The sequence below is a fragment of the Raphanus sativus genome, chromosome 2, assembly GCF_000801105.2.
Source record: "Raphanus sativus cultivar WK10039 chromosome 2, ASM80110v3, whole genome shotgun sequence".
Taxonomy (NCBI): Eukaryota; Viridiplantae; Streptophyta; class Magnoliopsida; order Brassicales; family Brassicaceae; genus Raphanus; species Raphanus sativus.
The window spans coordinates 8,186,718-8,330,896 of record NC_079512.1 but is presented as its reverse complement, the minus strand read 5'-3'; the positions used below and the strand labels follow the sequence as shown (position 1 = coordinate 8,330,896).

Here is a 144,179-nt window from a genome sequence, read left to right as displayed (position 1 = left end):
GTAGTATCATAAAACAATGAAAGAGTTATTTTTGAGAAGAGAGAGAATGAGATAGTGATAGAGATAGAGAGTGAGTAAATGCAAAAACTCAAAAATAGTTAGGGGAGGACGGGAGACTGTTAAGCAATAAGGGTTTCCCAAAAGAAGAAAGGCAAAGAGACGAAATGGAAGAGGACAAAAATATCGACAAAAAGGCAAATGAATAGTGGTGGTTGAGATATGAGCCTATTCCATTTACTGTTTAATCCTTTTTATTTATTTTTTTGGCTTTGTATTCGATATATACATATTTATGTGTGACAGATGGCTAAGGATATGTCATTTGAGATGGAGAGATCATCATCTCCCATTTATTACCTTCTCTTACTTTTATTTGTTTTTTAAGACTTGTTCATCGATTATCTTTGACTTTTGAATTTGGCATTTTTGTTAAATTTAGAATTTTCTTTTATTAAATTTAAACTTAGAATTTACATTGTAATTTATGAAGCTATATTTATAATTTATATTGCAATATATGTAAATTGTCAGAAAATTTGATAAACATATAGTTTCACATTTGTAATATCTCAGTGAATTATGAACATGCTTAGAGGAAGATCAATATTTGCATTTTGTAGTATGACACAAAATTATATTTTTTTTGTTTAAAGTTTTTTTTTGTTCCCATCAAAACTATAGCACTATATAAAAAATTATATCACTATATTTGTGTATATTAATTTTCAAATAAAATAAATTAATTAAAATTTATAAATTAATATTTAAACTTAAAATAAAATGCAAAACTTCGACGTTTCACAAAATATAAGTAATAAGTTTAATTAGTTTTTGAAAGATGTGATTTTGTGGCACTAAATTAAAAGTTAAGATGACAGAGATCAACAATGAAAAGAGCAGGAAAGCTGCTTTGCTTTTCGCTCATATCACATCACACACATAATTTATCAAATGCCACTGACTTGAAAGACGTAGTCAAAACTGTATATATGTCTAAAATAAATCTCTAAAATAAAGGTTAGGATGACAATGATGACGTACTTTCGCAATGATGATCTTTGTCTTAAATGCTTTGCGACCGTTTTACACTTTTACTCTCTCTCTCTCTCTCTCTCTCTTCCATGGTATTATAATTTGTACCGCTGACGCAAATCACATTTATTTTTTATTTCATTGTTCCTTTTGTCCTAGTGAGGATCAAATGTGTTTGAGCTTTATTTCTTTTTTGTTCCAAAAAGCTTTATTTCTTTTTACTTATACAGTAAAAGCTATGATGCAGCGTATTATTAACTCCACCGCCATTGTTACGGCCTTCTTTGTTGCAGGCCTTACTTAGGAGGTGTTATTGGTTTGTACATTTTAATAGATTTGAAAATCCAAATCAAATCTAGTGTTATTGGTTATATAATTTTAAAATATATATTCAAATCAGCTGTTATTAATTTTGTGATTTTAAAATAGATTTTAAAATCAAGTGTCATTCAATAGTAAGGATTTTTTTAAACATTTGATTTAGATTTGGATTTGGCTAGATTTATAAGTGATTTTAAGAGTAAAATACAAAGGAGCAAATATCATGTTATACCTTGTTATTTTGAGTGGATTTGTTTTATTGGTTTTTCCGAGTCTTTCTATTTTCTTTTTTGTGTTTTATAGAAGTGGGTTGACACTTTGCCGGTGGACTAGATCAAATTGTTACCAATGCAACATAATAATATAACTAGGATCTAAATAGCTAGTTTTTGGAAGAAAATTCCAGACTATAATAACTAGCTAGTAATTCCAGTTTGAAGCATTTGTCGTCCTCCTCAATATCTCAGACCAAAGTTAAACGTATATAACAAATTTCTAAATAAACTATAAGCTCTTTATCACCATTTTCTAATTTTTATGTTGCAACCCATTTCAAAAAAAAATTAGATATTTTAATCTTTCCAGTTTTATAGTTTTTAACTAATTTCCATTTCGTATAATATGTCTGTCATAATTTCTATATAATCCCCTTTATACACACAAAAAGGTTTAAACAAAACACATAAAACCCTTAAAACCAAAAGTATTAATGGAAGAATCACATCAAAAAATACAAGAACGAAAAAAGGTTCATATATTCAATAGAGTCCAAAAAAAAAACTTTGACAATAGCAACAAATATGTAGAGAGATTTTTTATTATAAAATAATATATGATATGTGAAATGGGAAAACATATGTTTTTGACTTTTTATATTTGTTTATTTTATAAAGGCTAAACTTATCACAAATCCACTTGTTTTGATTTTTAAATCTATATCACTTTGATCTTAGAATCTATATCATTGATTCTGAAATATAGATGTTTGATTTTAAAATCAGCGGATTTATTAAGAATTTCTAAATTTCCCATGGATTTCTAAATCTACTAAAATACTAGAACCAATAACCCCCACTTAGGCTACAAACTATTGTTTTTTTCCTTTTTAGTTTAAGACTAGCTCTAAATCGTTTAGTATAAATAAGAGGCTTTAGGTGATGTAAAGAGACACCTTTGGATTTTGATTAATAAAGTTTATAAGGTCTTTAAGAGCTTTCGAGCACTGCGAAGAGTATTCGCGCCCTAATCTCGTTTTCGAACTAAAACTTCGAGGACTCGTTACTAATCTATAGATCAAACCTTTGATCTTTAGGTTTTATAGCTTCCGCTCTCTATCAGTTGGTATCAGAATCAGTACGTTTCTGGATTTCTTCTCTCGTTATCATGACAAAGAAAACGACGGAAGGAACTTCTATTGACATGACTGATTTACAAGCATTACTCGTTGAGATGCAGACCACTAATCTACAACAAGGCAACGCGATCACGACTGCACTAGCTGCTGTAACAGACCGCTTCGACGCCTTAACCAATGCCTTAACGACTCGTTTGGACCCTCAAACCAATCCGGTCGCTAACGCCCCACTACAACCCGCACAACATCATCCGCCTCCACTTCACCACCACCAACCACTACCACAATATCAAGCACCTGCTCGCCATCACCAACAGAATCGTCCACCTCCACCTCACGGTCCCCGACAACAACAACAGAGGAACCAACGACAACATCCTTACTACGAGGACGAAGACGACATTCACCAGCGCTTGTTTTATGAAGATCTTCGCCAACATGATCACCACGACGATCGTTGGGAAAGAAGCTTTCGGGTGGATATTCCAGAGTTTCATGGTGGCCTCCGAGGTGATGAACTTATCGATTGGCTAATTTCCGTGGAAGAAATCCTGGAGTTTAGACAGGTTCCATTAGATCGACGTGTCCCTCTTGTAGCCATACGTTTTCGCGGCCATGCTGCAACCTGGTGGAAACAGCTCAAGACAACTCGATCTCGCACGGGGAAGGAACCGATCAATTCATGGGACAAACTAACAAAACATCTCCGACAAACGTTTCTGCCGCACAATTATATGCGCACCATGTATACAAAAATGCAGAACATGCGCCAGGGTAACCGAAGTGTAGACGAGTATGCTGAGGAATTCTCACTGTTGTTAACTCGTAATGAGATCAACGACAGTCAAATACAGCTCGTTTCACGTTTTATTGGCGGCTTACGACCACAACTTCAAAATTCAATGGCACAGTTTGATCCTTCCACCATTGACGAAGCTCATCGTCGCACAGCATCGTTCGAACAGCAGTCAAAGTTGTCAAACTGGAATTCATCAACATCGAGATCTCGTACTCAGGACTCGGCAAACAGTAACACTCCATCAACATCGACTAAAGAGGCCAGTGAAGCGGCAGCATCTACTACTAAACCCATTGCCCAAGATGAGCAACAACTTAGGCGTTCTACTAGGCCTACCACATTGCGTTGCTATTCGTGCGGTGAACCAGGGCATCACATATCATCATGTCCCCACACAACTCGTCGAGGGTTAGTACTCGATGATGCTGCTGAGGATCAAGATGTTTATGATTCTCAAGAGGAGGATGACCAAGACGGAGACAACACCGAGATTCATACCGCCGGTGATAGTGGACGACTATTAGTCCTTCGTCGCGCTTGTCTAGCGCCGGTAACACAAGACGAGCAGTGGCTTCGTACTAATATTTTTCGTTCTACCTGCACCATCAAAGACAGAGTCTGTAGCTTTGTCAGCGATTCGGGAAGCTGTCGTAATGTGATTTCAGAAGAAGCAGTTGACAAGCTCGGCATCAAGGGAGAGAAACACCCGTCACCCTACAACCTTGGCTGGCTCAATAACACGGCAACTATCCGTATTACACAACGGGCAATAGTTCCATTCTCCATTGGGCCACACTACCGAGATCGCATGTATTGTGACATTGCACCAATTGATTTTTGTCATCTTCTTCTCGGGCGTCCGTGGGAATTTGATCGACGAGTTATGCATGATGGCGCAAAGAACACTTACAGTTTCGTCTGGAACACACAGAAGATTGTTCTACTTCCATCAAAAGACTCGGCACCATCAACTCTTACTCCCCCTCCGACAGACTCGCTTCCTCCATCTCGCTCGAAACCAACAACCTCAGCCACCACGACACTTCTCTGTTCTTATACGGATTTCATGACAGAACTTCGGATGGAAAGATATGCTTTCGCCCTAGTACCCTCCGCGGGTCAGATCCATGCCCATTCTTCACCGCTACCGGCATTGACATCGGTACTAACTGACTTTGCGGACGTCTTTCCTACCGAACTCCCTGAGGGATCACCACCACTTAGGGATATTCAACATCAGATTGATTTGGTTCCAGGCGCGACATTACCAAATAGACCACACTATCGCATGAGCCCACTTGAGCATGAAGAATTACGAAGACAGGTCAAAGATCTTTTGCGCAAAGGCCACATTAAGGAGAGTCTCAGCCCTTGTGCCGTACCTGCTCTCTTAATACCTAAGAAGGATGGATCATGGCGTATGTGTGTAGATAGCCGCGCAATCAACAAAATTACAACACGTTACCGTTTTCCGATTCCCCGCTTGGATGATCTTTTGGATCAAATTGGTTCGGCCAAAAAAATTTCCAAGATCGACCTTAAAAGTGGTTATCAGCAGATACGTATACGACCCGGAGACGAATGGAAGACAGCTTTTAAGACCCGCGAAGGCCTCTTTGAATGGTTGGTAATGCCTTTTGGTATCTCTAATGCTCCCAGCACATTCATGCGCATTATGAACCAAGCATTGCGACCATTCATTGGACGGTTCGTCGTCGTCTATTTTGATGATATACTTATCTTTAGTTCTTCCATCTTTGACCATACCGAGCATCTTAGACAAGTTCTTACTGTCTTGCGATCTGAAAAACTGTTTGCCGCCAAACAAAAGTGTGAATTCGGGGTCTCACAAGTACTTTTCCTTGATATGTGGTGTCCGATCAAGGGCTCTCTGTCGATCAAACGAAGATTGCGGCAGTTAAAACATGGCCGATACCAAAAACAGTCTCGGAGGTTCGAAGTTTCCATGGACTAGCCTCCTTCTACCGGCGGTTCGTTGAGCACTTTAGCACCATTATGGCACAAATCACAAGTTGTATGCGTGACGGTAAATTCGAGTGGACATCCGAAGCAACATGTGCCTTTGAGTTGATCAAAGACAAGCTCACCTCGGCTCCCATATTAGTTCTCCCTGACTTTTCTTTGCCCTTCGAGCTACACTGTGATGCATCTAAACTCGGCGTTGGTGGCGTCTTAAGTCAACAAAGACGGTCTGTGGCATTTTTTAGTGAGAAACTAGCAGGGGTGAGAGGACGTTATAGTACGTATGACGTCGAATTTTATGCGATTGTTCAGGCAATCAAACATTAGCGTCACTACCTGATTCATCGGGAATTTGTCCTCTTTACTGATCATGATGCTCTACGGCACCTGGACAGCCAAGCAAAAGTTTCGGCTCGCCATGCCGGATGGATTTCCTATCTCCAACAGTTTACTTTCTCTATACGACATCAATCCGGCAAAACTAATCGTGTCGCAGATGCATTGAGCCGACGACATAGCCTTCTCACCACAATGCATACTTCTGTCAAGGGGTTTGCAACATTCGCTGATCTTTATCCAGGAGATCCTTTTTTTTGTCGTATTTTCAGTGAGGTCGCACAAGGAGTACCTGGAGATTACACGATCCAAGACGGTTTTCTTTTTAAAGGTCTTCGTTTGTGTGTTCCCGAGTCTAGTCTGTGTCCACAAATAATTGCAGAGCTCCACAACGAAGGACACGTTGGACGGGATCGGACGCTCCAGCTCGTCACTTCATCATATTTTTGGCCATCTCTGCGACGAGATGTTGAAAGGTTTGTCGAGCGTTGTCGAGTTTCTCAACAGTCTAAGGGAAAAGCTTCGAATGCAGGTCTCTATCTTCCTCTTCCTATTCCCACGCAGCCTTGGACTGATGTGAGCATGGATTTTGTCTTGGGGTTACCTCATACACAACGTGGTTATGACTCTATTTTTGTGGTCGTCGACCGTTTCTCCAAGATGGTTCATTTTATTGCTTGCAAGAAGACAACGGATGCGGTTCATGTGGCTCGTCTTTTCTTTAATGAAGTTTATCGTCTCCATGGGCTTCCGTCCTCGATCGTCTCTGATCGTGATACCCGTTTCTTAAGTCACTTCTGGCGTTCTTTATGGAAGCTCTTGGGTACTTCTCTCGATATGAGTACTGCGTATCATCCACAAACTGATGGACAAACCGAAGTTACAAATCGCTCTTTGGGAATCTGTTGCGATGTCTTGTAGGTGATAATATCAAATCATGGGATACCAAACTCGGACAAGCAGAGTTCGCACACAACCACGCTCTTAATCGTAGCTTGGGCTTTTCACCGTTTCGTGTGGTGTACGGCTTCGTTCCGTCTTGATCTCTCTACGGCACCAGACCAAACTCGCCATCACGGTGAAGCCATTGACTTCATTAACGATTTGCAGGTTGTCCATCAACAAGCTTAAACCAACCTTGAGGCTTCTTCCGTGAAGTATAAGAGTGCCGCTGACGTGAAGCGTCGTGAGGTTATATTTTCTCCGGGTGATCTCGTTTGGGTCTATCTGACTAAAGAACGTCCCTCTCCGAGAGTACAATAAGCTCAAGTCTAAAAAAATTGGTCCTGTGGAAATTTTGGAGTGCATCAATCCTAATGCGTATCGCGTTCGTCTTCCGGATAATCTCTGCACTTCCAGTGTCTTCAACGTGAAACACTTAACCCCATTTCATGGTGACAATACCGATCCAGATCCGTGGCCGAATCCTCTTCAACCGGGGGGAACCTGATGCAGCGTTTTATTAACTTCACCGCCATTGTTACGACCTTCTTTGTTGCAGGCCTTACTTAAGCTACAAGCTATTGTTTTTCCTTTTATTATTAGGATTTGATAAATGTTAAATTTCCTTTTTAGTTTAGGACTAGCACTAAATCGTTTAGTATAAATAAGAGGCTTTAGGTGATGTAAAGAGACACCTTTGGATTTTGATTAATAAAGTTTATAAGGTCTTTAAGAGCTTTCGAGCACTGCGAAGAGTATTCGCGCCCTAATCTCGTTCTCGAACTAAAACTTCGATGACTCGTTACTAATCTATAGATCAAACCCTTGATCTTTAGATTTTATAGCTTCTGCTCTCTATCAAGCTATAAATTTAAAAAAAAAAAGCAAAAGCTCTAAACCACTAACTGGCCTAAACATAAACATCAGACCCAATAATATATAGTATCAGCCCAACACCTAACAAATTTCTCGCATCACCCACATTCCTCCACTATATCATCCATTGCCGCCCTCTTCAAGTTAGAAAAGACAACAGATGGAATCCACTTCAACTTCTCATATCCCAATCAACCATACATAAGCGCATGGCGTGGATTAGCTCCATTTTGGTTTGATTCCGAGAAATTGATCTCTGACGGTGTTTTGATTATTGGCTCTTGTATGAGTTTGATCCGTGACTCCTGTGGGATTTATTTTAGGTGTCACTGGGAGAGTATTCCATTATTTGTTGAGGTTTTTGACCTTGTTTTCCGATGTGCATTTTGTGCGTTTGAGAAATGCTCTCGACTGATGACCAATCTAATTCACGTTGCCCAACATTCGATTTCCTTTTCCAAGATAAATCACATTACAGCAGAAACAGCTCGACATTATTGGATCCGGTGATAATTGGCGAATGGCGACAGTGTAGAAAGCAAGGAATTTCCAAAAGAAACTAATGAGAAGATGTAAGATATTCCCTCTGTTTCATAATAAGTGTCATTCTGAATTTATTTTCTTGTTACACAAAGAGTGTCACTTTACAATTGCAATGTAAATTATACTCCCTCTATTTTTTAAAGATATATATTCTAGACTTTTCACATATATTAAGAAATCACATTAAAAATGTATTGATTTTTGTGAATAACAATTTTCCATAATTTTTAACCAATAAAAATCCAATAAACACAATTAATTTTCTTGAAGTTAACATATTTTCATTAAATAATACATTGAAAAAGTAAAAAATGTATCTTTTTAAAACAAATGTTTTTTCTAGAACATGGATTTTTAAAAAACAGAGGGAGTACTAACTTTCAGCTGAAAAATTAATTGCAAACTGCATTGATTTTATAAATAATTTTATTTATCTAAAATACTATTAGTCAAAGATGTATAATTAATTACAACTTACATATATTTCAACAACTTTCTTAATCTGTGTGAAAAATGTCACAACGACACTCTTTCAGAAACGGAGGGAGTATTTAAAATAAACTTTTGATACAAGAGAGCAAGAAATTTCCTATCAGTGGGGGGTTCATTTCAAAAGAAAGGGTTCAGATTTCGGCAGGTATTAGAGCATCTCCAAATATATTCAAACTTTATATTTGCAATTTCAAAGTGCTTTTCTCCAAAAGCAAAACTTCAAACTTAACTCCAAAATTAATTGAATTTTACTTTATGGTCTTTATATTTGTTATAATTAATATAAATTGATAAAGCTTTTATACATAACTAGCACATATATAACAATATTAATTAGTAAAATCTTACACTAAAAATAAAATTATAAATAGAAATACATAATTAAATATTAAAGTATAAGAAAATACCACATTTTTATAAAATTATTTACATAATTTTCTATCTTCGATTACACAAAAAATTTCTGAACAATATCTTGGAAATTTTGGAGTTTCTGGAGAAAATTTACCTGATTATTAGTGTTGTTGTAATATTTAAATTTATGAGATAATTATATCTTCATGTACCTTTAAAAAGTTTATTTTCTAATATTATTCTTTTTATTGAAACTATCATTTTTTATAAAAACATAAATTACAAGATTTTAACAAACAGATATATAATTTAAATCTAGTAAAATGATATTATATCAGTTAAAATATTTAAGAGATTAAATTTCTTAAATTAAAAAAAATATGTAACATTAATTTTGGAGTAAATTTTGGTATTATGATTAGAGTAGAAAAATAAAATACGATACAAAAATATCAAATTTGGTGTAATTTTAATATCAAATTTAGTGTTGTGGTTGTACTTGTCTGCATGAGAACTCTGAAAAAATCTTTCCTCCTTGTTTCAAAACCAATCAGTCATCGATAATTTACGATTAACGAAGGACACAATTCCATGTCAAAATCTATTCAAAAATTGGATGTGCATCTGCAAACACCCCATCCTGTAATGACAACAATTTTTTCTTCCAATTTTCTAAGGATATCCTTAATCCTACTCAATTTTCTATTTCAAATTTTATTTCGGAGTAAAATATGTTCCAAAACCATTCCATTCTCAATTCTGAAATATAGTAAGAGCTAGGGTTACTCCATTTATGGAGTAATCTTACCAATTACTTCATTTTTGGAGTTCAACTTTTTTATTTATAAAATGATCTTTTAAATTTTGAATGTCCTTATTTCATATTTAGATAATATTTAAAATAATACAGTAAATATAATATTCCATAAGAGATTATTTAATATTTTTTACATAAAAATCATAAACTTATAACATTTATTGTACTTTTGATAATAAATATTTAATTTAAATAAATTATATTTTTATGGATGTTTTATTAACTTAAGATAGTTGGTATTAGTTAGTAATTTTTATAACTAGAAAATATTAACAATAATTATAAATTAAATAATTTTTGGTGCTTTTTTGTAAATTAAAAATTTTAATCTGGTTGAATTTAGGAGAATCGTAAGTCCGCAAATGGACTTCTTCTCCAAGACATTCAATTGGGTTATAAAGCATGGACATATATCCGTGTTAGGTGAACGAACAATATGACCTAGTTTTGTATAGCAGAAGGATCGAATTTAACACGTCCTAAGCCCGTTCACTGCCACTTGACCATAATATCTGTTCAACCTTATTTGGTGTTACACCATTTTAGATAAAAATTAGAATAATACATTAAAGATGCGGTAAAACATTCTTTTGATAAGAGAAGCCGTCATCCTTATATACAGTTTCCTGGTATTTTCCAACGGCAAGTTCATCATGAACCTCTAAATTTATTCTCTGTGTTACAGAAAAAAAGAGCTTCTTATTCAAGTCTTCGTAGACTTTTGAATTATCTTCAGAGTAAAAATTAGAATAATACATTGGAGATGTGGTAAAACGTTCTTTTGATAAGTGAAGCCGTCATCCTTATATACATTTTCCTGATATTTTCCAACGGTAAGTTCATCATGAACCTCTAAATTTATTCTATGTGTTACAAAAAAAAGAGCTTCTTATTCAAGTCTTCGTAGACTTTTGAATCATCTTTTTTTCTTAAAACGTTGTTCTTCCTTTCTTCTCTTTAAAAGGTGTTCCATAAATTTATACGATATTGTTATATTATTTTTGGTAGGCTAAGTGCCTTTTTGTTTTATAAACTTTATTTGTATAAATCCACAAAGAAAAAAAGAGAATAAAATTCGATAGAATAATAAAATAATAACATATTGAAAATTTTAGTTAAAAGGAGAAAAAAAAGAAACCTTAAAAAACTGCCTCTTTTACACTCAGCCATTTCATTAGATTAGAATAAGAGAAGTAAAATATTGTTGGTGTCTGCTGCACCTCTAAGAGCATCTCTAATAATACACTATTTTTTACTCTATAATTTACACTAAAATAGAATGACTCTATTATAGAATAACTTTTGCTCCAATAGTATACTCTATAATAGAGTTATTCTATTCACTACAAGAAAACAGGAAAATACTGACGGACATACTGACAGAAAATGAATTCCTCGGAATATTCCGAAGAATTTCTGAGGAAATTCTGAGGAAACATAAATTTTACGTTTCCTCGGGATTTCCTCGGAAAATACCTAGGAAATTCCGAGGAATTCACTTTCCGTCGGTATTTTCCGAGGAAATCCCGAGGAAAGAGTTTTCTTCGAAAAAAATCGACAAAATTCCGAGGGATTTAGAGATTTAACTTTTAGGGTTTAGGTTCCTCGGAATTTACCAAGGAAATTCCGAGTGATTTAGGGATTTTACTATAGGGTTTAGCTTCCTTGGAATTTCCTCGGAATATTCTGAGGAAATTCCGAGGAAAAACACATTTTCCTCGGAATTTCCTCGGAATATTCTGAGGCTTTTCCGAGGAACAAGGTTTTATAACCGAAAAAAACGTTTTGCGGTTTGAATAACACATATATAAGCTTTAGTAAGTGTCTTAAACTGATTATTAAGTGTCTTAAACCAAAATAGGTGTGTTACCCGATAATAAACACTTTCCGATTGTATGAACGAATTTTCCACAATATAAGATCAAACACTTATACACTTTAATGAATGGTAAAATGAATACTTACAATTCATTTTGGAATTTTGTTATTTCATGGTTTATGATCATCTATACAAATAATATTCAATTTTATCATTACATTAGTATAAGAAATGATATTGGGCAAAACAAATTGAGGTTTTGAAGACTCTTGTCCCTATTACCAAACATAAATTTTACGTTTCCTCGGGATTTCCTCGGAAAATACCTAGGAAATTCCGAGGAATTCACTTTCCGTCGGTATTACCAAACATAAATTTTACGTTTCCTCGGGATTTCCTCGGAAAATACCTAGGAAATTCCGAGGAATTCACTTTCCGTCGGTATTTTCCGAGGAAATCCTGAGGAAAGAGTTTTCTTCGAAAAAAATCGACAAAATTCCGAGGGATTTAGGGATTTAACTTTTAGGGTTTAGGTTCCTCGGAATTTTCTCGGAATTTACCAAGGAAATTCCGAGTGATTTAGGGATTTTACTATAGGGTTTAGCTTCCTCGGAATTTCCTCGGAATATTCTGAGGAAATTCCGAGGAAAAACACATTTTCCTCGGAATTTCCTCGGAATATTCTGAGGCTTTTCCTAGGAACAAGGTTTTGTAACCGAAAAAAACGTTTTGCGGTTTGAATAACACATATATAAGCTTTATAAGTGTCTTAAACTGATTATTAAGTGTCTTAAACCAAAATAGGTGTGTTACCCAATAATAAACACTTTCCGATTGTATAAACGAATTTTCCACAACATAAGATCAAACACTTATACACTTTAATGAATGGTAAAATGAATACTTACAATTCATTTTGGAATTTTGTTATTTCATGGTTTATGATCATCTATACAAATAATATTCAATTTTTATCATTACATTAGTATAAGAAATGATATTGGGCAAAACAAATTGAGGTTTTGAAACCCCAAACATATATCCCTCGGAATTTCCTCGGAATATACCGAGGAAATTCTGAGGGATTTGAATTTTCCTCGGAATTTTTTCATTTAACCGCCATAATTTTCGCGAAATATTTTGCGAAAATTAAATTTTCGAAACTGAGGAAATTCCGACGGATAGTTTCCGTCAGAAACTTCGGAATTATAAACACAGATCTCTTCTTCTTCCTCATTTCTCTCTTCTTCTTCCTTGCCATCTCCGCCGACCTCCCCTTCTCTCTCGACGATTTCCGGCCAATCCGACCTATTCCTCCTCTATTTGATTCCCAAATCATGTAAGAACCTTCCCAATCTATTTGTTAGGTTAGATTTGATGATTTTAGAAGTTTTTTGATAGATTTTTGTTAGGGTGATTGGTAGGATTGTATAATGGAAGTTTGATTGTGGTTTTGTATTGAGGATTGTGATTATTTGATTGTGTAGAATTTTTTTTTAAGTTTTATAATAGTTTGGTGTTTATAAATAATTTTGAAAACGTTTTTTGTATATAAAATCTATTTTATGAATTATAAATGAAATTTTTTTGTATATAAAATCATTTCTATATTTATCAAACATTTTTAATATTTATGAAACGTTTTTTGTAAATATTAAACTATTTTGGAATTTTAAAACTATTTATATATATTTTAAAAAATATATATATTTATATTTTGTGATTAAAAAACTATTTTTGGAATTTTAAAACTATTTATATATATTTTTAAAATAAATTTATATTTGTGATTAAAAACTATTTTTGTAATTTTAAAACTATTTATATATATACTTTTTATATAGTTTTTTGTGATTAAAAATATTTTTTGTAATTATTAAACTATTTATTTTTTATATATTTTATATTTTCGTGATTAAAAACTATTTTTAGTAATTATTAAACTATTTTTTTATATTTATATTTTTGTGATTAAAAACTATTTTTGGAATTTAACATTTATATTTATTTATTTTTTATATTTATATTTTTGATTAATTTTTTTTTTTGTAATTATTAAACTATTTTTTATATTTATATTTTTGTGATTAAAACTATTTTTAGTATTTATTAAACTATTTTTTTATATATTTATATTTTTGTGATTAAAAACTATTTTTTGAATTTTAAATTTTTTATTTATTAAAACTAATTTTTAATATATTTTAGTTTGTACAACTCTGAATAATAATATCTAATATATTTTCAATTTCAATTTTTATTTTATATTTTATATTTTCGAATTTCATTAAAAAAATAATTTTATTTTTTTTTTAATTATTTTTTTGAAAATTCCGAGGAAGGTGGTCCCTCGGAATATTCCGACGACCACGTCCCTCGGAAAATTTTGAGGAAATGTGCGACGAACCCTCGTCCTCACAGTTTCCTCGGAACTTTGTTTCCTCGGAATTCCGTCAGAAAATTCCGAGGAAATTCCGAGGAAAAATGAAATTCCGAGGAGTTTTTTCCGAGGACATGTTTCCTCGGTATGGCGTCGGAATTCGCTTATTCCGACGACATACCGACGATTTATGCCCTCAGTATGAGCCTGTTTTCTTGTAGTGATTATAAAGTGGAATATAGAGTAAAGTCACTTTTTAACTCTAAATATAGAGTAAAAAAGTGACATTCCTCTATATCTTAATCTATAATAGAGTAACTCTATTATAGAGTATACGATTGGAGTAAAAGTTACTTTATAATAGAGTCACTCCATTTTAGTATAAATTTTAGAATAAAAAATAGAGTTTCATTGGAGATGCTCTAACAAACATCCGCTCTGTTTCACCAGTTTCATCATCATTGTTCAAGATTGGAGTTTCCCCTCTATCTTGAGGGGATATATTAAAGAAAAAATAGTTATACTGATTATAATTTGATCTTCAGTCTCTCTAATCATATTTTTGATACAATCTCTATAGATATTTTTGATTATAATTTCTCTTTAATTTATCATTAATATTTCAATCTCTGTAGTTACTCTAGTTATTTTTTTTGCTTTGTATATAAATGTGTGTTTTCGTGCATGGAATAAGATATGAGAGCAATACAATTCTTCCAGCCTATCTCATCACATTATCATACTTCTCATAATACAAAAAGAAACTGAGGTACCAAGGACAAAGAAAAGAAAGAGCGACTTATTGATGATAGATTTGTTTCAGACAAGCAAATATAGTTTGAACATTTCGTAGTGAAACAAAACACACAAATATATTACAAACGAACATACACTGTTATTGGAGAAAAGAGAGTGCAAGGGAGTTGTGTTCTTGAAGACATTAGACAAAACACAGTTTCTACTCGGGAGCCTGGAAAGGCTTGAAATCCTTAAGACTTTGTATGAGTCCTTGCACAGATCCAGCAGCAGCAACGAGGGAGACGAGGAAACAAGCCCAGCTCAAGATTTTCAGCCATGTCCAAGTGAAAGAAAATTTCTTCATCTTTTTCTGAGCAATATGCATCTCAATGGGAAAGTAAACAGTCAAAGGCCAGAAGGAAGCTGCTCCAATAAGACCCAAGAAATCGTTGAAGAAAGGGAAGATCATTGCTACGACCGCGGTGACTACAACGTATGAAGTCCTCCAAACCAATCTGAACAAACTGATACCGAAATCACCACCGCAAGGGACGTTCATTTTGTACTCTCCTGTAATAAACTTGTTATCTGGCCAACGTTTTGCACTCTGGCTCTCTACAAATTGGAAGATTGGCTGGCAAAAGACCTGATAGGCCCCAACGAGATGCACGGCGATGCAGACATTGGCAAAGTCGATTAGCCAGAAGGGCTCATAAAAACCAAAACCGGTTAGGAAATTTCCAGGCGCATTATTTCCAAAGGCTGCATAACCCACACACCCGCATAACATGTAAAAGAAGGTCGTTGTGGATACACCCACAAGGCTTGCTCTTTTCATGGCTTTGTTTTCTGATGGTGGACTTGCTTTTAAGGTGTCCTGCCATGGTAAGAGATGAACATGAGTTGTACATACTTCAGTAGTGGTAGATCAAAAACACATAAAATTTAGTTCATTACATCGTTTACAATTATCTAAAATGATAATATGTAACTGGTGACTTTAATGTTATTTAGTCATAGATATATCTACTATATAAAAAAAGATTATTTTCAAGACTCTTAAACTATGCCACATAGACACAAATATTCTCATCCAACCAAATTTACGTGTCACTTATTAGAACATGTTTATTGGGGTATTTTAAGCATGGTTCTTAGGATAATTATAAAAGTATAAAATTAACCAAGTCAAGAGTTGATTAAATACATTTTTAGTTTTATTTGTTTTCCAATAAAGTTTTCGATTTATAATTTTAGATTTTAATTTTTAAAATAAAATACATTAATTAAAGTTAGAATATTAATCTTTTGTATATAAAAGAAGCCAAAACATCAAAAATCTTTAGTATACGGAGGAAATATAAGTAACTGTGTTCAGTTGTAAAATGTACTCAGTTAAAACATTTAAGAAATATTTATTGAATAAAAGCCTACTAATTAGACTCTGGTTTATTTTAACTGATTAATTAGACTCTGTTTTTTTTGGGTCAACAAATAAGACTCTGGTTTCCTCTCTGTTCTACTACAAATAAAGTAATTCATTTGAAGTGGCCTTTACTTTGTAACAAACCGACACACGTTAAAAAAAATTTGGGCTCTCTCTTATGCCTAATTGCTGTCTCTAAAACTCAGCTCTTAACATTATCCTTCCATTTCAGAAGTGTCAGTTTATGGCTAATTTTGTTTTAAACCGAGTTTTTTCTAGAGTTGTCAATACAAAGTTTTAACATAAGTTTCAATAATAACCATATTCTCCGTTATATTAAGTTGTAAAAATATGTAGTATATTCAGGTCTGAGTATATTATTATTTTTTCCTTAAAGATACCATTCATATTAGCTGAAACAATTAATAAGGGTTCTAGTGAAAAACGAATATAATTTCTTAACAGGAACAATTAATAAGGGTTCTAGTGAAAAACGAATATAATTTTCTTAAGGGAAATTGGGTGAGGTAACAAAAAAAAAAGTATTTTAAATTAAATTTCTGAGTACAAAGTAGCAGTACGTTAAAGGTGACAACTTGCCTGTATCTCAATAAGTACGGTTGAGTAGGCATAAGCAAATGCGATATCTCCAACCGCTTGGAATGTTCTCCAAACTTTCTCAGAACCAGTAACATCAACTCCGACCGTAACTCCTGTCAGGGCCGTCCTTGCGTGCACACCGCCACCTTTTTTTATTCTTCAAAACCATTAGGACTCACTTTTAATACATGAAACTAGCATAAGGACAAGAACGTATATTTATTTACCGGCCACTTTGGCGATGGAGAGACCGACACCAATGGAGGCGTAAGAAAAGGACATTACGGCCGCTAGAATGGAGAGCCAAGAGAGATCGTGGAAATTTGGGATTTGGCTAAGTACAATTTGGATGCATGCGAAAATGATCATGAAGGGAGTGTTTGAAGTGGAACATTTCACATTATGTCCATTCTCGTGGAAACAATTCGACCTCTTCACTGCCCTGATTTCATGATATCTTAATTTTGTCACTTTAATTTTTTCTTTCTTTCCTACTTTAAAACCCATTCCTTAAATAATTATAAATATATAAAGTTTCAGACAGAAAAAAAACAATTATAAATTTAGAATACAAAATCTCAACAATCCTAAAAGATCTAACTTTCCACTTTGAAAATTTGAGCTCCTTTTGACTCCCACACTCAATAGAATTTAGTATATATATATTACTCTGTACATATCAATTAACTTGTGACAAAGAAGAACTTCTGTATATATCATATCTTTTACATATCATAGCATTTGTTCTTCAAAAGATAAATGATATCCTAAGAGATCTAACTTTTCACTTTGAAAATTTGAGCTCCTTTTGCCTCTCACACTCAATAGAATTTAATTTGTATACTCTGTACATATCAAATAATTTGTGACAAAGAAAAACTTTTGTAGATATTATATATCATATATCTTACCTGTCATAGCATTTGTTCTTTAAAAGGTAAATAATAATAATAATAAAAGAGTTAGTCACTTTGCCCTGTCCTAACTTAATAAACGTGGGTGAAAATAACTGAAAAAGGAGAGCCTGCTATTATTGACTACCGTCCTCAAAGAAAGAATAAAAGCTTACACCATGCTAATCGACGCAGTGATTGTGTAGCCGATTGTTATTCCAATCAGATTCCCGTATTGAGCCAATCCACATAACATCACTTTTCTTCCTCCTATTTTTTTCCATAGCATCAATAAACCTATATAAGTTATTTTGTTCTATATATAAATCATCGTTTTTGAGTAAAAATGAAGAAACTGTCTAAATAACTCAAGTTTGACGTTTTTGACAGAGTTGAAAAAAATACATTTTCCAAGATATACTATTTGGGTATTGGATTTGTAGGAAATGCCGATCCTATCCACCTTTAATTCTTATAGTTTTGATTACGCTTTTTTCGTTGTAGTTAGTTCTTAGATCTTCCATCACTGAACCATAGTTTCCTTTTTTCTTGTTTTTTTCTCTGTGAAAAGTGTTCAAGCTAAGTAAGAAAAAGGAAAGCATAAATTTTGAGCATTATGGATGGGAGAGTATCTTATGATTGTTGTTGCAAGTTGAATGGGGACAACGAGAAGACTCCAAGAGACGATGTTGAAAGAATAAAAGATCACATGGGATGGGAGTTCTAAACATGTCAATTTCAAGACATACTTTCACATGATATTTAATACAACACACACACATATATGTATATATACACACACATACTATGTGTTGAATAGATTTTGAATGAATATAAGTAAACTGTGTAATAATGTGTACAAAAATACATAATTGCGTCTCAGATTTTTTTTAAAAGCGTTATTATATTATATAGGATAATTAAAAAACAAAATATTTGGCAAAAAAAAAAAAAAAAAAAAAAAATACAGATAGTAAATATATTATAAGCAGCACGGAAAAGGGGAATTTTAAAAAAAATAAATAAAATGTTAAAAGGTAAGTTACATGTGAAAATTTGTCACAATTGTGTTTAGAAAGACCTTAATTTACTAGACTTTGAAAATTCAAATCTTTGGCAACTCATCCATATTTAGGAAACAATAAAAAAGCATATATTAATTTCTACAAAGAAATTTTAATAAAATCAAGTAGTGCATAATAAATAAGTAGATTAACTTTAGATATTTTAAATATATTTCAGTATAAATATGACACATGATAGGTTTCCAGAGCTTGTTTTTTTAAAAAAAAAAATCTTATTGCAAGATTATACAAATAGTGGTTAATAATTATCTTCCCTGGCATATCTTCTTAATTTAGGAAATAATAAGCAAATAAGAAAATAGGAGTAAATATTAAATTTAAATTTTAAGAAGATCATCGCCCTAAAGCTTGAAATTTTCATTGAAATAAAAAATATAAATAAATAAATTATTATAAAGATTGAAAACAAATGTCATAAAACAAAAATTACATGTCACTGTCTCTGAAAACTTATATTTTTTATGACTCTGGTTTCCAGAGAATTTTCGATTCGCACCTAAACATCGTCTACGAAATATGGGTTTTGTCCATCAGAGAGTCTACCAAAGGTATCCAAAGAAATTGGTGAATTACTCCATGTTAAATCACCAGTGACCAAGATTCGAGTGTAGATGGCGGAACTCATAGTTGTGAACCTTTTACCATTAAGCCTCAAGACCCGGTTAAAACTTATATTTAAAAGCTACTTTTATATGAAATTTAAAATTTATTCATTTATTCAAGAAAAAATACATTTACAGAAAATAGTAACTATGGATTAATTGCTATAGATTTTAAATAAGTAATTTTTTATAAAGTGTACATATACAAATATATGTTGAAATACAACCTTTTTATACGGGAAGATCGACTTTGAGCTAAAAATGTATAATATGCAACTTTACTGATCATTCGGTGAATTATAAATGAGTCTAGACCAATTATAAGTGAGCAGCAGAAACTTTCTGAAACAAATTTTATATATGGGTTGTGGAAAAAGTTCAAAATAAATAGCATAGATGAATTAATAGTATATAGCTGAGATTTTATATCTGAAATATATCTGAATATACCTCGCGATTCCAACACAAAATAATAGAAAAAGAAAATAAGATAGTTGAGAAAAGGACCTAAGTAAGAGCGGACAACTTCCATGTAGGTATAGTTTCGTTTTCCGGTGACAGGATCTGGGGAACGATAACAGTCGGCAAGCATGGTTGATGTAAAGTATGTGATGAAGGAAAAAGCCATAAGTACAGCGGGTCCTGCCACCCATCCGAGCTGTGCAATTGCCCACGCCAGTGACAACACTCCTGACCCTATCACCGCTGTTATTATATGGGCGCTCCCCGTCATCCAAGTCCCTATATGTTCAAATGAGCATACAAACCTCTACTTAAAAAAATCTACACACTTTCTCCTTTTAAAAGGATATTTATTCAACGTGTAAACGTTAACGCTGCAAAAAATATGTTCATGTGTATTTTCCGCTTCCTTCTGTAATTAACAAAAATAGTGTAACGTGATAAATTTCATAGTCTCCTTAGGGGAAATAATCTTATCCTAGAATGCCAACACAGAAGCAAAGAAAAAACTGAGACTTACATGCACAAATATACTTGTCCTTTTCATATGCACACATATATGTGTTTATGTTGTATGTATCATGGCATGTATATAAGAAATAGAAATATAACATGGAGTAACCTGTTCTTTTCTCGCGTCCATCATCGTCAAAGTTTTTGTTCATATCGCCACTCTTGTTACCAGTGAAGCTTTGTTCAATGAACATGCTCTTTTTCTCCATAGATAGATTGCCTTTCTGCTATTATGTTTATATAGGAAGAAGAGGCCAAAGGTGGTTTTTTATATGAAGTGTGAAGGACTCTTCTTCACTTAAATAGACAAACCACATTTCACGCCTAATAACTTTCTGTTTCATGTATATAGAAATTCCTCTTTTCCTTTACTTTATTTATTGTCTTTAACTGTAGTTGATATATTTTTATTTTGTGCCACGATTCTATGAGATCCATTAATGTTGAATGGATTGCTTGGATCGATTTTTTTTTTTAACAAATGGGCTAAGATTAGTCTCTTTGACTCAATCGTTTAATTTAACAATGTCTACTGTTAGGGGTTTGTGTTGATTATAATTTACCGAATCACAAATTAAATTATCATTTTCTGTGTGATGGGTGGGAGAATAATTATCGACACACTATCGGTGGCTCTCCTATGTAGTTTCATGCATCTTTGGTCTCAAGGTCCACCACGTCTCTTCAAGCATTCATTTGATAATAATGATGTGTTTTCCTTAAGAATCCATTCAAGTTTTCACAATTCCTTAGTCCTCTCTCACTACCATTAACATTAATGTCTTATGAATCTATTTGCAATTGGTCCAAGTTTTTGGATCTTTGAATATAAAAACTTTGTTTATACAACGACAAGAGAGTGTGCCAATTACAAAAGGGACTTTAGTGGGCAAAATTAATCTCGTTCATAGAATTTCGCTTTTGATTTTTCAACGAAACTTGGAACCAATCACGGGTTTCCTTTGTATATTCCTTTTCAACCAATCTGATGACAGTTGACTTTTCTAAAAGTCTGTTTGTTTTTTCTTCCCATTATTACATTACGCACTATCTTGATTTTTATTACGCAAATATAACACAAAAGATGGAATCACTTCGGTTCGGTCTGACTTAGTTTAAATCACAGAAGTAGGCATGGGCCTTCGGTTATCCAATGGTTACGATTCGGGGTCAATTTGGCTTGGAACACAAATTTAGTCTCATTAAGATATTATAATTGTTAGTGTGGGTTCCGTTTACTCGGGTTCAGTTAGGGTATAGTAGCACACTTGAAATTCTGTTGAACCCGTTTAAAAAAATCAAAAATATAACATATACGAAAAAATCTAAATTTTTATTATATGATTATATTATATTGATATATACTGGAGGCAATAATTAAAAAAAAATCTTTGTAATGTGACTTACTGTCTACTGAGCATAATCAAAAGCTATAAATAACTTATTAAATTCATAATTTTTCATCTTATAGTTTTTTCATCTTATATATATATATATATGCTGATTTCTATTTCATATTGCAAATATGAATTTTAAGAAATTTAACTATTTTAAGATTTAATTTGTTTCTTCATTGTAGTTTAATTTTTATGTTGATTTACATCATATCATTCTAAATATCAATTTAGTACCTTTTAAATAGTTTAAAAGTTTGATTCTTTAGATATTTGTATCCATTTTTAAATGCTACGGAATTTTTATTATTTCTAAAACTTAACTTAAAATATTGGCGATGTTAAATTTGTAAAGAGGTAGCATAAATTTCAATCTAACATTTTAGGTCACTTTTATCATGTTAGTATTTTATACTACTCATTTATATTTTGACAATTATGAATTTTTAGATTATTTATGTCTTTCTAAGACATCATTTTCTCTTTAATTGATTCTTAAATATTTTATATTTAATGGCAGTTTATTATATCTTAATATTTAATTAAAATAATATATATTAATTTTCAAATAATTAGCCTAGATATTAATTTGATTTATTGTAGGAACTTTTTGTTAGTTATTTTATACTGATTTTAACTTACCTTTTTTGAGAAATCGATTTTAAATTTATTGTGACATAATAAATTTTTGAAAGTTTTACATTTAAGACATATGTTTATGTTAATTAAACTTTGATGTTTAATTTCTAAATATTAGTATAAATATCAAAATTTAAATGTTTTTACTTTATTCTTTCGTTTATTTTCATTTTGTTTTGAAAGATATGGAAGCTCTAATGTTTTAAATTGCAATTACTTTTTTTTCTTTGATAACCATGGAGATCCGAAGACCGAGGTCAACCGACTAATCCCACGAAGCGAACGGTACTCCACGTATTCTTGTGATTTAACGTTAGCATAGGTGACCAACGCGAGTCGAACCCACGTGGCTTCCCTTATTGGGGCCGAAGCTCCCTCAAGTAATCACCACTGGGACAACGCGAGTTGGTTAAGCTCTAATGTTTTGAAATGCAATTACTTTTTGTTTTTTCAAATGCAATTACAATGCTGACTAAACATATCTAATTGGTTATTTATAATTCTATGTGGATAACTTTGAATTCTAATTGCTTTTAATTTTTATTAGTATAGAATCAGGTCACTGAGTTTTAAGTTTTTTTTTCAGGGATAGTTTATTTGGATAATGTGTGTGAGATGTTTCAAAGTCTAGTAAGATATTGTTTGCATAAATATGTAAAGATTTGAGAGAGGGATAGCCATAAAACCAAAAGAGGAAATATTTCTCTAATGAAAGAACATAAAAAAACGAAAATATAGTGCTAGTACATTTCTTTGAGATACAAATGAATTAAAAAATAAAAAAATATTAAGCGACCATGCGAGCAATATATCAATATAAGCTATGCATGAGCATTTTCTTTAAGGTTGTGATATTCCAAAAATAACTATGTCTATCCTGAGGATAAGTGAAGAAGACGTATTGTCGATTCTAATATGTTGACTGGTATTGAGGTAAGGTTATATCAAACGCTATTTGGATCTATATAACAAAACCAAAATATTGTAATGGTCCATAGCAGTGTTGTTAAAACCGGACGGGCAAGCGAACCGGATTTTTTTTGGATCATGGGTCAATGTGGTTCGGTCGGGTTCGATCCGGGTTTGATTAGGCTAAACTAAATTTAATGATATTTTGAATATGTATATTCTTACAAAGATAAAGAGCATATCAAATAAAATATTTCAATAACCATAATGTTTAGAAATTTTAAAAAGTAACAAACTAAAAATGTAATAAAAGTAATAGAACAATGTAATAGTCCAAATCTCAAATCAATAGAAAAAACATATTTAAATTTTATTCTCCGGGTTTTTATCACTCCAAATCTTCATCAGCTTTACAAAGATTATAGACACATTAGTTAAAAATTTATACTATGAAATAAAATTAAAAATTATACCATGATTGAATTCTTCAAATCTAAGTTTTCAATTCTTAAAATTTTCGAAACAAAAATAATACCTTGAGAAGTAGATACCTTATGAGTTGCAGTCTTGCATAGACGTCAAAGACTCAAGAGAAAAAGTTTTTGTTATAAGAATCAAAGTTGAAACTGTGGTTGAATCTGCTTTAGTTTAACATACCATTTAATTTTCATACAAGTTAACAAATATTTGTATATAAGTTTTAACCAAAATTTGCATGTTTTAACAACTTAAGATATGATCATATACATGAAAAAAAGAATAGTTTTCTCCTCGAAACCGAAAATCAAATGTTCCCGTTGAAAAATACCAAAAATCAACTTTTCCGCAAAAACCGAAAATATAGTGTTCCTGTCAAAACCAAAAACAAGTTTTCTCAACAAACGGTAAAATCAAGTTTCTCATTAAAACTGTGAAAATTGATTTTTCCTGCGAAAACCAAAAATAAAAATTTCCCACCAAAACTGGAAAATTGAGTTTCCGGTCAAAATCGCAAAAAATCAAGTTTTCCCGCCAAAACTGTAAAATCAAGTTTTCCTGTCAAAATTGAATGTCAAACTTTTCCACCGAAACCACAAAAATCGAGTTTCCACCAAACCGGAAATCAAGATTTCCCACCAAAATGAGAAATCGAGTTTTTGCGGTTGTAGAGAGAAAACTTAATTTGCGGTTTTTGAAAAAACTTGATTTTTTCGGTTTAGGCGAGAAAAACCCAAATTTACGGTTTCGGCAAGAAAAATCAAATTTTATATTTCCGCGAGAAAACTCAATTCTAAGGCTTCGGCAAGAAAAATCAATTTTAAGGTTTCGGCTCAAAATATTTATTTTCAGTTTTTGAAGTTTTGAATATATATTTAAATTTTGTATAACAATTGTGTGAATCAAAATATATGGGATAAAATTTAAGCCATGTAAATTTTAGGGCTAACATTTTTTAAGCCTTGTTTCAAAAGTAAAGGCTAAGACAAAAAAAAAAAAATATTCAAAACTTCTAAAGTGAATAGATCAAATGAAAGTTTCAAAAAAGTATTATTTATTTTTGAATTTGACTCTTAGTTTTGAGTCATATTTTAAAAACTAAATTTTCTACTCATCCTTTAATGTACTCTTTTTTTTTACTTGTCCTGCTTCTTGAAAAAACATGAATAGTAATTTTAGATTTTGGTTTGTTTCCAGAGTAAAAGAAAATGTTAATAAAAAAAATTCATAAAAACTTAATACTATCACAAAAAAATCTTTTTATTAAAATTTATTTTAAAATAAAACAACAAAATAAAATTTTATAAAATAAAAATACTAGGTACATGTGTAATTACATCTAAATTTATATAAATAGGACAATATATAACTAATTAGTCTTTCAAAACAAACAAAATAAAGTTTATTTATTTTATAAAATATGGTAAGAGTGAGTAAAATTTATGCGAGTCCAGTTTTACAAAATAAATATAAATAGCTGGACTTTTGAAGTGTAATTAATTCTAGACAATAAATGATTAGATTTTATATTAACAGAATTGAAATAATTATATTTATATAAATAGGTAAAAATGCATAAAATTTATATAATTCAAAAATTTAAACATCCAAAGTAATAGCTAAATTGTTCAATAAAGTTTGAATTACAATGTAGTAAATGTATAAATACATGGCATTCTACCATACTATGATGGTGGAGTGGCTGGGAAGAACCACATAGTTTTTTCCATTACTTTTTTTCCTAAGCTAAGGCTCTTACTTATGTTCCCGAATTCTTCCGTATTGTAAACATTTTTTTCTTTTGTTGATAAATAAATTTTACATTTCAACAAAAAAAAAATGTATAAATACATTGGTAAAATTTTTAAGATATTAGTTTTTGGTGGCATGCAATATTTTGATTTCTATTTTTAGATATTAGTTATTTGATTATTCTATAAATATTTGGTTCTTCTAAATTTGATTTATTAATTATTTTGTTGTTTTCTTAATATATTTTTTATTTTTTTTAAATCTATTTTTATCCAATTATGATTTTAGAAAAGTAGATTCCCTAAATTTTAGGGAAACAGTTTTTTTCAATGTTTTACTACTTAACACACAAGAGCTAGAATCCATGTTTTCCTAGTTTTCCGTACGGCAATAATGTTTTTATTTTTATTTTTTAATTCTTTTATTTTACAGAATATTATTAACTTGTCATTGGTAATGGCTGTAGCTTCAAAATCATTGTTGTGGAAAAAATCTGTAGATATTTTGTTATACCTTTAGATTTTATTGCTGTAGAAATTTTATGGAAAACACTAAAAATTGCTTTAGATATTTGGCTCTGCAGAGCACTTATACAGCTGTAAATTATTTCAAGAGCTGCGGTTTAAAAAAAACAAATTAAAGCTTGATTGCTCTGATTTTGGTGCTTTAGAAATAAATGCGGTTGTGGAGAGCACCCACAGCAACTACCAATCACACCATACATGCGAGACTATCCGTCTTTAAATTCATCGTTCTTGGTATATGAATGAGTTCGGAGTTGTGAAAACTTTTTTTCGGGATCTTGATATCTTCCAAATAACTTGCAAAAGCTAGTCATTCCCCTAGTTTTGAAACAATGTTCACCAATTGATAACAATTCGTTGCAAATGTGACCTGAAACTAATGCAAATTCCTCATACATTCCATCGTCCAAATAAGTGCTTCTACTTCTGAGTGAAGAGGTGAAATGCAAGCTCTAGTTTTTTTTTTCCCCATTAAACCATCAAAATCCTCTAGGGTGCTATACGTCCCAAGTGTTTATCTAGGTCTTTCCAAGATCCATCCGTGAAACACCATCTACCAGGTATCGAGGGTAAAGTTGTACATTCAGTTCTCCTAATTTGAGTAGTTCTTTGTATAATTGTATTTTGTGCCTCCGCCCAAAGTAAAAATTCCGTTTCTGCTAGTTTCGGAGTGTCTATGGGATCCATGTCTATATTGTTAAAATATTTGTTATTTCTTCTCTTCCAAATATATCATACTATACATGCATATTGATGATGTTCTGTCTGCGGAAAAATCCTCCAATAAAGATGCCTATGTTTGTAAAAGCATGTCAGTGGGAAAAATCTCTGGATTCGTTGGGATCTGGGAGAGTCCCAAACTTGAACCGCCGGTGGTCATTCAAAGAACACATGATTTACCTACTTTTCAGCATTTTCACATATAGCACAACAAATATCTCCTTTAATTCCTCTTTTTGTAATTTTTTCTGAACCGCTATACAGCCTGACACTAGTTGTCATAAAAAAATGCTTATTTTTGGAGGGTAATGCACTTTTCAGCAAAACGCATTAAGAGCAGCAACCGTAGGTCCATATAAAGGGGTGTTCTTTCTCTGTCCGAATATACTCTTTCCACATCGTAGCCCGATTTTACCTTATATTTTCCATCATTTGTAAAATTCCATCCGTCTCTGTCTGCCAATTGGGTTAGACTCAATGGTATACTTTCAATGATCTTTGCATCTTGAGGATCCACCAATGAATGAACTACCTGCATGTTCCAGGTATGTGACGCTGCATTGATGAGAGAATCCACTGTAAGATCGGGGTAAAGGTTTTGATTGTTGCTTGTTGGTCTCGGGTGGTTGGATGGGAGTCAAAGATCATTCCATACTGATATAGATGATCATGATCCTACCATTTAGATTAGTCAAGCAGATATAATACTACGCCATCCATATGACTATGAGTATGATCTTATCGGTTCCAGGGATGATGCATTTTTGAAATATCATTCTTTAAACACTTAAGAAAATAAAGTGTTTGGCTTCTAAATCAAGCGCCACAATTGCTTCGCAAGCATAGCCGTGTTGAAATCCATGAGGTCTTTAAACTCCAGTCCTCCTTCATTCTTAGACTCGCATACTTTATCCCACGAATTCCGGTGCATGCCTTTCGTGCTTCCCCCTGGACTCACTAAAATTATGCTACTGCACTCGTCAATTTCGTTATAACAGTCTGTGGTTAGGGTGTCAAAATGAGCTATAGCTCATGAGTTACCTCAGCTCAGCTCATTTTTTCATGAGTATGATCTCTATATTTTAGGCTCATTAATAAATGAGTTTATTGATCGAGCTTAAAAAAGATCACGAGTTATATGAACGATCTTTAATGAATATGAGATAACTTATGAGCTTATTCATTTTTATACTTGTCACTATATATATGTGTATATATAACTTCTATTTTTCTTATGGAAAAAGATAATTTCTATATTTATCATATTTATCTTTGAAAATTAAAATGTAAAATATACATAAGTAATATAGGAATAAAACTTTTAAAAGTTATCTATACTTTTCTCGAAGAAAGAAAAAAAAACTATCTTGTTTAGAAATTATCAAAATCTTCTATATCATCTCTCTCACTCACTTCATTGATCCCAAATTTGGACTATTGGTTTTGGCATTTTGGCGTTTTGCTTTAATTTAATTTATGTTAGGAGTTTGATTTCTTTTATTTTTGTCATGGGTTAGTTTTTGTTTAGTTAATATTTATATTTTGGATTTTTAATATTTAAATTTTGAATAATATTATAGAAGTTATTTTACCACTATTTAATTTAATTTAATTTAATTATTATTTTGTGTTAGATCACGAGTTAGTTCATTTAACTCATGATCTAGATGATCTGAGTTCGAGCTTACATATTGAAGCTCATATAATAAATGAGCTGAGTTGAGCTAGCTCATAAAAGAGCCGAGTTCACTATGAGCTGAGCAGAGCTGAGCAAGGTAACTCATTTTGATACCCCTATCAGTGGTAGACGATAACCAAACATGATATGATTTGGTAATACCGTGACCACGGACTTTATTATAACTTCCTTCCCTTCCTCCGTAAAGAACTTCCATTAACTCGGTTTTAATTAGTGTTTTGTACTATAAATTTAATTAAAATTTTTTATTTACATATATAATCACATCAACATTTTATGAAACAAACAAGAATGTTCTCTACAAATCAAGATATTGGAGTTTTTAGAGAAATAGATTAAAATAATTTGTTTTTAAGTGATAATATTTTTTTTCATAATAAGTAATATTTATTATTAATTTTCATTTTCACTTCAACAAAAATAATTAATAAAATATATTTAAATTTAAAACTCAAAAATCACAATTAAAATTTTATAAAAAAATAAAAATATAGCAAAATCAAAAATCAAATTTATAATTAATATTTTATTAAGTTTGTTAAAACAGAAATTAAAATCTTAAAACAAAAATCACCATTCGTATTTTGTCAAAAAACTAAAATCTACTGCAATACCAAAAAACACAATCCAAAAATTAAAAACCAAAATATTTATATTGTTTTATTTTTAAATTTAAAAATAATCTAAAAATAAAATCTAAAAATCATCGAAGCAATTATCACCACAATTATTATCTTAAATATGATTTGTAAGTAAATTATCTTTTAATAAATGTGACAATACTAAATCATTAAATATCTATATATTGTTAATAAAATACATATATCCGTTTATTTTAAATTAAAAATTAAAATTATGTTAATTTTATTCATTCAAATAAGAATTTTTATATTTTAACATTATATTAAGATGTAAAATATTTTATTTAACTTTAGTGATTTGGAATATTTACTATTTTATAACTTTAATATTTTCTTACTAATTTTTATTATAGTAATACATAAATATAGAAATATTTTAATAAGAAATTTTTATGAAAATACAAAACCCATGTACAAGGTTAAATATCAAGAAAATATAGTTTTTGCTTTTTGTTTGAAAATAGGTAGTTAACTACAAAATCTGGTTTTCCTATATTTTAGAGAATCTATTTTCTCAAAGTCTTGATGGGTAAAAAATAGTTCAAAATAAAAATAAAAATAAAACTAAAATTTGTTTAAAAACACAAAGAATCAACCTCTGATTTCCTAACATATTAATAAATCAACTTATAAAAAGCAATTATTCATAACAAAAATCAAAGTAATCTGTATAACAAAGGTCTGAGACAAGAGTGTAGCTTAAAGGAGAGACTTTATGAATTAAAAAAAGGTGAAAATACAACACAGTACCTTGCCAAATGACAAATAGAATATCTAAGAAACAGAATTATAGCCTGGGCCTAAATTTGCAGCTGCTACTTTGAATCTTAATAACATTATTTGCAGCCAAGCTATCCACAAATACGTCACATCTAACCAGGAATCTCACCTCCATCAGCTTCAACATCCCGAATTTGATTCTAACCGGTTGGTTAACGTTTATTCTCAATGGTATATTCCCGGTTGTTTGTTGCTGCTCTTGTAATGTTGTCATTATACCCGTTGCATTCTTAGCTTGGCCAGACATTTCCACGTAAATCACTGTGGAATTTTCATGTCCCTGATAGAATTTTGGCAGCGATCCTACAAAAAAAAACCGTTTTAAACTAATATCTGGATTTTAAGATGATATTAATTGAATTAAATCAAAAGAAAACAGACAAAATGGATAAATCAGTTTGTATACTTCTCTACAACAATAAATCGTTTGTATAAAGCTTCGAAATCATCCAAGTAGGAACCAACCCAAAGGAAAGCGAACCGGAACCAGCCGTATACTAATATTTAAGCAACGTAAACCAAAATATATTAAACTGGAATAAACCAAATGCGCACGTACCCTGGCTCAGTTTGGCTTCCTTGTACCACACGGTAATCTCGCTCCCATCTTCGTAGTAAATCCCGATCTTCTCGTTCGAATTCTTAGCGGTTATAGTCACGTTAAAAGCCGTGGACAAACTCGAGTCTTGGTTAAGTGCAAACAGGGTGAGCTGCAACCGGTCAATAGAGTAATCCGGTAGCTTCGGTTTATAGACAAGGTAGAGTGCACCAATCGTCGCGCCTACTGCAACAACAAGGAGAAATAGAAGGCAGAGTGTGCAACACACGCACCTGCAGCAACAGCTTCTTCCTCTCTTCCTCGGCGGAGCCAGCGGGTATTTGGCCGGGTCTCCTTGTTCTGATCTAGGGTAAGCACCTGATACCAGAGGAGCCGATGGTCGCGCTGATCGGGCTTCCGGGTCATGGAGCGGGTGTACTTTCGGGTGATTAGACATTTTGGAGAATTCTTGATACACAAATACGAAGAAGAGTTGCTTTTGTAGATCTTGTTTAGGGGTTATAAGGGAAATATAAGGAAGGAGATGTGACTTTGAAGTATGGGGTTTTAAAGTCAACACGGTGAGAATTTTTCAATGGAAAGACAATCTTTCAAGATTTCTTTTATTTATAAGTTTATATTATAACCTATTTTGTTCAAAACGAAATGAATCAATGGTTTTTTGTCTACCTATATAATTTTGTGTTTCCATACTACACCTTACACGTGTTTGTGAATTTGTTTTTGTGTTTCAGACAGCGGTCATGTATGGGAATTTAATTTGAACCCATAAAAAATATCTAAGTTTTAGTAGGGTAGGTAGCAAAGATTTTATGTAATATATATGTGAACTTGCAATAGATGGCAAAAAATATGACTTCTTAGGAAAGCAACCATACCTTATCACAATATAATTAAACTTTATCTACTTGATATCATTCCTTTCTAAATAATTTATTTTCTATCCTTTTATTATTTTCCCTTCAGTCTTTTACTCTTTATCTCTTTAATCTTCTCTTCTAATCTCTTCTCAAATACTATTTTTTATTTCCTTTACTTATTTCTAATCTGTAAAACAAAATTGAACACATATACACATCAAATCATTATTTTAGAAAATACCACATATAATTTTAATCTACAAATAAAATTGAACACGTTTTCGATATGCTGATGTCTCTAGTTTTAGTTTTATTTTGTTTATGCTACTGACGATATATTGTGGTTGCCTAACATCATTTTAAAATACTTTTATGGATACTTTGATTCGGAGGTATACAAATAAAGTCAAAATACATTTGTTGAACTAATCCCCTTAGACTTTAGGGATCAGTGTTCTCATGCAATCCGTCATGGATCTATTTCTTATTATATTTCTTATTATATCTATCTTATTAAAACAGAAACATTCTGTTGGATCTAACATTTATTTTGTAAGTTTTTAAATTAAATACACCTTTATACTTTATAGTTAAACCCACATTAAATCACTAATGTTCCTTTCTTTATACTACTATTCATGTTTCCAAACAATATACTTATTTCTTTATACTACTATCAATGTTTCCAAACAATATATTTTATATACTACTATCAATGTTTCCAAACAATACAATAATTAATCTTAGTTATTTTATATCCATCATTTTCTCTTTAAAATTTTGTACAAACGTCATAATTTTAGAAATTACAAAATAATGAACTTTAAAATTTGGAATATAAGATTACAAATTATGAAACTATTACAATTTCAATCAAATTATATTACATATCGGTCATCCATCAGTTCAATCGGTTAGTTTCGGGTTTTAGTGACTTTTTAATATGAATATTTTAAAAAACTAAATTGAATTGTTAGATCTCCGGATTAACCGGTATAATCACAATCGGGTTGAATTTAAAAACACTGATTTAAATACAAAAATATTTTAAATACACACTCTTTAAAAGTTAACAAAATATTTGTTAAGTTATTAGTGAAAATTTTCATCGTAAAATATTCCGCGCTTCCAAAGCGCGGATCAAGATCTAGTATCATCTTAAAATGCAACTGGTTTTTGTTTTCGTTTAATTACAAGGTTATAAAAATTGGTATAGCCGTCTTAACTCGGTCACATCCGAAACATTTTTCTAAAAATCAGATTCCTACTGATTTACAAGATTTAAATCGATTTAAACTGCTTTAAATCGGTTTAAATCGATTTAAATCAATATAAATTATTCTAAATACATTAAATTAAACAGTAATGTTAGTATAAAGTTATAAAAAAATTTATTTTGTTTTATATATTCAGTATTGATAATTTATCACAATAATTTTATTAATTAAATTCAAAAACTAAATATTTTATATAAATATAAATTATATAAAAAAGCAATAATTCATTAATGCACCTAACAATTTCTTGAGCATTGTATAGTATTTGTCGTTGTCGGAACATTTGACCAAAACTTTCTAGAAGACTATTCTTCTGTTCTTTAAGTGGTTAATAATACTTGATAATTAATAGTAAGTTTCCTCATAAGTTTTGGATTTGCTTACAGAATTGGAATCAGAAGCTTCCTAAAACATGGTTAATAAATAAAAGACCATAACACTAGAATATCGCAAAATAAAGCTTACTAGATTCTGACCCGCCTTTAAAAAGGCGGGTATTTTTTTTGTTATTTTTTCAATATAAAAATTGATAATTCTTTGTTTTAGTTATATAAACTGTGACATGATCAAGTCTCAATTATGCGGTTTTGTTACAGTGTGTACAGTATAACGAAATTTAAAATGCGTCACAACCATTTTATGTTTGTAAATAAATTAAATAATGGTTTTATCCAGTGTTTTAAAATCCGACCTGGACCCGCGGTTGAACCAGAAAACCTGGTGACCGAAAAAAATTTCGGGTTGGGTTTTGTAAAAAACCCAAAATTTAAAAACCTGCAAAAACCCACTCAAACCAACTAAAACCCAAAACCCGGTACCGGTTGAACCAGTAGATATTTTTTTTAGTTGTATATCAAATGAAAATAAAAATATAAAAAGTTAAGTTAAGTATTCTAAATATTTATTAAACATAAAATATATACATATCCAAATTATTATTTTATGTTTTAAAGATATTTAGAAAGTAGTAACTTTAGTTTTATATATTTTTATTTTTTTTATTTTATTAGCTAATATATTATTATATAATAAAACTAATTTATTTATTAATCTGCGGTTCATCCGCGGTTTACCTGCGGTCGACTCAATGACTCAGTAACCCGGTAAATCGTCCGGTTCAGTGTTCGGGTCGGTTTTCAAAACATTGGTTTTATCCGAAATACTTACTTGGGCTATTATATAATTTTAAAGATTTATAATTTATATAAAATATTGCTAAACATATAAACTGGCCAATAATATTTTTGATTAAATCTCATTAGAATTTCAATCTCTAATATCAACTTATTAAAATTATTATAGACTTTAATTTGTGGTATTGATATTAAAAGTTTATGGAATTTGAATTTGATTATATAAAAACATAACCCATTTAATTAGTTAGCAAGTCCATCTAAATGTTGAAATAGGCCCACAAAATCGAAAGAACATAATGTCATTAATGAATTTTTTAATTTGTTCATATCATTAAAGACATTTTTGAAAAATTTAAAATATTCATTAAAGGTATAATTCAGGAATGATTATGTTTTAATGGTATTGATGTTTGCGGGTTGGGATGCACAAAGTGGACAGATATCAAGACAAACTAACTAAAATAGTTTTACAATCTTTTCGTTGTTAAGGCTTTTTCATACATCGAAACTATTTTCAATCAATGCACGACGGGTTTCAAAGGATGAGCTCTCAGTTTCGATAAGTCCAGACTAGCATCGAGCTCCTCGTCCAGCTCCCCTATAACACCTCTGAACAAAACATGACATAAAACAATTGTAGCTTTATATAATCAACCAATCAATCGATGATGGGTCAACATGAAAAATGCGAGGATGAGATTTTACATGTTGTCGCCTCTGATAATGTACAAACCCAAGACAAGTTGTTGTACTCCTACCTGATATGTCAAGACAAGTAAAACACCAACACATTCAGAGGGTGAAAACCAAAGTAAGATGTCTCAAATGATCATACATTAACTTAGATGTGACTTTGTTCATGTTTGAGCCCAACAGACACTAACGGAAGTGATTAATAAGACAGTTAAAGACACAACTCTTTTGAAACCATCCACCCTTTACTGTTTCGTTACATGTTTTAGACAGAAACAACATGGAATCCGAAAGATGTATCTCCAAGTATCCATCATTTTGACAAAAGCATCTCTTGATGCAAACAAGAAAACAGAAACCAAGCAAAGCCTTTAAGCCTCTTCAAGAAAACAAAAGGAAGTGTTCATTCATGTATACACACTATGGATAAAGATTTGACTTACCTAGACTAGCTAAAGCATTTCAATTATGACACTGATTAATAGCATTAAATCTGTTTAAGCGCAAGCTCCATTACAACACACATTGTAGCTACCCACACTTATCTAATTTTATGTCCTTTCCATTCAGACAAAGTATTGCAGGAACCAGCCTATCTTAAATGTAAAATTCCTTAATATTCTGTTGAAAAGATGGCACTACGCAAATAAATCAAGAAATGTTCGTTATCAGAAAAGACGTTACGACCAACTAATGAACTTATATCAGACAAAGGAAGGTGCTCTGACGGAGAATTAACAAAAGTTAAAACTAGAATCCAAGTGAGCTAGCCCCTCTATCTTTCTAGTCTTAATCAGTTCACTACACAAAGAATTTGGAGTGCTGGCACATCACAGAAACATGACGAAAAATGACTCCATCACTAAACCACTACAGAAGACTAGCCATTTGATTGTAGAGAATAGTGTTTGCACCCATTTGATTGTATGATAAGGGCAAAGTTCAGATGAAATACTCAAAAACAGAAGCGCTTACCTTTGTGGAAAAGACGCGTTCATGAGATTCATCCAGAATTATATTAGTCGCCTGGTCAAAACCTCTGAGAACTCCCTGATATTTTAAAAAAAAAAAAGAAAAAAAGAAAAAAACAAGTTCTCTTAGCTAAGTTATTTGCTTTTGAAATCAATATAACAAAGAGAAGTTAATAGTAAAAAACACTACCACAATGTTGCGTCCATCGTTTGTAATAACCGAAATGATCTCTGCAACACAACCCAAAAGATAAGATTTTCAGACAACCAACATCAAGAGTGGTGTAATTAGTGAGAAGAAAAGGAAAACTTACGATCGACAAGAGACTCGAGTCCAGTAGTTGCTGCCATGCGAACAGTTGAAAAGACCTGAAAGGGGTTACTTGAAATGTTCTTTTTTTTTTAAGATCAGGTTACTTGAAATGTTTCAGCAAGAAATTCATCGAACAGTTGGTGGGCATTACGGATCTCAACAGAATCTATAGCAAACGAATATCAAATCGAAGGGTTTAATGGATTCATGAAAGGATCGGATCGTTCATGAAATCAAGGGAGAAAGACTCTTACCTTTGAAATCCTAAAACCCCCTTCCGTCACTGTTTTCGGGCGTGTGATTTTGCTTTAGATATGCATATGCTCTCTAGTTATACAACTCAAATCATTTTTTATAAAAATTAATATTAGTAATTTCAAAAAAAAAACTCATAAAAATGAGTTATTTTAACATTAAGGAAAAACATTTAAATTATTAAAATTTTAAAAATTAATTAGTCATTCAAATGATTAAAATTTCAAATATTAGTTTAGATTAAAATTTTTAATAAAACATTTTGGTCATCAAAGATCTATTCACCCTGAAGAAAGAGAGATTTTCATCCAAAAACTGTTGGACCCCGACTACTATGCCAATGATGAATCAAGTAGGCATTCTCATGTTTGGTACATAGAAAAAAATGGTGAAGACAGCAACGGATCTTTCTTGGGCATATAGCACTCATCGTCACCTGTTTCTTTCACTTCTGTATTTGAATGTATGTATGATGTATCATTTCGTAAATTGGGTCTTAGAAACTTCAAGACATTTGTATGGACGCACTGTGTTTTATAGACATTATGATCCTTTGTTAGCTAGCTAATGCTAACAGTCTTGTTATATAACTATAACCTTCTTTTCTTGTGTGATGATGATGCCTCCTTTGTTAGTCATTATCAATCTTTGTAAAGATAGTTTAGGAACCCACAACTGATGTAAATAGCCAAAGGTGAATAATTATCCGACAAGAGCATGGGAGGTTGAAAGCAAAATCGTGTACCTTGTGTTTACCAAGACAATTCAGGCAAGAATCTGACATGAAACAAGATGCAATCAAAATGATATATATAAAAGGATTAGAAGAAACCGAGATAGCATAATAGCTGTTACTAGATGAATTAGACGAATGTGAAAGACAGAAAGCACTAAGGAATCCCTAATTGTGTAAGGAGGATCACAGAGCGGAGAGCGTTGTGTAATCGCCTAGCCTCATCTACGCCAGGCAGTGGATGCTTCTTTCTGCTTACCACACCTTAAGCTAGGTAAGACACAGCTTAGATGTCCTAATTGTTTATCCTCATTCAAAAACCTCAAGCTTAAAGCTCTTTCACATACAAAAGAAGACAAACTAAACTAATCAATAAGAACCATACATATAATCCTGCGACCTACAGAAAGAAAACACAACCCGTAAGACCTTAATACCATTTGGTGAAAACAAAGTCTACATGATCATCAGACCATTAACTCCAGTTAATAAACAAGCAACATTGGTATACATGAACAAACCATAAAGTATCCGGTCTTAAACGAGACACATTGGTATCAAGATAATATCTGCAGACACAACTAACACTTTAAAACTTTAAACATGCACTACACAAACGGTAAACACTAGTACTTCAGTAATAATTAGGTTTAGATAGATCCATAAACATAAGTAGACAATAACATAAACGCGAGAGACACTCATGATGATAATAACAATCTAGAATTAAGCAGCTTCCTTCACAGGAGCTGGATCTTGGATCTTGACGTAACCCAACTTCTTCAAGCTAGCCGCATCCGACTCCTCGTTCTCGTAATCATCCTCCTCCTCGAAATCGTATCCGCCGCGACGGTCCACGACGAAAGCCCAGGCGAGGTACATGGTAGCCGCGGTGAGGGCACCGCAACCGGCGCTGAACAAGAGAGCCGCCACGACGCTGAGGATGTCTCTGGTGCGGTCCTTGACGTTCTCGGAGAAGGGTATCCGAGGATGATCCTCTCGGATCCGAGGCTTCTCGGCGGCGGCGGCAAAGGAAGGGAGGAGTCCGTGGCGGCGATCGACGAAGAAGGGGACGGGGTAGAGACGGCGGATCGTGAAGACGGTGACGAGTCGGGTTGAGGAGAGATCGGGTTGGGATGATGATTCGAGGTTGGGGGTTATTGAGAGGGAGTAGGAGGAGATGAGGAAGGTTTTGCAAGGGCGAGCGGCGATGCCGGAGATTGAAAGGGAAGAGATTATGATCGCGAGGAGGAGGAGGAGGTAAGAGGAGGAGGATGAGGATGACGCCATTGTTGTGTGTATCGTCTTTGACTTTTTCTTCTTTCTTCTTCCTGCTTTGAAACAAAAGACGATCTAACGGAAGATTGTGGACAAGATTATATTTTTGTACTTTTTAATTATTAAGAATAGACCCCTTTGTTATTGTTTTTAACAACAAAGGTCCCCTAACGTTTGTCCAAATTTCCCGTTAATTTGGATGTACTTTCTAATTATTAAGAATAAACCCCTTTGTTATTGTTTTTAACAACAAAGGTCCCTTAACGTTTGTCCAATTTTCCGTTAATTTGGATGATCAATAGCATCGAAAGTATCTTTAATCCATTTCTATATCAGAGATCTCTAAAATATAGAAAAAAAATAGAAATGAGATTTTTGTTCTAATATGTTCTTCTATAATAAAGGACTATTATGTGTTTCAAAAAAAAAAATAGAGGAATATTATATTAACCTTTATAAATAAAAGAATTTTATTTTTTCTCCTATATTTAGAGAAAAAATTAAAGCAAATATTTCATTTTTATTTTATCCTCAAATTTAGAAATCTCTATTATAGAGATGAAATTATAGATGCTCTGATAAATACTCGCAGTCAAAAACACATTGATAACATCGACTTTGATTTGGTTCTCTTTTTAAAAAGAACTAGAAATCGAAGTTGATCCTCACAACTGTGCATAACTTGATTTTACTTTTTTTATTGTTTATTAAAATTTTAAAATACAAAGTTATTTGATATTTTTAGATTTTTACGAATATTTTGACCAAAAAAAAAATTCTTAAGAACATATCTAAATTAAAAATAATTCAACTCAAAGCTCATTTGGAAATTTATAATATCCAAGTGAAATTTAATTTAGAAACTCAAAATCACGATATCCAAAAAATGATTTGTATTTGAATAAGTATTTGAATGTTCATGTCTAACTAATTATATAAACAAATAATTTTTTTAACCAATTTGAATTCTTATCATGAATGAAGCAATTCCAATATAAAGCAACACGGATTTCATGTTAATAGTATATTGTGACTAAAAATATAATAACAAATTAAGTTTTCTTATTTTATAAATAATATTTTGTATGAGCAAATTTCCAAAGACTTTAAAATGTGTTCTTAACCCAAAAACAAACACAAGAGAGAAAATAATCGAAATAGATTTTTTAAAGAGATAAAAATTCTTATATCCATAATTTATAAATATATAAATATAAATAAATATTTTGAAAATGAAAAATTATTTTGAGGAAACTGTTTTAGTTCAAACTTTTTGATTTTTCCTGAACTTCTTGTTTTTTTATTTTTATTTAATTTTGAAATCCAAAGTTTTTCTGAGAATATCTTTCAAATTATTATTTAATTTTTTTAAATATTAAGCTGTATTCTTCTTTTAAAATGAGGTTTATTTGCAAAAAAAAAAAGATTACTGGTTGTTTTGGTACAAAATCTGTTTTGTTTTATATTAACGGGAAAGAAATATATTTGCCGACTCAAAAATCAGAAATACATCTGCCGACTCAAAGACAAATCATTTCGCATTTTGCAATCAATTCCTTCACAAACTTTCTCGCGAGTTTCAAGAAGCTAATCGCTGAAATCATCCATGGCGCTCACCGACTTCCTCCCTAACGAGTACGGATACGTGGCTCTTGTCCTCGTCTTCTACTGCTTCCTCAACCTCTGGATGGGAGCTCAAGTCGGCATGGCCCGCAAAAGGTTTGCCTTTAAATTTCAATAGGAGACGATGTTAGGTCGTCCCTTCCCTCCTGATCTCTATCGATTTGAATGGACTCTATAGATTGGCTGACTTAGATCCTTCGATCCTGATGGCAGGTACAATGTGCCGTATCCAACTCTATACGCCATAGAATCAGAAAACAAAGATGCTAAACGCTTCAACTGCGTTCAGGTTTTGTTTTTTTTTTCTCAAAAGAAGCTTTTTATTTATTTATTTAATGATTATTATTCTATTTATTATTTGAGAGTTTTGGGTGCAGAGAGGTCATCAAAACTCTCTGGAGATGATGCCAATGTACTTCATACTGATGATCCTTGGTGGAATGAAACACCCTTGTGTCTGCGCTGGTTTGGGTTTGCTCTACAATATCACTCGTTTCTTCTACTTCAAAGGCTACTCTACTGGAGATCCCATGAAACGCCTTACCATCGGGTTTGATTTTTTCTTCTTTTTTTTTGGTTCTTCTTCCCCTTGTTGATCTGACATATGTTTTTATTTCATTTTGTAGTCATGTAATCTCTATGTTTTTGCAGGAAATACGGTTTCTTGGGATTGCTTGGTCTCATGATCTGCACCATCTCATTTGGAGTAAGTCTGATCCGTGGAGGTTAAGCCAGTTTTTTTGTGAGGTTGATGGTTCTTTGTGTTTGTTCATGAACTTTTGATCCAGTCCTTGTAAGTTGTCTACAGACTTGTGTAATAAGTTGTCTACAGACTTGTGTAATAATCATGTTATGTAGAACAATAAAAGTTCACATCCCTAAGCAAATATTGCAAGCCTTACCTCCTCTTTGATGGGGTGGGCATTTCGGTTTAGTTTCGTTTTTGTATCGTATCTTTTCAGTTTGATAGATTTGGTTTAAAAAGATAGAAGGGATTGGAAAAAACAAGGACTTTCCGGACGGCTCTGCTGTTGGTTCCAAACATGGTGCTGATGTTAAATCAACACCCACCGTGAAAAAACGTGCAGAAAGCTTCGTGGGTGAATATAAGAAAACGCTATTCAAGTTCCATTTACAGGCCGCAGCCATAGATGCAGTGGTGGTTGTGCCTGATAAGGTTTTGGAGGATAAACCACTGTGGGAAAACTTCTTTATTGTCAGGTTTCTGTCAGAGGCACCTCATATTGCTAGGGTTCATATAATAGTGAACAAGATCTGGCCTTTAGAAGATAAAGTGGTTTGAATCGATGTATATGAGGTTGATGAGTAAACAATGAAATCTCTGATTAACAGTCAGTAAGTTCGTGGTAGAGTCTTGAGGAGGGGTATGTGGAATATGGTCTGGTCTCGTATTGTGGAAGAACCAAGCTTGAAATCAAAGTTCTGCAAATACTGTGTATGATGTTCTCATGGAAGGGTTATAGTAAAGAAGATACTGTGTATGATGTTCTCATGGAAGGGTTTGAGCTTTATAGCAAGTGTAATGGGTTTCCTAAAACATCTTCATCCGGATACATAGCTATGCAAGGGTTTTGAGAAAGCAAAGGTATTTGTGGAAGTGGATATCACGAAAGAGATACCAAATCATTCCCATAAGGTTACGCCTAAAGGGGAGTGGGAAAGAAGTTGAAGTATATTTTACCTACCCATGGCTGCTGGCACATTGTGATATCTAAAACAAGTGGGGATACACCTCCAGGAAAAGTCAGGAAGGAGACGGTGTTACTGAAACGCTCGGACAGAGATAAGTCGCAGCATAATGTTGAGAACAAAAAAGGAAACAGAGAAAGCCTCACCACAGAAACTGTGTCTAAAACACTACTGAAACAGAGAAGCAGAGGACAGTGGTAGCAGAACAAAGTGTTGAGAAAGTGAAAGAACCAACGGGACCAGTGGCGGAGCTACATTTTTAGAAGGGGTCAAATGGCCCTTATGAATTCGTATAAACAAATTCGTTTACATGTCTTTCAAGAAAGAAATTGGATGAAATCTTAAAATGACCTCTATAATATATGGTTGGAATCAAATTGACCCCATTGGAAGATTTGGCTGGCTCCGCCACTGGATGGGACATCTTGTTGGTAAATCATGATATAGTATATGAGAATAAAACTTGGCAATCTGTTTCTCCAAATAAAAGAGGAAGACAAGGAGATGCAGGAAGTGAAAATAAGAAATCAGAACAGATTGTATCACCATTTAGATTCTAAAGTGCAGAAAATAGACGACATATAAGAGGCTAAGAATAAAATGGATGAGATAGAACTAGATGCGAAGGAGACTGATTAGAAATTTTGACGACGAGTATGAGAGTTAGAAATTAGTGAGTTTACAGGATTTTTGTGACTAATCAACTAAACATAACAGCTGTTAAATAATAAATTAACAATATTTATATTTGATATAATTATAAAAGTATTAAAAATTATAATATTATAATAAATATAAAACTATATTTATAAAATCATAATATTGTTTTTTAAAATTATAGAGAATATGTTTGTTTTAAAGTTTTGTGATATAAATTAAAATATAAAATGTATACATTTTACAATTTCTATTATTTCAATTTAAATTTTTTATTGAATATTTTATTTTTATTTTTTTAAAATAAAAAATGTTACTTTCTCACAACCGTTCGCACCGCAAACGATTTATAGCATTTTCTATGATTGTTTCAAAATGCAAAAACCACAATCAACTGCGTTTGCGGGTTGTAACGAGGAAACCAATATACCCTTAGTCCTTTTAGTTCTTCAACCCTACAAAATAAAATATCACAATCCATTGATTTCATTGCATTGGATAGTAGGCAAAATGTTGACAAAAAAGAAGGATAGTACGCAAAATGGGAGCTGCGAAGGATCCGAATATCCGAGAAATTTGGAGTATCTGTTCCGGATTCGTCGGATCCTTGAATTCAGTATCCGGATTTGGGGTTTCGGATATTCAGATTCCGGATATCCGTTTGTATATCATACTATCCGCGGATATTCGAATCCGGATTTATAAAAATAAATAATAAAATAAAAATAACAAATTTTAAAATATGAAAATTTTAAAATAATACATAAATTAAATATTTATACAAGATTTATAAATATAAATATGAATGTAATATTTAAAAATTTAAAATATAGTATTATAAAACTAGTTTTATGAATACATATTACTATACCAAATATAATTATTAATAAAAAAATCTTAATATATTTTATAAATATGGATCCGGATCCGGATATTTAGACTTAAAAGTTAAGATATCCGGATCCGAATTCAGTTTTGACGGATTCTTAATTTTATTATCCGAATTCAGATTCGAACGTCTTGGATATTCTATTTTCGGAACGAATCCAAAGTAGATCTCGGATCGAATCAGGATTCCAAATAATAAATCTCAGACCTATAAGTCTCAGACCTACTCAATATTTTCAAAGTTGTTCAACCAGGAAAATTCAAATATTCATTTATATTGCAAATAAAGAGATTCAAGCCACTTGTGACTGGTCCCGCTGTATCCAGTGTCTTGTGTATCTTCTCACCAAACAACACTATTTAGGCCATATTCTCTTTGTGGACAACTTGATCCCCACCATCACCTAATTATTGATTCATTTTAATATTTAAATTAGAAGAATGAACGATTGAAGTACAATCAAACCTCTATAAATTAATAATGTTTGAACTATACCAAAAACTATATATTTTTATTAATTTAGAGAGATTTTAATTCATTGATATACCAATTGAACTAAAAACTCAGTTTGAAACTACAAAATTATATTATTTTATAAATTTTTTTAATGTATATTAATTTAAAGAGGTTATAATGTAGTTTTGTAGGCATCCAACTTACTCCGATCTGAAAATAGGATATTACAAAAAGAAAAGCCTATTATAAATGATCCAGATTCGATCTGAGATCTATTACAAATCCGATCTGAAAATAGGATATCTGAGATTCCGGATCTAGATAGTATAATCTCAGATCTGTCATAATTGAATTCGGATCCTGATATTTTGATTTTAGCTTCAGATATCTGAATCCGTAGTTTTAGATTATAATAATTTTTGAAGTTTTATAAATAATTATATTTGATATATTGATATTTAACATAAAACTCTTTTTATAATATTACATCTTAAATTTTGTAATATTATATATATATATATATATATATCTTGCATAAATATTTAAGTTATGTATTATTTTTTAAAAAATACTATTATGAAAGATATTTTTAGTTTTTAAATTATTTTTATGGATTCAGATATCCGTAGATAATACAATATCTAGATGGATATTCGGATTTATGAAGCCATACATCCAATTCTGGATACTAAATCTAGGGATTTGAGTTTAGATACCTTAAATTTTTCGGATATCCGGATCCGTCCCACTCCAGCATATATATATATATATATAAATTTTGGTATATAAACTAAGTAACATTAATATTTCAATGTAATTAAAATATTTAATTTAGTTTAAATATACAATTCGAGTATCGATGAAAATGAATGCCAATTTCTGGTTCTAGATGAAAAATACATTAGGTTTACCTAGATTTAATAGTATCCTAAAGTGCAAACTTATATGTTTAAATTGTCATTAATCATTGTTTAATGACATTTTAAACATATGGAGGAGTTATGTTTAGTGACATTTTAAACATTTTAAATATATGGTGGAGTCTAGACGAAATAAGACTTTCTTTTTTTTACCTTCAAAATTCAGCATATTCCAAGAACAATCAATTCAGCAGCGGACAAGCTTGTAACTTGATGAGCTGTTTTAGCCATAAAAAAGTATCTAAAATGGAAAGAACATTGCTGACCAGAGAATAAGCCAAAAAAATAAAAGGGTAAAAACGTCATTTAAGACGTTGATGATGGGAAAAAATCTGTAATAGTCGGCTCCTGCAGCGCTATAAAAGGCTTTACCTATCTGGTTTTCACGAAAGCCACCTCGTAGACACCGATTCTCCTTTGTTTTATCTTCCTTCTTATTCATGTTTCTCGTCTTCTAAAATTATAAAAAAAAATTTAAAAAATGCAGCGATCACGAAATTGCAAGATCTGTGGGAACGAAGCCATAAACTCTTGCCTTCTTTCGATCTCTAATCTCAAAGTTCTATTCGTTTTTGAATCTTCGCTATTAAATAATAATAATTCGATCTCCCGTTTTCACGATGAGCTGGTCCTATAAGCGTGTTCCCTCCGATCTCTGCAGATTTTCAAATTTCCTCTTTCATCAGATCGTTTAGTTATTTCTTTTTCAAGAATTTTGGAAATCTCTTTCTCTCTTTCTTTCTTCAATGGATTCGTTCACCAATGATCTTCCTGATGGTAATTGAGATCATTCATGCATTGCTGTTTTAAGATATTTCTTTTCTTTTAATTTGGTATGATTGATTGTAACATGTGTTGCTGCAGGCACAATCTCAGCGCTTCTGCAGAAACAGAACAATGTGGTGCAGCCACGTGTGGTCGTGATTGGGAGTGGTATATCAGGCCTCGCTGCTGCTAGGAACCTCTCTGAAGCTTCTTTTAACGTGACTGTTCTGGAGTCACGTGATAGGATCGGTGGTCGCATCCATACCGATTACTCTTTTGGTTGTCCTGTTGATTTGGGAGCTTCTTGGTCAGTTTTTTTTAATCAAATATCTGCATCCTTTATGATTTTTAGCAATGTTCTAAACTAAGAGGTGATTAGACGTTTTATAGAGATTATTATTTATGTGGGCGTTTAGACCAATTTTTCAGATGCCTAGACCGATTTTTCAAAAAAATCGGTTTAAAAAATCGATTCGCTCGTACCTGATTTGCCGATTAGGCAGACGCCTAAGCCCCGCCTAGACTGATTTTTAGTATTTGTTGGTGTGGAATGGATATATATGCAAGACCGGATCTAAGATTTTGAGCACTTGAAATCGTTTTAAGAACATTAGAAAAAGAAAAGCCTATACTTAAAGTAAAAATCCCTCTAAAATTTGTGGGGGCCAAGGCGGCCTATGCCCAGATCCGGCCCTAGATATAATGTGATGTCTACGTTTTGAGTAGCCTATGAGCCTTCTGACCCTTTCTCTCAAACGTTGTGTTAGGTTACATGGAGTGTCCAACGACAACCCCTTGGCTCCTATTATACGCCGTCTAGGCCTCACTCTATACCGAACTAGCGGGGATGACTCCATCTTGTACGATCATGATCTCGAAAGGTTTTGCCATTTCCCCGCCTCTTACGTTTATTTGTTAGTGTACATACTTCCAGTTATGTAGACTAATCTGGCTTTCCTTATCTCAGCTATGGACTTTACGACATGCACGGGAATAAAATTCCGCCTCATTTGGTCACTCAAGTTGGAGATGCATTCAAGAGAATTCTCCAAGAGGTAAAAAAAAGCATTTTGCATTTTTTCGAATTAGAAGTTGACACGTGCTTGCTTGATTGATTTTTAGACGGAGAAAATAAGGGATGAAACCGCCAGTGACATGTCGGTTCTTCAAGGAATATCCATCGTCTTGGATAGGCATCCTGAACTAAGGCAAGAAGGAATCGCCTACCAAGTTTTGCAATGGTACATATGTAGGATGGAAGCATGGTTTGCTGTAGATGCCAATTTGATTTCCCTCAAATGTTGGGATCAGGATGAATGTCTTTCTGGTGGCCATGGTCTAATGGTGCAGGGTTATGAGCCAGTGATTAGAACAATTGCAAAAGACATTGATATTCGCTTGAACCACAGGTAGAATTCATACAGAGCTAATACATCTGTCGTATTTAAATCCGCCTTATCACGTGTGTTTTGTTAATTTTGATTTAACTCAGGGTTACTAAAGTGTCGAGAACATCGAATAACAAGGTTATAGTGGAAGTTGAAGGGGGAACCAACAACTTCGTTGCTGATGCTGTTATTATCACTGTCCCCATCGGTGTTCTCAAGGCGAATCTGATTAAGTTTGAGCCTGAGCTCCCACAGTGGAAGACCTCTGCGATATCTGATCTCGGCGTAGGCAACGAGAACAAGATCGCCCTGAGATTTGAAAACGTGTTTTGGCCCAATGTGGAGTTTCTAGGGATGGTTGCACCGACTTCTTACTCATGTGGCTATTTTCTGAATCTTCATAAAGCAACAGGCCATCCTGTGCTTGTTTATATGGCTGCAGGAAACCTCGCTAAAGACCTTGAGAAGCTATCCGATGAGGCTACTGCGAACTTCGTAATGCTGCAGCTTAAGAAAATGTTTCCAGACGCACCTGACCCGGTAAGAAATCTTATTTGCACAATCTATCATCTCGTATGTTGTTTGAGTATCTAAAAGTGACAAACAAATAAAAACAGGCTCAGTATCTTGTGACACGGTGGGGAACGGATCCAAACACATTGGGGTGTTACGCATATGACGTAGTTGGGATGCCTGAAGATCTGTACGCGAGGCTAGGAGAGCCAGTTGAGAACATATTTTTTGGAGGAGAAGCTGTGAACGTGGAGCATCAAGGGTCTGCTCACGGAGCCTTCTTAGCAGGAGTCTCAGCCTCTCAGAATTGTCAGAGGTATATCTTCGAGAGACTCGGGGCTTGGGAGAAACTCAAGCTTGTTTCTCTTATGAGGAATAGTGATGTTCTTGAAACTGGAACTGTTCCTCTCCAGATTTCGAGGATGTAATTGTTCTACCTCTATCTTTCTTTTACCTTCATTTTGTTCTTTTGCTTAAAACACAAGTGCAATGGTCCATTTTTTTCCTATCTGAAAACAAAAACAAATAAACATTTCGACTTCTGAATGGTGAAGTCTTGCAATGCTATAATTTAACCGTTTATTAATCAGGTGACAGAAAATTTAAATCCTTTACAGTTCAATATAAAAAAAAACGAAGTACAGTATATTCTTGTAAAGTAAAGCTAGCTGCATCTGATTTATTATGCTTTTGTCTCCGTAGAATTTTATTTGCGGGGTGAAAAATCTCACTACCTCTAAGCAAAAGTTATAACTTCATACATATAATTTTTAGGGGTGGACAAAAAACCCGAACCAAACCGATCCAGCCGAAGCTAAACCGGCCCAAACCAAATCATGCTCTTTATATAATTCAGTTAGTTTATATTTTACTCAATCCGAATGGTTTGGTTTGGTTTGGTTTGGGTTTAATCCGAACCAAACTGAACCAAACCGATACCCTATATATATATATATTAACTTACTTATTGTAAATTTTTATTAAAATTTTGTTTTCTATTTTCTTAACTTCATATATTTTTAAAAAAATCCAAATATGATTTAAATAATACTATTATATATATTTTCTAATCCTAATAGGCTAATACCTAAAGATTGTACTAAAAGGAAAATTTAAAAACTATAAGCATCTAAATCGTAGCCGTCTGGCATGATTATTTTCTAATATCCATTATTTAAAGATAAAATTATGTAACAAAATTATTGTTTGGTATTTTTAGTTTTTGGATACATTATTTTTTTATTTTAATATATTTTTAGCTAAAAAAGTTTATATTCTCACTTTACTTTTTATAGTTCGCATACCTAAATTACACCGAATCGAATTAAACCATAATAAAGTAAACTGAACTAAATCAAAACCAAACCGAACTAAATTTAAACCAAACCAAACTAAACTGAACCGAACTAAACTAAACCCAAACCGAATCCAAACTAAAGCTACTTCGATTTTAATTGGATTGAGTTTTATAAAACCCAAATTAACCAAACCCAAACCGAACTCAAAACTAAACCAATATGCCCACCCCTAATAATTTTAGACAAAATAAGCAAATAGTAAATTTAACGTTTGAAAAATATCTCACTACCTCTGGCGTCTTTCTTATTTTTAAGCTACTGTTTTTGAATTTAACATTAGTTGACACTTTTAATTGGTATTAAAAGATGAGGTGAATTTAAGAGTTCATATCTAATCTATTAATTTAGGGATTGGTTTTTATCTACTACTTGAAATTGTCATTTAAATTTTGGGCTCTTTCATAATTATTACAACAATATATCACACTTCTTTTGAAATGCAACCTACCAACTTAAATTAAACCAAATCTTAACAAACGTAGATCAATTTAACTTAACGAATACCATCTTTAAATATTTTTGGTTATCTCTTAATATAATTAGATCATATAAAACTGAACCTCTTTTAAATCAACAAGTTCCAAATCATTCCAAACATAAGAGTGCAATTGGAGACCGTGTCAAATTTTTTTTATAGTATCACATAAGTTCATTTAAAATGTTATTTATTAGTTTCTCTTCTTCTTTTTTCTTTCACATAGGTTCATCTCAGGTAATTCAATTTGGCTCATTTAAAATGTCGTTTATTAGTTTCTCTTCACATGCATCATATCACATTATATACATTTTTACAAGAACAAAAACTGATCTTCCAAAAATCTAATAATGGTGGCATAGAACAACATATGCTTAAACATATTTTTTATGATAAAAATATTACATTCTACAAGACTATGTGTATTGGAAACCATAAATCCAGAGAGAACAACATATTTTAAAACTTTTATTAAATCTATCTATTTTGAAAAAATAAATTAATATTCTCCAACAAACTTCTTTATATTCCAACTTAGATATCTATCACATTCCCAACGATATGAAAATTCCATATCTATTATTTTATTCATCGTAATATTAGATTTGATCAAATCTGCTATAAGTATTTTGAATAAAAATATTATAAAAAAACAAACAAATTTCTTATCTCATATCTTAACTACGTTTAACTTATATACACATATTATATATATCATATAAAAAAATTAAAATTTGACAAATCAATTTCTGCCCTTTTAGGGCGGGTACTAATCTAGTATTAAGTAAACCTAGTTTTTGTTCGAATAAAAACTACATCCCATGATGCAAAGCAGCACATAATACGTCGATTTTACACGGTTTAGAAAATGAAAAAGGAAAGTTGACCAAAAAAAAAAGAAAATGAAAAAGGAAAAAAGGCAAAAGATAGGAAAGCCCTCCTAGACATATATTAGTACAATAGAAAAAGTGCAAAGACATATATTATATATTGAACTACATATTGTATAAGACATGATAGAAACACCAAGGTAACAGCCCTCCTAGACATATAGGAGTCGATTTTTTTAGCATAAAAAAAACAGCAATAGAAAGCCCCAACTTCAAGATAAAACTATCCTGAACGCTGAAACCTTTTTTCATCAACTATGTTTTTCTGGTTCTTCTTCTTCCAAATATTTTTCTCACTACAGCATTTGGTAATTAGTATTGTCCCCCGATCGTTACAATCTCCTTCGTTGGTTTTTATTAGAGTTGCCTCCTTGATTAGCACAGTGCATTAATAAGAGCATATGAACGAAACCAATAAATACGCAAATCTTCTCCACGGTCCAAGCATTTTAGAGACAAAGCTGTCAGTTCGCGGATTAATCTGCTTAGCGACACGAACCTTCTCCATTTGTTTCATCTCATGTCCACAGTTTACGGTACCAGTTGGATTAATGTAAACAATAACGGTTTGAGATGGTACAATCTGCTGAAAGCATGTATTGGTTACCTGACGAGTTGTAACGAACAATCCATGGCTAACCTCAACTTTGTTAACCATCTCAAAACGAGGTGAACTCGTTGCGTCATGATCGTGGTTGTTTGTCTTGTCCGAATTATTGGCGTCGAGTTCGTTTTCGGAGAACTCAAGCGTGTAAACATCATCCACATCTCCATTGTTGTTAACTCCCTCACCATCTTCAATTAAACAAAAATCTCTATAATATTATTTGACTACAATATCTTTCAATTCCAGAAAAATATCTATAAATTATATTTTACTTATATAATATGATTTATCAAATACAATCACAAATTTTTACTGTTTATGTTTTTAGAGATATTATAAATATCATTTTAATACCAAACATCTTTTGATCAAATAATTATAAAATATTTTAAATAACATAACACTATATATTTTAACGATGTAGATATTATATTTTCATTATTACAATTATATGTTTTCCTAATATTAAATTTGCTTTTAAATTTTATGTTATTATGTTTGTGGAGTTTAATATAACCATAATCAAAATACCAAAGTAAATTTAAATTCTCATTTTTAGATTATATAAAATAAATTTTAGTTTACCTTTCAATAAATCTAAGACATAGAATTATTTATAATTTATAAGATATTTTAATTATTGTAAATAATGATATGTGTTCATGAGCTTCTAAAAATGTATCAGTTACTTATGTATATAATTCAATATATAAAGTATTTTAATTATTGTATATTATATAAATTAATTATCAATTAGATTTTTGCTAAACGGAGTCTGGGTATTTAATTTTATTAGTCCGGCCACGTAAACCATAAAAATATTTTTGAAAGAATATATGTAACTCAATATATTCACAATATGAGTGACTCGACTAATCAACTTTATATCTAAAATAATAGATTATATTAAAATTAAGAAAGACAACAACCATCCCAAATGCAAATAAGAAATTAATCAAAATTCTAATATATTTAGAATAAAAATATTATAGTTGAATTCGGAGAAATAAATGTAATCCTATATACCTAAATGATAACTAAATCGACAGTAAAAAATAATTAGATATAACATATCTAAAATCATATGTCTAATTAAAGTATTATAATATTATTAATATAAATTATGCATAAAATTAAAGTATATAGGGATCAATTATTATAGTATATTTATTTTATAAATATTTATACCCGTGCATGAGCACGAGAAAATCACCTAGTATAAAATTATTAGAAAGAAAAATTCAATAGCTCTATACCTACTGGATGTAACACTGTAGTATAAGAGGGAGCTTTCCATGGAAAATGCGACTCAAAGTTACGAGGTGAGTCTAGTTTTGGGTAAGAAATAAATTAACTTGCTATGGTCCCAAGCCAGAGGAGACTGGGTAACTCAAAACAGTAAAAGTCAATTGCGGAACATATTTGATGAGCAGAAGTTACCTTGATATTCATGACTACCCCTACGATAACTCCAAATATCGTCTATAGGAACTACCGTGGAGTGTTCCTCAATAAAGCTCTGAAAATTGGAGTACAAGATTAAATTTAGATAACGCTCTCTATTCATGTTTTTAGTATGAGCTTAATTCAAGAACTAATAAGTTAATATATATATATTGCATGTATTAGAGAATACCTATGAAAACCACTACCTTTTCTAGTTCCTTGCTTGATATTCCAACCCATCTTAAGTTCTCGACAATTCTTTCTTCCTTCGACCTCCCATCATGTACTTGCATATCAACAGCCTTCATGTTCGCCCCTACCCCTGAACTTGAGGCTTTTTCTCCGGGATAGCAAACGTCTCCCAGAAAGTTTCCGGAAGCAGAAGCAAATTCCCATGAGCCTAGGCTGTTGTATGGCTCGTGAGAAGCTTGAGCTAATTCTATGATCTTGCTCAACATTTGATCCGTGTCATTAACGACATTGGTTCCCAAATTTTCGGTATGTGCGAGATCTTCGACGTGGAGTGGTGGCGCTGGCGGCAACATACGATTTTTTAGTCTTGCACACTCGAACGCTATCTCAGCCTATTTTGTGCAGCGAATTAGATAATTAAAAATTAGTTTGATACGAAAATTTACTCTAGATTTCACATTCTTTAAAATAATATAAGTAATTTTCTTGTTACCTGTGAGGGAGGATATGTGATTGTTCCATATTGAGAACAAAACTGGGACTGTGCTGGGAAGTTGAAAGACGTGTCATGCGACAAAAAATGACTCCACTTGTTCTCTATCGTTTCCATATCGGACGAAGAAATGTTACCCAGTTGAGTTAAGCCGTGATCGGGTGAGACCGGATACCCCGAGTTTTCTAGGTTTTCATACATTCCATCAGAATACAAACAAGTACTAGAGGTAGATTGTTCACTATTACTCGTTGGTTTCTTCTTCTTCATGCCATGATGTTTTTCTTCTAACTTGTTGGCTAAAGCACTCTTCTTGAATACTCGACAAAGTGCATACGCATCCTGAAATGTTTATACATTAATTTAAATTATAACAACTAAATAAAATTGTAAAAAAATATCATCTTTATGATGTTTTGTTATCTACCTGTATGCCGGACTTGGAGTCGCATTCTTGCTCTTCAAGACGGTACTCATGCATGACCCAATCGGTACGAGAGCCGTGAGGCGCTCTTCCTCTATAATAAACTAGCGTTTTCTTTGTTCCGACAGTCCGCGAATGGGAAGTAACTTTACGATCTTTTCCTGTTGCTTTCCAGTAACCTGCTTTTGTCGCCCGGTTAGTTCTCGATCCATTGGGATATTTCCGATCTCGAGGACTGAAGAAAAACCATTCTAGGTCTTTACTTGGGAGCAAGGACTTCCCTGCAAATTTTACAAATCATATTAAGAGACCATATGAATTAGGTCTATTTAATAACTTTGAATACACTTAGGTTCTTAACATGAGAATCCAAAAGAACTAAATAAAAGACAAAAAGAGAACACTATTTTATAAAAAAAAAGTTGAGGGTGAATGAGAAGCTTCCGAAACCCTAAAGCACATCCGAAATCTTAGTTGTGTTACTTTTTTTTTTCCTTTTTTGTATCTTCTTCCCTTTTTGACTCAGTCTTCCAAATTTGTCTCACTATCTCTCGGTTTCATTACAATCCTCTTAAAGAATAAAGGTAAGGGTGGGTCCATTTAAATTTTATTCCAAGATAAAGTAGGCATTGTTTTTTCTTCATAAACTATAAAGTAGGCATTGTTTATTATTTTTAGTTAATAAAGCATTCAAGTTCGATGCGTGTCTGGAGATACATAACTTGGTACGTAAACAATTTAAAAAAACTAGAAACTAGTGTTGGAAAAGAAAAAAAACATGTATAGTTTTGAAAATAACGTACACGAAGTGTCTCTTCTGACTCTAGGGCTACTCTTATCAAAAGATATGTTCACACAGTCGCACTATGCATAGTTTTTTATAAAATGAAGTTATTCTGAATTTCTGAAGTCCCAAAAACTTATCTTGCAATAATAATCAATTAGATGATTAATGATATATATGAAAAGAAACCAAATAGAGTTTTCTTCTTCTTTTGCTATGCTATTTTGCTTCAAATATTCCTTTAGAGTGAGACACAAAACATGTCCATGTATAAACGTTGTAGTCTTTTAAATTGGTACTTTTCTTGATCCAGATGATAACAATGATTTTCATTTTAAGAGAACAATAATAAAGGGAAGAGAGATAAATACCGGGTAAATCCCAGGGCTCGCATTTGTAAAGATCGATCTCGGGAATTATCTCTAATTCGATCGTCCGGCCATTAATCTTTCTTTTGAGGTAATATATGACAAGCTCTTCGTCTGTTGGATGAAACCGGAAACCAGGAGGCATTGAAACTGGAGCCATATCTACTTCCTGGCTATAAGTTAATGAAAAAGAAATATATTGAAGAGATAAATGTGAACATATATAGAACTTGCGAGTTGAGAAAGCGAAGGAGAAGAAGAGTTGGGAATATAAAGAGAGTTATATAAGAAAGAGAAGCGTAATATAAGGGTCTGAATTCGATCGATCAACGATGGAATTGTAAGAAAGACAAAAAGAGATTAAAACTATGTAAAGAAGCTGAAAAAGCATTTTGGGTCGGTTGCCAATTGCAAACCCCACAACATCTTTAGCACTTTATCTTTTCTTTTACTTTAATGTGTTTATTTTATCTATTACATGATATATTTTCCGCTTAAATTTGATTCTCATTAAGCTTTTTTTCTGTTAAATGTTAAACATATTCTGAAAACACGTTAACATATAGATAGCTGGTCTTTTTTGTTTTGTTTATACATGCGTTAATATGTAAGGAAACTAAATTCTAATGCGCACTTTAAAAACGGTGAAATATTCTTTTAAAAAACTTTATTTCTAAAAAATATCTGATTAATTATGCTGTTGATTAAATGTTACATAGATTTTATACCCGACAATTCTACCATTTCTATAAGAATTCACGTTTGACTGCACCATTCTGAGCCGTCATATGAGATCCATGTACGCCTTGCATCAAGATGAATATCGCTTGTAATCTATTTTTCCATAATAGGCATAATTTGGTATTTTATAGGGTTTGAACTTCAGACATCCAGTTATGAAAGCATTAATAAAATCTAATTTAATAATAGTAAATTCTTTATATATGTTAATATTATATAATTTTATTGTTTCATATTTATATTAAATATAACATGTATATTAAAATACTATTTCATTTTATTTTTAATCCGTACTATGAATTCTCGTAATGAACTGTTAGAAGTCTATTCATTTTATTTAAAATAATTCTGATATATAAAAGTTTTATTATAAATTTTACTTCATGTCAAGTTTTTGATTATAATACCTTATTTATATACAGTCTTTAATTTTACATGAATTTTTTTTTTGTTTAAACTAATGTGTTTCAAATAAATGAAATTACAAATAGATGATAAGCTGTTAATTAATTCATTTCATATTAAATAAATTTAATATTAAAACAGCAAAAGTAGTTTTTATAAATTATTCGAGTGTTTGAATAAATTATTTATTTTATCAAATAATTTGTATTAAGATTTAATTAAAAAAGTGAGACCTAATTTTTATATTGTTTCGACACATGTTTAATTATTATATTGTTTAAAAATAGGAGGAGTAGTCTAAGATGTTTTACATAATTAACATTAATGAATTCCTTGTTTTTAATTAATTACTAATGACATTTATGTAATATTATCACACATGAAGTTTGGGTCCAATATAATGTTTTATTTTAATAAGATAGGCTAAATTATCATTCACCCCTTCAAAGTGCAGAAATATTTTCTAATAAAATATAAGCGAAAGCTTCGTATATGTATCATTATTATGTACCAAGAACAATTTCTAGTCTTCTACATGGAGACTTTGTAAACTCACGTTTAATATAATAATGAATACACAAGTTATAAAAAAAGTTGATCATTCCCTTATGAAACATCAGCTCTCACAGGTTCAGTCCCATCCACGTATCAACATTAGTGTTATTTGGATTTACAAATTATTTCTAATCTGAAAATGTTCGGTTATTTTGTTTCACTCCGTAATTTATTAACATTATTGGCTGTAAAGTTCATATACCAAAAAAAAAAAGTTCATATACCAAACTGTGAGTGATGATACATATTACAGTTCTGCACAACACTAAAGCATTACCGGCCTCAACTCACCTTACCCCACCCTTATTCTGGTCACGATGTATTTTGTGTAGAATAATTTATTTTGAAATGGTTTCTGGTTTTTGTTTTTTGAAAAACCACTTTTTGGCCAATCAAGATTTTAGAAAAAAATATTTTAGCAAAATACATTTTCAAAGTAGTTTTTGGTTTTTGATTTTCTAAAAACTGTTTTTATCCAATCATGATTTTAGCAAAATAGATTCTCTAATTATTAGAGAAACTAGTTTTTCCCAAGTTTTATTGTTTTGTGCTTAAAAGCTAGAATCCATATTTTTCTGGTTTTTGTTCACGTTAAGTACTACTTTTTTTTTCCAGAAATTATTAATTTTGAAAAACATCTACTGTTTAACCAAAAAAAAACATCTACTATAGGAAATCTACACTTAATCTACAAAACACATGTATACAAATCACAAACTAATAATCTATTCACCGTGTGTAGTACATTTTAAATGAGAAATTGTCACTAATACCACTTTCAAGGTACCACTTTTCATTTATATCTTAACCAACTTTACCATTAAAATTTTAATAGGAAAAATACAATTATATCCCTATCTAATTAAACCTAAAGCTATTATCTTTTTCTCCACGATTTCTTAAAATTTCAGATCCACCAAATTAAATGACATCTGATAATCAAATCCGACGAGATCCGGCGATTCTGACGAGTTTTCCGGCGAGCTTTGACAACGATGACGAGTTCTCCGGCGAAACCCGACGATGCTGATTAGTTCTCCAGCGAAACACGAATGAGACGAACCGACGAGTTCTCCGGCGAGATTTGATGAACCTGCGAGTTTCCGGTAAGATTTGACAAGGTGACGAGTTTCCGGCGAGATTTGACAGAGCTGACGAGTTTCTGGCGAGATTTGGCGAACGTCGCGATATCTAGCGACTTTGACGAGATCTAGACGTGATCCGGAAAACAGAGGAAGAAGATGAGCGAAGGTTTCGAGATATTTTGAGAAGGAAGCATCAAAAAGGTGATTTTTGACATTCAAATTTATAAAACCTTATAATTATTTATCTATGAAGAACATAGTGTTTATGCATTAACCTTATAATTATTTTTCACAGTGAGATGCTTTTATCTGTGTGTTGCTTATGAATTCTTAGTTTAGTATGTGTCTCTTGTTTATGTTTATCCAATGATGTTCTTTAATAAGCAAAGAAATGGTGGAAAGTTGGTTAATTTGGTGAATATCTTGTGGCTTCAAGAAAATGGAAGCCTTCATCTATATTAACCATTAAGGTAACTACACGAAACTCCTTGTTAACATTTTCGTTTATAAGAGTTATCAGTTAGTTATATTACAAGATAGTATGTAGTACTCATGATTTGCTTATTGATGGAAGTATGCCATAGCAGTACTTATTACAACTTTTACATTTATAAGACCTTATAAATATAATTATGTCATTTGATAATTCGCTACTAGCTTTATGTTCATTTTAATTTTTCAGAAAAAAAATCAATTATCATCAATGAATGTGTCAAATATGATTCAGACCCGAGATGAAGTTTTAATCACTCAATATTTGCCTATTGCTGGAAAAAGTTATCCCTTGAGGTATTTATTACAATTTTTATATTTATAAAGCCTTATAAAAGAAATCATAAAAGATATTATACACATTTTAGCCTTATGTTTTTATATTTTCAGAGGGAAACACAAATAGATTATGTCAAATATGGTTCAGTCATGAGAGGAAATTTCATGTACTCATGATTCGCTTATTGTTGGAACTAGTAATGCATTTGAGGTACTTTTCAAAACTATTACTAATAATTATAAGGTTGTATTCATTTTTTTAGAAATTAGACTTAATGGAGTATTACATTAATATCATTACTTTTCGTAGTTTGGCTCCTATTTGAGTTATTGTTGGTTGTTACATACTTATTAAAAAATAAATATTTTTGTTTTATAATGCTTTATAAAAGGAAATATATCCATGTTTAATTTTGTAGAGAGGAACACAAAGATGCCTTGATACTGAATGGAACGAGATTCAGATAGTTGAAGAAGTATATAGTATACAACATACTCGTATAAGAGATAATCTTATTTCTCCTTCAAGTGGTCTTGTTAGCAATAAGGTATACATACTTAAACCAAAGTATTATAATCTGTTATAAATTCTATTTTCTAATGTACATGTTTCATGTTTTTTTAGAGAGGATTGCATTCAGATTTCTAATGTACATGTTTCATGTTCCATCTCCCAAGTCTACTGATTGCTTGAAGAGCTCATCAACTTTGGTGCTCGCCAATCAGCCATGGCTCTATGATGATGCCTTCTACTCCTCTTGTTTGGTGGTTTGATTCAGCTGAAATCACACTCAAAGAAGACTATAACGACTTCTTTCTGAATGTCTGTTTCTTAATGTCTCTAAAAGCATTCATCCTTCAGATGAAGTAGTAGTAACAAGAAACTATCTTTTAACAATGTTTCAGTTCTTAATGTACTTACAACGCTTTGTCATACACTCTATAACAGATTTCACGAAATAAAAAGTTGTAACACTTCAAAATACCACTAACATAATTCTTCTGATATATTTTCTAGCTGAATAGATATTTCTCTAACAGCTTAAAAAGACTCTCTAAACTATTTATAAATCTTTTGATAAAGTCTTATAAAATCTTTATATATTTTTTTGTAAACCCTATACAAACTCTTCAAACCCAATTACAATCTTGTATAAACCCTTATAAATCTTTTTTTGTCAACATTCTTTTCATTTAAGCCTCATGGGCTGAAATTATGGGTAAAAATCTTTTGGCTTAAAGCTCAACACTTTGATACACAAGATTAAATTCATAAAAATAAAGAACACGTGCATGCTTTGTAAAGAGATGAAGATACGTGGCAGATTGAGGCACATGCGGACAGCAAACAGTGCTCCACCGCTTCAGACCCCCACCGCCTTCAGCTCCACGAACGAGGAAACCTCGTTTGTCGGACTTACAAATCTTATATGACTTTATAAATGGTTTATTGACTCTTACAAATAATTTTACATACCCTTATAAATTGTTTTATAATCCTTTATAATGGTGTATAAACTTTATAAATTATTTTTATAAACTCTTATAAATTATTTACATACCTTTATAAACCTTTATAAACACTTATAAACTATTATTCAAACCATTATAAATTATTTTATAAAGCTTTCTAAATGGTTATAGACTCTTTTAGTTGATTTATAAACATATATAACTCATATAATACCCCTTATAAATTGAATATATGCTTTCATAATGTTTTTATAAACTTTTATAATTGGTTTATAAATTTCTTTTACAAAACCTTATAAATTATTTACATTCATCAATAATCATAGATCTACCCCCATTGGTTGATCTGAGAAAGTGAACCAATGATCTACCCCCATTCATCAATAATCATATTTGCATAAGGCTTTCCTGAAAATTGAATGTTATTCTTTCTAGCTAGTTCTAAAACACTTCCGCAAGGTGTGAGTTTTCTATTTCACTAAATTCCTCATTACCTAAAGTGCAAAAATCATTTTCAACATAATTCAGCTTTGAACGTTGGATGATCATTTTTGGCTTGTCTGGTGGCTCTGTTGAAGTATCACAATACCTCGCAGTTAACTTCAAAGTTGTGCAGAATTTATAAACGTTGAAAATTATTTAACAAACCTTATAAATTGTCTTATAAGCCTTTTTAAATGGTTACAGACTCTTATAAATGATTTAAAGACCTTTTACTGATTTTTTTTATAAACATTTATAAACGGTTTATATTATAAACTTCTTTATACGCCTTCATAAATGGTGTATATACTATTACAAATCATTTGTAAACATTTATAAATATTTTACAAACTTTATAATGATTTACAAACTTTATATGGTTATAGACTATACAACTCTTATAACACCCTTTATAAATTGAATATAAGCTTTCATAACATTTTTATAAACTCTTATTAATAGTATACATACCCCTTATAAATTATTTATAAACTTTCATAACTTTCTTATAAAAATTTATAAATAGTTTATATATTTATAACTTGTTTTATATGCCTTTATAAATGATTTATATACTCTTACAAATAATTTTACATACCCTTATAAATTGTTTTATAATCCTTTATAAGCTGCAGCGGTTCGGAGCCGTTTAGAGTCTAATCAAGGAGATGAGGAAGGAGAATCCTCACCTGATCGAGCCGGAGCTGTTCGTTGTTCTCGCGAGGAGATTCAAGGGTTCGAATATGGTGAAGAAAGCCGTCAAGGTGCTAGACAAAATGCCTGAACCGGACTAGTATGTGTTCGCGTGTTTGCTTGATGCCTTGTGTAAGAACGGTTGCATTAAGGATGCTGCAAAGATTTTCGAGGATATGAGGTTACAGTTTTTTCCAACGGATCATAGGTATTTTTCTTCATTGTTGTATGGTTGGTGTAGAGAAGGAAAGATGATGGAAGCTAAGCGTGTTTTGGTTCAGATGAATGAAGCTGGGTTTGAGCCTAACATTGTTGATTACACTAACTTATAAACATTTTTAAACTATTTATAGACTTTATTAACTTCTTTATAAGCATTTATAAATGGTTTATATACCCTTACAAATAATTTATAAACATTTATAAATGATTTACAAACTTTATAAACTGTTTTTTATAAATATTACAAAAGATGTATTAACTCTTATTGACTATTTATATTCTTGTAAACCCTTATAATTATGTTACAAACTCTTATAAATTTTTTCATAAGCCTTTCTAAATGGTTATAGATTGTTACGAATGATTTAGAGATTTTCTAATTGATTCGTAAACCTATATAGACCTTATAACTTTTTTATTAACTTTACTGTTTTCATAAACATTTATAAATTGCTTATAGACTTTATATTTTTTTATAAGTCTGTATAAATTGTTTATAAAATTATCTAGAACCTAATCAGACAATATTCACCCTTTAGCTGTAACATAAACTAGAAGATGTAAATTATACAGAGATACTGACTTAGGAAAATAAACAAAAATCAGAGGGCAGGTTGGATTATATCCTTTAAAAGAAATTCATTACGGCCACAGAGACGCCATCAAGCTCTTGTGTGGAATAGAGACTTCTCAAAGACACAAATGTAATGTACAAGCACCTGCAGAAGTAACAAATTTGTAACTTACTTGCAGTTCTTAAAAAAACTCATCAAATCATAGGAAACAACTCACATATGAGACAAAAATGCAAGAAAGAGCAACAGAAACTGAGTTATTTAACACACCGTTTTCTGCAGCTGAGGTGGAGCCTTCACTTTCGTTGTAGCATGAACAAACTCTGCAGTCTAAGACACAAGAAGAAACAAAAAAAAATTATAATGATTGGTTAATAAGACTTAATAAAAAAACAAGAGTCAATGATGAATATGGTGATTACCAGTGTAGATCGAAGCAAATGTGTGTTGGCAGGGTTGTTGGCTCTCATATAACCTTGAACACACACTTCTTCCATGAGTGTCGGGAACTGAACATGTCAATTAGATTACTAAATAACTTAGATTTACAAAGGGTTATAAATTTTCAAAAACTCAATGTTCACTATCAAAAATCTTTTTCTTAGATCCGACTATTAACAGATAACACTTTCTCGTAGATCAAGACAACAAAATCCGAGAAAATTACTTACAAGTTGTGATTCTTGCTGAGATTTAACATTCTGAGGTTTTGAGTTTCGATCTCGTCTGCGTCGTGCGCTCTATCTCGTCGCCGTCACTGCTTAACGCCGTAGTCGCTAGATCTCGTTTGCTTTTGAGAGAGGATACACTCGATCTAGTTGCACTCGTTCGATCTCGTCACCTTCATCGCCGTCATCGTTCGATTTCGTCGCCGTCGTCGCTCGATCTCTTCGCCATCGCTGTCGTCGATCTCATCTCAGTGCCGTCGCGGTTAAAGATTTTCTCTCGAGAGAAAGAGATAAAATTAGGTTAGGATTAAGAGAGGGTTAGTTTTGTCTTTTGCCTATTAATGATTTAGGTATTTTTGAAAATATCATTTGTTTGGTGGTATAATTGATTAATGGTACCAATGAAAGTGTATTTGTGAAATTGTCCCATTTTAAATCCCTATATTTATTATAATATAATAGAAAATAATTCACATGTAATCAATACTATTAAAGTTGAGAAAACAAAAACCAAAATCTAATGTCACAATTCAAGCTTTTTGAAAAAATAAAATCTACAGAAAACTAGAAACTAAAAACTAAAATTAAAATCTAAAAACTAAAAACCAAAAACTAAAATCTAAAAACTATGTAGACAATCATCACTTTAATAAATAATAAAAGATAATAGAAAAAAACAAAAAGATATACATAATGGAGAAATTGCCAAAATACTATTTTCATAGTACCACTTTTCATGTTTACACTAACCACTTTTACCACTATTTTTAATGAAGGGTCTAGATTTAAATGTTTAGGATTTAGGGTTTAGATTTGATGTTTTAGGGTTTAAGGTATATAGTTTAGGGTTTAGAGTTTAGGATTTAGGGTTTAGAGTTAAGGATTTAGGGTTTATAGTTTAGACTTTAGGGTTTAGGGTTTAAGATATTGAATTTAGGGTATATAGTTTAGGGTTTAGGGTTTAGGGTTTAGGGTTTAAAGTTGAAGATTTTGGGTTTAGGGTTTAGAATTGGAGGTTTAGGAATTAGAATTTGGGATTAGAATTTTGAAAAACATATAAAAATAAAGATATAAGAGTCTCTACCATTTTAATAAATAAGGTATTTTTGAAAATATGTATTTTGTGGTGGTAAAGATGAATAATGGTACCTTGAAAGTGGTATTTTTGAAAATTCCCCTACATAATGTCTTCAATAAATTTAGTTGGAAGAATACAAAATAATGAAATATAACAATTGGATTTACTACAATATATATTGGAAAGATAGAAAGTAGTCATAGGAGAATACACATTATATAAGAGACAAACTTTCAAAACTAAAAAGTAAAGGGAGAATTACCAATTGTGACTCAAAACTTGGAGTCAAACCCAAAAGAGTACCCCAACTTGGGTCAAAGGCAAAAGTAACCTAAAAGGCTATTGAAATTACAACTATTTTCTTGTGAACAAACAAAAAAACGGATTTTTTTTACGTTTCTACCCCTCGCAAGTCGTCTGTAAACAGACGACTTGAAAATAAGTCGTCTAGACGACTTTAAGTTAAGTCGTCTGGACAGTTATTCTTAAACATAATTTAAAAATTTTGTAAAAAATATTTTGATAAGTGAAAAATTGGAATTATGTAATTAACATATGTCTTAAGAGATATAAATTAATATATAACAAATTTCAATTGTTTTCAGCCCAGATGAGTAAAAGTAGTGAGTCATGATATTATTTAGTTTATGTTTCATCAACATATGTTGTAGTATTGTATGTGTTCTTAGGGTTATATTTTGGAAAGCATTAAAACCGTTTTTGAAAATTTTTAAAATTACCTAGGCGTGTTCATTTCTGTGTATAGTAAATACTATTGAAGTATAATTTGATTTTATAACGTGGTTAGTAAGTTAATTTAGTCATTTTAGTTTAGGGTTTCATTTTAGGGTATTGGACGACTTAATATTTAGTCTTCTGTTCCTAGACGACTAAATATTAGGTCGTCTGATGTACATTATCAGCCAGAATAAGTCGTCTAAACCGGACCAAACCTTAAAGTTTACCAATGTACTTTTAAAGCTAACCGGATTATTTACCCAATATATAAGGTGATTTTTTTTTTCATTTTCCGCGAAATCCAGAAACCCTAACAGTTCTCTCTCACCGGCGATATCAAAGGCGATTCGAATTCCCACTATTTTCGAACAACCATCGTTCTCAACGTCGGCTATCTATCTCACTTCATTCTCACCGTTGTCGCCGCAGCTTCTTCTAACCCTAGCGCCGCCGATTCCTCTAAACCCTAGCGCCCCCGCTTCCACTATTTCCGAACAAACCGTCGCCCTCGCCACCGTGCTCACCGACGTTCTCACCGCCGCTTCCTCTAAACACTAGCTAGCACCGCCGCTTCTTCTAAACCCTAGCGCCGCCGCTTCTTCTCTGTAAACCGTAGCGCCGTTTCTCTGTAAACCCTAACGCCGGTAAGTCATCAAACTCGTGGAAAAGATGAACATAAAACGTTGTCTCTTTCAATTTACTCATTCTCACCGTTTCACGTTTATTTTTTCAGATATATAACCACAATGACGAGTACTCCAACTCCTTCTGCGACTAATCAGGTCCGCTTGAAATTTTTCTACTGGAAGACTTGTAAGTAAGTCGTCTGGAAAGTCTTCAACCTGGACGACTTAGTACGTCCATTTGGAAGACTTTCCAGACGACTTAAATATAAGTCGTCAACTAAGTCGTCCAGTTGGACGACTTTCTAGACGACTTATATTTAAGTCGTCTACTAAGTCGTCTGGAGTAACAATTAAGGCGTGATTGATTTAGCTTGTGTTCTGACTTCTATTGTTGTCTTTGATTATTTTGCAGACAAAAAGGATGGATATTCCAGAACTCCCCCGTAGGTTATACACATTAGGGGAAGAGCCATAACCCCACAATAGCATTTCGTATCATACGGATAACACGAAGTTGCATACTGCTCTTAGGGAAGCTCTCATTGATGCTAAATTCTAAGAGCTCAAGGAGTCGAGATTGGGAGTTTTCATCAAGTTCAAGGAGCAGGGATTTGGTTGGGCTTCAAGGCTGGTTCACTACTTACTCTGTTTAAAGCTGGACATTAAGAAGAAGTACGAGATGTGGTGTCTCGTTGGTCCAGAACCTGCGAGGTTTTGGCACTGTTAGAGTTTGAAAACATCACTGGTCTAAACTGCGAGTACATCGAGGACCTTGAGACACCAGAATGTGAAGTTACCCCAGAGATGGTTTCTTTCTGGGGGATGATGGGAGTTCATCTGGAAGCTGGGCCAACTACTGATCAGATAATAGCAGCACTGAAGAGATGCGGGGATTGGTCCAGGGAAGATCGCAAGCCACTCGCGTACCTTTCCATCTTCACTGGATTCATTGAAGGGAGAAAGTTCTCAACCGCTACACGAGCTACTCTGGCAAGGCTAGTGATGGATTTAGAACGGTTTGAGAATTATCCATGGGGGAGAGTCGCGTTTAAGGTGCTGATGGACTCTTTGTGGAACAAAGATATTACTGGCTGTTACACCGTGGATGGGTTTATACAAGTTCTTCAGGTCTGGGCGTACACAGCTATTCCGGGATTGGGTGCTAGTATTGGTCTACCCAGAGAAAACAGTCCGTCTCCACCGATTCTGGCTTACGAGGGCAGCAGAGGCCGCAGATTCATGAAAGCTGCTATCTTGAGTCAGGTACCTTTCCATCTTCACTTAATTAAGTTGTCTGGAAAGTCTTCCAGCTGGACGACTTAGTAGACGACTTATTATAAGTCGTCTGGAAGGTCTTCCAGCTGGACGACTTAGTAGACGACTTATTATAAGTCGTCTGGAAGGTCTTCCAGCTGAACGACTTAGTAGACGACTTATTATAAGTCGTCTGGAAGGTCGTCCAGCTGGACGACTTAGTAGACGACTTATAATAAGTCGTCTGGAAGGTGTCAGCTCCAGTGGACGACTTAGTTGACGCTATTAATATAAGTCGTCTATTTGTATTTTGTTTCAAATATCTAACTCGATTCTTCTTCTATTTACTGCAGACCCGCGTGATCAACTTTGTTGAGAAGGACATTAGTGAAATGTGGCCAAAATGGGACTTTGAGGTTGAGGACGTGCCCGCGGAGACATTCATTAAAGTCATGTATGATCGGAGACCGTGGAAGTGGACCATGGATTGCTGGGAAGTCACTGGTACAAAACCTAAGTTTGTGACTCCATCGAAAAGAGCCAAAGAGATGGTTGTGGTGGAGGTGGAGGAGGAGGAGGAAGACAATCAGAGACCTCGGAAGAAAGCTCGTAAAGAGGCTAGAGAAGAGGCTCCTAAAGAGGCTAGAGAAGAGGCTACAGAAGAGGCTAGAGAAGAGGCTAGTTGGGTGACCAGAGAGGAGTTAGAAAATATGTTCAAGGACTTAAGAAGTGGCTTAGGTGACATGATGAAAGATGGGTTTAAGAAGTGCACCAGGGAGATTAGGAAGATGTTCGATAGATTGGAAGCTGTGGAGAAGAAGGTTGGTGTCACCAATCAGGCTACCCCTCAAGCCAAAGAAACCGGGGTTAGTAACAAACAGCCTACCCCTCAAGCCCCAGAAACCGGGGTTAGTAACAAACAGACTACTCCTCAAAAGGATCAGCCTACACTTCAAACCAATCATCCTACTCCTCCCACCAGACAGCCTGCTCCTCAAAAGGCAAAGCCTACTCCTCAAAAGGCAAAGCCTACTCCTCAAACGAAACAGCCTGCTCCTCAAACGAAACAGCCTGCTCCTCAAACGAAACAGCCTGCTCCTCAAACGAAACAGCCTGCTCCTCAAAAGGCAAAGCCTTCTCCTCAAAAGAAACATCCTTCTCCTCTGCCCAAAGAGGTTAGTATCAAATCCTCTCCCAACAAGAATTAAGTCGTCCAGGGTCTTCTAGTTGTCCAGACAACTTTTATTTAAGTCGTCCAGGGTCAACTAGTCGTCCAGACAACTTTTATTTAAGTCGTCCAGGGTTAACTTGCAACTTTTATTGTAGAGATTGTTGCCGGAGGATACATCAGATGAGGCGATCTCGGTATATAAGATCTTGCCGGAGGATAAAGCAGATGGTGTCACCTCCAAAGAGATTGTTCCTATCACTTCCACTGACCAACCGAGCTTCGCTTCCAACGATCAACAACCGAGCTTCGCTTCCACCGATCCAAGTGTTCCAGTTTCAGAACCGAGCCTGGTTGTATTGGACAAAACAGCTCCCACTGCTTCTGTGCGTGCAAGGAGTGAACGAACGAAGAAACCTGCTCCCACGCAGATATATCCTTATACGGCAGAGAGAATGAAACTCCTTAGAGTGGGAAAGTATAATCCATTTCCCACACTAAACAGACCTAAGATGAAGGAGCTCGCTGATTGGTTGAAAACTGATCTGTAAGTGATTGCTTTACCCATAATAGCTTGATTTAGTCTAACCAAAACTGATTGCTTTTTTGTTTGCAGTGATTATTTCACTAAGCAAGAGGACCAAACCACGTACATCACCAACTTGGTGGTATCAAAAACTCGGACACCCAAAGCATGGCTGGAAGACGTAGTAAGTCTTCTGCTTATCTTTAAGTCGTCTGGTAACTTGTCTTTGTATAGATTTGTAAATATATAAGTCGTCTGGAAGGTTCTAACTTGTATTATTTTATATGCAGCATATAGATGCTTGGATGAATGTGCTGAGGCAGAGGTATCAGGAGAACCCATAATGTTTCCGGAGCGAGCGAATGTGCTTCCTGGATCACAACTTTACCCAGTCTTGGAGAGAACAGTATCTGTTCTTCAAAGCATCGTCGTCTGATCACAATGGTTTAGGAAGAATGCTACCTAGTGGGGCGGCGAGTTTGTATGACGGATCAATGCCTTCATTTTGCCAATCAATTAAGAAGTGGGGGGAGGACATTGATGATATCTATGCGCCACTGAACTTGGACAACAAACATTGGGTTGCTATTTGGATATCGATCCCTAAGAGGCACATAGTCGTCTGGGACAGCATACCTTCATCTACCATACCAGAAAGATGGGATGAGATAATGGAGCCTTTTCTCGAGATGGTCCCTTATCTGCTTGTTGAGTGCGGAGACCAGATGCATGGGTTGGAGCGATACACATATGAGAGACTGCTGAAAGATGTACCCACGGCCAACAATGGTGATTGTGGCGTGTACGCTGTAAAGTACATTGAATGTCATGCTCTTGGGGTCCCCTTTAGCCCTAAAGACTTTGCTAGGTCCAATGCGAAGACTATGAGGGATAATATGGCTGTGGTTATATGAACGGAGCTTGTTGATCAGCATTTGAAAGATAATGAGGATGGTGGTATGTTTGTGGGCATGTATGATTAGATACACAAATCTAACTTGTATAGATTTTCTAACTTGTATAGATACACAAATCTATTTGTATATTTGAACTATTTGTATACACAAATCTATTTGTATATTTGAACTATTTGTATACATAAATCTATTTGTATGTTTGTGGGCATGTATGATTTATTTGATTTTCTAACTTGTATAGATTTTCTAACTTGTATAGATTTTCTAACTTGTGTAAGGTTTTACAGCTGGACGACTTACAAATAAGTCGTCTAGAAGGTTTTCCAGCTGGACGACTTACAAATAAGTCGCCTGGAAGGTTTTCCAGCTGGACGACTTACAAATAAGTCGTCTGGAAGGTTTTCCAGCTGGACGACTTACAAATAAGTCGTCTGGAAGGTTTGGACGACTTACAAATAAGGTAGTCTAAAAATAGTAGAAGGTAGTCTAAAAATAAAATACACTGGACGACTTCGTAAAAGGTCGTCTAAAAAAAATACACTTGAAGGGATAGTAGAAGGTAGTCTAAAAATAAAACACACTGGACGACTTAGTAGAAGACTTAGTAGAAGGTTATCTGGTAGACGAAACACTGGACGACTTAGAAATTAGTCGTCTGGACGGGTAATCAAGACTGAACGACTTAAATTTAGGTCGTCTGGACAACTAGTCAACTGGTTGTGTACATTGTGGTTTTCGTATGGCCAGTTTCCTTGCAGTTTGAGCATCTCTGTGCCCTGTGTTTCTTCCTGGGTTTGTGTCCTCTCATCCTAGATAGCTCCAACCAAGATTGCCATCTTGATTTCTTCTGTCTCCCCGGACCACGCTTTACGTTTGGAGGAAAGCATTCTCGTTCCTCAATATGTTGTGACACGATAGGATATATATTCTCTGAGTATCCTGCATACAGATGATTCTTTGAGTAAAGTGGACATACAAGTGTGTCGATATGCACACCAGCATGTGTTCCAGTTGCTATAGCATGAGAGCAAGGTATTTTCTCCACTCCATAAACACCACAATCACACTTTACATGTTCCAAATCAACCACACAGTCCATTTTGCCACCTTTGACAAAGAAACGCCATCCATCAATTGGTTCGACCGTCATCGTATCCGCTATCTCTGATCGAACAGCAAGCAAGTATTCAACACCCCGGCTATGTTCAGTTGGGAGACTCAAAGCATCTTGACTCCTTTTCCAATACCATTTTCCTAACTTCTGCCTTATGAACTCCAGCAGGAACGGAATCGGAAATCCTCTTACTCGCTTCAGTGCGGAATTAATAGATTCAGCGATGTTGCTTGTTTTTATGTTGAACCTGTTCCCCTTACAATAAACCCTTGACCATAGCCTGGCGTCGGCCTTCTCCAAATACGTTGCAAGTTCCGGGTTTGCACTCCGTATCTCAGCCATGTACCGGTCAAAATCGTAAACCGTGTGCGCATAAGCAGCCCCTTTCACCAAGTACATGAGATGTTTCCCTTTAAACTTTTTGACAATGTTATCTTGAAGGTGATAATAACATATTCCTCGGGTTGCCCAAGGAAACACCTTCTCACACGCACTTTTAATGGCCGCGTGCCGGTCAGAGACTATCACCAGAGGCTTGTCATGAGATATACAACTAGCCAATTTTGTGAAAAACCATTCCCAAGAAGGTTCATCTTCAGCATCCACGATCCCAAAGCCAATGGGAATATCTGAAAATTGCCATCTTGTGCGGCTGCAATGACCCTTCTCTGATACTTAAAACCTTTGATAGAAGCTCCAAAAGAGAGAAATAGATACTTAAATCTTTTCTTAGAATCAAGTTCTATAGCCGTGATAGAATCACGATTTGCAATGGAGATTTGCTCGAGATATGAAGGCAGACGCGAATACCCTTCTTCTGCTGATCCTCTCACCAATTTCTGTGCATATAACAGTGCTCTGTATGAAGTGGTGTAATCAAGCGTCATGCCAAACATGTTCTTCATTGCATCAGTGATATGCTGTGGAGTTATCCCATCAATGATCCCAACACGATCAATGAAAAGACTACCAACATACTTTGGAGTACAGTGTCTCCGCTGAGCGATTCGGTCTCCAATTGAGCATAAATGTTTTTCCACATACTTTGTTACCCAAAACGTGTTTGGCCCATGTTTCACACTCGTTCTGATCTTCCATCCACAACCGCTAACCCGACATATTGCCACAAGGAGAGTTTTTGTTGATTTGTATATTCTGAAAGAAAACCTACCCCTCACTGCTGTCAACCGCAGCTCTGAAAGCAGTGCATCCTTGCTAACAAAACTCTGGTTGACATAGATGCTGGTACAATCCGATTTTCCTCCTTCAATAGCATTTTTTTAGCATATGTCCTTTTCAATTTCTTCAAAACAAATATTATCATCATCTTCCTCGTCCTCATCTAGAACCTTTCCATAAAGACTGTAATCCCCACCATTCTGATCTGTTTCACCAACAATAGTGTTATCAGCATCCTCCTCCCCATTTTCCTCCTCCCCATTTTCTCCTCCCCATCTTGATTTTCATCTTCAACAGACTCATTATCACCAACATCTTCAAAACATTCATCAGCTTCATCATTATCACCAACATCTTCTTCCCATTCACCAGCTTCATCATTATCACCAACATCTTCTTCCCATTCACCAGCTTCTTCTCTTTTCTCTGAAACCGTTTCCACCTTGCTGCGGCTTGATACACAAAGACATACTCTATGCGTTTTGAGTATCTCGAGCAAGTTTCGAACTTGTCTATCACTTGTAACATGAATGGGAGGACTGCCTGGAGTCATCATCATTTCTGCTGGTAATGAGTAGCTAATCTCCACAATCACTGATCTCATGTCCAGGTTATAATCTTCTTGAGCCATTGCAACAAGTTCAACATGTGTTGAATCTTCATTCAATAAAAACAATCTTGCTCCTTTGAGATCATCAACCACAAAATCCCAACGGAAATCTCTCAACAACCATTCTCTATACACTGCATGTAACTTAAAAATCATCTGCAAATATTCAAAATAAAACACATTAGTAAACATAGAGAAAATGAAGAAGTTCAATAAACATTATCGCAGACGACTTAGATTTAAGTCGTCCAGAAGACTTAAAGGTAAGTCGTCTAAAGAGGTCACTTTTGCAATTGAAAATTAAAAGGGACGACTTAGTTCTAAGTCGTCCGGCTTTGTTTGTTAAAAAAAAAATTTCAGACGACTTATATATAAGTCGTCTACGAAAAACGGGCTAGTTTTGCATTTGACCGAATCGTGTCAGATCTTTGACTATTTCTGGACGACTTATAATTCAGTCGTCTCTGGAAAGTAAAAATTTCAATATTTTATTCAAACTAGACGACTTACGTGTAAGTCGTCCTAGGTTAGTTTTGTAATTGAAAAATAAAACTTGAAATTTAACTTTCTCCAGACGACTTAACTAAAAGTCGTCCAGCTAGACGACTTAATTTAAGGTCGTCCGGGATAAGCAAGGTTTGACCAGAAAATTGGGAAAAATTCTGGACGACTTTGCTTTCCCCGGACGACTTTAAATTAAGTCTTCTGACGGGACGACTTTATATTATGTCGTCTGGTAAAAGTTAAATTATGAAGTTTTATTTTTCAACTATAAAACTAACCTAAGACTACTTACACGTAAGTCGTCTAGTTTAATAAAATATTGAAATTTTAACTTTCCCAGAGACGACTGAATTATAAGTCGTCCAGAAATAGTCAAAGATCTGACACGATTCGGTCAAATGCAAAATTAGCCTGTTTCTCGTAGACGACTTATATATAAGTCGTCTGGAGTGTTTTTTTTCAACAAACAAAGCTGGACGACTTAGTTTAAGTCGTCCGTTTGACCAGAAGACTCATCAGTAAGTCTTCTACATACAGATGACTTACTTGTAAGTCTTCTACGCGAACAGATTTTGAAAAAAAATTCAAATTCGTACCTTAAACTAGGTGAGATGACTTCGTTTGCACACAGGGTCTTCTCCAACCACCCAGAACCTCAAACGAAAGCAACCGTAAGTCAAAACGAAAGAAATATGGCTTTGTCAACCATCGCCCATATTTTGAATCAAAAGCTTCAGTTTTTTGGATGAATATGGAGAGAAAGTGAAAGAAATGTTGTTTTTAGTTCATAACAATTGAAACAGAGAGAGTGTAAAGAGATTTACGTGCATTAAATGGCATTAAAAGCTCCAAACAGTTCGTACAAGGTTGTTCCCACTATTCATGGCAGTGGAAATATTGTAAATACTTGAAGAAAATGAGGTTGAGACAGTAAAGAAGCCATTTTCGAAAAACAAAAAAAAAAGGGTTAATGGCATTTTCGTAGATAAAATGCAGATGTGGGGTTAAAAACACAAAAAAAAAATGATTCAAAAGAAAAGGTTAGTTTTCTGTTTGACTTCAAGTTTTGAGTCACTTTTGCAATAAGCCCAAAAGTAAAAGCAGAACTAGTGTATATTTTAAAATTCACAACTAAGAAGTATACAATAAAAAAATATTAGCAACATATCTAATTGTAATTTTTAGTATTTGAATTACATATATAATTGTAATTTTGTATTAAAACTATAGTTTGAAGTATCTAAACCGCAGTAGTTGTATGTATACTATTCGCTCATTGAAAAATAATTTCATTGAACTAATGAAAAAGTATAAGAACAAAACTGTAATATTCCACTTCTCTCAATATTAAGAAAAACATAATATATAATAAAATAACAAAATACACACAGTGAAAGTTAAAATTAATTTTCATTAATATTGATGATATATTTATGTAATTCTTTCATATGCTAACCTCAATGGAGGTCGACTAGATTGGTTTCTGAGGTTCTAACTGGACCAACCAAAGAAGTGATTTTTTTGTTCGATATGTCTAGAATTCAACTTGATGACTTAAAACAAATGGAAGATGGATGAATGCGGTTGATGATATGAATAAAACAGGGAAAATAAACTAAGGAAAAGGATAGATAAGGTGAAATCAAGCTGCTGGATGAGTATCACTCTCAGCTTGATCAAATGATTTTTGAAGTGTATTTGCGGATGAAGGTTTGATTGAATCTCTCAATCCGATGGAATGATGAAACGATGTGATTGACTCTCTCAATTTGTGTACAGAGCTTGTTTGATTTGCACAAACAAACTATACTCATGAAATCAATAGAACAATTTTAACAAAAAAAAATCAATAGAACAACAAAGAATCTCTCTTTGAATCTTAAAAAACCGATATTTTATACAAAGAACAACTTTGATAAAACTGAATAAACTTTTTATTAACTTGGTGACTGAGGGTGATCTTTACAATGGACGACTATGAGCTTATATAATGCTCAGATACAAAAGTGCTAACGTTCTAATAGAAAGAAGGAAGGAAACAAATCAAGAAAAGTAACAAAATCGGAAACTAGTGGTTGAAGCCTTTTATGGAATTTTGGCTCCAAATAAGAAACTTGATATTTCTTGAACCTGGACGGTTTGAGGGGATGAGAGAGCTTCCTGGAAACTTTCTTGATGGCTTGGAATGTGCTGAGGTCGTGCCTGATCTGAAGGAAAAGAGCTGTTGGAACTGGATGACAAGAATCTCCAAATAATGCGAGTTGGTGTTAATGAGGATCTTCCTTATCCTATGTAGTTGGTTCATGGTATGAACATGTAGAATTCTTCTTGGTCGCCTACAATGTCTTCTGGATGCTTTGGTTTAGTCAGGATGTCTTCTGGTCAGAGCTGATTGATTTGAAAGTGATTAAACCGAAAGATGGTCTAATCTTTCATAAATGGCTCCAGGTGGGTTTAATAACTTTTTCAAAGATTCACCTGATCCTATGGGTTCTGGTGCAGCTAAGGAGTTCTTGAATGTCTTCTGATTGGTAAATGTGATATCTTAGTTTCCATAAATAGCTCTAGGTTGAACCAATCTGAATTGGTTGAAGGCTTTCCATAGATGATGTCGGTTTGGCCAGTTCTAGGAAATTGATCATAATTCTGATTTTCTTGACCAATTCTTCTGATTTAAAGTTTTTTGGAAAGCTGATAAAGCTCTACTAAAGCCCATGATTGGTTCTGGTGAAGGTCGCTTCATGTCTAGATTTAAATATTCTTCTAAAACCTGATATTCACAGATTGACGGGATGAGAAACTTCTAACTTATAAAATTCATAACTTCCTGGTCCGTGAATATTTTAGCACGATTCCAAATTGGCTGGAATCCTTCTTGAGTGTAGCATTCATGAAAATTGGTCTCGTGATTAAAAACGTCTTGGTTTATAAGATATGGTATTTTTAGTGCATATATATCCTAGTTGGTGCCATGGTTAATTGAGTAGGTTGTTTGGTCGACATCTAGTCCAGCTACTGGTTTGATAGCCGCATTACATATGCTCTGAAAAATTCAGGAAAAAACATTTTTAAATGCAGAAACACATCATACTATTCGACGGTCGATTCCTACTTCCATTCCAGAACAAGTGGCCGGTACAACGAAGAAATGAAAATGGACAAAATAGAATAAATTAATAATAAAAGGGTCCAAAAATAATTTCTGAAATCCTAAAACAGCACAAATAAAACCTCCCTTACAGAGAGAGGCTGAACCTATCAAAAGTTAGAGAGAGAAATACCCGAGAGAGAAAAAGATTTTCCGGCCGACGGAGTGAGCTTTCACAGTCACCGTCCGTCGGTCCGACGTCCCTTCTTAGTTGTTCTAAGGCGCCCTTTCTTTTCCTTTCCTTTGGGATTTTGTGTAGATCTTTAGTTTCCGTCACCGCACCTTCTTCTCGGTGGGCGGTCGGCTTAGCGGTTCCGTCGTTACTCATTTCCTTCAAAAGTGAACGGTCGGCTTTAGAGTTTTCTTTAGGCAGAGGCTTCTTTGCTCCGGTGATGTTCCGTTTGATGTCTGGTGGTTGTGTTTGGCTTCGGATAGGGAGGAGATCTCGAGTTATCGATGGATGCTCTCCGGTTGATAAAGCGATGATGTTGAAGCTGTAGACCGCGACGCCTCGAGTCGAGATCTCGGGTGAGACCCGATGAAGCTCTCCGGTGTTCTGAATCAAAAAACAAAGGCGATGGTGATGCGGTTTCTCTATCTGTCGAGGTGGGAAGCAAGAAAGCTGGTGTTTGGCGCCGAGGTTTGCGACGGCTGGTGGGATTCGGTCGTGCCCTCCGGTGAAAATCTGCAGCGGCGACATCGAAAAGAGGGATCGGGTGACGCGTGTCCATGCCGTGTAGAGGATGGCAACACGTGGTCTCTCCTCTCAAGATGTTGGTCGACCTTAGCAGTTGGGCTTTGTGGGTGGTAATGGATTTGAGGTCCGATTTTATTTTATTTGTGTAACCCAATTTGTTGAATGGGCTTTTATTGGTTGTAATGGTGTTAGGCTTTCGGCCTGCCCAGTTTCGGCCTTTGGGCCTTTCCTTTAATATAATTTCTATGATGGAAAAAAAAATAAAACCTCCCTCCCTCCCTCCCCTGCACAGCCTTTATCGCCTACTCCAGTCACCACCATCGACGATCTCTGTCTCCCGCCGGAAAACTTATCTCGTCTGTAGATCGCCGTCGATTAGAAAACCATGGCGTTTGAGAAGATCAAGGTTGCTAATCCCATCGTCGAGATGGATGGTAAGATCTCTCTCTCTCTTTCTCTCGCTCTCGCTTTTCTTAGTTCAGATCTTATTGATGATGCGAAAATGATCAATAGAAACCGTAGCCTCGTTTCAGTGTCAAGAGATTTATATGTTGATGAACTATTTGATCCACATCGAATATAGCTTTGATATTGATTTTTCCTTTTAAAACTTAGCTATTGATTTGTTGACAGCTTCGTGTGCTATATTAGTCTTTGATTAAAAACGTTTTGGTATCATTTACTCACACACTTGATTAATATAATTATTAGGTGATGAAATGACCCGAGTTATCTGGAAGTCCATTAAAGACAAGGTACAAGAGCTACCTAACGCCTTCTGATGTTGTGTCTTCATTTTTAGGACATTTTTATTTTAAAATTTCGTTTGTTTTTTCAGCTTATTACCCCTTTCGTGGAGCTGGATATCAAGTACTTCGACCTTGGCCTTCCTCACCGTGATGCTACTGATGACAAAGTTACTATTGAAAGTGCTGAAGCCACTAAGAAGTATCCTCTTTCCTTACTCTAATAGTGCCCTTTTCTTTGTCTGCTATACTGTGTGGAATATATATATATTAATCTTTGATGCTTTGTGATTTCGTTTTAGGTATAATGTTGCCATCAAGTGTGCCACCATCACTCCAGGTCTGCTTTATTTTTTGCGGTTGACAATGGTTTCAGTTTACTAATTATTGACCTTCTCCCACCGCAGATGAAGGCCGTGTCACTGAGTTTGGCTTGAAGCAGATGTGGAGAAGTCCAAATGGAACCATCAGGAACATTCTCAATGGTAAGACATTCTCTTTTAGCCTCTCCAGTATCATTCTCCGTTGCCCTTTTTACACTTTATTTGTCTCTCTCACACAGGAACTGTTTTTAGAGAACCAATTATGTGCAAAAATGTTCCCAAGCTTGTCCCAGGTAAATTATTGACAATGGCCTAGTTGCATTAGCAATTTTTTATCGCCTAAGGGTTCTGAGAATATGTCTTTTTTTCTTCTCCAGGCTGGACAAAGCCCATCTGCATTGGAAGGCATGCTTTTGGTGATCAGTACCGTGCCACTGATGCTGTAATCAAGGGACCAGGAAAACTCACTATGACTTTTGGTAAAACTTATTACCTCTCTCAGTGGTCGTCTCATTCTGGGATGGCAGTTTAGAAGATTGAAATATCGTTCCGTTTTTCTTTCAGTTTCATTGGTTCTAATAAGTTCTGTAATGTCTTTGGGTTTTCAGAGGGAAAAGATGGGAAAACTGAAACTGAAGTCTTTACATTTACTGGTGAAGGCGGTGTTGCTATGGCCATGTACAACACTGATGAGGTATAATATCCACTTACATTCTCTACAGTTAAAGTGGCCTCCCAATCAAGTTGTTTAATTTTTTTGTCCTTATTAATGCAGTCCATCCGTGCTTTTGCTGAGGCATCTATGAATACTGCTTATGAGAAAAAGTGGCCACTTTATCTTAGCACAAAGAACACCATTCTTAAGAAATACGATGGCAGGTATGTGGACTGTTAAGTTTTTGGTTATTTCACCATATTATCCTCTGTCCATATTTGATGTTGGTTGCATTTTTCGTTCTTATATGAAGATTCAAAGACATCTTCCAGGAAGTGTATGAAGCCAGCTGGAAGTCAAAGTATGAGGCTGCCGGAATATGGTAAGTCAACTCTTTTTTTTTTTTTTTTTCATCCTTGTCTTGTGTATGTTAGCTTTGATCGAGGAGGATCTAAATGATTAAACCGGTTAGGTATGAACATCGTCTCATTGATGATATGGTGGCTTACGCTCTTAAGAGCGAGGGAGGCTATGTGTGGGCATGCAAGAACTACGATGGCGATGTCCAAAGTGATTTCCTGGCACAAGGTTTGTGTGATGCTCTGATAAATGAATATGCCTTAAGCTGTAGTTTTTTTTGGTATTCACATTTTTTGTTAGGTTTTCTTGTTAGCTAATAATTTCTTAAAATGTGTGTAGGGTTTGGGTCACTTGGATTGATGACCTCTGTTCTGGTATATAACATGACATAATCTCTCTTACATGTTCCCTTTAAGTTTCTTCTCGTACAACGGTTGTGTTATCTTGATTAGGTCTGCCCGGATGGAAAGACGATTGAAGCGGAAGCAGCACATGGAACGGTAACCCGTCACTACAGGGTTCACCAGAAAGGTGGGGAGACCAGCACAAACAGCATAGCATCTATTTTTGCTTGGACTCGTGGGCTTGCTCACAGGTAACGAGAAAAAAAAACATCCTGAACGCTTAATAATGTTTCCAAAGGAAGATGAACGAATTGAAAATATGTGCTGTTTGAACAGGGCTAAGTTGGATGACAACTCAAAACTATTGGAATTTACCGAGAAGCTAGAAGCTGCTTGTGTGGGTACAGTGGAGTCTGGAAAAATGACAAAAGATCTTGCACTCATCATTCACGGCTCAAAGTAAGTAACTCACATCTCTTCTGCCTTTCTTTCCACGTTTCACATCAAGACTGCTTCAATTGATTTATGAATTTTTTTTTTTGGTGTTTTTCCAGACTCTCAAGAGACACTTACTTGAACACAGAGGAGTTCATCGATGCGGTTGCAGATGAGCTCAAGAGGCGGTTATTTTATGGGGTGTCAAAAATTTAATTACAAAAAAAAAGGTGTCAGGTTGGGTTCGAACCCTGATTAATGGGGTGTTAAGAGATGGATTGTACCTTAAATGACAAAAACTTCTTGTTACTTTTACACAGCATAATTTATACAAATTTAAGGGGTGTCATGTGACACCCCATTATGCTTAATGCGTCAAAGCATAAGAAGATTGGGTCAGTTCCTCAGTCATAAGTGTTCTTATCTGGTGGGTTTGTGTGAGTGGTTGGGATTGGAAAAAAGAAATAAAAGAGAGAACGTTTACTTAATGGGAACATTGAGAAGGATTTGTTTCATCTGCTAGAATATTTTCAAAACACTGAGACATGCTTCCTTTTTCTTTATTTGTCACTCATTTTCGTGACTCTTTCCATTGATTCGAGTTGATCTTATTCCTTGGTGCACTGCCTATTTATTGCTGTATGTCGTGATAAGAAGTACTTTATAATCTTTCAACCATCTAATCTATTAAAACTGAAGTACATTTGTATTTAGCCCTAAGTTTTCCTCAATAATTACATCCTTATGCCATTGAGTAATTAAGATAGATTTATTTTAAATAAAATTATTAATCATTTATTGTAGTAAAATATTTTCTGTTGAGATCAAACCGTGCCATTAACTTTTCGGTGCCACTTCGTCCATATTATCAAAACTACGAGGTTGACAAAAAAAAAAACAAAACTGTGAGTTTTACAATTACAGTCTAACTCAAACCTAGATATTCACTGATTGTGTTCATATTATATATCGAACTGGGAATTTCTTTTATCTATTTTTTTGACAGTATAATCGTTTCAGTTAAAAAGACCTAAAATTTTGCTGCCTATAATTTTAGTTGGGTTTCATTGCTTTTCTTTTCTAGCATGCATGAACAGGCCATTAGATGGTTTGTTAAAACGTTGGCCATGGATTGTATACTATCGCCTTTTGTGGCTGACAGAGTAATTGGTTTGATCTTTCTATGATTAAAGATTTCGTGATAGCAACAATTTATCAAACCGGTTTAGTAATTGGAAAAAAAATTACATTTGATTTTAAATTGTACACTACGTAATTGATATTAACGCGACATAGATATCTAAATTAGTTCTAAAAATCTAAACTTAACAAAACAGACCATCGAATATTTAAAAGAACTGCTAATAACTACATTTCCATATATATAAAAACTCAGTCCATAATCTTAAATATTCTGTAACTAACAATAAGAATATTTTTAATGTTAAAAGTTATTCACAGTAATCTCAGCAATATTAACTACAATCGATACCTAAATCTAGCATATATCTTTTACTTGATTCACTCTGTTTTAAACATTCATTCTTTATTAATTTTTATAAAATTTATTTCCGATAGTCTAAAAAAGAATGTTCCAGGTATAAAAATCACTACGACTATCGTCCTTATATATATATATATATATAATATATATATATATATATATGCATTTCCCCTTTTATTTTCTTTGCATCCAAAACACACAAACAGAAAAATAGTGACTAACCGAAGTTTAATCTTATTAAAGACGTGAAACTCTGAAAGTTAAAAAAAAAAGACGTGAAACTCTGAAGTATTCTTGCAGATGAAACTGTTGTAGATACTCGGGTGGCAAGCCTATAAGATAACTATGTCAAAAAATTCCAATATTGTTGTATTTCTTCTTTGTATTCATATTATCTGAAAGCCAGTACTATGAGAAACTGGCGTATGTAAAACAGATCTTTGTCTTCTTTCGTTATAGATCGGCTCTGTTAAGATACATATGACAAATCAAAACGGTTTCAATAGAGTTCTTAAACATGAAATTCTCCTACATCAACATATATTGCAAATAATCCTGAAACACAAGTCACTGTATGCAATTGATTTTAAATTGAACCCAAAACAACATAATATATTAATAATACTTTTAAATCGTGTAGTAAAAATAAACACCCGCACGGGCGTGCGGGTCAAGCTCTAGTTACTCTTTTAATAATCCGGATACCAGAGAAGTGTAAGTTATCGCTTTGTTATGCCTGCTTCTTTTTGTCTGAAACCAACTCAAATCGCTATTAATCCTCTACTTTCACTTGCAGTGCAGTGATTTTAAATATGTTGAGCGAAATGATGAAGTTTCTTAGAGAGCCTTGAAGATATCACCGGTGCAGGAAACCATGAACTCGCACCACACTCAACGTTGTTTATTATCTCCTTGAGGTTAGAAAGGACTTGTGTTGTGATGCGAATATATTTATCTCTGGATGATTTCAAGGTTTTCAGAACGTTCTTTACTATTTTTTTTGTCAAAACAAAATGTCCATCATTTTTGAGGTGAAGAAATGCAATAATTTTTTTTTTGGGTTTCGTGAGTCTTTAAGTTTTTCTATATGTTTTTTCTTTCAGTTTTAAGAACACAGATACATAGAGATTTAAGATTTTCTCCTTCAAAGTTCAAGTTGGTTTTGTAAAATATTGTGGATGCAATTTATGGAGTACCATTTGTGTTAATTTTTAGGAGTTTTCTGAGTGACGAGAATGTAAAACTGAATTAATAACACAAAAACATGACTACTCTACCATAATGCAGAGGATGATAACCAACTATTCTTACTTGGCGAGTGTTACGGACAAGTAGACTGCCCAGTAATAAAAAGTATGATACAAACCATACTAGCCTAAGTAGGTTAAAGGTATGTGTCCATGTCATAGTCTCGACCAGAATGCAAATATTTGGTATGCATCCTTCAAATTTACGAATTACTCAAATTTATTTTATAAATTATACGAAGAATGACAAGAAGAAGAACCAATAGTTTATTATTATTAAAATAGCAACTTAAACCACTTTATTATTATGCCCAATATATTGTCAGAAATCAGGCCAGAGATACACACAGATGATACAGTTTCTTAGAGAGCCTTGAGGATATCATCGGCGCTGGAAACAGTGAACTCGCCGCCAGATTCAACGTTGGCAACAGTGACCTTAAGGTTATCGAGCAGCAGAGCAAATCTCCTTGACCTAACACCAAGGCCCTTGTCCGTGAGGTCAAGCTCGAGTCCAAGAAGCTTCGTGTATTCTCCTGAACCGTCTGCCACAAACTTGACATGCTTGTTTTCCGGGTATGTCTTCCCCCATGCCTTCATGACAAACGGATCATTCACTGCAACAAACAAATCAAGTGCAAAACGATGTCGTTGTTACTATCATATACCAAACATCTTTTATATTTTTTGATTTTACCAACACTCACCACTAAAGCAAATGATCTCGTCAACACCCTTTGACCTCAGCTCCTCTGCTTTCTCAATGAATCCAGGCACATGCTTCATACTAATCCAGGGGAAAAAATAAATAAAGACACAAGTCAACAAGATTCATCAGCTTAGAATCAAAACCCAGATCTCCACTGACATACACAACTAACTTGAGGATAGATCTGAAACCCTATAATCTTAGAGACAAGATCTCGAAATCGAATAAGTCTCTCGGATCTATTACAAGGAAAAAGAGGTTAGTGGGTGGAGGATTTTATTTTTACCTGCAGGTGGGGGTGAAAGCACCAGGGACACCGAAGAGGATGACCTTCTTACCAGCGGCGAGGGCGTGAACAGAGACAGTCTGGAGCTGATCGTTCTCGTCGAAGAAGGAGATAGTTCCTTCGGGTACAACATCGCCGACAGCAATCGGAGCCATGGAGGAGATCTCGGCGGAGAAGGTATAAAAGAGTTTTGTCGGAAGCGGTAGGTGAACTGAAGCGTTGGACTTGAGACTTGAGAGACGATAAATACTACATAGGAGTTTGGATAATTAAATCCCTCTGCCCATTTTCTAAATTAAATTTATGACATGTAAAATTTCTATTGGCAGCGACTTTATGATTCTTGACCAATACTCAAAATTAAATACATTTCCAAAAATACAACAATCAGTTGACTTTTTGGTAGCCAAAACCTTTACAAAAGTTTTCTTCTTAATTTTTAGGGAAATACAGGTTTTTTTTTCGTGAAAATTCAGTGCCTTCTGCATAGAGATAAATTGTAAACCGATCTTCTTGAATTGAATCTCAAATATAACATCTACACTGTCAGTTTGTAGTAGAACAAGACACAATTTTGGTGTATCATATATCCTGAAAATTACAGCTGTTTTAGAGATATTTGAATTTTGAACTGAACAAATCCAAACCTAAAAAAAGAACTGATCCTAACCAAACCAAAGTTTTCAAATACCTATTTACTAGTTGATAATACGCGCCCTGCGCGGAGTGAATAAATTTGAAGAAATTATCATTTTGAATTAATAGACATTATAAAGGTAAATTCATAGAAAGAAATACTACATTAATTTTCGTTTTTTTTTAACTTGTGTATTTTTTTTTTTAATTGAATTATAGTTCGTGAAAGTGAATCAATAATAGTAAGCAAATACTAATATAAAAATTATCAAGTAAAGATAAAATAAAACGCAGATAATAAAATATTTGTTTTCATAAAATAAATTATAAATATAAGATAAAACGAAGCATATGCAATAGATTAGTTAAACCATGCAGAAACAAAATATAAGAAAACAAAATTAGATAAGATTACTTGCAAAAACAAAATATAAAGCCATGAGAAATTGCCTGCGAGAATGGTTTGAGTAGGTATATGATCTAAGAGTGAATATGAATGTTGTGAGGCGTTGAGAGGTCGGAAATTCTGGTTATATAGTCGATTATAGTCGGCTAGGGCTAAGAAATAATAATCAAATAGCCATAATGACTATAATATTCTCAAATTAATTCGACGTAACTTGCGCTCCACTACAAATGTAAACTTGCCATAATCTGCGAAATCGACAACTATTGTATTGATCAAGCAAATCTATAATATTTCGATCATAATGAATGTAATATTGACAATGTAAATTGACGTAACTTGCGCTCCAATAAAAATATATACTTGCCATAATACTCGAAATCGAGAACAATTATCTAGATCGAAAAAACATTACATTAATTATTACCGTAATTTAATCTCATTACATGTATTTAAACGTATTCAAATTAATATTGATTGACAAAAATTAAGGGGGTGAATTCATCAAATCGCCATATTAAAGGAATATAATTGCTCAATAAGTAAATTAGAAATCATATTTCTAAAATTTAGGAATATATGGTTGTTGTAGAAATTGTACACTTTGTAAAAGAAGGAATATAATTTACAATCAATAATGAGGATCCTCTATTAAATGACTTGCATAAATCCTAATATAATTATACTCGAAAATGTTATATATAACGAATTAGAAACAAAAAAAATACGACCAAAACTTAAACCTAACATATGGACTCAAAATTTCTATATAACTTTTTATATATTTGTTTTGGAATATGATAAACCGATGATAATAAAATACTGTCATTTTGATTTTACTGATTTATATATATGATAGTACAAAACTATAATTTACGTAATTTATTTTGGTACACTTACCAAAAAAGTGATTATACAACAAATAATGAGGAAATATTCACTGGTTATATTCCTTGCATAAAATCTGATAATGTTTATCCATTAACAAATCAGCTGGAAACAAATACATTTTTTACTCGAGCTCAAATTACTACAGCTCAATTCGGTTTGCTATAGTATAAACTGAGCTATACCAAAAAATATTTGTATCATCATATATTCCACAAGTGTGAAAACAAATGATCAGCATCACACCATTATATTATGCTTTCTTGATTTTATGTAAATATGATCATAGACCAAACTATGTGACGAAATAAAATATAATATATTATAGACCTGGGAATATATTAATTAGATAAAGTAATTTTTTGCCAATTAGAAGGAAGTTGGAAACGCTAGTATAGTCAAGAACAATCAAATTTAACATGTATCTATCAAGTTGGTAATATTTTTATATTATACAATATGTGTTTCATATTTCTCTTAGTGTAGATGGTCGATTCAAGTTTTCAAATACCTATTTATGTCTAATTGTCTAGAAGTTGAAAGAACTTATCTACTCTTTTTCATTATATTTTTGTGCATCTTATAAGAATTAGAATTACTGAGTTGGTGAGATTTAAAATTTACTTGGCAGAGTCTTGGCTAATTTAATATATAGATTTTTAGGATTTTAATAGTTCTTAAACTTATTTTAAATAAAAAAGTTTCTTATAAATACTTCATATAAAATTTATTCAACTTGATATATATAATTTTGTTTTTAACAGATGGTTTGGTAAAGTATTTTATCAATTTGATTTTGTAAAGATTCATTATTGAGCATAAAATATGGTGTATAAAATTATTGTATACCAACCATAACATTAGATGGTACAATATTTTAGAGAAGAAGTGTATCACATTAGATGAGTAGTAATAATTAAATTCGATTCTAGTATTTAAAAAGGTATATTTTAGTATATATATGATGGGCGATGACAAAAAAAAAGTATATATATGATGGGATTTTACAAGCTCCATGTCCACCTCTTCACGAACAATTAGTATGATATTGTCTATTTTGGATCCGAAAGCAAAGCCCGCATGGATTTGTTTCTGGGTTCCTTCTCAAAAGGCTCCATACTAATCAGAGTTAGACACACTTTATATACTAGACATTATTTTTCTAAACATCCAATGTGAGACTTAGATTGATATCTCAACAATACAAAAGCATACCGGTTTTAATCAATATAGATAAGTGATAAATATTTTAGTATTTAGAGAAGTATATCTCTTATATATTAATTGAAAAACATTACAACATTTTCTTATATCAATATATCATCATCATGATGATTTTTAGAATCCTTATAAAAATAGGTTGATCCATTCAAACATATATTGTACTTTTTACTAAACTAACTATCAAATTAATTAATAATGTACAAAAAATAGTTTTGATTCTTTGCTTAAATAAAAGCTACAAAATTACCTAATATGATTAACATATATATGAAAATTAATGATTAGAAATAATAAAACACCTCCTTTTTGTTTAATTTTATATTATTAGAAAAATAAACAATCATATTAAATATATAATAAAAATTAGCTCTTTTTCTTATATGCTATATCTTAAATTTCTTTTAAATGATTATAAATTACTTAGCCGTTTAAAATCCCAGATTGAGTCAATGGTTTAACCTTTTTTGTTATAATAAAATATAAATGACCATGAATATGAAGTCTCATTTAATAGATACTAGGATAAGACTGTGTCTTGCGCAAGGTGAGTTTAGATACTAAACATTTTAAAATATAGTATTGTAAAGTTAAAATTTTATATTTGATTAAATTTGTATTTTGGCACCAATACAATTCTTTATTATTTTGTAAGTATATTACTTTTTCCCGATGAGAGTGATGAGAGTGTGTTTTTATGCTGATGATAAAAAAAAATTACTTTTTCCCAATAAGCCGACCCATTTAAAAAAAAAGTGGGACAACCTAAATCTTTCTTTTAGTATTACAGATTTAGAGAAGACTAAAATTTTTATGGGATGGCTAATACAATATTTGAGACGGTATATATATGGTCATGGGTAGGTTAAAGAAAATAATTGGAATATTTAGCAGTATTATACATAGAAACAATGCATAGAAACACTAAGGGGATGTATTCAATTTAGCATTTGATGTGATTTGAATTTTAATAGAGTTTTAGATGATTTTAATAAGTTGCAGAGATTTAGGTGTTTTTTGTTAAACTACTCTAGAATATCACCTAAAACAATGGGATTTGAGTTTTATTCTTTTTAACTAAAAAACTCCACCCAAACACCCTAAAATCACCTCAAAACTTTAAAATCCCACAACTTAAAATATTTTCAATAACAGTGGATTTCAGAGTACTTAACGAAATGTCAAGTTCAATAACAGTAGATTTTAAATGAGTTTTTAAAATTCATGTTTGAATAACAGTGGATTTGTCATTTTAATACAAATCACCTGAAACTCTCGGTTGAATACACCCCCCTAAGCTCTCTGTTCTGACTGTAAAACAATTTACTTGTTTGGGCTCAGATAAAACGGTAACCAATAGAAGAACGTATAAGGGACAAGTTTCAAGATGAAGAGATACAACGCAATTGGACTAACACCGTGAATCATACAAACTTGCAAAACCCCAACACTTCTTTGAATCTTAACCTTAAACCTGAGCCCTCCTCTATGCCTTCAACGTCTGCTTCTACACTTTCCTCTTCTTCTTAACACAAGTCACTATCAAAGAACCACAAATGTTTCCAACAGAAGTATGAGCACTCAAATCCCCATTATAAGCCATCTATTTCTCTTCCTATACCAGTTCCCAACCACAACGTGGTGGTCACTTATTTTCCAAAGATTATTTCACAAAATGTTGAGTTAATTGATTTATATGAAACTCGTTTCGTAAATAGTGTTTTTTTATTGAAGAAAATTGTTTCTTTAAATGTTATCAAAATTAGTTTTACCAAATATAGTGACAAACATGACAATAACCATGCAATTATTTTGGTAAACATTGTACAGACAAATGTTTTAAATGAGGTTTGGGAAATAAAAAATATTACACCTAAAGGTTACTGGTCATTCTTATTCTAGACAAAATAAATTATAAACTGATTTATTACCGAAATTATAAATTGATATATATATATAGAGAGAGAGAATATATTTATTTGTATATTATTATAATTTTGAAAATGATATGATGTTTTATCTCATATGACAAAATTAATCTTAGTGTCAAATGTAAATAACTTTCAAAAAGGCAAAACTCATTTTTAGTAGGGGTGGGCATTTCGGTTTAATTTCGGGTTCGGTTTGGGTTCGGTTTGGTTTGGGTAATTTGGGTTTTATAAAACTCAAACCAATTAAAACCAAAGTAACTTTGGTTTGGGTTCGGTTTGGGTTTAGTTCGGTTCGGTTTAATTCGGTTTGGTTTAGATTTATTTTGGTTTGGTTTGGTTTTGATGTACTTTGGTTCGGTGTAGTTCGGGTTGGTTATAAAATATGATAGCATCAGTTTTATTAAAATAATTAACTTATAAAAAAGAATGGAAATATAAACTTTGTTAGGTAAAAAATCCATTACTAAAAGTCAAAACAATGTATCCAAAAACTAAAAGTACCAAATATGGTCCAACTGAAAACAAATCTTAATTAAATTATAAAGCCAAGCATAAATCAAAAACCCAATTTAACTGTAAAGAGAAAGAAGAAAAATCCAGACGTCTCTTTTATGCCACCAAGAATAATCTGCAACAAGACAATAACTTAAAGATAATAATCGTTCAAACCAATATCCATCTCTTATATAGACTAAAGAGCCAGTATAGCATTATATAAAACTAATATAACCTTAGCAAAGCTTACCGTTGTACGCTTACAGAGACGGGTGAAGCTCACTTTCATTCTGAGATTGAAGATGAAACTCTAACAAATTAAAAAAAAAAAATTAGTTCATATGCGGGAGATTGTGAGACATTACTCAATTAGGATTCTTAAAAAAAAACAAATTAAAATACCTGAATCCATGAATTGGTTTTCTGCTTCTAGATTTTCAAGAGTCTTTATTGCTTCTGAACGAAGTGATGCACGTAACCAGTCTTGGGTCAAAACCAACGCTTCAACCATCTCAGGAGTCAAACAACTTCGATACTGGTCTAAAATACGACTTCCAGTGCTAAAAGCACACTCAGATGCAACAGAAGATACTGGTATAGCAAGAACTTCTCTGGCCATTAGAGACATAATTGGATATTTTGAGCTGTTTGTTTTCCACCACTCTAAAAGATTAAATGGAAGCCCCAAGTCGTTTTCAACTGGTTCATACAGCTCGTCTTTAAGATACTTGTCCAGCTCGTTTACAACTTCTGAAGTTGTTCTTTTAGCAACCATAAACTTTGAAAAGGGATCATCAAAGTTGTCATCTTCCATATCCTTACATTCTTGGCTTGACTCGGTTACATTCTCACCATCACGAGCAGCAGAATCTTGTAGATTTAAAGTGTTGTACCGATCACTATATACCTTGAATATTCTCCCCAAAAGATCCATCACCAACTTAGACATTTCTTTGCACTTTGTATTACCTCTTCCATAGATAAGTTCAAAGCTGTACTCCGTGAAAACCATTTTGCGACGAGGATCAAGTATACCAGCCACTATTAATAGCTTATTGATCTTCTCAGTACCTTCCCAATATTTAGCAAACTTAGCTGTCATTGCAGAAGCCATCTCCCTTAAATCAACGTCTTGACTATAAGACATATTCTCCACACTTGACTGAATTTTGCATATCTCATTATAGCAACCATTTGAAGTTATTTTTATAGAAGAAGAGAAGGCTAAAGTTGAGTCATAGAAAGACTTCAAGAACTTTACCATATGCCGCGCTTTGTCCCAGTCAACAGTTGTTGGAGGTCCTTTCCTCACCTTCCCATTAGAATCAAGTTCTTTGAACTATGCATCATACGGCTTATCCATATCAGCCATCTTTTCAAATGCAGTTCGATATTTAAGTGCACTTCTCAGCATCAAGTAAGTTGAGTTCCACCTAGTAACACAATCCAATATCACACTTCCTCTTGTTATCTTCTCAACATCCACCCAACGCTTAAAAGATTCTAGTCTTGAAGTAGAAGACCTCACATATTTGACAGCATTACGAACACTTATTATGCTCTTACTTATATCATCCAACCCTTCATTGGCAATCAGATTCAGTATGTGTGCACAACAGCGTATGTGCATAAATTCACCATTCATCATCAAAGCATCATTTTTCTTTTGGAGCAGCCGATCTTTCAAAATGCTGATTGCTTTATCATTGCTGCTTGCGTTATCAAGTGTGATAGAAAACACTTTCTCAATACCCCAATCATCCAAAGATCTTTTAAATTGGTTTGCAATGGTCTCTCCTTTATGATCAGGAATAGGACTAAAACTAATAATCCTTCTATGCAGTTGCCAATCCATATCAATGAAATGAGCAGTTATAACCATATAACTCAAAGTTGTAATAGCAGTCCATATGTCGGTGGTAAAAGAAATTGCTTGCTTATTGAGGCTTAAAGTAGTCCTCAATGCAGTTTTCTCAGCATTATACATACCAACAACCTCCCTTGTAATTGTTCTTCGTGATGGAATAGTAAACCAAGGAATAACAGTCTCACAAAACTGCCTGAACCCTTCATTCTCAACAAAAGAAAATGGCAACTCATCCATGATAATCATTTTCACTGTTGCTTGCTTGCACACGACATGATCAAAAGGTTTAGTCATACCAACACTTTTACCACCATGAACATTATTTCCACCACTAGACAAGTGTTGTTGAGAATCAGATTCCAGCGAATCTAAATAATCTTTGCACTTCTTCATGTGTGACATCAAAGTGCTAGTTCCACCTGTGGATGGACATGAATAGATCTTACCACAGTAATTGCATGAGCACTTTGATTCATCATCTTCAAGTTTAGTAAAAACTTCCCACGCCGGTGATCGTGATGGTAGTTTTCTTTTTGGCTTTGGCGGTACTGGTGGAGAATCAGATTCCTTTCTTTTACCGCTGGCCTTGTTTTTGTTATTCATCTACACAGAAAACATAGAAATTGTTAATTAAATAGAAAGAATCAAAGAACATTCAGTTAATTTACGTGAGTTTATTTACTATTGGAGAAGATGAACGAGACAGACGGCTACTTAGAGTCTTAGATGCTTATAGTTTTTAGGTTTTTTTGTACAATCTTTAGGTATTAGGATTAGAAATATATATAATAGTATTATTTGAATTATATTTGGAAATTTTTTAAAAATATATGGAAGTTAAGAAAAATGGAAAATTAACTTTAACTAAAATTTACAATATGATAATATATATATACATATGTATTTAATATTGGATTATCGGTTTGGTTCGGTTTGGTTCGGTTTAAACTCAAACCAAACCAAACCGTTCGGGTTGAGTAAAACATGAACCAATCGGGTTACATAAAGAACACGGTTTGGTTTGGTTCGGTTTAACTTCGGTTTGGTTGGTTCGGTTCGGTTCGGTTTGGGTTTTTTGCCCACCCCTAATTTTTAGTAACAGTCCGATGATATCTGAACCCTTCTGATTTCATATTTTTCTCCATGTAAATTCTATCAACTTTAGCAATTCATGAACGTATTTCACCACATGAGGTTCACTGGCTCTTCTGTATGCACGCTATATAGTTTATGAATTTTCCACTTTATTTTCATGTCGTAAGAGGCAACGCTATACAATTCTATTTTCTGCGCCTTTCTCAAAAACTAACAGTTGATATTTTCCATTGAATTTTACCTCATGTAGAGGCTCAACCTGGTTTCTATTAGATGAGCAATTAACTTTTAGAATACTACCAAGATTGAGTTGATTTAGAAGTTCTAAAGTGTTCACATTACAACCTTCATTCAAACCAAAACACATAGCAATAACTAGCATAATTACGAGGTAATTTATTTTCTTTTATATAAAATATTTGTTGAAGAGAGATGATTTTATAGATATTACAAAGTGGAATATATTTACAGAATTTTTGGTAAACATGCTTTATTACTTTAGTAAATATTTAAAAAGTAATAGCTAAATCTAAACATATACGAACCAATCAAATCTTTGGTTGAAGAAGCATTTGAGGTCGACAAATAAGGTAAATCAAATAAGACTATACCAAAAGAATCAAACATTCAAATTAGTTTTGACCACGAAAAGCTAAAAAACGAAGTAAAACAATACAGTTATGATATTTAATCAAGCACATGGCAAAACTTGAAAGAGAAGTCTTGAAGCTAAAAAGACTTCTAAGGATGTACCTGAAAAAGGCAGAAAGGTTCTTCACAGTGTTGCAAGTGATTCTGTTCCAGATTTAGGAAGCAGCCTATAATGCTTACCTACACAATTCCCATAAGATGCCTACCTGCAAGAACAATCTTATAGAAGTGGGAAGCTACCAACACTCTGTAACAACAAACCCTATATCTTCGTCCAAGTTTCTTACTCAGCTTTCTTAAGACTTCAACATGAACAACACGTGATTTTTCTCTTTCCCATGTTTCAGTTAAATAGTAGATAAAGAGAACCATGACCACAGATAAGACATTTGTATACCAACATAAAAACAAAACAAAACATGACTAATGCCCCAAGACCAAAACCCATAAAGCAAGCTTTCTTTTTCCAACTATATATCCCAGTAATTAAGAAACTTTTGCTCTTCTTCCACATAGATGCCAGAAAATAGAAGCTGCATTCCCTCACAAAGCTCTTATAATCTACATGAAGTCAAAATCGTCCATGGCATCATAAGGACCAGCTACTAGATCGTCATCGGCCTTATCTACAATAAGTTGTTTCTTCTTGCCACCTGAGGAAATAAATCAAAAAACCCATTTAATGAAAACTGTTTAACTAAGTTAAGGCAAATATAAACTGCTATAGATAGCGAACGGAAATAGGAACATAATCAATAACTAGTCCAAGAATCAAGAGTGAGTTTATTATAAAGTGATTTGTGAGTGCACGTTACCTGTCTTCTTTCTACCAGCAGCAGCTTCTTTCTCAGCCTTAAGCTTTTCATTTGCTATTGCTGTAACGGAGGAAGCAACATCTTTAACATCTGCTGCCTTCATGTTGGTCACCGAAAGTCTCATGACTGCTTTGAGCAATGCGATATAGTGATAACTTTTCTGCAAAATTTATACAAGTAAATGATTATTCGCCAAAGCCGAGAAGAAGAAATACGGAATGAATGCGAGAATACCTCATAAGGTCTAAGCCTATGAGAAATCATTTCAGCATACTCCAGAAAATCACTTTCAGACTTGGGGATGAAGGCGTCAAGTTTTTTCTCTTCACCCTTGGTTCCAAAGAGTTCAGCAGTTGCCCTGTAGTCCGCTTCTTCAACAAGCCTGTCAATGAAATATTATACATCTTTCTCTTAACACAGACAGACAGAGAGACAAGAGAGAGTAGAAAGATTTAAAATACCTCTGCATGCGGAGTTTCTCAGAGAGAGGATCTAAAGGTTCTTCTTTAGCAACTTCAGCTGCTTTGCCCTTTTTCTCAACAGCTTTTGCTGCTTTCTTCGGAGGAGCAGGCTTTACCGGAGCAGGTTGGTCGTCGTCATCCTCCCATGAGTCCTTAATATCATTCTCATCTACATCTTCATCATCCCAGTTACTTTTAAGCACAACTTTTGCTGGAAGTGGTGCTATTTGTTCATCCTCTGGAATATAAATAAAAAGCATTTAAATTCCACAAATCCAACCATTACTTTGAAAAAAAGAGGACAATAAGTCTTACCCCAGTCATCCATATTTGGTTGTAGTAAAAAAAGACAAAGCTGCTATCAAAATCCAACTGCAAAAAGCAGCAGAATCAGCCAATAGTATCCCATACAAGTTGAACACACGCAATAAAATTAAACGAATCATATTTTTGATATTACAACAACATTTAATGGTAATCTGCGAACATATGGTTTCTGTAACGCAATTTTACAGGGAATATTTGAATTTATAAAGGAATAACAAGTGGAGAATGATGTAATGATTGCATAGCTAATTAGAGAAAGAAAGAAAGAAGAAACGTTGAGATCTATCTAGAAGCGTTGCCGAAAGCAGAAACTTTTGGATAAGAAAACATACCTTCAGCCAAATCGAAGGACGAAGAGGAAGAGGAAGAGGAAGATGAAGACGCGTTTTCGTTGGATCAAATCTCGGCTGTGAAACGACGATATGGGTCAAAGAGAAGAAGGCTTTTGTCCGCGTGGTTTCGTTGGATTTAGGGGTTTCTTTTCCTATACCTATTTTTAATTTATTTATTCGGTAGATTTATTGCTTTCCTTTTTTTGATCAGATTATGTCCAACTCAATTCTAAATTTTATATTTTTAATGTGATTTTGATATAAGAAATTTCGAATCTAATACTAATAATTATTACTTTTATGTCAACACTATAATATTACACCAAATTTCGATATTATTCATTACATTAAAACTGTTTATTTATTTTATTAATTAACTAAATGATAAATAAAAATAAGTATATATAAAATAGCACAATTTAAATAATTTATTTGAATCTGCTATATAATTATAATATATTGAAATAGTAATTATTTATTAAAATATTTTTATTGTTATATATTTTGTAATGTACTATATAATAATAGTCACGAGTATTTTAAATATATTAAATAATAGAAAATATATAGTTTAATAGTATAATAATTTTAAAAAGTTTTAGTGTAAAATTTGATGTTGTGATCAGAGAAAGTTAATGTTAAAAATATATAATATGTTTTCGACATTAAAATGTTAAAAATATATAATATATTTTCGACATTAAAATAGTGTTATGGATTAAATATATTATCTTTTTCTGAAATGTAAGAAAAAACGCAGTATACGGTCACAGGTGTCCCAAGTGTAATTTTTACTGTTTGTTTTTTTTCCTTGAATTTTTTTTTTGTTAAATGAACAACAGAATGTGTCATTTTTAAAACAAGGAAAAGAAAAAAGAAAAGCAAGTCTAAAAGTTAACCAAGAAAAATAAGGTAAGATAAACGAATGTGTTATCTTAAGATAAAGTAAAACTTTGATAACCAAGAAAAATAAGGTATATTCTCAAACTAGTATGGTATCTCTCATACTTGTGAAAACTTTGATAGCAAAGTAAAACGTATGGCCGCAGATAAACTTGTCACTAGAACTGCTTAGAGATGTTCTAAAAGTATAGTGTGTTGTGCTGTCATCTGTTTGTAAGCTGAGTTAAACTAAGATGGTTTATATATTAGAGGAGGTATAGCTCGTGAAATAAGCCTAGAGGATCAGATCGGCGCAGTATAAATATCTGACCCGAAGAGCCTTTCGCATACACTAGTACAGACATGTAAAGAGTATGGGCATACGAAGAAGATATGATCCCTCGTTTTCTCCACAAAGTACACATGCTGATTCAGTTCAATAGCCTTCATTCTGACACCCATAGATAGGTTGTCAAGCATGCTAACAACATAATAGTAAATTTTGGGAAAAACCAGACTAGTACTGACCACTGAACTTGTTCACGATGTATTCAACCCAGTTTCCATGTTTCGGTAGCAGATAAAGGATGGTTTTCATCTTCATCGGCACGTTTTTATGTGGGAATGTATACCACATGCACCATTACTCGCAACAAAAAGGATTCGGTCAAGGATCCTTAACATGTCTGAATGAGCCATAATGCGACAAGAAGTTCAATCAAGATGGTGCAACTGAAACCATATGTGAACGTTTAACAACACCCAATGATCTTGTACCATATTCATCTGATGTCTATCAACCTTTCTAACTGTGGCCAACCATCAAACAAAAAGGATCAGCTCTCCCACCATATTACCAAACCTGATCAGAAAACCGGCAGTTCTGTCCTCGAGCATGATAAGCTCTTTCAAATCAAGTAACCCAATTGTCCCTCTTTGACATCCAAAAGGAGTTTATAGCGCAACAGGCAATAGCAAGTCCAGGGCTATCCAAGTCAAATCGATTTATTACTTTTTCTCTCCAAAGAATAACGCATTGGTAAGTGTTCTTCAGCAACTCCGTAACATGGAGAGAAAACTCAAAGTAGCATAATGCTTCCCAAGAGAGCAAATGCAGAGACGGCTTCAAAATGTACTGTATAGACCATAGAGCAGGAATCAAAGATTCCAAAAGATATAAATGCAGATACATTCATGTAGAAGAAGCACAAGTGCAGAAAACACGGCCAAATTGATGTAGATAGATATTTGGAAATATTCCAAATATCTTATCATTGATTTTTTTTAATTATTTTAGATAATTATCTTTATTGTTTTAGGGGTTTTATGGTTTTCTTATATATAGCCGTCTAGGCTTAATTTTGTATTCAGTTTATGAGTTTTTGATTGATTAATAAAATTGAGAGTTTTCTCTTTGTTGTTCCTTGTTTTCGGTAGATCATTGGTGATCTCAACGAATTTAAGAAGACATTGATCTTAGGCATTCTTAGACTAAATAAGATCTTTGTGATTATCCTAGTTTTCCGGGTATTCTAAGAATCAACGGATCTCTAGTTCTATTCTTAAGTCTTCCGCTACATCAGTTGGTATCAGAGCCGTGTTTCTTTGGTTTTTCAATCAAAGACGATTCTGGATGTCATGGAAAATTTATTTTCTCAAAGCGAAGAAATCTGTTACATAGATATTATTGGTGATCCAGTTTATGATATCTACAAGGAAGATGACATAAACTTCATCAACTATCAGGACGTGATCGTGAATCGGAGTCAAACTGTGATATTAAGAGATGACATCCAAGTGTGCAGCCAATTCAACCCTATTAAAGAAGGCGTGTTCCTGAGAAGCATGGAGATAGTGGAGGTTTTGTCTTCTTGTACTAATGAGCACGTGGAGGAAAACTTTCAATTCATTGTGATGTATTTAGCTGCGGTTGATTTGAAAATTAAGATGATGATGCCAATGAATTATGTTCTTTTATTTGAAGAATATTATTTATGGAAAAGACGTAAAAAGTTAACAGTTCTCGTCAAGATTTCAAGTCCGGAAAGTTTCACTACAGGAAATGTGAGTATTAATAGCATCAAATTATAGCGTTTTTGACATTTCTGCTATTATATATTAACACTGGCTTTTTTAATAGCGTTTATAAATTTAAAACGCTATATTTGGTATCGCGGGAAAATAAAAAATTTAACCGCGTTAATTTATTAAGTGTAGGCGCCTTACCAATTCAGATCAAAAATTATAACGCTATCGTAAATGTTAAATATCCCAAATTTTAGTTTTATTTTTTATATACAAAATTTGACCATTCCTACAAATATATCAGACATGAAAACGTGTTGCATCTTCTTCCTCTACTTGGCTATTATTCTCCAATACTGTTTCTACTTCTCTGTTTCGTCATCATCACCTCTTCTTCTCCCTCTCTCACACACTCTCTCTCAGCCTCCAAACACTCTTCCTCTCCTCTCCACCTCCTCAAATTATCCTCCTCCCGCTCCTCCGCACGTTTCCTCCCTCTACTTCTGGAAGCTACTACCTCCTCTCCCTCTACGTCCCCCTTGCCGTCCTTTCACCTGCATCCTCTGCGAATCCAAACCCCCACCTTCACCCACCTCCCTCTCCTCCTCTGCCGCCACCGTCCCCTGCTCCTCCGCTTCCTGCTCCGCCGCACACTCCTCCCTTCAATCCACTTGACTTCCTCAAATTCTCAGATTCATCTCTAGTCACCATCGATTGAAGCTTCATCACCACACTCCTTTTGACCCCATCGCTCATTATCCCACCACCACCAGCTCGTCACCGCCATCACCATCATCGCCATATCCCTCATCCGCCATCTCTCTCTCTCTCTCTCTTTCTCTCTCTCTCTCTCTCATTTTGTTTTGATTTTACAAGAAAAAGATGAATTAGTGTTACCACCATACTCACACCTACTTCCTCAAGCTTCCCAATTTCTTCACGCCAAAGGTCAGCCCTTTACCCTTTGCGTGTGATTGGTCGCCAATAAACAAAAGTTTGACACTTTCGAGTTTTTTTCCATGTTCCAAAGCTTTGTTTGCTTGTGTAGAATCTGTGTTATCTGGCTGTTTAGGTTTTAGAAGAGTGATTAATCTGTTTATGATTCTGTTAAGTTTTAAGACAATTTTGAAATTAGTATGAGCTGTTTAAGAACTGAGTTTCGATTTGATCAGTTTCTGATAGTGTAAACAGGGAGCTGGGTGAAGTTGAGTACTTGGTGCTTGACGAAGCTGACCAGATGCTTGCTGTTGGGTTTGAGGAGGCTGTGGAGTCGATTCTCGAGCAGGTATAGAGATTCTTCCTTTTAAGATTGACCTTCCTTTTTTTTTTACTTGGAAGAGAAAGATGTCAAAGAGTATGAGGCTTTACAGCCAGATAAGATTGCTGTTGATTGTGGTGAGCATAACCTCAAGGTGCTTTGATTTCAAATCTCTTTCAATTGCTTTAGATTCTCCAAACATTCTTTTCCTTTGGTAAATTGAAGTAGGTTCTTACTTTTCCCTCTTTGACTTGTGATAGGAACTAAATGCCATACAAAGGCTAGCATGAAGTGTTGTCGTGAGAAGAGTTGGTGGTCGTGAGCTTGAACACAGAGGAGGCACGGCATTGTGGTAGTGGTGCTAGCTGCCTCTGCTCACCGGAGACTGAAGATAATACTTCATGGTGCCTTGTAGTACAGCCATTTTCTCGAGTCTCTCTCTCTCCACCAAGTCATCATCTCCTTTTGTAAACAATATGTATTGACTTTGTATGTTATAAAACTCATCGTTGAGTTTGTCTTTTGTTCTGTTTTTAAACATTTAAAACTATTGTTAACATAAATTATAAATAAAAAATAATATATAAATCATTTAAAACATTGTCTAGTGTAAAACTATATACTTAATTCAAATTTTCAAAATCATAATTATATACCCTAAACTCTATTTCATAAACCATGATTCTAAAAAAAAATCTAAACCCTAAACATACCCTAAAAGGATAAAAATTATAATTTGAGATTTGATAAATTTATATTTATTAATGATTTATTAGAGTGAGTTGTATTTATTAATGATTTTAAAAGAACTAATTAATAAGTAAATAAATAAATAAAAATTTACTTTAATATGATAAAAAAGAAAATCCAACAATGATGATAAATTGGGAAAAACAAAAAATAAATATCTTAAGTTCTAGACCCTAAACTATACAAACTATAAAATTTAAATAAATGAGTATAATCATAATATAACTTCAATCCCTAAACTTCTAACCACATCCCTAATTTATTATATATTTAAGAGTGAAATTAAAGAATTATTTTTAACCCCTAACCCCTAAATATATTTAACTCCTAAACCCTAAATATAATCCTAAAATCTAAATTTTAAACTTTTAAACTTTATATAAAAATATAGTTTGATAAAAATATACTAATGCAACCCGAATCCATCTAATACCCTAAGTATAATACCCTAAACCCTAAAATTCAAATTTAAATGATATTCTAAATACTAGATAGAATCTTTAAATAAAATTTTCAGATTTTAAAGCCAAAACTTAAACTTTAAATCTAATTTAAAAACTCCATTCAAAATATTAAATGTAAACCTTAGATCCTTCATCAAATTCTATACCCTAAATCCTAACTTCAACCATAAACCATTCATCCACTAAATATAAATTTCCAATATAAATTTTAAAAGTTTAACAAACTTCAAATCTGAATCTTAATTATAAACTTTTATATTAAACTCTAACTCTTATACCAAACTTAAACTCTACATACAAAATCATAAATCCAATCTTTATACTTATATATATATATCATACCCTAAATTAATCACAAACCCTAAACTCTAACTAAATGTTTTAAAGTTCTAATTTTTATTAGTTTAAAACTTTAAAATTTAATATCAATTCTCAAATCTAATACTCTAACCCTAAAATCTAAATGTATACCATAACACAAATCATATACCCTAAATCACATTACATATACTCTAAACTCATACTTTTAAACTCTAAATTTTAAATAAAAAATAAATATAACAATAATTAGAATATAGTTTAATTTTCTATAAATAAATTTAGTTAAACAAAAAATTATAAGTTTTAAAACAATGATTAAAAATAGTTTTTGATTGGTTAATTTTTGACCATTTGATTGTTTTCAATCTAATGGTCACAGATCAATCTCTGCCAATCCTCATCCTTTCTCCTTATTGGTCAATCTTTTAAAAACCAGGATTACCATTTGTGACCATTGATTGTTTTTGATCGTGTGGCCTAAGATCAATCTTCTGCATCTCTGTCTCTCCATCTCTCTCTCACTCACGACTCAATCTTCTCCATCTCTCTCTCCCTCTCTTTACGATTCAACCTGCTGGATACAAACCTCTCTCTCTTTCACTCGGCCATGATGAAAGATTCGTCGACAACACTTGACTCGAGTCAGATTCGAACCACAAACAGAGATGGCGGAGCAGCGCCGGTGGCAAGGCGGAAGACGGCTGTTCATAAAAAGATGGGGAGAAGAGGCTTCGATGGTTCATCTCGCCGGAGATGAATAAAGAGGGAAGTCTCAGCCTCTCTTTGCCATTAACCTCGCCGTTAAAGTTCTCTCTCTCTCTCTCTTTGATTTTTTTTTTTGATTTCGGTACACGAAGTGGGTCGTTGAGCAGAGCTGGTTTAATTTTTTTTTTGTCTCTGAAGTTAAATCATTTATAAGAGTGATTAGGATGTGTTTTTGGATTTGGAAAAAGATTTCAACTTTGATTGAGAAAAGCTATGTGAGTTTCTTGCTTTGCTCCTAGCTTTGTGTTCTTAATTAAGATTTCATTGCAATCTGATGCGTAATGTCCATTAATCACTGTCATGAGTTATATACATATCATACTCTTAGTTTAGTTATGGTCTTCTTTTGTTTTGATATTTTTCTGCAGGTAACCTTGTGAGTTCACGACAATGGTGGTCACAGATGCTGAAGGTTCTTTTGTTGGGGAGATTACTTGTGGAACTTTACTGCAAAATTTGCAGATAAATCTCTCAACCATAACTTTCTTTCTTACAGACATTGCAAAGCTTTTATTAATTCTTGTGTGGTGTGGATTTTTTTTACAACAGAAATCTTGGATGAAGTTGGTAAAAGTGATGAGAGAGTGTCTTGTTTACAAGAAAAAATTTGAACAGGCTGCCAAGTCCCGAGCCGAGCTTCTTCAGATCTTGTCTGATGCTAGTGCTTAACTTTCCAGAAAGAGAGGTACAAAAACTTTAGCTGTGACATCTCAAGCCATTGAGATGATGTAAGAGAACATAGGCTTAAGGAGATGGCAGAGAAAGCTAGTGGTGGTGGTGGTGTAGGTGAAGCCGAACAAGAAGAGAAGAAAGAGACGTAGAGCTGTAGATTTTGGTTTATTAGGTTTTGTTTAAATTTTTTAGTTATTAAATTTTTAGTTTATTTAAGTTTGGTTAATTAGGTTATGGTTTTTTTTCTGGTTTAATGTATAAACTGATTTTATTTGTAAACAAATTTTAATTAATGAATAAAATTTAATTTTTAAAATTTGGATTAATTCTAAATTCAATTATATTTGGTTAATTTAGTTTTTATAATATTATTATTAATAAATTTTCGGATAATTTAAAAACTAATTAATAACACAAATTATTAGGTTTTAATAACATTTGTAAAACGTTATTATAAATATTAACAATTGCATAATTAAACACGCTATTATTGTACGCTTAATTACAGCACAAAGAAAAGCCGCTATTAAAAGGGTCAGACCTATTATAACGGGCGATGTCAGAGCGTCCAAGGAAGCGCTATTAAAAATGAGTCATAGCGCTTTTCGTGCGCTATTACTACCTACATTTCCTGTAGTGTTTTGAATTGGAAGATCATGGTTAAGATTCGAGGACGAATCTCTCCAACCCGGAGAGAATGATGTAGATAGATATTTGGAAATATTCCAAATATCTTATCATTGATTTTTTTATTATTTTAGATAATTATCTTTATTGTTTTAGGAGTTTTATGGTTTTCTTATATATAGCCGTCTAGGCTTAATTTTGTATTCAGTTTATGAGTTTTTGATTGATTAATAAAATTGAGAGTTTTCTCTTTGTTGTTCCTTGTTTTCGGTAGATCATTGGTGATCTCAACGAATTTAAGAAGACATTGATCTTAGGCATTCTTAAACTAAATAAGATCTTTGTGATTATCCTAATTTTCCGGGTATTCTAAGAATCAACGGATCTCTAGTTCTATTCTTAAGTCTTCCGCTACATCACAAATCCAAATAAAGACCGTCTGTTTATTTGTCCTAATTCAAGTTTACATAACACAAAGACAAATAAAAGGAGACACAAGTATATTCATAAGTTCAAGAGAATGCTACATAATCACAGTCTCACAGATTCAATTATTGCGTTGTGTTAATTCACCTTTCATCTACCTTAGGACAATAAGCCAAAGCTGAACATTTTAAATCGCTTAATGAGCTTAAAGAAACATGATCATATTTGAAACAGCATCGACTTAGGCCCTGTTCGTTTGTACATCTGAAAGATGCATCCAGATGGTCCATCTAGATGTCTTATCCAGATGCTCTACGTAGATGTTGTTCGTCTCTGCATTTCGTTTATCTATCCAGATGAATCATCTGAATGCAACTATGTTTATTTGCTTTTTTCAACTTACATTTACATCGAGATGAACTTGTTACTAAAATAATTAAAATAGATTTGTTTCTAAATTTTTGGCGGGAAATTGTATTTTTCGGTTTTGACGAGAAATTGTGTTTTTCGAGTTTTGACGGGAAATTGCATTTTCGGTTTGCCGGAAAATTACATTTTTCGGCGAGAAATTGCGTTTTCTCGGTTTTAGTAGAAAAGTGTGTTTTCCAGTTTTGGTGAGAAATTGCGTTTTACCGGTCTTGGCGGGACATTGCGTTTTCCCGGCTTTGGCCAGAAATTGCGTTTTTTCCGGTTTTCACGAGAAATTTCGTTTTTCGGTTTTGGCGGAAAATTATGTTTTTACGGTTTTGGCGGGAAATTGTTTATTCCGGTTTTGACGAAAATTGTGTGTTTTCCAGTTTTGACGGGAAATTGCGTTTTTAGTTTTGCCGGGAAATTGCGTTTTTCGGCGAGAAATTGCGTTTTCTCGTTATTGGTGGGAAAGTGTATTTTTCCGGTTTTGGCAAGAAATTACGTTTTTCCGGTTTTGGCTGGATATTGCGTTTTCCCGATTTGGCCAGAAAATGCGGTTTTCCGGTTTTGGCGGGAAATTACATTTTTCCGGTTTTGGCGGAAAATTACATTTTTCCGGTTCTGGCGGGAAATTACGTTTTTCCGGTTTTGGCGGGAAATTACGTTTTTCCGATTTTGGCGGAAAATTATGTTTTCCAGTTTTGGCGGGAAATTGTGGTTTCTCGGTTTTGGCAGGAAATTATATTTTCCAGTTTTGGCGGCAAATTGTTATTTCTCGGTTTTGGCTTGAAAGTGTGTGTTTTTCGATTTTGCCGAGAAATTGTGTTTTCCGGTTTTGGCGGGAAATTTTCTTTTTCTGATTTTGACGAACGATTTTGGCAAGAAATTATGTTTTCCGGTTTTGACGAAATTATCTTTTCCCGATTTTGACGAGAAATTATGTTTTCCAATTTTGACGGAAAATTGCATTTTTGGGTTTGACAAGAATTTTTTTTTGTTTTGAAAAAAAAAATATCAAATTTTTGGTGAAGACTCAGCTTCGCCCAGATGCTCCGTGAAGACTTACCCATGTGAGAATTTGATTGGATGATCCATCTGGATGTAGCATTTTAATATACAAAACGAACATCAACTTACATCTTCACCCGGATGGATCACCCAGGTGAGCAAACGAACAGCACCTTACTGAAATTGTGATACATATGCAACAAATAAGAACCCAGTTCATTGGCAAACACTACAATCTCATCTTCAACTCAACGTACGGAGCTCAGTTCAAATGAACAAATGAAGCTTCCCTGTAGTAGTGGACAAAGTCTAAAACTTTCAGTTGCTAACAGAAGAAACGTTGGAGCTTATGAGCATAACCAACTCTGAAACAGCATCAAGTTAATGAAAAACATTAGAAGCAAAATCACTTTTCTCATTGCCAAACTAAAGTACACACTACAATCCCTTTCTTCAGTCCATCATCATACAGAAGTAAACACACAATGAAATGCCGGTCCTTTGTAGTGAAATGAAACTAAACCTAAAAAAAACATTACAAAGCGAAGCTTTTGAGAAAACCAGGATCACGTTTAGCTCTCTCCTGAAACTTCTTAAACCACCGATCCAATATATCCATCGGAACAACAAGCTTACTCCCATCAACCCCACAAAACGACTGCATGAAATTAAACAGATTCTCCCCGACCCTCATCGCCAACCGCTCGATCTTCCTCTCCGCCGCCACGTCCAGCGACGGAAGCGCCGCCGCGTCCTCCACCGAGATACCGATTTTGGCCGATAAGGGAGCCGAGTCCCCCGCCGTGAGCTGGAGCTGGGCCGCGCTCCCGGGCTCCGGCCACTGGAGAGAGAGGACCGCCGAGGGGCGGGATAGGGTCACGGCGCCGGAGAAGGCGAAGGCGGATCCTGGGGACTGGACGTAGACGGCTAGGGCTTTGTCGGGTGGGAGGGTGAAGTTGTTGAGGAGGAAGATGCACATCTCTCCGATTTGATCGTACGCTTCTCCTGCAAAAGGGAACGATTCGATTTGATTTAATTAATTAGGGTTTTTTTTTTGTGGTGGGGGAAGGGGAAGGGGAAGAGGAAGAGGAGGAGACTTACCGACGAAGTGGTTCATGTCGAGAACCCAGTGGAGAGTGTCGATTTGGGTGAAGGTTGAGATGTCGATTGGGAAACTTCGATTGGGGAACACGACGCCGAACATTGTTTTTGTTTTTGTTAGCTGTTTGTTTTTTTGAGTTTTTGCTTTTGGAAGTTGGATCGGTGATCGAGTGATGAAGGAAGTAGAAAAAGAGTTTCGGGATGATTCTAGAAAACAGATCGGACGGAGACTGTGTGTGTTTTTTTTGTGTCGACCTTCTTTTTTTACATTAATGAAAAAGGCCTAAAAGGCTTACAAAGATACAAAAGCAAAGTGACAACATTGATTAAATCTAGCCCAATATCTAAGTCGAATATTAAATATACGGATCTAAATGTGTCATGTTAAAACAAAACGTTGAAAGTTGAAACACGAGATGGGCTAAGCTAGCGGTGAACGCCAACTCCTCTAAATCACCTTTTTCACTGTTGTCGGAAGTTGAGGTAGTCCGTGTAAGATATGAAGCTTCTCTTCAGTAGTAGCTTCTGTTGAATGTTAGAGTAGAATTGGTCAAGTCTGTAGTAGTCTGACAATACGAATATGTAACAGGACAGATAGCTGACCTGTTAAACGAATACGTCTTCATTTAACAGCTTCTTGACTGACAACCAAATCTCTACTACTCAACGGAGCCAATGGTACAAAGTGTGGAGTAAGTGCTTCCAAGTCATGTATCAGATCCTCAATAACATTTTCTCCACTTCTACACCTTTCGACGCTTCTTGTGGAACAGAAGCATACACAGCAGTCTCTCCCACCTCTTTACTTTTCTTCAAAATTTTTACTTCCTTACTTACGCAATCCTGACCCTTATGTCCCCAACGGCAGGCACTACATCGAGGAGGGAACCATGAAAACAAAACTTCAACTTCACGTTTACTGCCTTTAATATCCGTGTAAGTGATCTTTTGCCATTAATTGGCTTGTGAAGATTAACTTCCACTAGAGCAAGAGCAACATCTAATCATAAAAATCTCTTATGGGGTGGAGCTTTACAAACCGACCGATTGCTTTGAACACACACTTCAAACCCTTATGCGAATTAAGGTTGTTGGGAACACCCTTTAGTTTAACCCACAATGGCATAGAAGAGAGGTCCGTAGGATTCATAACAGACTCCGGAGATCATATATTGATGACCAGAGGGATATATGCTACGTGCCAATACTAAGCACCCGAGTTCTCATCTGGCTGTTTCAATCCAAAAAACATTGTATTATCAATCTTTGAGCTTATCTTAGGAGAAGACCAGATGCTATTAACCATCGCGTGGGTTGATCTGACATAAAGACCATCTCCAATGAAATAACCACCACATAGCTCATCCAAAGAAGCTCAATCAATCTGGATAGACACAACCCCATCCATAAATCAATAGCCGCTGGTTCAAGTTCTCCTCCAACTTCTAATTTTTCCTCCAAGGGGAGGTGTTCTGCTGATAGGTCTTAGATCCAATATCCACAACCCGATTGCTCGTGTCACCACCATCTCCAATTGCTTTTTGCACTTCTTCTCTGCAATCTGAACCTTCAACATTAATCTCCCTCGATGAATCCGGACACAGCTTCGAACCACCTGCATACATTATAAGAAAACATAATAAAAATTCTGACGAAAAAATATTCGTCAAAAATTTCTGAAATTTTTTTCACAAATTTCGGAGGAATATAAAAGTTTACCATTCGTTGGAATTTCATCTGAATTATCCTAAAAATTTCCAATGAAATTCATTTCATCGAAATTAATCGACGAAATATCGAGGATTTTCAAAAAAGATTAAATGATTTAAAATATAGATTTAGGGTTTGTGTTTTCGTCGGAAATTTTTGACGAACTATAAATTTTCGTAGGAAATCCGTTAGAAATGTTCGCATTTTAGACAAAGTTGAGTTTAACATATGAAATATTCAAAATAAATATTAAACCGGATATCTATAAAATCACCATAACATATATCAAGTGATAAATATGATTTGGGTTAATAATAATTCAATTGTTTAAAGCTATATATATATATATATATATAACCTCAATACGTAATTCGTCAGAAATTATGTCAAATTTCTGACGAATATATTTCCAACAAATTTGCGACGAAAATGGTATATTCCGACGAATTTCCGACAAAAATGGTATAATTTTTCATACCAATTAAATATATATTCCGACGAACTTCTGACAAAAATATTTTCCAATTCTAAAACAACGGAAAAATAATTTCGAGTGTTTTAAAATTGTTACCTAGAAGAGAAATTAGCAAAACTGATACACAAATACAAATCTTCTCTATTAAAAGAGAAGTACTAAAAAATCTACTGTATAAAAATGATGTGAGACCATTTTCATTACTTATTTAATATGACATATTTGATTATTTTCATTAACCAATTAAATATATATTAGTTTCAAAATATCTTAATAATTAATAAAAAAATAAATAAATCAGTATAAGTATAACAAAATCTGTTGAGGAAAAAATCTAACAAGATCTTACCAAAAAGTTTAAATATTTTATAAAATAAATATTTCTTATTTTTGTGACTAAATATAATTATAAATTAATTTTATTAAAATAAAGTTATACGCTGCATTTTATAAATTTTATAATAATAATCTATAATATATTAAATTAAAATTCTATGTGAAATAATATGTAACTGAATTATATTAAATTAGTAAAGGAAGCCTTTTTATTTTTAAAAATTGCTTTCATTTAAATAAATATCACTCAGTGTTAAAATGAGTTTAAATTTTTAAATCATCTAATTTTATAGAAATGTTTTTTAACATATATTATTGTAACTCACAACAATATATTATCTAAAAATAATTATATTTTATTATTATATTTATTTAGAAACTCCCAACAATTTATCATCTTAAAATAATTATCTACAAAATATTAATATAACTAACCTTCAATTGTAATAGTATAATATTTACAAAATGATTATCTAACAATATTAATCTACAATATATCATCTAAAATAAAATATTTTGTAAATATTGTAATAGTATAATATTTCGAAATCTTAATTTAATAAAAAAATCAGAAAACTTGATACTAACTTAATACTATAACATCAAAACATCATATATCAATAAAATTTACTATAATATTATAGATGTTGTTATGCATTCATTAAATAATAAGTGAGGACTACTTAAATAGAATAATGTATTTACATATAACATCATGCAATATACAGTATAACCTCTTTAAATTAATAATCTATAAATTAATATACACTAAAAATCTCTATAAAATAATATAATTTTATAATCCCACATTGAGTTTTTGGTTTAATTAGTATATCGATAAATTAATATCTCTCTAAATTAATAAAAAAGTATAGTTTTGGTGTATTCCCAATATTTTAATTTATAGAGGTTTGACTGTACTAAAATGATAGTTCTTAAAGTATATTTTTAAACAAAATATGAAAACACAAATTATTCTAAGCAAATATCATCTATAGTATAACTAAATAAAATTTAAAAATGTATTGTATGCAAACTATCGAAATTAAAAAAAATATATATTTTTGTATGATTCACTATTTAATTATTTCAATTTATGAACTTATTGTACCGAATTAAAAAATATATTAGTATGTAATAATAATTAATAACAAAGTTTAATGTATACAACAAATTGCTATATATTAACTATATTGAATAAGAAACTTGAAACAATAAGATTATAGAGTCATACAATATATAATATTTAAATGTAAATTATATATTTAAAATATTTAGTTAGAAAATTATAAATGAAAAAATATATATGCACAGATGTGCAGTTCAAACTCTAGTCATACTTAAAATATGAGTTTTCATAGATTTTTTTTTTTCTTTTGAACATAAGTTTTCATAGATTTTTACCTAGTGATTATTAACAAGTGCACACTTTGATACTTGATATCATATAAATATCCCATTTCGTTAATACACATAAGCAAACACTAGAATTGACTTCTAATAGAAAGTGACCACATAGCGAAAACATATTAGAAATGGTTTGTAAAACGCTCACTGTACATAATAGAGTTTTTTTTTTTTTTTTGCTAAAACATACATAATAGAGTTATAAATCTCGTTCAAGCAAATTAAGAATCCAAATTCAAAACGAGGGAAAAAGAAGATAGCTCAAAGCTTCAAGGTTAGATCTGGAAGAGAACACTCCATGTCCACTGCTTGTTTGACCTCCAAGTAATCCACTTTTCGTTCACCTAAATCACCATCAACCGCTTCAACCGCTACCTCATTGGCCCGTTGCCTGAAACTCCCGGGCCATAGCAGCTCGGCCTCGTCGTCCTCAACGAGAAAAGGTACGAAATTACTGAAATACCCCTGGTTAAACCTGGCAATGTTTCTAATGATCGTCTCTTGTGTTGGCCTTGTAATGCCTAGGTCGTGGGGAGAGGCATGCGCCCTGATTCCCAAAGTCCTGAACGACGTCATGTTGCTGTTTCCGCTTCCATGCAGCGGGAGGCACGAGAGAGCGGCTGCTGTGGCAGCAGCGGCGTAGGAGCTACTAGATCCTCTGCCAGGGAAAACTCCAGCGAGACCCATACGCATAGCGCGTTTGGCAAGCGTTCTCTCGCGTTTATGAGCGTTTTGGTGACCGCCAAGAGCCTGAGAGCTGTAAAACTTCCGTTGACAATAGTTGCAAGAGAAGACCCTCTTCGATACAGATGGTTGCTGTTGCTCCGGATTGCTAATTTCGCTGGTGCTTGAAATTGGCTGCGTCAAAGAAGATGATTCAAGATCCAAGTTGTTGTTGTTGTTATTGAAACAGAGGCTAAGATCCAGAGAGATTGACTTGTAATCGTCTCCAACAGGAGACAAGTTCGAGGCAACTTGGCTACTGGCACTGTCTGAATGATCATGTTCCGATGAAGCTTCAATCTCGAGGTTGAAGATAGGTCTCATCATTTCGGCAGAACTTGACGGTTGTTTTATCTTTTTCTGCAATGATTTAATTAGGAAAGAATTTTAAGAATGTCTAGATGAGTTATGATTGAGAATTATAGGAAGTCTTAACTTTAAGAATTATTAGAACTACAGAGATGGATCACTTCTGGCCAAACAAAGTCGATAATGTCTTCAAAAAATTGTAATAATAATAATCAAGAAAAACAAGTGGGAGGAAACATTGGTGTGACTATAAGTGGTCCTAGTGAGTCAATGCGTAGACAACATAAGAAGTGCCAAATTTAGTACTGACACATCTACCATGCAGTCAACTCCAAACCAATTACCATATTCTTCTATTTCTTAATTTTTTTTTGCAACTACTTCTTAATATTAAAATTTAAAATTATTCGAATTCCATTTTAGCAGTAACGCAAAAAGCCAATCGATTAAATGATCTCCTATTTCATTTGCTTGATTTTGCGTCTTTGACAATCAAAATCGAAAATAAAACACTGACAAATGCACAACTAGACAAACAGAAAACAGACGCACAAACACTAAGCAACAAACAAACATACATACGGAAAAATTATATATATAGCGGAAATATCACCGACAGCAAAATCAAACTACATATGAAGCAGATCTATCATTTAAATCATTATCTGAGAGTTATTTTTATTCAGTAAGATCTTATCCCAATATCAACTGACATTTGTGGGACGGAGTAACTATACAATACCCAATGGAATTTTATAAAACTTTAAATTACATTGTGAACTGTAGTTCTAAATTGGATATTAAAAGATGTGTAAACAGAAGGACTTTTTACAAAATTGAGGGATAAAGAAAAGTAAAAGGACCTATAAAAAAAATTCTATATAATTCTTAAAGTTATTACTTCCTATGAAAGTGTTACAAACCATACTAATAATTGTTGATTAATCATCAAAACTTCATCAACCTTATATGCAACAGTTTTGACACAAAAGTTAATCCAAGAACATTGCGGACTCAGATTTCCAAAAGAAAAAAAAATCTTTAATACCTCTTACAATGATGAAGTGACAAAGGTTTGGGATTTGAAGGAAGAACTGAGAGTTATGATGAGCTTTGTCTGCATCGGTCTTGAGGGTTATTTAGGGTTTTGATACGAAAGAGAAGAAGCGAAAGAGATGAGAGAAAGCTGAGTTATAATTGCTTTTTGTGAGTGTTTTGTTCGGTTTGGGAGCACAAAAGAGAGGAAAGAAGTGGGATTGATATAGTGTAAGGTTATGTTTTATTATGATGGGAAAAGCTAAGGTTGCTGTGAGTGGGAGTGGAGGGGACAATGGTGGGACGTCTCACACTTAAGTCAGACTAGAATTTTTTTTTCTAAATATATTTTCTGGGATAATTTTCTTTAATTCTTTTATTTTTCTTATCATTTTTATAATAATTCATCGTGTATGTGTTGGTTCAATTGATTTCATACTCGGGGTCCTTTTCTTTGATCAACTTCTCGGGGTCCATAACTCTTTTACTTACTAATTAAAACTGTTTTTTATTATCAAAAATTAAAACTCTGTTAAAAGGTTAAAGTTGGCAGTCAAGTGCGGCCACTCTCAGCCTCTCAGGCTCATTCGAGTAGTGTGTTGCTTTAGTATCATGGGATCTGAGTTTAACTCAAAGATGTTACATTTTAAAGTAAATTATTCTTTTATTTATGTTTAAATTAATTTTCTGTTAAATTTGAAGTAAAATATTTTAATTATTGTATCTATAATTTTTTTTATATAAATAATAATAAGAGAAAATTTTCTATAAATTATTTTCAAATTTTATAGTATTTCAGACCACTTTATATTCAATTAATTTCACCAATCTAAGTATGCTTTGGATCGCTAGATCTGTTCGATCCACATTTATACTTCTATATATGCTTCATTCTTTTTACGTTTGATCCATTTGATCACCTACAATGCTTGATCCGATTTTCTTATTCAAAACCTATGTTTGGCAGATTAGTCTTGAAAACAAAAATTTGAAGATGGATCTAAATGCCAAAAATAGGGATATTCTTAACCTGACGTTGTAGACAAATTGAAGAGATCAGAATATAAAACAAGCTGAATAGAATTGAAAAGTTCAATTTAATAATTTCAGGCAGAAATAACAAGTATTCATACCAATAATCTTACAACAAAAAAAGTCGTATTCCAGACAAGGTAGATGGAGCATTTAGCATTAAGTTTGTGAGTTCGCGGGTAAATGTTTTAACGTAAACTTGATACGTGTATTAAACCAGATTTTCATATCCAACTCAGACATATGGTTAAACCGATATATTCAGTGATATGTGTATAATCTGGTTCAATTTAATAAAAAGAATTGTAATTAAAAATCTTAAAAAATCCGGTAATAATCCAAACACCGCTATTAACATATGATTCGATATCAGATCATTCGCTGAAAAAACTAAAAAAATATAATAATATTTTGATATTTTTATTAAATAACTCATACTTTTTAATATTATATAAAATTAAAAAAAAAATAATTCTTTAGATTTTAATGAAATTTGTATTATGTCATTTGAATAAAATAAAACAATGGTAATTCGAAAAAATTATTGTTATGAAAATATTATTTTATTTTTTGGTTGCTAATAAACAATAATAAGTTAGGCTGTTCAATATGGCAAAACCGAACTGTACCGAACCGAACCGAAATAGACAATATGGTTTGGATTTGGTATATACCATACAAACCGAATGGATGTAATTTTCTAAAAACCGTAGGATTTGGATATGGTTTGGTATAAAACCGAATAAACCGAATAAAACCGATCAAAAATAGAAACATGTAAATATGTATATATTTTATAACGACGTACGAAAATCATAAGTTAATTTGTTTGCTAATAACTATTACCATATTTTTTACAGTAATAAAGAAGTCATGATTTGTAAAATATTTAAAATATAATTAAATAACAATTATCGCAACTGATGCTTTTTATTTTTTAGTTTTCTTTTTGATCTTTTTGCTTTATTTTAGCATTGACTAAATTGAAATAAATATTATAAATTTGATGGACAACAATTAGTAGAAATTCTTCACAATTTTTTTTAGTCTATAAATGAACAGAGATTCGTGTTCAATCGAAGAAACATGAATTTGATGAACGCTAAATATGGAAGAATAGAAAAACTTTCTTTAGTGCTTCGTGCTTCGTTTTTGTCTTTAGTTTTTTACTTTTATTCAAAATTTTGAGCTTTGATTTTAGTTCTGAATTTGATTATTTTATTAGATGGTATAAGCGTTTTTTTATTTTTTTTTGTTCTTTTATCTAAACATATAATATTTTTTAATAAATGATTGTGTTGACAACATGACTCTAAAATTCATATAATATGATCACAAAATAAAGAATTATGTTTTTTGGTATAAAACCGAATAAACCGAAAACCGACAGTATATAAACCGAACCGAACCGAAGTAAATATAGATTTAGAATGGTAGTTGTATTTTACTAACCGAAATACCAAAAACCGAAAAAACCGAACCGAAACCGAACCGATATCCGGATTGAACATATTTTTATTTACTTTAGATCTTAAAATTAATTTTAAGATAAGTTTTAAAAAAAAAATTGGACACTCAAAATTGGCATATCATTATTATGTACAAAAATAACATAGTAATAATTTTTTAAGTTTCATTTATATATTCATATCTGATTGTTAAATAATACTATACATGAAAGACGATATTAAAATTAAATACAAAGTATAGTCTGCATAAAAATTGAAATTATTATCATTCAAAAAATATTGAAAGTATTAATTACCATAAAATATAAGGAATATTCTATTGTTAGTTTAAATAACTTATGTCTGATGTGATGGAAATTAATAAAGATGCATGCATCATCATCACAAAATCAGCGAATTGAATGATACAAACGTGTCACGTTCAAATTCGATGCAGAGTTAAAAGATTTAAGTAACATCCCGGTAAAATTCACCGAGTTTAATGACATAAAACATGTTACAATTAACTCATCATCATAACCTTGCCAAACTGAATAACTTAAATCTCTAACATAGTTAGTATGGCCAATGTGCGAGTACATGATGCTCGATTAGGAAGAGTACTTAAAAATTGATGTATTTGTTACAACATATTGACTATGTCCTAATCAGATACTTAATCAACAGGACCGTCTTTTATCACGTGCAAGTGGAGCGGTCGAACAGGGTCTAAAATTTTAGAGGGTCCATAATTTTTTTTGTTTTACTAATAGTTATAAATTTAAAATCATATTTTTATAAAAAAATCAGAATGACTATATTTTAATTTAGTTCTCGTATTCATAACCAATAAATGTAAATTACAATTTTTTATTTTGTTTATATAACCAACTAAAAGACAATAAATTAGGAAATACCTAGTATTTATATCAATTATATATTTTGGAAAGTAATAAATAGTTGTTGATGTTTGTTATAATATTCAATGGTAGTATAAAAAGTTAATATTCTAATTGTTTATGTTGAGGAAACAATTATCAATTAGTGATTATAAATACGTAGAACAAAATATATTTTTTCACCATTTTTAATTAAAAATAGCAAACACGAAGAAAATAAAGCTAGCATACAACTTCTTTTTACAAGAAAAAAGATTGACTTGTCTAATCAAGAGTATATAGCTTACTATCCGGATTTTGTTACTCTATTATATTTATAGATTATGATTTCTGATTGTGGATATAATAAACGTAAAAAACTGAAAAAATTAGAAAATGTAAATATGATGATTTGATCGATGATTTTGCATTGAAAAATACTAAATAATCAAGTTTAATGATTTGATCAATGATTTTGCATTAATAACAAAAAAAATTGGTGTTATTTAGATTATAAATAATTAAATTAATGTATTTATTTTATATTATAATATTATTTTATAAAAAAAAATCAATTTTTTTTCAGATTATTAATAGAAGTTTTTTTTTTTGAACCGGGTCCGTGAAAAGTTTGAGACGGCCCTGTTAATCAATATGAATAAATACATTAGAAACATAAGGCACTCTGGTATATTTTCAACGTTAAACCTAAAAGGTGAAAAATTTGAGAACAATATATCAAAAAAACAATAAAATTTGGAGTAAAAATGCCAAAAAAACAAGGAATAATTAAAACAAAGATTACAAGTCTACATGTCATTTTGCTCGATATCTTTCTTGGTAGACTTGATAGGAGTATCGTCTCTGCCCTGCTCATTCGGGTTCTCGGTTCCTTCTTTGGTAATCTTCTCTTGAGAAGCTTTGTTGTGAGTCGGTTCAGCATTTACTTGTTGCTCTACTCCAGTTTGATCCTGAACTGGACTTCAACTGTAGGATCTTCGGTCTTAGGCGAACGTAGATTGACAAGAGCTTTGTTGACATCAGAGGAGCATTCTTCCAGAATTGGTCTCTGACAACTGATGCAGAGATTTTGACAGTCGATCACTTGGTAGAAGAGAAAGTGTTTTTTTTCTTCTACGAATGCAACCTCCAATACCAAAGCTTCTCCTCTTATATGTTTTTAGTATGTTTGGTGGTTTTCAATCCAAACCATAATAAACCCTAGCATCAAAAGATTCAATTTTGACCCAAAAAAGAATTTAACTTTTTTTTGATAAAATTTCAATTTTTTTTCATCCTTGTAGGGTTAACATTTACAAAATGGTGTGGTTACTTTACTCTACACACTAATCTCAGGAAAAAAAAAAGAAAAAGAAACCAAAAGAGGCAAGCTATAATGTGTGAAAAGTTTATCTATCTTATTAAAACAGATGTACACATATAGAATATCCCTTAGTTTTCAGTGTTATTTACAATTATATGCCACTGACAATTAAATTGAATTTCCTATTTTAATGTTTATCTTTTTCAGTTATATTAATGTGTTTCTTTTTCTTTCCTATTTTAATGCTTGCCTTTTTCAGTTAGATTAATGTGTTTTTTTTCTTTCCTATTTTAATGTTTGTCTTTTGAGTTAAATTAATGTATTTTGTTTTTTATTCTTCAACAATTAATGATATTTTAAAGTTGTCTTTTTATCAACTTAAAGTTGTCTAAACTATTTGAAAATATAAAAAATAGTTAAAAGTAAGCATATAAAGTAGATAAACAATAATCAAACACCAAAATATTTAAAATATATATTTATTCTCCATCCAAATATTGAAGTTCAACCTGTTTTTCAATTTTCAATTTAGGTATTTTGGCTTACATTACTCAAATTTATATATTTTGAAAAATTTAAAATATATATAAATTTTGAAAATTTTAAAATAATTCCAACGGATTATCTGTATCCGAACCAAACCCAAAAATACCCGAATCAAACCGAAACCAAAATTTATAAATATTTAAATGTTGCTGAAATCTTTAAATTCGGAAATCTCAAACCCAAATAGATTTTAACCGAATCAGTCGGTATCCAAATACACATCCCTAACGTAGTCAATGTAAAATGATCAAATATTACAAATACATCATTTAGTATAAATAAATAAAAAACCAAAATAGAAAATTAATACCCGTGCGGTCGCACAGGTCAAGATCTAGTACTCTATTAAAACAGAAGTACAAATAGAATTAACCTTCTTTTCAACAATATTTTACATTAATTATCTTTCTATTTTTCATTTAATTTAATAACGTCATTAATTATATTACCTTAAAAATACATTACATCATTAATTACATTAGCATAGTAGTAATAGTTCATTTAATTTAACAAATTCATTAATTTTATTACACTATTAACTATATTACCATAGTAATAATAGTGTACATTTTTATTTTTAGTTAATAAACATTAACTTTGTACCAATTATAAAAATCAAAATGTAAAATAACTAGGTTTTGCTATTGTTAAAAGTTTGGTTTAGTCTGTTTTACTGAAACTTTTTTTTAAATTTTAGTTCCAATCGGTGAAAAAAATATGTAGCCAAACATATATTTCAAAAACATAGTTTATATAAACAAAATAATAACTTAATTCAAAATAATAAAAATATATTACATTTATTATTACTTATTTTTCGCTCCATATAACTATCTTACTAAATAAAAAAAAATCTTTCTGTTTCACTTAATTTAGCTAAACACATAGAAATATTTTTTATTTGTTTACAAAATAAGTTTGGCATGGATATTGGGTGCTCCATCCAGGTACTAATTGTTTTTCGGATAATTTTTTTTGGGTTTTGAAACTAAGATCTGCTTAGATATTATAAATTTATGTGTTGTTTTTGAGCTAGATTCTCCCAGGTCGGATAAGTTTTGTTCTGATGTATAAGAAACTAAAAATATCTAAATAACTAATGAATTTGAAAAGGGTTTGGATATTTGTACCAAAAATAACCATTTTATCCAATTCAGTATGTATCTTTTGAATACAATTAATTATATACTGTTACATCTAAAATATATAATACTAATCATGAAAAACAAATATAGATGTATTAAAACGTAAAAACTAATATCTGCATGGACACGCAGGTCAAAACTCTAGTTTCAATTTAAATCAGAGAATCAACAGAAAATGACGATAATTTCTCCCTTCTGCAATATCTCAGAAGACACTTTTCTTTTTGTCTCAGTACACTTTCAAAAACAAGGAAACAAAATTCGTAAAAGTGGATGGTATTGTCTTTTACGTTAACGTTTACAGTCTACAGAAACAAAATAACATTTACTAAAATATGTAAACGCTAACCAATATTATAAAAAAACCGTTTTCAAATGCCTAAATGCGAGGTATAAGTTTTGTATCCTATTCTGGACATTGATGTGAGAGGTGAGATTACTGACTGGGAGCTGTTCGCAAGTATAAGATATGAGTCCAATAAAAAAAAGAAGTAAAAGATAAGAGTCCAAAGTTGAAGTGAAGATCACCACTACACAGAAAGCATATCCATGTAGGACCACGACAACTAGTTCCATTGTTTTATTTTGCAGTCTCCACTACTTACTTATGTTCTTGTCCGATACATATATTATTATATTCTCTTTACACAAATAATTGATCGACTTTATTAATTGTTCATAAGGCGTATGTAGTTTCATGTGAAATTTCTAAATAGAGAATCGGAAGGGTTTGGAGTATAGCAGATGTAGGGTTTAGATTCCTTCTTTAACAAGTCAACTATTCTTTCTAAGATGTTTGAAATGATTTTGAATCTTCTTTTTTTTGAGGCGGATGTTGGCAGGTTATTTCCTTGCCACTCCATTTACGTGCATGATATGTTCAGACTTCAGATGATACCTTTTTCCAAATTACGGGAGATCGTTTAGTCTAACTAGAAAGGAAGAAATCTCTGGTTAATATTGTAAGATACTAAGATGTGGTTTTGGATCCAGAAAGATTATGAGATTTAGCCCTAAACTTTTGGTATACAAGAACAAAATAATAGTGCAAATCATTTTGTATTTACTATTGCCTATGGATAACAAAATAATGGAGAGTCAGCAGAGACAGTTCAATGTATCAAAGACTAGAAAAACATCGGCAACCTTTTAAAATGAAAATATATGTATTTCCAAATCATGTTAACTGATCTTTGATATTTAATGCATATAGATTCAAATGATCCAATAAAAACAAAATTCTGTGAGCATTTGAAACATTTTATTTTTAACCAGAAGAGTTTTGGTATGTGCATACATGCATATTATATATTACTGTAATTACTATTGAGTTTAAGAAATGGTATGTTGGTTTTTAATATAAGTAAACCAATATAATATTTTGTGTTTAGTCATAATATTTCGATAAGATAATAATGGTAGAAATATAATAACTGAGAAAAAAATATGTTTAAAATCTTTTTTATATTAATTGAGGAACATTACAACCTTTAAGTGTATAGCTACGTGTCATCATCAGAGTGATTTTCAGAATCCTTAGGAAAATAAGTTGGTCCATTTAAATATATATTATATCTTTTATTAAATTAATTATCATATTGATTAATAATATATAAAATATTATTCATTCTTTCCTTAAATAAAATACACGGAGTTACCTAATATAATTAACATATATATGATAATTAATGATTTTGAATAATAAATTTTTGATAATAATTTTTGTATCGTCAATCCTTTTGTTTAATTTATTTTATTATTATTTTGTAAATATTCATATTAATCATATAATAAAAAATAATTTTTTTCTTATATGTTATATTTTTAATTTTTTAAAATAACTATAAATTACTAAAACTATTAAAAGTCTAACAATAAAAATTTGTGAACACTGTTTTACTTTTTTGTTATAAAATTTACAAATGATCATATGAATATGAACTATCATTTAATAGATATTCAAATTATATATGTATATACATATATTATTTTTAATATCGTTTAAAATTAACTATATGTCATATAAAAATATATAAATACGTTAATTTCAAACTTTATATCCAAAATTCATTGAGACCTGAATATTTTAATTTTGAACATTTTTTCATATAAGATATTCTAAGTATATCATTATACAACAAGATGGTATAATATTTGATTTTTACTGATATTAATTATTGGTTCATTATTTCTTGCTAAGGGAGACTTGAAATAAGTGCTTAATTTTAACTAATATTATTATACGAAGAATTTACAATTCCTTATACGAAGAATCTATATTATTTGGGAAAGAAGTCGGTTAACATAGAAATACACAAATGCTTCGAGTGACTTTTAAAGTTGTATTAATTTTTAACAAGACAATAATATAATGTGTTTTTTTCTTGTGTAAACATATTTAATAATTTGTAACTCAAGTCCAATAGTAAATACAATAACCTTTAACAATCATCATTTTAACATCAATGGCCTTTAGTTATCAATCTTATATCCAAAATCAAATATTATATACAAAATATAATATAACATAAACTTTCCAAGCAAACATTATTAAAAATTTCACTCCGCACATAAATCCGGGCTATCAACTAGTTACTTGTTAATCACAAAACAGAAAATGCAATTTGTATGAATGTATTTAGATATCCAATCGAAGAATTACAAGGATGGTGATAGCATCCCAACAAAAGATTCTTTATGTTATTGTGTTTTTCTTTTTCTCCTCCTTACAAAAGGAAAAAAAAAGAAAGAAAAAAGTGAAGTAGCTCCTCAGTGCATGGGGAGGACAACTGAAAATTTAGCTTTTTTAAAAAGGGTTTCCTTACTTAATAACAAAAAAAAAAAATTAGATTTTGGGAGAGAGTAGAGAGAGATAGGAAGAGAAAGTAGGAGAGAGGGTGGGTTTTTGGTTAGTGAATGAATTATAGTTTTTTTGGTTATTTGACCTAATTTCCCTTAAAAAAGTATTATAATTATTTTTATGTTAATATTGAAGTCTCAAAACACTTTTGATTCTTGGAAACTACTTGACCTTTGCTGTGCCTTGGTAGCCTCTCCTCGTCCATTGGACCTTAGCTTCTTTCAGTTGTTTTTGTTTGTTCTTTTCTCTCTTTATTTTTTTTCTTATCACCCAAACTACTTTTTCATTTCATGTCTAATCAAATAATTCGAATATGTTTCCGCAGTGTGTGAATAATTGACATCCGCCGTTTGTTCCCTTCTACGTCCAAACACAATTCTGACCTAGCTAATTGTTTTCTTCTACAGTAGATACTATACGAAAATGGTTAATGTTTTGACTGGTAACAGCATCGCATTCACAATTATTTACATAATCCTTTCTCAGAAAAACTACCCGCTATTTGTTATTCTATCCCTTTCTGAAACTACGCTAGACTAGAAGCAAGAAAAGCTTGTTGGTGTGGTGGTATGCTATTGTTATTTAGCTGAACCCTTGGGTTCGAACAACATTAGATCCAAAATCTTTAATTTTTCGAGTTTTCATTTAGTAAAAGGCAAATTATTAATCAGTCATCTTCTTCCTAGAGATTTTTTTTCTCTGCAAGTCTAATCACGACGGCTGCTGACTTTATCTCGATTTTTCATCGTTTTCTTGTTGTTTTTTTGTTGGTTTAACACATATGTCATAAATCTTATGTATATAACAGTTGATTTCTAAGTTAAAAAAGGACAAAACTCGAACCTTTTTCTAGCATCCGATTTTTTACCCGATTAGACTGAATCGCTACGGTTCACAACTATACAACGTTTATCAGCCGCATTTCCGGATCAAGCCGCCGCGTTTCCAGATCAAGGGTTCTACCAGTTAAACCTTTGTTATCCAGATAATATGTTTTGATTTTGGAGGTTTTGAGTTCTTGTCTTCGGCCAAGAAATGACATTTTATCTGCACGCGTTATGCATAACGTAATTTCGAACAAGGGATAAAACTAAAAAATAGCGGGTAGTTTTTCTGAAAAAGGTTAGTTATATCTTTGTTCGAAACTACCCTAGAAGTAACGCGTGCGGTCGGATGATTTCTAGCACCGAATCAATTAATTGAAGAATATACGGAAATTAATCGGAAGTTTATTTTAAGATATTTTTTGTACTATAACGTATCTAATATATTGCTGCTAGAAGCAAGAAAAACGTGTTGGTGTGGTGGTATGCTATTGTTATTTAACTCCTCCCAGCTCGGATTCGAGCAACATTAGGTCTGAAACGTTAAATTTTTGAGTTTTCATTTAACGAGGAGTAAAATTTTCATTAATCAGTCATTTTTGTCTTACAAAGTTAATTTCTCTGCAATTTTAATCATGACGGCTGCTGATTTTTTTTTCAATTTTCCATCGTCTTCTTGTTCTTTATTGTTGTTTTAGCACATGTCATAAATGTTATGTAGAACATTTGATTTCTCGGTTAAAAAGGACAAAACTTTAACTTTTTCCTAGCATCTGAATTTTTACTCTATTAGATTGAAATCGCCATGATTCACAACCTTTCAACGTTTATCTGCCGTGTTCTCGGGTCAAGCCGCCGCACTTTACAACAAAGGGTTCTACTAGTTAAAGCTTTGTCGTCCAGATAATATGTTTTGATTTTCGAGGTGTTGAGTTCTTGTCCTCGACCAAGAAATGATATTTTATCTGCACGCGCTAGTGTAGTTTCGAACAAGCGGTACAATTAATAAATAGGAGGTAGTTTTTTTTTGGGAAAGAGTTATGTATTTGGTTGTGGATGCGAAAAAGAAATGATATGCTGTACCAGTCAAATCTTTATGTACATATTGAAATATTTGGAAGTTATACTGTATGGAAAAGTAATTTATGTTACCTAAAATATTTTCTTTTTTGATGACTCTGGTATCCGGAGTTTCAAGAAGATCCAATTAGTGTCAATGACCGTCTACCGGAACTTATCCTGGGAGCTCGCCAAGGCATCTAGGAGGGCTGGTGATCATCTCATGTAAATCTCACTAGTGGCCACACGTTATCAGACTTCTCTGTATTGTGTCTAAAGATCCCTCAAGATAATCGCTTTCCACCGACGCTCGAACCCATGACTTTCCAGGTTGAGTTTAACCACTGGACCACTAACGCGTGGTTATGTTACCTAATGTATTAATGATTATTTTACTGAAATTTTGTAACATGTTAAGAGTTTTATTGTTGTTTTCGTCTTAAAAATTAAAAAAAATCTGAAATAGAATAAATAAAAGTTACTCTTGCATATTCATAAAATTAATTTTTCATAAAATATTTCAATATTTTACTATATATCAATAATCAGAAATTATATATATATAAGCTATATATTTATTCTTATTAAAATAATTAATAAAAAGAAACTAAAAATAATGCTATAAATATTAAAACAGATCATTTTTAATAAATAATGTATAAAAATTTAAACATTATTTATGTATAAACTTTAGAAACATGTAAATGATGTATACAATTAAATAAAATTTGTCAATAAAAAATAATTCCATAGCGTGAATCAAAATCTTGTGTAGAAATTCCTACTCAAGTTGAGATTTTTTTTGTCAACATATATATTCAGTTTTTCTATATGAGTTTTTTTAGAACATCAAAAAATTATTTCATTACTTAAGTTTGAGGTGATTTTGGAAACTAAAATGGAATAGAACAAACAACAAAAAATATTCGTTTTTGAAAAATTCTAGTAATCCTAACCAAGGAATCACTAATTTCATTCTGTCTGCGGGAGATATATAAAATCTTAAAGGTGCGAAATCTAAATAATAAAATCTCTATCTCATTCAGTGTCATTGTAAAATTGGCTATACATTTAACCCTTTAATTATAACAATCAAATCTTTGTAGTCCATTCTAAGGTTCTGATAGATCGATTGGCAAAACATATTTTTATTGTCCAAACAAGTGTTTATATATGAATTTAGAACTTATGTCTATATATATATATAGTTTTTGTAAACAGATAATTTTTTGATGTGTATACTTAACTTTTGTGCACATTAACAAAATATGCAGCCACATGCTTGTTCCCTTTTAGTAAAATGTTCACTATTTTATTGGAGCATTATTTGATACTTTTTCCTTTATTAGTTTACTATTTTTCTTGTTTCTCTCCCATTCTTTTTCCTCAGTGTTCTCGTCTTCCACTTACTTTTAAAGAGTTTGAATATTACATGTCTAGTAATAATATTCTTATACATGATAAGGTTAGTTTTTATCAAGAAAACTCTTTTGGAAAAGATGATAAGACGTCAAACGGAACTTTCGAAGATTTGTTTTTAGATATGAAAATATTTTCTTACATTCTTAAGTTTCAGGTTCTAGTGTACTCAAAAGCTGTCCAACTATGATAGAATAATGATATTAATGTATTTTTGGCTCTAAATACCAACAAATTATAAGTATAGTATTGCTACATGCTCTATGCAACTTAACATGGCACTCTTTTTATTGCATACGATTCTTGGTCACTGTGTTAATTATCAGAGCCATATACGACATCCTCTAGAAGTAGCAAAATGATATACAACGCAGGCAGTCTTATTTTTAAAATTTAAATTATTTAAAATATCGTGAATGAAACAGATATATACAGAGACCACGGTTCAAACATTTTCAGATGTTGATAAAACAAGATTTTAGTCTGAATGTTTAAATATATTAACAAAAACGTATAAAAGAGATTTTTAGATGATGTTGATAAAACAAGATTTTAGTCTGAAGGCCAACTTCCAACAAAAGATGTGGACGATCTTTCTTGGAATCAATTCTAAAAGTCACTCTTGGTTTTCCCTTGTTCAAGGAGTCGAAAGTAGGAGATGCTAATTGTAACACATACCCAAGTTTTACCAAAAAAGTATATAACAAAAATGTGCCAAATATTATAAATATATAAGTTGTTATTCAAAAATATATTTAATCGCTTATGAAACATAGTTAAACTTAATCTTTTTCTGAAAAGTTGAACTTAAAAAAAATTATTTATGAAGAAATAACTTTAATCGAAAATATCAAACGACAAACAATAATCGTTTAGATAATAACCATCCTTTTCTAGTTCCAGCATCTTTACTGCCTTTGTGATTGTATTTGACAGCATTCTAGTTCTATGTTCTAATAGCATTTTATCCCAAAAAACCAAATTTATAAAATATAGCTGAACATATAAGTTCTACAACAATTTTATAAAATATAGCTAAACATATGAGTTCTATAAAATAAAGCTAAAATATGATAAAATCACGTTAATATCATTTATTTATTGTCAAAATTTCTTGAATTTTATGACAAATTTATATTTTTTATTTAAAAGTTTTTAAAAACTTAAAGAAATTACAAAAAAAAGAATAAGGAAGTTTTGCAAATATGACTCAAAATTCAAAGTTAAATACTAAATAACCAATGATTTTTTGAAACTTTCATTTGCCCTATTCTCTCAAAAAATGCTATTACTTTCTCTTTTTTTTCTCAAAAATGAGTTTTTTTAACTTTCTTCCTCATTTTCTTCAAATATTTACAATATTGCCATTACTATCAATATACCAACCATCATGAATAACAAATTTGAAGCTCTTGATGCACCTAAAATCAATTTACACTCATTCTATCTCATTTTTACGAACTAAAAACAACATCTTTTTCATTTTGTCTCTATATTAATCCAAAAAATCCAAGATTTTGATTCAAAATTTTCTTATGGTTCATAGAGCCATTCAAGCTTACGATTCTTGGTGGGTCGCTTTTGTTCGAGTTTATGTGTGTTTGGAGAAGATTTCTTTGTGCTAAACAAGTTATTTCAGTGGTTAAAGCTATGAATATCATTTTGTTTCCAGATCTGTCCGTCAGAAAACTTCGGTGTAAATCTTCTAGTAGTAGAAGACTTATATGGTAGTCTTTTGGTCAATGCAGATGTTTGTTTTGCAATTTATTTTTATATGTGTTTTTAAAGACAATTTCTGTGAAAGTTTTCAATTTTCTTTGTTAACAAAAAAACTCTAAAATACCATAGAAAATTTCCAGGTAAGTCATCTAGGTAAACAAGTTAGTTTTGCATTTGATCGAATTGTGTCAAAAATTTGAATTTTCCTCGACGACTTACAAGTAAGTCGTCTAGCAGAAAAATAAAACTTCAATATTTAATTACAATTAGACGACTTCCATATAAGTCATTCAAAGTTACTTTTGCAATTGAAAATAAAACTTAAATATTGAAGTTTTATTTGGATGACTTACACGAAAATCTTTCCATAGACGACTTACTAGAAAATCTTCCAGAATTTTATTCTGAGATTCTGGTCAAACCTTGATTATTACATAAGCTTTCCTTTTAAGTCGTCTACCAGAAGACTTCCATGTAAGTTGTCCAAATAAAATTAAATATTTATGTTTTATTTTGCAATTGCATGTAAAAATTAGACAAGAAAATCCATTTAACTAAAGCAAATTGGAAACAGAAAGAGGTATAGACAAAAATATTGTCTGCATCAGCATTTATAGCCTCACTGATTGAAAAGCAGCAGTTACAAGTGCAGTTGTGGAAGTTGCGGGTGCGGTTGTGGGAGTTGATTTGAATGGTTGCGGTTTCTAGTTTTATTAACCGATATGTACGATTGACACATCGGTTAGAAATTTGTGTATTTGTGAGATATTTGTGACTGGTTGGTTATGAAAGCGGTTTAATAACAAATTACTAATATTAACATATTATAGCATTATAAAATATAAAATATACTATTGTAATAAAATATAATACTTATTAATATAATCTAATTAATAATAATATTATGCTTATTTATTTAATTTTTAAATTATATGAAAGTTATAATTTCAAAATATATTTTCTGAAGAGTTATATTAATTTTTGATAGAATATTTTGTTTCGTTGATATATATATATATATATATATATATATATATATATATTAATGTTTAAAAATTATAATGAATATTCTTAGTTTAAATTTTTTATTAAATAAAATATGATATCATTTGTGAATTTAAATCAAGATATATATATTTCTATTTTAAAATTTAAAATATTTTTAGAAAATATTTTATATTTATTTATCTAATTGCAACCGCCTGCAATTGCCAACAACTGCTACGGAAAACCAGCTTTAAATTCTAAGTAACTCAAAACAGTTTAAATCGATTTATAAAATTTTTGAAGTGTTGCAAAACACTAACAACCAATACACTATTGTTTTTTTTGTTTTTCTGCTAAAACCATAGAAACTACGTTTGCGGGTGGAAAAAAAACAAGTCAAACTTTATTGTGCGTAGCTTTGCGTTAAAACGGGCAGGGGGATATTTTGTCAAATTTTCACGTAATATATATCATATTAGAACACCTAGAATGATATAGGTACTTAGTCTTTTGTAGGTTATACAATGTAGTTCTCCTATCCAAAATTGTAAATGTGCTTTAACCAGAAAAAAAAAGATATAACTAATTGAAATATGTTATCAAGAATGTTAAATGTGTTATAAAATAAGTTATAATTTTATAGTATCGAGAATTTTAAATAAGAGTGAAATTTTATACCCGCAGAAGAGGGATAATACTGATACAAGAGAGTAAACGAGAGAAAGTTTATTATATAGAGGAGGAGGAGAGAATTGTGTGTCTTACAATGATCGAAGTCGATCGTATATATAGAAGTAAGAAAAGTAAATTACTATGTATGCACAGTGATAATGGGCTCCACACTTGTTACATTTACACGAAGCTTGGGTAATTCGGTGCTGTCATTTTTGACATTTGTTTCATGCACGTTTATAACACTCCCCCTTGGAGACCAGTGTCACTATCATCTTTTGCTTAACATCTTTTGTTGCCTCGTTAAAAACCTTTCCAGGAAAACCCAATGGGAAAACCATAGTAAGGTAAAAAGAGTACAACCACGTAAGCTCCCCCTCGAATGAGCAGTCATAAATCATTCTGATGACGCATTCCAATGTTATGAACATGTTTTCTGAACACCGAGGTAGGAAGTGATTTAGTGAAGAGGTCAGCTGCATTGTCGCTTGATCGAACATATCTTACTTCAATCTCTTTCTTCTTCTCGAGTTCTTGTGTGTATGAGAAGAATTTCGGATGAATATGCTTCGTCCTATCGCTTTTGATATATCCTTCCTTTGTTTGAGCAACACATGCCGCATTATCTTCATATAGAATAGTTGGCTCCATATTTTCGTCAATTCCACTGCTTGAACAGATATGTCGGCTTATTGATCTTAGCCATATACATTCTCGACTTGTTTCATGGAGTGCGATGATCTCAGCATGATTTGAAGAAGTAGCCACGAGTGTCTGCTTTTGAGAACGCCAAGATATGGCGGTACCTCCAATTGTAAAAATGTATCCCGTTTGTGATCTAGCTTTGTGTGGATCTGACAAGTAACCTGCATCTGCAAAACCAATCATTCGACCCTTTGAATTTTTAGGGTAAAATAGACCTAAATCAATAGTTCCTTGAAGGTAACGAAAGACATGTTTAATTCCATTCCAATGTCTTCGTGTAGGGGATGAACTGAATCTTGCTAAAAGATTGATGGCAAAAGATATATCTGGTCGAGTACAATTTGCAAGATACATAAGAGCTCCAATTGCACTTAGATATGGAACTTCAGGACCAAGTATTTCTTCATTTTCCTCGGATGGTCGGAATGGATCATTTTCAACATTAAGTGATCTAACTACCATCGGAGTGCTAAGAGGAGTTGCTTTATCCATGTTAAAGCGTTTCAGTACTCTTTTGGTATATGTAGATTGATGTAGAAATATACCCTTTTGAGAATGCTCAATCTGTAAACCTAGACAATATTTTGTCTGTCCGAGATCTTTCATCTCGAATTCTCCTTTTAAATAATCTGATGCTTTTTGTATTTCTTCTTGAGTTCCGATAATATTAAGATCATCAACGTACACCGCGATTATCACAAATCCGATTGTATTTTTCTTTATAAAAACACAAGGGCATATTGGATCATTTGTGTATCCTTCTTTTGTTAAATGTTCACTTAGACGATTATACCACATACGTCCTGATTGCTTTAAGCCGTATAATGATCTTTGCAGTTTTATTGCACATAACTCTTTAGGTTTGGAACTCAACATTTCTGGAATTTTAAATCCATCTGGGATTCTCATATAGATATCAGTATCTAATGATCCATATAAATATGCTGTAACAACATCCATGAGACGCATTTCGAGATTTTTATCAGCTGCTAGACTCATCAAGAATCTAAAAGTGATTGCATCCATAACAGGAGAATATGTTTCCTCATAATCAATTCCAGGCCTTTGAGAAAAACCTTGGGCTACGAGACGAGCTTTGTATCTTGTAATCTCATTTTTCTCATTTCGTTTTCGGACGAACACCCATTTGTATCCAACAGGTTTCACATCTTTGGGTGTGAGCACAATAGGTCCGAATACATTTCGTTTGTTAAGGGAATCTAGTTCGACTTGAATTGCATCTTTCCATTTTATCCAGTCATGTCTCTTTTGACATTCATATACAGACTTCGGTTCTGGATCTTCGTTTTCTTCATTTATTTCCTTTGCTAAAAGATATGAGAAAACATCATCAATACCATCCATCTCACTTCGTTTCCATATTTTTCCATTATGGATGTAATTGATAGAAATCTCGTGATTTTCTTCAGATTCAAGATGCTCTATATTATCGTTAGATTCACAATTTTCTTCTTCCAAAATATTTTCTGTTATTTTGGGAGTATCATGCTTTTCACTTTCCTTACGTTTTCTAGGAACTTTATCTTTCGAACCAATAGGTCTACCGCGCTTCAAACGTGTTCCTGATTCACGTGTATCAACTGCCGCTCCATATTTTTGTGGTATTTCAATACGAGCAGGAGTATTCGCAGCTGGTATGTGTGATTTAGTTACCATTTTGGTATCGGCAAATGCATCAGGTAATTGATTTGCTATATTTTGTAACTGCATGATACGTCGAACTTCTAGTTCTGACTGTTTCGTAGGAGGATCAAGGTGTAATAAAGATGGCACATTCCATTTGATTTCCTTTCCTACTTGATTATTGTCTCCCCCTAGAGTTGGGAACTCTTTCTCATTGAAATGACAATCGGCAAATCGTGCCGTAAACACATCACCAGTTTGTGGTTCTAGGTATCTTATTATTGATGGAGAATCATAACCAATATATATTCCTAACCGTCTTTGCGGTCCCATCTTTGTACGTTGCGGTGGTGCTATTGGAATATAAACCGCACAACCAAAGACTTTTAGATGAGAAATATTTGGTTCTCTACCAAATGCTAATTGTAATGGGGAATATCTATGGTACGCACTGGGTCTTATCCGAATGAGTGCTTCTGCATGCAAAATGGCATGTCCCCATACGGAGGTTGGAAGTTTTGATCTCATGATCAATGGCCTTGCAATCAATTGCAATCGTTTAATTAATGATTCTGCCAAACCGTTTTGGGTATGAACATGAGCAACTGAGTGTTCTACTTCAATCCCTGATACCATACAGTAATTATTAAATGCTTGGGATGTGAATTCACCAGCATTATCTAATCTAACTCTTTTAATTGGATGATCAGAGAACTGAGCTCTTAATTTGATTATTTGAGTTAGAAATCTCGCAAATGCCATATTTCGAGATGATAATAGGCAAACATGTGACCATCTACTTGACGCATCGATTAATACCATAAAGTAGTAGAATGGTCCACATGGCGGATGTATAGGTCCACAAATGTCACCTTGGATTCTTTCCAAGAACTTTGGTGATTCTTTATCGATTTTGGTTGGTGATGGTCTTATGATTAATTTCCCAAGAGCACATGCAACACATGTCATTTTATTACTCTGATATAGATCTTGGGTCTTCATTGAATGGCCATGTGAACTTTCAATGATTTTTCGCATCATTGTAGTGCCTGGGTGACCAAGACGGTCATGCCATAATGTAACATCTTCTGGATTTCTTTTGACCACAAGGTTTGATTCTATCGCATTAATATAAGTCTGATGTAATCCAGAAGGAAGTTTTGGAAACTTTTCCAGTACAAGATTTTTGCCTGACTTTTCAGAAGTTATATACATATACTTCTTTCCATTCTCAGTTGCAGACTGAGTTTCATATCCTTGAAGGTATATATCCTTGAAACTCAGCAAATTTCTCTTTGAATTTGGAGAATATAAAGCATTTTTTATGGAAAACTTTGTTCCATTAGGTAACATAAAGTTTGCTTTGCCAATTCCTTCAATCAAATCCGTAGGACCTGATATTGTGTTTACAGTCATTTTTGCTGACTTTAAGTTAGAGAAATATCTCTTATCTTTCAGTATAGTATGTGTTGTACCACTATCTGGAATGCAAACTTCTCTACCAATTTGCTTAGTTGTTGTTCCATTATCCATTTCTGTAACACACAATTAATATTAATAAAGAAAATAAAATTTCATAAGTAAACATTATATAATTATACATTGATTATAAGCACACACTCACTTATACATTAAACTATAATTATACATTAGTTGTTTCGAAAAACAATTTTATTCTAGAACTGAAAATACATAATAGTAATAATAATTTATGGCATCACTGGCATTATTGGGCTTGATTACTATAAGCATTTTAATTATCTTGATGAGTGGCCTCGTCGACATCGTCCATAAAGTCAGAAGACTCAAGGTATGTAGATGTTGTACCCTCAAAGTGCTCATTAAGATTAACTTCCTTTGCTTTGCCTCTGATGGTTTCTTGGTACAACTTACATAGATGCTGAGGAGTTCGGCATACTTGAGACCAATGCCCCTTCGATCCACATCTGTAACAGACGTTCTCGTTTTTACGAGTAGGGTTTTCTTGGGCTTCATTCCCTTTTCCACGATCGGATCGATTCCACGTGTTGGATCCCCTTCCTTTTGGGTTGTAACTCCTTTCATTACCACGATTAAATCGATGGCCACGACCACGACCGTAACCACGACCACGACCACGACCACGATAGGAAACATTTCCTCTTTCCGGATTTTTTACATCCGTTGCATTCACCTCAGGAAATGCTTTGGTTCCTGTGGGTCGGATATTGTGGTTTTTGATAAGGAGTTCATTATTTTTCTCCGCTATCATGAGCGCTACAGCGAGTTCAGAGAACCTCGTGTATCCACGGTTTCTGTATTGTTCTTGTAGAACATAATGGTTTTTGTGGAACGTTTGGTAAGTTTTCTCAAGCATTTCTGCTTCCGTCACGGGCTTACCGCAATATTCTAATTGCGCCGCTATCCTTAATATAGCGGAATTGTACGTTTCCACCTTTTCAAAATCTTGAAACCGCAGGTTCGCCCATTCATCGAGTGCATGGGGAAGAGTTATTTTCTTCTGGTTATCAAGCCTCTCCTTTAGGGCTTTCCAAAGATCTAGAGGATCTTTTATCCTTGCATAGTCATGCGTAAGGTTTTCATCTAGGTGCTTTCTCAGAAATATTACGGCCTTAGCCTTTTCATGAGATGCCGTTTTGTTTCCTTCTTTTATTGTGTCGAGTATTTTCTCTGAATCTAGATGAAGCTCCATATTAGTTATCCACGCCGTGTAATTTGCCCCAGTTATTTCTAAGGCCGGAAACTGAAGTTTCTCGATATTTGCCATTTCTGAATTTCCAAGACACAAAATAGTAAATTTTATTAGAATTTTATAATATTTAAAATGAACCGTTTACATTAATCATGCAAGCAATTACAAATAGAAATAGTGTATAGAAAAGTAAACCGATATTCATCGTAAATTCCCCCGGAGCAAATTCTCCAACAAATAAACCGTAAATAGAAATACAAATTAGAATTGCAACTAAAATCAAAAACGCGCGAATCATCTTTCTTGAAAAAAAAAAAACCGGAGGAGAGCGATTTGAAAATATTTGAGAGAAGATGAGTAATTTTTGATGAAGAAAATGAGTGAAGTATGAGTGTATTTATAGATGTAAAAATACTGTTCATAGCCGTTGTAAAAAGGTAAAATTTTTGAAAATTTTTCTTTGTGACCGTTGGGGTTAAATCGTTAAATCGAAAATTAATCCGAAAATATTGTAATAAGTAGTCAATCAGATTCCATAAATTTCATAAATAATTTATATAGACCACTAAGCATTTATATAATAGCCATATTATAATAAACATGTAAATATTAATCGTAGTATAGTGATAGTCTAATTTTCATTTTTAAATAAATTTTGCGGCGGCACAGCCGAGCCAAACGATTATAATGTAATTAATAATCAAGGTTTATTAACGAGGCGACATACCGCCCGCATTAATATAGGTAAATAATGGTGAATTAAAACAACCACTATAAAATAATAAATAATAATATAGGCGGTATACCGGCCATTATAGCAGGGTAAATATGATACATATAAACTTTACCGAATTGCAGAGTGATCGTGCTGATAACGTGTTATAAAATAAGTTATAATTTTATAGTATCGAGAATTTTAAATAAGAGTGAAATTTTATACCCGCAGAAGAGGGATAATACTGATACAAGAGAGTAAACGAGAGAAAGTTTATTATATAGAGGAGGAGGAGAGAATTGTGTGTCTTACAATGATCGAAGTCGATCGTATATATAGAAGTAAGAAAAGTAAATTACTATGTATGCACAGTGATAATGGGCTCCACACTTGTTACATTTACACGAAGTTTGGGTAATTCGGTGCTGTCATTTTTGACATTTGTTTCATGCACGTTTATAACAAAATGAGATTTTACTGAGAAAACAAATAGTTAGACAAAGGACCATGGGATGGGATTAAGAATTTTAAACAGAAAGCTTTGTATAGCCTTAAAGACCTAGCGAGTAGGTGATCAGAAGGCTAAGCACATGGATGATGGCTATGTCTCTCACTCTCTTCCTAGGATTATATTACACGACAAAGGAATAAAATTTATCCTGATTTAGGAGTCGTCTTAAATATTACCGATTTTAATAATTTGCCATGTGGAAATTGTCATGTTTGTCTGACCAAACTAATGCACTTGGGAGTAGCAATGAACTATTGCAGTGGAGCAAATTTAAAACCTGTAAAGCAATACATCAGTTTCCATATAAACTGATATAATCCCACAGCTTGCATAAAACAATATTTACTGAAACTAAAAACCAGATGAAAAATAATATTTACTGAAACTAAAAACCAGATGAAAAATAATACCAACAAAATTTGGTGTAAAAAAAGGGCTTATTGGCCAAATAGCCATATTTGAGAGCAAAATTAAAAATATAGCACTGATTTTGACGTTATTAGATCTGTTAGCATTTGTGCCATTTTTTCTCGGTTTTGTCCCTCTTTTCAACCGGTTGCCAGTAATTGAAAAAAAACTGTGATCAATAACTTTATGGTGATGTTGATTATTGTAAGATTAATGAAAATTACAATGGAAAGAAAATGTTTAAAAAACGATGTTGATGATTACGGTGGCAATGATTATTGAACTGGCGGTGACAGTAACTATGAAGATGGTGATTACGATAGAGTGATTACAGATGAAACAGAGATCGTCAATCCAAAAAGAAGCAGTCATCTTTCATACGATGTTAGCCATGCTATGACTGCAATGATCGGAAAAACATATAATATTGTGGAAGAAGATGAACAGAGTAAATAGAATAGAACATTATAAATGGAATAGTTCATATTAATGAAATTAAAAAAATAGTTTACTAATAGTGGAGGTAGTGTTTACTCTAAAGTCAACCCAAACATTTTATAAACTAAATTCAAAATACTAGTCACTAAACCCCTAAAAGAAAATATAAACCCTAACCCAAATATCAAATATGCACATAGTACATAATATGAACCATTATCAAAATAGAATAGTAACAAACGAAATAACATAGTACATATTAATGTTCAAATATTGAAATGTCTTTAATTGTAGGGAATGAGGTAATGTTCACCCTAAAGTCAATGCAAACTTTCCATAAACTAAACCCAAAACACTAATCACTAAACCCTAAAATGAAATATAAACCCTAATCCAAATATCAAAATATGCACATAGTATATAATATGAAGCATTATCAAAATAGAATAGTAACAAACGAAATAACATAGTATATATTACTTTTTAAATTTTGAAATGTCCATGATTGCAAAGAATGAGGTTATGCTTATCCCAAAATTAACTCAAATCTTCCGTTAAACTATATCCAAAACACTAACCACTAAACCATAAAAGAAAATATAAAACCTAACTTAAATATCAGAATATGCACATAGTGCATAACATAAAATATTATCAAAATAGAATAGTAATAAACGAAATAGCATAGTACATGTTATTCAAATAACATAGTACAACCGAAAACTTACATGACAAATAAAGGCGACTTAACCGCGTAATGCCATCACGATCTGTAGATTTCAGAAGCAGAGACGACATATGTAGTAGAGATTATGGATCTGGATTGGTAGTGATGGCTATGTCTATGGTAGCTCAATGATGAATGTGAATATGAATGAGATGATAATAATTATGAAAAAATGAGATATTGATTATAGAAAAAAGTATTGATTAAAGACAAAATAAATACAAAACACAGATTAGAATTTGTGATGAGAGTGACAGAAGATAAGGCGGTGGAGATAGAAGAAGAATGGTGGTAGATGATAATCGAAGAAGAAGAAGAAAAATATGTTTTCTCTTTCTTTAACCGGTAAACAAAAGGGTAATATAGTATATATTTCATAAATAATGGAGGTACTTTATTTTTTGGTTATACAGTTAATTATGAATTGTTTTGTGGCTATACAGTCCAATTTTCCTAAAAAAAATTGTCAATTTTTTTTTTGAACTTTTAAACAATATAGTGTGGCTGTGTAGGTAAAGGATGGGTTCTGTTGGGAAGGTGTTTATCCTTTAAGTCAAATTTGTTAAATTATTATACATGGTTTTCATAGAACACATTATTTTTAATATTAAAACCTTAACTAATTCAAGCTAATATCTAAATCAGTTACTGTAATAAGATTATCAAGCTAACAAGTAAAACCTAAACCAATTAATATGGTACATAATGCTCATATATCTTTTTTTTTTTGAATAGAATGTAAAATTTGTTCCAACCCCCGAAAATTGTTTTCTGTACAACCAATGGCTTAAGTCTTAGAAACTTTAATCAAATAATGAGCAATAAAATCTTAGTGTTAGCCCAACGGTCTTGAAGCAAACCATTCGGTGAACCCAAGATCGTAATTGTGGTCTCCCTCCTTTCTGAGTGCGCTTAGCTTGTTTCGAACTTCTTTATCAATGATCTGAATGAGAGTTGATTTCGGTCTAGGAGATTCCTTGTGCTTCATGTTGTTCCTTTCCTTCCGTACATGATAGACAGTGGCTTGGGAAGGAGTACCGTAGCAGAAAAACCTTGTGTGGAGTTGTGTTCAGATTGCTGAGTAGCTGAAGGAGACTGTCCCAAGTAGTGGTGAAGTCTTAGTTGAGCAGCAGTGAAGTGAGGTTGTGCCAAATATCCTCAGTGTATTCACACTCATAGAATAGGTGTGACCGCGACTCCTCTGCATTATAACAGAGTACGCATGTGGATGCACCTGTGCTCCAATGTTTTGTTCCGTCTCCCGTTGCTAGCCGATTGCGCATATATCACCAACTGTTTTGATACAGGAAAAGAGATGCCACGTCATAAGGTTGTTACACAGAAACAGAGCTATAAAAGATGGAAGAGCAGATGAATAGAATAAACCAAGAAAATTGTAAACGTGTTTGTTTTCTTCTTCTTTTCTGTTACGAGATTTTCCTAGAAAATTACTCAATGTTGTTCTAGAATCCTCTTCTTCATTTGGATTCTTCACACTTGAGTTGAGTCTCTTTGTTTCATGAACATTGATTCTCTTTCATTCTATCGACATACGGATTTACCGTATCAGTGGTATCAGAGCCAGGTTTACAATGAAAGAGAATCAATGTTCATGAAACAAAGAGACTCAACTCAAGTGTGAAGAATCCAAATGAAGAAGAGGATTCTAGAACAACATTGAGTAATTTTCTAGGAAAATCTCGTAACAGAAAAGAAGAAGAAAACAAACACGTTTACAATTTTCTTGGTTGATTCTATTCATCTGCTCTTCCATCTTTTATAGCTCTGTTTCTGTGTAACAACCTTATGACGTGGCATCTCTTTTCCTTATGACGTGGCATCTCTTTTCCTGTATCAAATCTCCCCTGTTTAAGAAACTTTGACCACAAAGTTTATGCTTGTTGTTCACATCTTCAATGCTGTCCAAGCATGAAACCTGAAACCGTGACCAGCAATGTAGAAGGTCCTCTCCTGCAACTCTCTGGTTCAGGCAGCACAATTCACTTTCCTGTCTTTTTTTGGTTCTCCATTGGTGCCACACAACTGAAGAATGCTTTCGAAACTCACACCAAGTGACCACAAACAGCAACTGATCTCTCAGTCGTACTGTTATGTACATGAAAGTACGAGACTTTGGAGTTGTTAAAGCAACATGATGCATAACGTTTCTCGCTTTGTTGTCTCGTAGTACTGCAATGTGCTTGTATTTGAATTTCCAAGATTTGAGGAGTTTCTGTTGTTTTGTTTTTCTCTGCAATTTTCTTCCTCTCAACTGCACTTCCGAGGTCGTTGTTATCTGTCCTGTTATGGTTTCCACATCTTCCTTAGCAACCTCAACCTCACTGCCAAAACCAGAGTGTAATTCATCCCTTATATATAGCTTGAGTTCATTAAGGACGAAAGCTTCAGCATTCTCCCTGTAAACAGAGTGTAATCCATTCTTGAGATATAGTTTAAGTTCCGTCAGGACTAATGTCTTAACCTTCTCCCTGTAAACTTCCTCTTCAGCAAGGTAATACAAGCTATTCTTAAGGAGCACATGCTGGGTATGTATCTCCACGACCTTGACCTTGGAGATCCAGTAGTTAGAATTTCCAAACCCTTGCTCTCCATCTGATTCAGACATGTTTGGCTGCTTATCATGGAACTCCTCTTCCTCTATGTCAACTCGTGCCATCTGATCCTCAACTTGCAACACAAGAGAATATCTCTGAATATACTTCATTTCCTGAGAAAAACTGAGATTTTTAGCTTCTGTTTCTCTTGTTTCTTCAGTAGAAAGATCTTCTTGACATGGCTGTCCCATCTTTTTAGAATCCACCACGAGCCAACCCATGAATATTTTCTTGGGCTCATTCTCCTTGTACTTATACTTCCATGTTTTAAAACCCCATAACGGCATCTCTAGCAACACAACTCCAAACACTTCGTGGCTAGCAAGGTTCATTACACCCACAACATATAGCAAACTTGCATTCTGGTTCTTGACAAACTTGACATCACCAACACCTTTCACTCTCATCAGCCAACCATAGACATGACACGTATCCAATCGATTCCAGTTAGCTAGCTTAGTCAAGTTGCCACCAGGTTCCCACACTTTAACACACAGAGCTAGACCCGAGAGTCCCTTTCCCATCAAAACATTTTTCATAGCACTGAGCTCCATAGCGTGTACTGACTTGAGATTTAATTCCTGTACCACTTCCATCTCTAAAACGTATACGTGTTCTCCCATCAATACATTTGTCATCCGACAATGCTCTGTCATACCATGTTCAATCAACTCCTTACTTTTGAACTTAAATTTCCATGTCTTTAGCATTTTACTCACAATCTTCTGTTGATTCTCTCTTCTTCTTCTCAAACACATTAGATCAAACAGCTGGTGTGCGACCAGATCAACCGACTCTACTGATTTTTGAGTCAATTCTCCCACCTCATCTACATCTAAAATGTATGATTCATTGCGTGAATCATTGCCTAGAAGCTGTGAGCTACTGTTGTAAGACCCGAACCCGGCCGGCTAGGCCGCGGTCGATGCCTCACGTCGCTCAGTCCATACCCTGACCGAACCACTCAATTTTTCAGTCTTTATATATACTTTCGCCTAAAGGCGAAGTCTATCTTGGACCTTAGCTTAAGACTACCTTAGTCATTCCCTAGCTTAGATCCTTTCAACTTATGCACAGCGGAATATTATCTATCAACCATTGGTCTAAAACCAATCTAACACTTGCCCGGTCGAATCACCTTAGCCATGATCAGTAGACACAACTACTACCAGCTCCAAGGTTGATCCTGAACCAAATCCAAGTCATACAATAACTGAGGTTCCATTCCCCTAACCATTCTATCTAGATCTATGCAATATTGCTAGATCATACCTTTGCCACATCCACGGAGCTTGATAGCTCTTTGTCTCAGCTGCCTTAGCTGTCTAGCTAGCTCATTCAGCTAGCTGAACTGAAACACTTCACTTGAGGTTCCCAACTCTCTTCCAGCTGATCGAGCTGCGAGGTAGCTTTGCCTAGCTCCCCATCCACTCGTCCAACTCCTCAGTATACCTGTATAAACTCTCCCCTTAGGTACTTAGTCATTCAACCAACCATCCCCACAGACCAAGTACCTTTGGGAAATCTTCAGCTGCAAAACCAACCACAAGCAAACATGCTCCAAAAACTAATTAAAATTCATGATAAATCATGATAATTCATAACTAAGAGAATGGTCAAGTTAGATTTCTCAGAACTGGCCTCGATCATACTGATCTCGCCCATGAACAGCCCATATGGCCATAACTGACCACCTCTAAATCAATGAGATAAAACTAATCTTTCACCATGATAATTCATGATAAATACCCATTAAGAGATATTTGAAGTCGGATCCTAACAATTCCGTATGGAACTATCAGATCTCCACTTACCTGCCCAACCAAGGCCATGGAGAGATTTCTCTGAATCGGCCACTCCATGGTTCAGTACCTCCATGTCTGAACACCATAGAACAAGATTAACAATGCCCACCAGTTCCTGAGTCAATCAACCAACCACCCCACATGACTCAGAACTGATGAGTCTTCACACATACCTAACCGGCCATGGAACCATGTCCCAATGAACCTGGTCAGTCTTGCTCTTCTTCATGGCTCTCAGCCAATCTTGTACCAACCCAAGGTTGATACCTATCATACCATATGATTCCATTACCTCATTGCCACGGCCTGAAGCCATTGGTAATGCAAAACCATAGATCAGGTTCACTCATGAACCACCATGAATCACTAGTTGCTGTATAGCATCTAATTACCATCCCATATGGATGAATTAGTTCAACTATGATCCGCCCCTTTCTCCAGGGTCCTGTATCCCTACAATACATCACAATATATGGTCTCCAAGGGCGTGCCACACTTGGCCTCATATGCACCTCAAGAGACACCAACATAAACCACAAAGTAATCATATGTACATGTTACCTTAGACTTGATCTTACTAGATCTTGTGCTTCCTGTATCATGTCTGGCCATGCTCCTCCATTGCACGCCTCTATCAAGTCTTATCATATACCTCCTGTATTGATAAGAACCAATCATGGGTCGCACCCATCATCCATTCCATGGAACTCCCATGAAAACAATTTCTGCACTGCATCCACCTTCAAGGCTGTTCATGCCTTTGAAGTGGAGTCCGGCCTTCTCCATTCTCTTCTAACCATTTGCGTGTGTTACCATGATGTAGAGGAAGCCTAGGGTGTGTTCATCCATGATCAAACACCACCCAAGGGTCGTGCATCACTTCCCACTTCAGTTCCCATGAAACTGCCTTTCTACACACCACTGCCTTCAAGGCTGTCTCCACCATTGGAAGTGCATTCCGGCCCTCCATCTTCTCTCCTGGCTATTTGAATGTGTAGTATGGATGTAGAGGAAGCCCATGGCGTGGCAAACATCAATCAAAACACACCAGAGGGTCGTTCACAACTCCCCTCTTGATTGCCACCAAAACTGCCTCTTTGCTGCCTTCATCCCACTCTTGGGGTTGGATGTTGCCATCCGACTTTCTCTCTGTTTTCTCTGGTTTTTCTTTGTGTTTCAGGAAGAAGAATGAAGCCCTGACGTGCCTGCAAAGGCACGGACTTGCCCTTGTATTTATAGAAAATGAATGGTCACCTTTCCAAAGGTTGCACCCTTTCGGTATCATTTCTGGCCATTGATTTAATCAATGGTCCAGATCACACCTGTTCGCCTATGGCAGTTACCAGACGTCCTTGACATGCCTAACTGCTCCTAGACATGTCACACACAAGCCTTAGCTGGTTGCCCAAGCCCCTGGTTCAACCACAAGTGCCCACCGGCTCACCGGCACACCCGGGTGGTCCACATGGTCCGACCACTGTCCGGACCTGGCCCAACTGCCCAAGACTTGAACACTCAGTCTAGCTGAGTTGAGCTGATCCCCAGCTGACCCAGCTGAGTGAGCTAGTTCATCCAGCTCAGGGAGCTGACACACTCTTCAGTGAGCTACACTGAGCTGCACTACACTTCATCTAGCTGGTCGAGCTTGCTCACTGCATCGCCCAGCTGTCATACACTTTGTACAGCTCCTTTATACTTGTCTCCTTCTTGGTTTAGCTATATCTTAGCTTCCTGATGCCCTTAACCTTACTTCCAGGCCATGATACCCTTGTGTTTAGGTCACATGACCTGACTGGTGCGTCTCCTTGCACCATGGTCGATCCTAAGGATCATATCCATGATCAGGGACATGACAAGTCTCCCCCACTTAGAATGGATTCGTCCTCGAATCCAGTGGTGCTCACATCCCATAACAAGACAAAGGTTCCAACTGAACTCTTTGCATCATCATCCTTGTTCATTTTCACTGATCACCTTTTTGATCAATGTATGAACAAGTCTCCCCCACTTGGACGGAACTCACTTGATTCCGAACCAAGTGGTCTTCTCTTTTTACATATCACACCATAACAGACTTGTGTCACTGAACTCAACTTTCCAAGTTGCAGTCTAGTATACACCAAGTCAATTATTCTCTGAGCCTAGTCCATGACTAGATCATTTTCAGTCCTTAAGAACTTACTGCATACTCGAGTCTTAGTAGATTTACCCAATCTCTAAGCTACTCAATGTATCAGTCAAGTCTTAAAGAACTCGATCACATTCCAGTCCTGTCCACTCCGGGACTCCACCATCTCAATCCAACCATAGGTCAATCTCCGACTTGGTTGTGCTGCGACCCTCGTCCCTCACTGGACTTAGTCGACCTCATCTCAGCCATCTCGGCTGGTGCCAAACGATACGGACTTTTGGACATTGGGACCGTTCCCGGTTCTAGTTCGATCATGCTCGGGTCAGCCCCTGCAGAAGGCACATCCTGCAGCGCCCGAAACACATCCTTGAACTCTTGAACCAACTGAATCCTCGTCCGGGCTACCACCCCCTACAACCTCCTTAGTGTCAATGGTCGCCAACCAGGCCTCATGACCACCTCCCAGCATATTTTCCACATGGACCGCTGAGATCACTAAGCATCCAGAGGTTGGTCGGATCCTTGGAATCTGATCGGGGGTCCACACCCACTCTCAAACAGCACCCTTCCCCGGTGACAGTCTAAGGTGGCCCGATTCTTTCCAAGACCAATCCATCCCTAAGATCACTTTATGATTCTTAAGGCTAACCACAATCAGATCCACAGGCATCGCCCTTTCTTGGATCATCACTGGGATGTCCCTAACAAGGCCTAGTGAATGCATCCTTTGGCCTCCGGCCGCACTCACTATCCCGGGATCATCCCCTATACCAATGCAAACAACCCCTTTCCGATCATATCTGGACTCACAAACGGTGTGTAGCTCCAGTATCGAAAGGTACGTTGATTCCACACCACTGATCATTAAGTACCTAGATGAGTAAGACATCGGTTTGATCACACATTTGGAAAATGTCCCATACCATTCTCCAAAGTGTAACACTTCTGTGAATGTCCCATACCATTCACAAGAGTGTTTATAATATACCTCAATCCCCATCATACTAAGCCACTTAACATCATATACCCAATCCATTCAAACTGATCTAAGGAATCCTACCTTGGCTTATACCGAGTCCCAGTATACTAGCCTTGTAGTGTCTCCCTTAAACCAACTTGAACCTCGCAAATGCTCACTTGTTTTGAACGGCCACCAAGGATACACTTACCCCCAAAGAGTGCTGCACGTTTCTTTCGACCTAAGCCACTCTCAGGTTCATGTTACTTCCCTGGTCCAGTCATCCATACAAGATCTTGCACTGCATCGATCCGTCCAACCCGTCTATTATTTCCAGATAACTAGATCAACCAACCTTCTGTTTCAGGATCTTGCCCTTGGGGAGTGCATCTTGGCCAAGCTGGTTCACCTTGGAACTTTCCCGTTCACAAGCATGATCCCCTATCTTGCCTCAGCTCCCTCTTGGCTCACCTAGTAAGGTTCCATGGTCATCTCAGTTTCCAGAAATAATTTCGGTTTGGAACACAATACCTTTGAGCAGTGAGTTGAGCTGAAGTTACAACCCAATCAGAACCTCCACTCATCTGCCTCAAAAGGATCCACACTACCTGAGAAATACTTTGTTCTCATCTGAGCTATGTGCTCCAGCACCCTCAGGTAGTCCACTAACCAAGCTGTCCTAGCTGGTAGATCAATCTAGACCACCTCAGCTACTGGCCCAGCTTGATCATTAGCTGCTGAAACAGCTGCCCAATCAACCGGTTAGTCCTCTCATTGTTTGCAACAATTGTTTGGATCAGCCCGGTTCACATCACAAGAGGATTCAACTTCCCCTTCCAGCTGCAGCTCAGCTCTCCCCCACTAGAACCTCAGTAGGGTTGAGCTGACTTACAGTCAATCCAGCTTCATTGTTAACTTCCTCCAGCTGAGTCAACAATAAAACTGGTGCATTAATCACATCAGCATCTACTTGTCCGGATGCATGGGTGAACAACCACAACCCAATGATCCTAGAATCAAGCATGCTCTGATACCAACTTGTAAGACCCGAACCCGGCCGGCTAGGCCGCGGTCGATGCCTCACGTCGCTCAGTCCATACCCTGACCGAACCACTCAATTTTTCAGTCTTTATATATACTTTCGCCTAAAGGCGAAGTCTATCTTGGACCTTAGCTTAAGACTACCTTAGTCATTCCCTAGCTTAGATCCTTTCAACTTATGCACAGCGGAATATTATCTATCAACCATTGGTCTAAAACCAATCTAACACTTGCCAGGTCGAATCACCTTAGCCATGATCAGTAGACACAACTACTACCAGCTCCAAGGTTGATCCTGAACCAAATCCAAGTCATACAATAACTGAGGTTCCATTCCCCTAACCATTCTATCTAGATCTATGCAATATTGCTAGATCATACCTTTGCCACATCCACGGAGCTTGATAGCTCTTTGTCTCAGCTGCCTTAGCTGTCTAGCTAGCTCATTCAGCTAGCTGAACTGAAACACTTCACTTGAGGTTCCCAACTCTCTTCCAGCTGATCGAGCTGCGAGGTAGCTTTGCCTAGCTCCCCATCCACTCGTCCAACTCCTCATTATACCTGTATAAACTCTCCCCTTAGGTACTTAGTCATTCAACCAACCATCCCCACAGACCAAGTACCTTTGGGAAGTCTTCAGCTGCAAAACCAACCACAAGCAAACATGCTCCAAAAACTAATTAAAATTCATGATAAATCATGATAATTCATAACTAAGAGAATGGTCAAGTCATATTTCTCAGAACTGGCCTCGATCATACTGATCTCGCCCATGAACAGCCCATATGGCCATAACTGACCACCTCTAAATCAATGAGATAAAACTAATCTTTCACCATGATAATTCATGATAAATACCCATTAAGAGATATTTGAAGTCGGATCCTAACAATTCCTTATGGAACTATCAGATCTCCACTTACCTGCCCAACCAAGGCCATGGAGAGATTTCTCTGAATCGGCCACTCCATGGTTCAGTACCTCCATGTCTGAACACCATAGAACAAGATTAACAATGCCCACCAGTTCCTGAGTCAATCAACCAACCACCCCACATGACTCAGAACTGATGAGTCTTCACACATACCTAACCGGCCATGGAACCATGTCCCAATGAACCTGGTCAGTCTTGCTCTTCTTCATGGCTCTCAGCCAATCTTGTACCAACCCAAGGTTGATACCTATCATACCATATGATTCCATTACCTCATTGCCACGGCCTGAAGCCATTGGTAATGCAAAACCATAGATCAGGTTCACTCATGAACCACCATGAATCACTAGTTGCTGTATAGCATCTAATTACCATCCCATATGGATGAATTAGTTCAACTATGATCCGCCCCTTTCTCCAGGGTCCTGTATCCCTACAATACATCACAATATATGGTCTCCAAGGGCGTGCCACACTTGGCCTCATATGCACCTCAAGAGACACCAACATAAACCACAAAGTAATCATATGTACATGTTACCTTAGACTTGATCTTACTAGATCTTGTGCTTCCTGTATCATGTCTGGCCATGCTCCTCCATTGCACGCCTCTATCAAGTCTTATCATATACCTCCTGTATTGATAAGAACCAATCATGGGTCGCACCCATCATCCATTCCATGGAACTCCCATGAAAACAATTTCTGCACTGCATCCACCTTCAAGGCTGTTCATGCCTTTGAAGTGGAGTCCGGCCTTCTCCATTCTCTTCTAACCATTTGCGTGTGTTACCATGATGTAGAGGAAGCCTAGGGTGTGTTCATCCATGATCAAACACCACCCAAGGGTCGTGCATCACTTCCCACTTCAGTTCCCATGAAACTGCCTTTCTACACACCACTGCCTTCAAGGCTGTCTCCACCATTGGAAGTGCATTCCGGCCCTCCATCTTCTCTCCTGGCTATTTGAATGTGTAGTATGGATGTAGAGGAAGCCCATGGCGTGGCAAACATCAATCAAAACACACCAGAGGGTCGTTCACAACTCCCCTCTTGATTGCCACCAAAACTGCCTCTTTGCTGCCTTCATCCCACTCTTGGGTTGGATGTTGCCATCCGACTTTCTCTCTGTTTTCTCTGGTTTTTCTTTGTGTTTCAGGAAGAAGAATGAAGCCCTGACGTGCCTGCAAAGGCACGGACTTGCCCTTGTATTTATAGAAAAGGAATGGTCACCTTTCCAAAGGTTGCACCCTTTCGGTATCATTTCTGGCCATTGATTTAATCAATGGTCCAGATCACACCTGTTCGCCTATGGCAGTTACCAGACGTCCTTGACAT

The 144,179-nt window shown here is 33.4% G+C and overlaps 14 protein-coding genes and 2 long non-coding RNA genes across 21 annotated transcripts; 6 read left to right on the top strand and 10 right to left on the bottom strand.

The window, feature by feature from the left end:
• The first annotated feature begins 2,736 nt into the window (after positions 1-2,736).
• LOC130508503 (uncharacterized) lies at positions 2,737-5,481 on the top strand. The gene has a single exon (XM_057004046.1). The coding sequence runs from the start codon at positions 2,737-2,739 to the stop codon at positions 5,479-5,481; it is 2,745 nt and encodes a 914-aa protein (XP_056860026.1).
• A 9,350-nt stretch (positions 5,482-14,831) lies between these two features.
• LOC108815787 (amino acid permease 6) lies at positions 14,832-20,648 on the bottom strand. Of its 2 annotated transcripts, none has more exons than XM_018588278.2 (6): positions 20,477-20,648; positions 19,900-20,133; positions 17,882-18,002; positions 17,040-17,254; positions 16,813-16,958; positions 14,832-15,663 (listed from the first exon to the last, which is right to left on the bottom strand). In XM_018588278.2, exons 1-6 carry the CDS (start codon positions 20,574-20,576, stop codon positions 15,007-15,009), a joined length of 1,473 nt encoding a protein of 490 aa, XP_018443780.1. In that variant the 5' UTR covers positions 20,577-20,648; the 3' UTR covers positions 14,832-15,006. The 2 variants fall into 2 exon arrangements, with proteins under 2 accessions (XP_018443780.1, XP_018443788.1); XM_018588286.2 differs by having other exon boundaries at positions 17,882-17,975; positions 20,477-20,647.
• A 9,101-nt stretch (positions 20,649-29,749) lies between these two features.
• Positions 29,750-30,983, bottom strand: LOC108839866 (NDR1/HIN1-like protein 6). The gene is made up of 2 exons (XM_018612646.2): positions 30,462-30,983; positions 29,750-30,205 (listed from the first exon to the last, which is right to left on the bottom strand). The coding sequence occupies exons 1-2, from the start codon at positions 30,895-30,897 to the stop codon at positions 29,910-29,912; spliced, it is 732 nt and encodes a 243-aa protein (XP_018468148.1). The 5' UTR covers positions 30,898-30,983; the 3' UTR covers positions 29,750-29,909.
• A 3,185-nt stretch (positions 30,984-34,168) lies between these two features.
• LOC108840035 (sm-like protein LSM8) lies at positions 34,169-36,114 on the bottom strand. 3 transcript variants are annotated; one of them, XM_018612846.2, is made up of 6 exons: positions 35,966-36,114; positions 35,713-35,877; positions 35,589-35,629; positions 35,403-35,477; positions 34,440-34,492; positions 34,169-34,343 (listed from the first exon to the last, which is right to left on the bottom strand). In XM_018612846.2, exons 2-6 carry the CDS (start codon positions 35,747-35,749, stop codon positions 34,253-34,255), a joined length of 297 nt encoding a protein of 98 aa, XP_018468348.1. In that variant the 5' UTR covers positions 35,750-35,877; positions 35,966-36,114; the 3' UTR covers positions 34,169-34,252. The 3 variants fall into 3 exon arrangements, with proteins under 3 accessions (XP_018468348.1, XP_018468352.1, XP_018468349.1); XM_018612850.2 differs by having other exon boundaries at positions 35,713-35,780; positions 35,966-36,087; XM_018612847.2 differs by having other exon boundaries at positions 35,713-35,767; positions 35,966-36,078.
• A 1,074-nt stretch (positions 36,115-37,188) lies between these two features.
• LOC108819851 (uncharacterized) lies at positions 37,189-38,057 on the bottom strand. The gene has a single exon (XM_018592876.2). The coding sequence runs from the start codon at positions 37,987-37,989 to the stop codon at positions 37,426-37,428; it is 564 nt and encodes a 187-aa protein (XP_018448378.1). The 5' UTR covers positions 37,990-38,057; the 3' UTR covers positions 37,189-37,425.
• Positions 38,058-39,469: 1,412 nt separating this feature from the next.
• On the top strand, positions 39,470-40,534 carry LOC108839775 (uncharacterized). Its single transcript, XM_018612549.2, has 4 exons — positions 39,470-39,696; positions 39,814-39,889; positions 39,978-40,150; positions 40,252-40,534. Exons 1-4 carry the CDS (start codon positions 39,584-39,586, stop codon positions 40,328-40,330), a joined length of 441 nt encoding a protein of 146 aa, XP_018468051.1. The 5' UTR covers positions 39,470-39,583; the 3' UTR covers positions 40,331-40,534.
• A 4,075-nt stretch (positions 40,535-44,609) lies between these two features.
• Positions 44,610-47,438, top strand: LOC108820199 (probable polyamine oxidase 4). The gene is made up of 7 exons (XM_018593177.2): positions 44,610-45,009; positions 45,097-45,304; positions 45,765-45,878; positions 45,965-46,052; positions 46,120-46,406; positions 46,490-46,925; positions 47,003-47,438. Exons 1-7 carry the CDS (start codon positions 44,979-44,981, stop codon positions 47,324-47,326), a joined length of 1,488 nt encoding a protein of 495 aa, XP_018448679.1. The 5' UTR covers positions 44,610-44,978; the 3' UTR covers positions 47,327-47,438.
• Positions 47,439-49,708: 2,270 nt separating this feature from the next.
• On the bottom strand, positions 49,709-54,315 carry LOC108839820 (NAC domain-containing protein 54). The gene is given in 9 exon segments (XM_018612600.2): positions 49,709-49,867; positions 49,869-49,968; positions 49,970-50,039; positions 50,042-50,416; positions 51,669-51,747; positions 51,881-52,258; positions 52,360-52,701; positions 52,787-53,064; positions 53,939-54,315. Coding segments are annotated over 9 exon segments (1,920 nt in total). The 5' UTR covers positions 54,096-54,315; the 3' UTR covers positions 49,709-49,726.
• Positions 54,316-75,427: 21,112 nt separating this feature from the next.
• On the top strand, positions 75,428-78,399 carry LOC108821332 (cytosolic isocitrate dehydrogenase [NADP]). The gene is made up of 15 exons (XM_018594378.2): positions 75,428-75,599; positions 75,877-75,920; positions 76,004-76,113; positions 76,214-76,251; positions 76,319-76,396; positions 76,474-76,527; positions 76,612-76,713; positions 76,843-76,928; positions 77,010-77,113; positions 77,203-77,271; positions 77,362-77,477; positions 77,589-77,623; positions 77,702-77,844; positions 77,930-78,052; positions 78,148-78,399. The coding sequence occupies exons 1-15, from the start codon at positions 75,551-75,553 to the stop codon at positions 78,242-78,244; spliced, it is 1,248 nt and encodes a 415-aa protein (XP_018449880.1). The 5' UTR covers positions 75,428-75,550; the 3' UTR covers positions 78,245-78,399.
• Positions 78,400-81,030: 2,631 nt separating this feature from the next.
• Positions 81,031-82,023, bottom strand: LOC108822284 (peroxiredoxin-2B). The gene is made up of 3 exons (XM_018595327.2): positions 81,775-82,023; positions 81,487-81,566; positions 81,031-81,396 (listed from the first exon to the last, which is right to left on the bottom strand). Exons 1-3 carry the CDS (start codon positions 81,927-81,929, stop codon positions 81,143-81,145), a joined length of 489 nt encoding a protein of 162 aa, XP_018450829.1. The 5' UTR covers positions 81,930-82,023; the 3' UTR covers positions 81,031-81,142.
• A 9,208-nt stretch (positions 82,024-91,231) lies between these two features.
• On the bottom strand, positions 91,232-93,057 carry LOC108819417 (uncharacterized). The gene is made up of 6 exons (XM_018592455.2): positions 92,900-93,057; positions 92,556-92,612; positions 92,241-92,478; positions 92,014-92,161; positions 91,780-91,939; positions 91,232-91,617 (listed from the first exon to the last, which is right to left on the bottom strand). The coding sequence occupies exons 2-6, from the start codon at positions 92,566-92,568 to the stop codon at positions 91,526-91,528; spliced, it is 651 nt and encodes a 216-aa protein (XP_018447957.2). The 5' UTR covers positions 92,569-92,612; positions 92,900-93,057; the 3' UTR covers positions 91,232-91,525.
• Positions 93,058-96,113: 3,056 nt separating this feature from the next.
• LOC130508761 (uncharacterized) lies at positions 96,114-97,664 on the top strand. Of its 3 annotated transcripts, XR_008942951.1 has the most exons (4): positions 96,115-96,754; positions 96,998-97,091; positions 97,177-97,218; positions 97,325-97,664. It is a non-coding gene; the product is annotated as an uncharacterized LOC130508761 (long non-coding RNA). The 3 variants fall into 3 exon arrangements; XR_008942949.1 differs by having other exon boundaries at positions 96,114-96,754; positions 96,998-97,218; XR_008942950.1 differs by lacking the exon at positions 97,177-97,218 and having other exon boundaries at positions 96,117-96,754.
• A 1,345-nt stretch (positions 97,665-99,009) lies between these two features.
• LOC130508746 (uncharacterized) lies at positions 99,010-100,352 on the top strand. The gene is made up of 2 exons (XR_008942915.1): positions 99,010-99,405; positions 99,733-100,352. It is a non-coding gene; the product is annotated as an uncharacterized LOC130508746 (long non-coding RNA).
• Positions 100,353-102,902: 2,550 nt separating this feature from the next.
• LOC108829582 (protein OPI10 homolog) lies at positions 102,903-103,851 on the bottom strand. The gene is made up of 2 exons (XM_018603218.2): positions 103,610-103,851; positions 102,903-103,513 (listed from the first exon to the last, which is right to left on the bottom strand). Exons 1-2 carry the CDS (start codon positions 103,710-103,712, stop codon positions 103,044-103,046), a joined length of 573 nt encoding a protein of 190 aa, XP_018458720.1. The 5' UTR covers positions 103,713-103,851; the 3' UTR covers positions 102,903-103,043.
• A 3,708-nt stretch (positions 103,852-107,559) lies between these two features.
• Positions 107,560-109,832, bottom strand: LOC108824401 (zinc finger protein 4). Its single transcript, XM_018597823.2, has 2 exons — positions 109,618-109,832; positions 107,560-108,620 (listed from the first exon to the last, which is right to left on the bottom strand). The coding sequence occupies exon 2, from the start codon at positions 108,585-108,587 to the stop codon at positions 107,799-107,801; it is 789 nt and encodes a 262-aa protein (XP_018453325.2). The 5' UTR covers positions 108,588-108,620; positions 109,618-109,832; the 3' UTR covers positions 107,560-107,798.
• A 19,787-nt stretch (positions 109,833-129,619) lies between these two features.
• LOC108820095 (uncharacterized) lies at positions 129,620-130,633 on the bottom strand. Its single transcript, XM_057004045.1, has one exon. The coding sequence runs from the start codon at positions 130,631-130,633 to the stop codon at positions 129,620-129,622; it is 1,014 nt and encodes a 337-aa protein (XP_056860025.1).
• Between the last annotated feature and the right edge of the window lie 13,546 nt (positions 130,634-144,179).

Coding starts and splice junctions, on each gene's coding strand:
- LOC130508503 (XM_057004046.1), top strand. CDS start 2,737: ATGACAAAGAAAACGACGGAAGGAACTTCTATTGACATGACTGATTTA.
- LOC108815787 (XM_018588278.2), bottom strand. CDS start 20,576: ATGGAGAAAAAGAGCATGTTCATTGAACAAAGCTTCACTGGTAACAAG. Junction 20,134..20,476: donor TGGACGCGAGAAAAGAACAG/GTTACTCCATGT, acceptor TTGAACATATAG/GGACTTGGATGACGGGGAGC. Junction 16,959..17,039: donor CTCCATCGCCAAAGTGGCCG/GTAAATAAATAT, acceptor GAATAAAAAAAG/GTGGCGGTGTGCACGCAAGG.
- LOC108839866 (XM_018612646.2), bottom strand. CDS start 30,897: ATGTCTAATCACCCGAAAGTACACCCGCTCCATGACCCGGAAGCCCGA. Junction 30,206..30,461: donor GGAAGCCAAACTGAGCCAGG/GTACGTGCGCAT, acceptor TTTTTTTTGTAG/GATCGCTGCCAAAATTCTAT.
- LOC108840035 (XM_018612846.2), bottom strand. CDS start 35,749: ATGGCAGCAACTACTGGACTCGAGTCTCTTGTCGATC. Junction 34,493..35,402: donor AACGCGTCTTTTCCACAAAG/GTAAGCGCTTCT, acceptor TTGACATATCAG/GTAGGAGTACAACAACTTGT. Junction 34,344..34,439: donor ATTATCAGAGGCGACAACAT/GTAAAATCTCAT, acceptor TGTTTTGTTCAG/AGGTGTTATAGGGGAGCTGG.
- LOC108819851 (XM_018592876.2), bottom strand. CDS start 37,989: ATGGCGTCATCCTCATCCTCCTCCTCTTACCTCCTCCTCCTCCTCGCG.
- LOC108839775 (XM_018612549.2), top strand. CDS start 39,584: ATGGCGCTCACCGACTTCCTCCCTAACGAGTACGGATACGTGGCTCTT. Junction 39,697..39,813: donor GTCGGCATGGCCCGCAAAAG/GTTTGCCTTTAA, acceptor TCCTGATGGCAG/GTACAATGTGCCGTATCCAA. Junction 39,890..39,977: donor AACGCTTCAACTGCGTTCAG/GTTTTGTTTTTT, acceptor TTTTGGGTGCAG/AGAGGTCATCAAAACTCTCT.
- LOC108820199 (XM_018593177.2), top strand. CDS start 44,979: ATGGATTCGTTCACCAATGATCTTCCTGATG. Junction 45,010..45,096: donor CACCAATGATCTTCCTGATG/GTAATTGAGATC, acceptor GTGTTGCTGCAG/GCACAATCTCAGCGCTTCTG. Junction 46,926..47,002: donor TTCCAGACGCACCTGACCCG/GTAAGAAATCTT, acceptor AAATAAAAACAG/GCTCAGTATCTTGTGACACG.
- LOC108821332 (XM_018594378.2), top strand. CDS start 75,551: ATGGCGTTTGAGAAGATCAAGGTTGCTAATCCCATCGTCGAGATGGAT. Junction 76,252..76,318: donor GTGTGCCACCATCACTCCAG/GTCTGCTTTATT, acceptor CTCCCACCGCAG/ATGAAGGCCGTGTCACTGAG. Junction 78,053..78,147: donor CTCATCATTCACGGCTCAAA/GTAAGTAACTCA, acceptor GTGTTTTTCCAG/ACTCTCAAGAGACACTTACT.
- LOC108822284 (XM_018595327.2), bottom strand. CDS start 81,929: ATGGCTCCGATTGCTGTCGGCGATGTTGTACCCGAAGGAACTATCTCC. Junction 81,567..81,774: donor GCTTTCACCCCCACCTGCAG/GTAAAAATAAAA, acceptor CCCCTGGATTAG/TATGAAGCATGTGCCTGGAT. Junction 81,397..81,486: donor CGAGATCATTTGCTTTAGTG/GTGAGTGTTGGT, acceptor TGTTTGTTGCAG/TGAATGATCCGTTTGTCATG.
- LOC108819417 (XM_018592455.2), bottom strand. Junction 92,162..92,240: donor GAGAAACTCCGCATGCAGAG/GTATTTTAAATC, acceptor TTTCATTGACAG/GCTTGTTGAAGAAGCGGACT. Junction 91,940..92,013: donor ATAGGCTTAGACCTTATGAG/GTATTCTCGCAT, acceptor TAAATTTTGCAG/AAAAGTTATCACTATATCGC.
- LOC108829582 (XM_018603218.2), bottom strand. CDS start 103,712: ATGTTCGGCGTCGTGTTCCCCAATCGAAGTTTCCCAATCGACATCTCA. Junction 103,514..103,609: donor CGACATGAACCACTTCGTCG/GTAAGTCTCCTC, acceptor TCCCTTTTGCAG/GAGAAGCGTACGATCAAATC.
- LOC108824401 (XM_018597823.2), bottom strand. CDS start 108,587: ATGATGAGACCTATCTTCAACCTCGAGATTGAAGCTTCATCGGAACAT.
- LOC108820095 (XM_057004045.1), bottom strand. CDS start 130,633: ATGGCAAATATCGAGAAACTTCAGTTTCCGGCCTTAGAAATAACTGGG.